This window comes from Pleurodeles waltl, chromosome 8 (genome assembly GCF_031143425.1).
Source record: "Pleurodeles waltl isolate 20211129_DDA chromosome 8, aPleWal1.hap1.20221129, whole genome shotgun sequence".
NCBI classification, from domain to species: Eukaryota; Metazoa; Chordata; class Amphibia; order Caudata; family Salamandridae; genus Pleurodeles; species Pleurodeles waltl.
In genome coordinates, this window is record NC_090447.1 from 414,202,592 (window position 1) to 414,346,770 (window position 144,179).

Here is a 144,179-nt window from a genome sequence, read left to right on the forward strand (position 1 = left end):
CGAAATATTGATCCTCATCAGTTCTGACAAACAAGATTCTAGTTTGGGCAGTAAAGAATATTTTATCCCTTCAAGCAATGTGCATTCTTGGAGCAGTCAATATTCAAGTGGGCTTTCTGTGCGGAATATTCCTTCTTCAATAGAATTTCATCTCATTCATTCCATTTAGCAACAAGCACACTGGGCCTTCTGACTCTGTTATTGTTTACATTGCCTGCCCATGCTCTTCTGCCTCACTTTTATATGGAGATGCCTTGTAAGGAAGCTTGGTAAATTTATGTGTTGTCAGTTCTGTGGCCCCAGGAAACACAGTATGCCTTCCTTCTATTTTCTCTATTCCAGACAGTGCTTTTGAGATTCAGAAAGAAACAACAGCAGTGATCCTCATAGTACCTTTCTGACCAAGAAAGGCTTGGTTCCCATTGCTATCCTAGTTAGCCATTTACCCTTGGGTAGTTCTTCTTTTCAATCCCAGTCCCCTGCAATAGTCCATCCCGACATTTAAACAGATGCGTCAAATAAATCTGATGGCTTGAAAGTTGAGAGGGTTGGATTACAAAATCTAGGTTGCTTTAGTGCAGTAGCTTTAGATATACAGGCACTGAAAAAAGATTCCACTCTTCATGCTTATGCAAAGCACTGGAAGAACTTTTCCTCCTGGTGCTTGGTTTTCAATCTGGACTCAGTGTCTTCTGATCCCTTCAAAATCCTGTAGGGAAGCAAAAGGGGTCCTAGCTTAATTTTATCTTTGGTCAGGAAACTTCTCAAAAGCTTCTGAGTAAGAACACCGGTTGTCACTCATCCGATTCCATCTTGGGATCTTTCAACAGTCTTTAAAGGTTTACAGAAATCAGCTTTTGAGTCTTTAGACCAGGCAGATATTGAGTGGGTTTCTACAAAACTAGCCTTATTGAATGCGATAATTTCAGCTGGAAGTCTGCACGAGTTAACATCTCTGTTGATATATTTCCATTTAGGGTGGGTCTCACATCAAGCCCAAGCTGACATCTATGTTCCATTCTTCACAAAAACGAATTTTAGCTGTCTTTTAAACTGCTGTTAATGTACTTTCACCGTTATATGTTAGATGGGTACCCTTGAAATTCTTGGAGATAAAAAAGGAATCTAGAGTTCTTCAGTTAATGTTCATACCCTGTAGATGGGTGGGTAAAGGTAAAAACAGTTACTTAAATTCTCACTCTCTCTGAGGATGGTTCAGACAGGCAATTTTACAGCCCTGTTCTTCAAGTTGACTAGACATACATGGGAATGCGATGATGAGATCAACTCAGGCAGTAGTGGCGTCTAGGGCTGATGAAGGTAGGGTTTCACTACAAGAGATATGTAGAGCTGCAACTTAAGCAATCTCTAACACTTTTCTTTCTCATTATAAGTTGGAAATGTTTTCCAATCTTACATAAAATTTTGTTTTTTGCTTATAAAAAGGGCAATTGAGTAATTGTTAAAATACATTTGTTTAAGTGACTTATAATTTTTTTTGTCATGTTGTTTGCTTGGTATATCCTCATTATGTAATTACTATAACAAGGACGATATACATGGGATAATGAACTAATTACTTACCAGTAATCTTCATTACCATCATAGTAGCATCCCTCCCTTCCTATCACAAATATAAGACTTGGTAATAACAGGAAGCGCAGGAGGAGGGACAGTTTTTATGTGTATGATGCATTAACTTTTATTAAAGATAGAAGAAAGGATGGGTAGCGAACTGTCAGAGGCCCGAGGAGCCTCACTGTATAATTACTATAATGAGGAACATTAGTTAAGAGTATTGAAGATTACCGGTAAGTAATTAGTACACTGGTCACTATTCATCCACCAACTGTCCCTTACCATGACTGTCTTAAAATGGGAACAATAGGCTGGTGAGACATTGTTGGAGTGTGTCTTTTAAAATTAATATTAACATGAAAGGCTTGCAATATATTGTGTAATGAAGCTGCATAGAAAATGTGTTAACGTAGAAAATAATTCACACGTTTGAAATGTGCCCACGGGGAGTGGCTACCAATGTATACGAAGACTAATGAAACTTATTAATGATGAATTAATTATGTACTATTGTTTTGAATTTGTATCAGCATCTCATAATTAGAGTCATGTATTAGAGTTTTACTAAATTAATCATTAGGCCTTAGTCTAGTGAGGGTCTGGGCCTAGCTGCCTGTCTCATATTAAACTGTGTTTTTCTAACATGCAATGTGCTGTTCTCCTAAAGGACAAGAAACTGTACTTTTCCAGAAGCTAGATGTGTGTGTAGCCGTAGTAAATTCTTTCTCATGGGACCCGACTTGCTCAAGGAGACATTCTTGTTGAATGCAACAGTGTAATTCGTAACAGGTGCAAGGCTGCCTGGAGTACGAGAAAACAATGGAACTACTGACTGGAGCGTAAAGTGTAACTTTTCTTACCTGACATTCCAACCGATGAAGACGTCAATAACGTGAGCCAATCAACGACATGAGAACTGCGTTTTGTGGAAAATTCTAGTGAGGTGCGTGGAGAATTATTGGACAAAGATAATGATGCACCAAATATTAGCCAATGGGGAATTAAGGGCTAGTTCAAGTTTTGATTTAACCGCATGACCTGAGGAGAAATCAGCCATTACTCAGACATTCCACTCTAAGCCGTACTTTGCCATTACTCTTTTGAGACTTTGCCGTTTATTCTTCCTGATACTTTAACCATCCTCTATCTAATCCTTTCCCAATACTTACATCTCCTCCATATGAGGGAAGAGCCTTATTCTTTAGCTATGCCATACTGAGACTTTGTCCTGTCCTATCTATGCTGATGTTGAATTGACTGATGTCCTGAGGACGAAGACTGACGCTGTTTTCTGATTCGTTGGATGGATAACTATCTGATGCAAAATTGTAATTGTCTGTTTGCCTTTCTCTCTAGGTACCAACTGCTCTTTTTGATAAAGGCCATAGTTAGATGTTTTCCAAATTTGTGTTTGTTAAATTGTTTTGCATGAAGCCCAACATGCTAATGCTAATCAGAGGTTAGTTAGGGTGTCACAAATAATCTGACGCAAATAGACAAATGACTGAGTTCTTGCTTTGTTGAATATTGCACTTCTAAGACTTTGCTAAGCTGTTCCTTATTAATGATGTATCGATATTGAATGAATATTCTCTATGCATTGATTAATTGTGTTCTAATTACTATATCCAATGAGTTCTTAATGAGAATGATTGCTAATGAAATTAACAGGAATGACTTTAGATTGTAACGAATAGGGAAATAAATATTCTAACTCTTAACTAAATTGGTGTGGTTATTCATGACTGAAAGGTCGTGGTGCATTCGATTTATTGGTTCTTATTGAATATTATTGATTAGTTAAATGATTAGTTATTGTGAATATTGATTGAGTTGTTGATATATTGATCTGTGATGCCAAAAAGACATCTCGTTCTGGGAAGTCCCCGAACTTGGTCAAAAGATCCATTGGCCTAGGCGTGTCTCCTTGTAAGTTTACTTATCAAAGTCCTGACGCGCTAACAGTTTTTGGTAGCAGAGGTAATGGTTTGGCCCTTTGGGGCCCCAGTGTAAGGGTCTACGGTTTGATGGAGTTGTTGGTTCAAAAGGTCTGCTGGAAATTGAGGGGCGTGGTTTGGAAGTAAGCAAGGTTTCAGAAAAATTGTGTTTGGGGAAATTATTCTTTTTCGATGATGCAAATTGGAGAGATGATGTGCACCTAAGTCCCAAATAACTTTCCCGGAATCTCGGAGCCTGCTGAAGGGAGTTTGAGTATGTTCTCGGCGTTCTAGTGATAGTGTGAATGAAGTAGGGTTTTGCGCTTGCACAGCTTATGCATACAGCAGGTGAATTGTGAGCTTTGTGAGGATTTTAGGCCAAGTGATGATGTTTTAGTAGGAGTGTGCGTACTCCGCAGTATGAGAGTAGGGAAGTTGGTGAACTTCATGTGAGTGTGGTGCTTTGTGCTCAAAAATTGTCCACGTGGTTGTTGATGATGTACGGACCCTGTATGGTCTAAGACTCCGGAGTATATTGGTAAGTGTATGAGACACTTGGTTTATGTTGTAATTTGTGTGGTTTAATAGGTCGATGGTGAAATCGATGAGTCTAGTATGAGTCAAAGTGAGTGAAAGAAAACTTCGATGGAGATTTGGTGATTTCTAAAGTGCACTAGAACAACCCATTGACAAGTCGAGAGTAAAATTTGCGGGCCAAATTTTGCTTGCGAGTGCGGGATCTGAGAAGGAGAGAGTAGCGGCCGAGGCTAAGCAAAATCTCTGTAAAGTTCTGAAGCGATTGTGTTACCCTTTCATGTAGTAAACCGGCAAATTTGAGTTTTTGTTGGTGCTCGCAATATATTGCATTAGTTTTTGTGTGAATCGAGAGATTGAGGAAGGCAAGAAACAAGACTTTGTCAGCCGCAGTGTATGTGAGTGTGACGTCATTGGAGCCGCGCTGGGATAGGTCGGTTAGTGAGAAGGGTCGTGCACGGATTGGCAGCCGTCCGTGAGAGGCAATTGGTTGAGAAGGTAGGCGAAGAGAGTTCTGGGAACTAAAGTCACTTCCTGATTCGATTGGGAACAAAATAAAAGACACAAAAATGAAATTTTTCAAGGCTTCAAAGAGCGCTTTGAGGGGAGACGTATATATTACTGTGAGTGTAGGGGAGGTTACACCGCCAGAGGATACACCAGCGTATGCTGTAATGGAGGAGAGGTGGGTCGCGCCATGTCTTTGGCTAAAGCAATGGTGCAAAGCGACGGAAAAAGATAGCTGTTTGGCATTTTGGGAGCATAGAACATTCAATAGAGGGGTTTTGGAAAATTTGCGGAGGGTGCTAAATGAGTTAAAGCCACCTCCGAGGCCAGCACAGTTTGAGGCGCTAGTGATTTGGGAACTGATGGCAATACGACAGTAGCAACAGAAATTTGAGAGGAGAATGAGGAAAGCAGAAAAGACACTAGCGGAGGCTAGGTGGGATAGTCCACAGAGAGTTTGGAGGAGAGAAACAATAGATGGAATAAGGATGTTTCCAGCAATAGCTCAAGAAGGTGAAGACAAAAGGAGGAAAGCTACTTGTAAGACGGACAAAAGTCCTTCCAAAGACAAAGAGGCTAAGAAGCCCTGGTCAGAGATGGATGACTCAGACGATGATGAGTTCCTTAATCAATTACTGAATGACCGACCTCCGCCATATGCAATAGATGACAATAGACCGAGTACTAGTACATGTCCTGCAGCTTCGACTCAAAACAAGAGGACAGCGAATCCGGTACAGGTTAGTCCTGTCTCCACCCCGGTTCCGGTGCAGAGTAGTATCAGTGTGTCCACTGCTCCAGAGATGCAATCTCAGCTGCAACCACCGCAGGTTCAGAGACTTTACCCTGATGTCCCAATCCTAGAGACCACCACAAATCTGATGGTGCTGACAGAGCCGGCATATTTGAGACCAAAGCTGATCCACACTGAGCCCATTCCACCTTTACTGCCCCAGGTACAGCAACAAATGATTCCGAATTACACTTCGGTCACAGGACCGCAGTCAGCCATAGCACCAGTAATGAACCAGAATATAGGGTTTAATGCTCCACAGGTTTTGGGAAACAGGCAGCCGCCAGCCGCCATATCTTTGCCCATTACAGTTGGTCCACCAGTACCACTGTATGCGCAGGCGAAGCATAGTGTGTGCGATCAGGGGATAATGACCCAAGAGATGACAAGAGGAGGGTTCGTAGGGAGCTCTCAAGGGGTGACTCCAGTGGAACCGACATTCGAAAGATCTAGGTCCCTGTTAGACTTCAGTCCTATTGGGGCTCCTCCAGATGCCATGATATAATCAGGTTTGGGACTGCTGACTCCACAGATCTCGAATGCGAACATACCGCACACACCAATAGCACAGGCAGGAAATATCTCCTTACAAGGTTTAACTGCGCAACAGCTGAAAGATTGGTTAGACAAGTTAAATTCACCACACACTACTCCTGCAGCAGCAGGGAGGACGGAAGGAGAGGAGTACTTGAATTTTGTAAGGTTGGGCATGGAGACAAATGAACTTGTTGAAGGGAGCATGGGAGTGAACAGGTTAGAGTCATACACGGAGGCAGAATTGAGGTACTTGTGTCCCAAGATAACCAAAGACGTGAGCAGGGTGCACCAGAGGTTGGCAAATTTGGCAGACGAATATGAAATAGACTTAGAAAATACCAAACATCTGAAGAGGAGTTACAGGTTAGACTTTGAGCCTAAGGATTTTGAGCACATGAGGTCTACTGGGATGAAGGCACACCTCAAGGAAATACTGCAGAGCGCACAAGTTTGGGGAACCTTAGAAAAGTAGGAAGGCAGATGGACGAAGAAACGAGACAAGAGGAAAAGTGACTGCTTAGAGTAGCCAGCAAAGACGTTACTGGATGCCGGTACGGTAAAGATGTTACCAATGCGAGAGACTGCTGGAGGGGTTCTTGTCCATGTGCCATGGACTAGAGGTGATATTCTGTCATTTACAAATGACTTTCCTAGGCTACGGGAGAAGCCAATAGAGTGGGATCAGCAGACGGACAGGTTTGTGAAGCTTGCGAAATGTCTCTGGGAAGACCTGAATACTCTCTTTGAGATCATAGTTCCCGCTGACTTGTGGCCTGAGTGCAAAAGAAGTGTGGATTGGGCGGCCGCAGAACCAGCAAGGGATAGAGTCACCGGAGCACCATCTCCTGAGGTGATGAAGTACTACTATAAGGTGATTGAATTCTTGAAACAGAGGGTTTCGCCGAAGAATATTGATTGATCGGACAGCGCAGGAAGCCAAGGAGTCGATACATGCCTATTATGAGAGGTTGTTAAAGGCGTTCAAGCACTAGAGCGGTACAGAGGTTGTTGAGGCGAAGGATATGAATCACCTTGTGTTTAGATTTGTTGAAGGGTTGAGACCTGAGATTAGTCAGATGATTAAGAATCACTTGATTTGCTGGCAAGCAAAGCCGATTGACAAGGTATTGCAGTATGCGAAGTACTGTAGTGACGAGATTGAATTGAAGCAGAGGAAGCTGAAGGAGAAAGCAATGGTGATGCAAATTAAGGCAGCACAGTCAGGGATGCAGGGAGGTTGTCTACAACAGATGGTGCAACAGCCGCAAGGAAACGGGATGTTTCAGGCGCAAGTGAGAGGCAGAGGTCGAGGAGGTTTTGTGAACAGAAGTCCAGATTTGAACTCTGTAGTAGTTCAAAATGATGTACAGGGAAAGAAGAAGATGTTACCTTGTCATGCTTGCGGGGTCATTGGACATTGGAAGCGGGAGTGCCCGATGATGGTGCAGGAGGGTGTCGTTCAACAAAGCAATGATGTCAGTGCATTTCAAAATGTGAACGGACCGAGGCTGAGAGGTCCTAATCTGAACTTTCAGAAACACATAAATCAGATGCAGGGTTTTCAACACATGCAGCAGGTGCAGATGCCACGTATACAACCGATGCAGATGCAACAAATGCAACAGCAGGTTCCCATGGTACCTAGAAAGCAAATGCAAGTGCCTTTAGCGCCAATGGAACAGCAACAGGTGATGCTTCCTCAACAGGTCTCAGGTCAAAGAATGAGTCAAAATAACACAGTGCAACAGTTCCAATTGCATGGTGAGAATGGAATAAACGATGAATGGTTGGATGAGAGTTCAGATAGCGAGGAGTGCAGAATTGCAGCGTCCCTAGAAGTAGATCAGAAAGGGCCCTATGTTCAGGGGAAGGTAATTGGTCACAAGGTTTCCTTCTTGGTTGACACACGAGCTACACGCTCTACAGTCAGAAGTGCAGAGGTTCCAAAACTGCCCCTTTTGGGACGTACAGTCAAGGTGGTAGGAGTGGCAAACCAACTTCTGACTAACCCAATCACAGATCCGGTGCAGGTTGAGCTTGGCACTTTTCAGGGATTGCACAGATTTGTGGTTTGCGATTCGAGTCCCGTGTCCCTACTGGAAAGAGACTTACTGTGCAAGACAAGGTGTTCAGTCACCTGTTCCAATGAGGGGATTGAGGATCAGACAAACAGTGACGATGAAGGAGATGAAGAGCAGGTTTCAGAGCCTGAAACAGAGACCACAGACGAGGAGTATCCTCTGATTAACTTCTTCCCGATGTTCACAGTGGCTGATCTCCCAGCAGACTTGCAGGGAGTATTCCAAGAGAAGGTGTGGGACTTGACAGGGAAAGAAGTAGAACTGATAAAAAGAGTAGAACCAGTTAAAGGTAATGTAAAGCCAAATGCTGTGTTCCCCCAGGTACCGCAGTACCATATGGCGCAAGATGTCCTTATAAAGGTGGCGCAATTAATTGCAGACTTTGTGAAACAGGGAGTCTTGAAGGAGGTGATGAGCAGTCCTTGTAAGGCTGAGAAAGCCTTGTGGAAAATGAAGTAAATCCAGAAGAAAAATACCAATTCAAAAAGTAAAATACTTGTTTATTTATTCAAGTCCGGAAGAATGAAAGACCCCAACCGCTCCTGCTCAGCTCCTTCTTTAACTGCCTCCAATCCCCACATTCCAGGCAGTACCGTTCTAAGAGCAGGAAGAGCAGGAAGATACCATTTCACATAACATAAATAAACGAAGCGTAAAGGGACAAGATATAATTACCTGAACCTTGAATTAAAATTTGCATACATAAATGTTTCCCCAACAAACAGAATACCACACCATCTTTCCCCTTCAAACAAATAACTATAAACATATATACATAATATTATTTTGACATTCCTATTGAGATTCCAAAATAACTATACACATATACACATTATTTTATTTTGACAATTCTATTGAGATTCCATACACGTCCATCATCCAATTTAACCGCTCCTTTGTAGACTTGACATTTTTTAAAGACTCTACTAAAGTGAGACTGCCCTCCACCAGTTCTCCCTGATAATTTGACTTTAACTAACTCCCCTACCCCAAAATGCATCTCCTTTACAGATTTCCTCACATCATACACAAGTTTTCTTTTCTCCTGACAGGACAAATGCTTACTCGTTGCTGAAACTCTCCTGCCCTCATAATTGAGATGTTCCTTGGTATAATTTTTAACCCACTGTGGATTTATCACAGTGTGAGGTATACATTTCCTGAACATGATGAACGGAGATTGACCAGTGCTAGTGTGAGGGGTGAACCTATATTCCTCAACCTTCTTCTTAACCATATACTCCCAATCACAATTTAAATGATTACCTAACTGGATAGTCTCTTTTAATGTTCTGTTGAAGCGTTCTACCATGCAATTGGTTTCTGGATGATATAATGCACTCTTTTTGTGTAAAATCCCTCTTTTCCTCAAGAACTCACACATAAGTTTGGATGTGAATTGAACTCCATTATCGGTTAAAATAGACTTAGGATTACCCTCTCTACTAAATACGTCAGTGAGGAATTCTAAAACAGTCAAAGAAGACACCTCAGAGACAATCTTGACTTCCGGCCATCTAGATAACTCATCCATAAGGACCACCACATACTTCGAATGAGATTTATAATTCAAAGGCCCCAAAATGTCAATGGATACAGAATCCCACACCTCACTGGGAATTTTTTTTGAGTATCATGGGTTGAGTTCTGACTTTCAACGATTTATCTGCAACATTACACTCCACAAAATCTCGCACCCTTCTCTCGATAGATAAATCCATCCCTGGCCACCAATACACTCCCCTAAGTCTTTCTTTAGTTTTGCAGATCCCATGATGACCACTGTGAGCAAGATCCATAATACGTTCACGCAAATTGCACGGCGGGATCAACCTTTCCCCTCTTAATACGATTCCATTCTGAATGGACAATTCATGCCAAATCTTACCAAAACCATCACCTATACTCTCACTTTTATCTAAAACCTTACCAACAGAAAGTAAATCTCTCACACGGGAAAGTTCAACATCATCATCCACTCCTTGTCTCCATTCTCCTTGAATTACAATTTGCATCCATAAATGTTTCCCCAACAAACAGAATACCACAGGAAGGTTCGAATTGTCCAAGATTTGAGAAAGATCAATGACATAGTGGTGAAATGCTGCCCAGTGGTGCCAAATCCAGCTGTGATTATGTTCCAGGTTCCATGTGATGCAGAGTGGTTCACAGTAATTGATCTGTCCCAAGCGTTCTTTTCTGTGCCTCTTCATGATGACAGTCAATTTCTCTTCAGTTTCAAATTCTTGGACAAGGTTTACAATTGGTGTCAAATTCCTTAAGGGTTTTCGGAATCACCTTCTATATTCAATCAAATACTGAAGAAGGATTTGGAGTCATTGGAATTGCCTCTTCAATCGACTCTAGTGCAGTACATTGATGATCTGTTGATCACATCCAAAATGAGGGTTGAGTGCAAGTATGATTCGATTGCCTTACTGAATCACCTGGGAAAGAACGGACACAAGGTGTCCCCAAAGAAGTTGCAATATTGCCAGAAAGAGGCGAAGTACTTGGATCATCAAATTGAGAAAGGGTCGAGGAAGTTATCCAGGGAAAGAGTGACTGCACTGTTACAGATGAATCCCCCAACGACACGGAGAGATGTTAGGATGTTTCTGGGAATGGTGGGCTACTGCCGTCAGTGGATCCCGAATTTGTCAGTCATCTCCAAGCCATTGGTGAGACTGACGGTTAAGGAAGGGCCAGATGTCATAGTGCTGACAGAGAAGGAAATGAAGGCGTTTACTGAGCTAAGGGAGAGCATGTGCAGGTCTCCAGCTTTAGGTATGCCTGATTACACAAAGCCTTTTGTTCTGTTTTGTCATGAACATGATGCATGTTCTTTGTCTGTCCTGACACAGGTCCATGGAGGTGTAAACCGACCAGTAGCATATTTTTTAGCTACTTTGGACCCAGTTGCAGCAGCCTTACCGGGTTGTCTGCGTGCAGTAGCAGCAGTTGGTCAAAGCCTCACACAATGTGAAGGCATAGTGATGGGACATCCTCTAACAGTTATGTCCCTCACTCAGTTGAGATCCTGTTAACCCGTACAAAAAACAGCATATGACAAATGTAAGATTGATAAAATATGAAACAATTATATTTGGGTCACCAAATGTAACATTGAAAAGATGTACAGTGTTGAAATGAAAACACAGAGGTTGAAGATGTTGAAGATGTAGAACATGATTGTCTTGAGGTCACAGAAATGTGCACCAAACCGATGCCTGAAATTAAATATACCCAATTGGAAGAAAATGACCAAATTATCTTTGTCGATGGCTCCTGTTTAAGAGACTCAGTAGGAGTGTTGAGAGACGGATACTCTGTATGTGCGATCTCTGGTATCCTGGAAGCGTCTTGGCTCGAGAGAGTATATTCTGCTGAAGTGGCTGAATTGGTTGCTCTTACTAGAGCTTGCCACGCCGCTGCCCAGTTGAGAGTGACTATCTATACTGATAGCAGATACGGATTCGGCATTGTCCATGATTTTGGCCAACTATGGTCACAGAGGGGTTTCTTGACCTCTTCTGGTTCTGAAGTGAAAAATGGTGAGAGAATTAAGGAGTTGTTGCACGCAATTCGGTTACCTCATGAAATTGCGTGGAGAAATGTAGTGCTCACTTGAAATCACAAGACTTTGTTTCAATGGGAAATGGATATGCGGATCAAGTCGCAAGGTTTAGCACATTGAACTGTGTATCGTTTAAGGATGAGTGGGAATTGTTACCTGAAACAGAAAATGAGACATGCACAGGTTACGCCTTAAGGGTGATTGACACATTAGAAAAATTGAGATTGTTGCAGGGACGTGCCAGCAAAGATGAGAAGGGTTCTTGGGTCAAGATGCAATGTGTACAAAGGCCAGATGACTTATGGGTCTCAGATGAAGGGAAAATGGTCTTGCCGAACAGTCTCCTGTCACAGTTTGCAAGGTTTAAACATGGTCAAGCACATATTGGGAGGGATGCCATGATCAGGTTGCTCAAAATTGACTGGTTTAATCAGAAGTTTAGACAAGCTGCAGAAGTGATCTGCCATAGGTGCATCATCTGCCAGCAGATGAATGCGGGGAAAGGGACAGTGGTGAACTTGAGCTACATTGGGAGAGCAGGAGGTCCATTTAGCAGAATGCAATTGGATTTTATTGAACTGCCTGTGTGTGGAGGTCTAAGATATGTGTTTGTGATTGTGTGAATCTTTAGTCACTGGATTGAAGCATACCCACACTTAGGAATGACAGTCTCACAGTAGCGAAGCTGCTGCTTAGGGAATTGATACCATGTTTCGGGTTTCCGATCTCTTTAGAATCAGATAGGGGAAGTCACTTCAACAATGAGGTGGTTAAGCAATTGTGTGCAGCATTGAACATTGAGCAGAATTTGCATTGTAGTTACCGCCCTGAAGCATCAGGACTAGTGGAGCAGATGAATGGTACCCTGAAGTCGAGAATGGCAAAAATGTGTGCAGCCACAAATTTGAAATGGCCCGATGCATTGCTTTAGGTGCTAATGTCAATGAGAAATACACCTAACAAGAAAACTGGACTGTTGCCTCATGAGATTCTCATGGGCCGAGCTATGAGACTGCCCGCAGTGCCTGCGAATGCTCTTGTGAATATCACGGATGATATGGTGTTGGATTACTGCAAGGGTCTGGCTGATGTGGTCTGCTCTTTTTCTCACCAGGTGGAAGCTACCACCCTGCCACCGATAAACGATCCAGGACACAACCTGAAAGCTGGTGACTGGGTTGTCATCAAGAAACATGTAAGGAAGTCGTGTTTGGAGCCACGTTGGAAGGGGCCCTATCAAGTGATACTAACGACTACTACTGCTGTGTAGTGTGCGGGAATTCCAAATTGGATCCATGCCAGTCACACGAAAAAGGTGAGGTGTCCAACCAATGAGGAAGTTGAGTTGTTGAAAGTACCAACAACAGAGAAGGAAGTCTCAGGGCCAGAGAGTGATCGAAGGGGAACTGAGACAGAAGGAGAGGCCGTTGAGGACGGCTTGGTCACTCCAGTAGGAGACGAAGGAGAAGAGGCCCAGAGTGGTGACGGTGAGCCTATCTCAAATGAGGCACCAGGAGAGCCAAATAAGAGGGAGATTCTCCCAGAAGCAGACGAATATGGATATGAGCTAGAGCCCCTGACAGACCCAGAAGGCGAAGGAGTTGAGGCAGAAGAGAGTCAGAGTGTCCACACTCCTCCTGAGCAAATTGCAGGTCCATCAAGAGAAAACACCATAGAGTCAGAGGAGGGCGAAGAGTTGCCACAGGAAAGATCAAAGGCCAGAGAGACACTGAAAGGAGATGAATGGCCAGAATTGCAAGTGAAAAAGGGAAAGGTGGTTGTCAAAAATGCAATAGAGGAAGAGGTTGATGCAACAAGGAGAGAAGACCTAAGTGAAGGAGACTTGCAAAGTGATAGCAAGTTGAAAAGAAAGAGAGTGGCAAACAGAAGGTACGCAGGTCCTGAATGAGTGTATGTAATGTCAGCTGAATGGCAACTAGAGTTCTTGGCGTTTTGCTTTGATCGAGAGATCCCAGGTCAGTACTTTGGTACCTGAGTCTGGCCAAAGAGACTGAATTGGCATAAGAATTGAATTAAAAAGAAAAGAAATTTGAGAAAAGAGACTGATAATTTACTGGATGAGACATTGATAACCTGAATTGACTTTTGAAAACTGATTTGACAAGCTGTTAACCTGAATTGACAAGGATCCTGGGAGAGAAAGTGAAAGCTGCAAATACTTGCTTGTTTTGACTTTGCTGCGAGAAAAAAAAGGAAAAGAAGAAAATTCATTCTAACTGTCCTCTGTTGTTGTTTGAATTAACCTTCCTTCACTTTCTGATTCTTTACAGATCATGGATAACACTAGGGAGGATAATAGAGGGAGTAGGCGTTGTAAACATTTGGGTGTTGGTTTGGGTGTCGTGTGTGTGATATTCATCAAAGGTGTGGTTGTGGGTATGCCACTAATGCTGCAATTCCTGAGACTACCACTGCACTAAAAGCTTGGGAGAGGTTCGAGCAGGATACGAGATACTTGCATGAGGGAACTAACGCAAAAGGGGAACTATCCACTAACGTTTTCTATCGCTTGCTGAGTGAGTATGTTGACACAATGGATGCGAAAGATTGTTATGTGTGTACACAGATTCCTGTTTTGATACAAGAGGGGGTTACCTAGCATAGTCTGCCAATAAAATTTGGGATAAGTTGTAGTCTGTTACTAACAAGATTTTATAACCAGGAAGAGATTCAGTATTTTTACTCGAACCATGATCTTGTGTTTTCTTATGTGCCTATCATAGAGGATTTGAGTAGTGTAGCTAAGTACTATAGCATAAAGTTAGTTAAACGATTCTTTGAGGCGACATTAACAATTAGTATATCTTACGCACACCACAATAATTTGCCATGTTTGCTTACACATGTAGAGAAAAGCTTTTTAGATCACACGGAAGATAGAAGAAGAGCATTGAAGGGTAAATTAGAGAAGGGATTGCAGCAACGGGTTTTTGCTAATAGTGAGGGTTACAGTGCAATTAGAGAACAGGGGAAGTTAGCTTTAGATGCATTACACGTAGGTAAGCTTTACATATCTAGGCCGAAGTCATATTATGACAATGTGTTTGTGGGAATGAGTGAATGTAAGCAAGTGTTTTTGTTTCAGAGTAAATGGGCGCTCATGTTAAATGGACAGGATCCGGTGATCCCTGGGATCTATTATATATGTGGACTTAATGCTTATTACCGTCTTCCAAAGGGATGGTATGGGACATGCTATTTGGGGATAGTTTTCACAAAGATATATCAACTTGAAGATTCCGAAATTGTCTGAATTACAGAAACTGCTGCTGTAGTAGGAGACATATTTGGGGTGATAATTCCTTCAGTGGGAGTTATCTTAAACTCCATAAAGATTCTAAAGTTGTCTACTATTGTAGATAACATGCTGACAAACTTTTTTCAGGAGCTATACTCCTGATGGATACTGAACTTGCTGTGGATAGGGCTATGACTCTTCAAAACAGGCTTGCTTTAGACATTCTTTTAGCGAAAAATGGCGGAATTTGTAGGATGCTTATTGAGCATCATTGCTGTGCTTACAAACCAGATAATAGCAATGAGATTAGAAGTATGCTTACTTACTTAACTAGGGATAGTATAGACTTGAAGGAGTTGAAAGAACCAGGTGTTTGGGAAAAGGTTGGGAAAGGAATTGCTTCAGTGGGAAATTGGTTTAGTAGTATTTGGCATGGGATATTGTCTAAAATAATACAGGGAATATTGATTGTTATAGCTTGCTTATTCAGATTGTGGGTGGCATGTAAAATTAGTAAAAGAATAAAATTGAAGATGGCGAAAAATAATAAGAGGAGGGAAGAAAGACAAAGGGAAAAATTATTTAAGGCAAAATCAAAGGGGGAACGATTAAGAAAAGAAATTGAAATGAGGGAATTTTAAGATGTAAAATTCATGGGGAAGGTTTTGTGTGATGACAAGAGTCATCAGAGGAGGGATTGTTGGAGTGTGTCTTTTAAAATTAATATTAACATGAAAGGCTTGCAATATATTGTGTAATGAAGCTGCTTAGAAAATGTGTTAATGTAGAAAATAATGCACACGTTTGAAATGTGCCCACGGAGAGTAGCTACCAATGTGTACGAAGAATAATAAAACTTATTAATGATGAATTAATTACGTACTAATGTTTTGAATTTGTATTAGCATATCATAATTAGAGTCATGTATTAGGGTTTTACTAAATTAATCATTAGGCCTTAGTCTAGCGAGGGTCTGGGCCTAGCTGCCTGGTCTCATATTAAACTGTGTTTTTCTAATGTGCAATGTGCTGTTCTCCTGAAGGACATGAAACTGTACTTTTGTAGCCGTAGTAAATTCTTTCTCATGGGACCCGACTTGCTCAAGGAGACATTCTTGCTGAATGCAACAGTGTAATTCGTAACAGGTGCAAGGCTGCCTGGAGTAGGAGAAAACAATGGAACTACTGACTGGAGCTTAAAGTGTAACTTTTCTTACCTGACATTCCAACTGATGAAGATGTCAATAACGTGAGCCAATCAACGACATGAGAACTGCGTTTTGTGGAAAATTCTGGTGAGGTGCGTGGAGAATTATTAGACAAAGATATTGATGCACCAAATATTATCCAATGGGGAATTAAGGGCTAGTTTGACAGTTTTGATTTAACCGCATGACCTGAGGAGAAATCAGCCATTACTCGGACATTCCACTCCAAGCCATACTTTGCCATTACTCTTTTGAGACTTTACGGTTTATTCTTTCTGATACTTTAACCATCCTCTATCTAATCCTTACCCTATACTTACATCTCCTCCATATGAGGGAAGAGCCTTATTCTTTAGCTATGCCATACTGAGACTTTGTCCTGTCCTATCTATGCTGATGTTGAATCGACTGATGTCCTGAGGACGAAGACTGACGCTGTTTGCTGATTCGTTGGATGGATAACTATCTGATGCAAAATTGTAATTGTCTGTTTGTATTTCTCTCTAGGTACCAACTGCTCTTTTTGATAGAGGCCATAGTTAGATGTTTTCCAAATTTGGGTTTGTTAAATTGTATTGCATGAAGCCCAACATTCTAATGCTAATCAGAGGTTAGTTAGGGTGTTCACAAATAATTTGACGCAAATAGACAAACGACTGAGTTCTTGCTTTGTTGAATCTTGCACTACTGAGACTTTGCAAAGCTGTTCCTTATTAATGATGTATCGATATTGAATGAATATTCTCTATGCATTGATTAATTGTGCTCTAATTACTATATCCGATGAGTTCTTAATGAGATTGATTGCTAATGAGATTATTCATGACTGAAAGGTCATGGTGCGTTCGATTTATTGGTTCTTATTGAATATTATCGATTAGTTAAATGATTAGTTATTGTGAATATTGATTGAGTTATTGATATATTGATCTGTGATGCCAAAAAGACATTTCGTGCTGGGAAGTCCCCGAACGTGGTCAAAAGGTCCATCAGCCTAGGCGTGTCTCCTTGTAAGTTTACTTATCAAGATCCTGATGCGCTAACAACGGCGAATTCGAATAACAGTATTTTTTATTGAAAGACAAAAAAATCAAGAAGAAGCTTACTACTTTGATAAGTGCCACAGCTGCCTGCTGTTTTGTGTGTCTTACCTAAAAAATGTTTACACATCTAAAGTTGTACGAAACTAGGGGAATCGAAATATGTCTTGCTCAGGTCCCCAAAAATCTTGAAGATGGCACTGCATCAAATGGCAATTTGGAACTGTTTTGATTTTTTCAGCAACGTGGTACTCCCTACCCTTTTGTATGAATTAAGTGCTGTAGCCCATAACTGTCCTAATTGCCAGATGTTTCCACGACATCTCAGTTGCTCTTTTGCCTTATTCCTGATGTGGGGACTGGTTGTCATTCTGAGACTATATAACTCTGTGTTTTCATCGTTTTATGTTTTTTTAAGAGCATTGGATGGTTCTCTCTGTACATTCAAATTAGTGCATTATCTGTTCTAGCACATCACATCATTCTGGACCCATTGTCACCATATTCCTCCTGCATTTCTTCTTCACAATTGATAATCCTATACTACACGTCTCTCCCAGCCCCTCTAGATCTCTACTTGGTTTAACACATTCCAGGATCATTGGCAGTTTTTCAGTTTCATTTCCGCAACAGTCCGGCATGCTCACTTTACTCTAGGGTTCTTGGGTCAACATGTCTGGAAGCAGGAATGTGGAACAGGGGTTCAGACTGTAAATTTACCTGTCCTCTTCATTGTACCATACTGTCCCCTCATTAGTGTTAAAAACACATCCTATTACATACAGGGCACACTTTCCCTGTTTGTGCCGCTGCACACCTTAAACAGGTGCACATTACACAAACAAGGAAAGTCTGCCCTATTATGTTGAATGTGCTGCCTTCAGGCCAGCTACATAGTCATTCTGCCTTGGGGGCTGCGCACTTAAGTGAAATATGGAGCAGCTTTGAAGCAGCTGCTCCATGTTTCACTGTGCAGGCGGTAACCCACCTGTACTTTAAAGAGGTGAGAGAGATCCTCCTGCAGGGGGGTGAAGTGAGTAACTGCCCTCGTCTGAAGGGGGTGTCTGGGGGTTACATAGGACCCACTTAAATCCCTTCCAGAGGGCTCCCTTCAAGGGGCACCTCCTGACAGCTTCTTTGCTATTGCGCCTATGCCCATAATATGGCACGAGCGCAGAGGCAAAGGGATTCCCTCATTTGTATCAGCCACGCCCCCATGGAAATGAGGCAATGGCCTTTGGTGATAGCGCTGGTGTTACATGTGCACCAGTGCTATCTGTATTACAGAAGGGGCCGCACAAGCATCTGGGGTCATTCTGTAATACCAAAGTGCCTCCGGAGGTGCACAAATCAGGAGCAAATACCATTTGCACCCCCAGGGTACTTGTGTAAATCTAGACCATGTACTGGTTACCTCAATGTACATTAGTTTACAGTCTACGGATTTGGGAGCACCTAAAGGGCATAACACATTTGAGAATAATTAAAGTCCCAAAAGACAGAAGTTACTTTGTTGACCACAACCTCTTCAATTTATGGAGATTTTGTCAAGGGAATGAAGAACTAACATGAAATATGATGAAATGGTTGGCATTTAAACTGTAATTATGCTACACAGTAGGGCATATGAATCTAAGGGATATAATATTGACACATCAATCTGTATGCAAAAGCAACCTAACGTTGTTATCTCCATGTTATTCCTGCAAGAAGTGTAGAAGGAGGATAATCAGTGTTGGTCTTTCCAATGTAGGGTAGGACCGCATTGTCATTTTATATGCCTCTTGCACCAGGCCGTTGACGGTGTCCTTTATGGTCCCCAACATGATGAATGCCTCCATCCAACCTCCTGGGGCCATGTAGCCTCTCCTCTGGGATAAAGGGCGTCACAGGCAACAGCAATCGAATAACAGGTTAATGCGATACATGATTGCCTGCTGCCCAAAGTATCACAGATAAAGCATGCACAATCACCTTTTCTATTACTTAAAAATAGAAGGCACATCCTTCAAGGACTTTTGTTCACACATCGTGGGTGTATATAAGCCAAAACCAGCGCAGTGTCCCTCTTTTAATTATATTGACTTTTACAGGAGTTCTCAAGACATTGCACGCCCTATAATCAGATACACAGGCCCTCAAACAAGGAGTATTTCTATTGTACATCATTGGATATTCGAGTGCTGGTACTTTTACTATCAGGGAGAAGTGCTATTGTGCTTCCATACAAAATTAAACTGACAACAGAGAGACCTCAGCCCTGTTATGGTGATGTCAGAAGCACCTTTTGCGCAAGTTGCGTGGTTTAAAATAAAAAGGCAGTAAGAGTGAGAAGAGAGAAAGAGTCCGAGATGCAAGCTTGTAGACATTAGAGTCAATTCAAGGATGGAGTATTGCACTTATAAAATACACAATATAAAGTCTGAAAACAAAGGCAGCGAAGGCATTTAATTAATTTTAACTGGTGTCGATGATTGCCAAGAGTTCATTGAAATTCTGCACCTCGCTATGGCAGCTGACTATGAATATATTAATTCTTATGATATGTCCCTGATACTCTAACAACAATAATGTAGGGGCATCTACCCCGCCATTTCCATTCAGTTTTCATTAATAATGTAAACAACAGATGTAATTGCACTTAATCATACCTTATAAATATCTACAAGGCAGAACATGGGTTTCTGCAATTATGTCATTTATATACATTCGTGAGCAATTACTAAATGCGGTTCCTAATGGGGTTCGCTAATTAATATCTCTGATCTTGCGCCAAATGTGTTGTTTAATTGGTCAATTACCTACTTCATAATTTTCATGCTAGAAGGACAGGAAGAAAATATCGATATAGTAAAGATTATCTGAAGACAGACAAAATGGTACATTTCCTATATATGGACATGTATTATTAACAACCCTCTGTGTTCATATTTTTCAAATTTTTCCTATTTCTATCAGTTAGTACCTGTAAACTGATGACTGTCGATGCTGTATGGCACAGGGCATAGCAGTACATGCGTTCTCTGGTTATATCTACCCCTGTACTGGGAGGAATAACGAAAGTGAGCTACAGTTAACATCTTTCCCCATTTGCTCTTTGGCTTCTTTGGTCACTCCATGCCTTAAGGATACCACTTACTACCAAACCTTTCTTAAGAAAGAAAGGGCCAGATGTATCATCTAACCCTTTTGCGATTTGGTAATAGCGATTTTTAAGAAATCACTATTTCTGAGTCGCAAAATGGGATGTATCATATTTGCGATTTGGTAATAGCGATTTCTTAAAAATCGCAAATGCTATTACCGAATCGCAAATTGCGATACAGACCCCATTCACACCTATGGGCCTTGAGGCCCATAATTGCAAATTTTTTGCATTTCCCAAATTGCGAATTCCTAATTGGAATTCGCAATTTAGGAAATGCAAAACCCCAGGGTGCTAGGGGCCTAAGGGCCCCTGTGCTGCACCCCAAAAAAATATTTTAGGACATGTAAGGCGCACACATGCCAAAGGGGCATATGTGCGTTACATGTCAGTTTTAAAAATGCATTTCTAATGCAGTTTTAAAATTTGCACATGGGTACCACCAAGTTTTACTTGGTGGTAATTGTGATTCCCTAATGCCCAATTCGCATTAAGGAGAAGCATCACACATGTGCTTAAGAAATCGCAAATAAGGATTCCTTATTTGCGATTTCTTATTTAGAGAATCACAATTTGCGATTCTCTAAACGGGCTCCCAATTTTAAGGAATTGCCATCTTAGCGATTCCTTAAAATTGCGTTGCCAATGCCTTTCATACATACAGAAGGGCACTTTTCATTCACAAACGGGCATTCACACGGTTTGCGAATGGAAAAAGGCTTGATACATCTGTCCCAAAATGTGTATTCCCTCTGATAAAGAAAAGCTGGACGTCTGGGCTCATAGCTTCCAAGCAATATTTATTTGGGTAGGGACCAAATTTGCATAGTTTTATCCTCATCCCGTTTGAAAAGTTTGAAAAGTTCTCAGAAAAATTATGGATTTTATGCATGCTGGCTACGACATAAGAGTCTCAAATTTTGAGATTCTGGCTAACACAACATCTCCATTTTCACAATTTTTTCAAGAGTATAAATTACTTAATGCAAGTTTCCTTTGAAAATTCAGCCACTTACGAGGGAAATATAAAGGATTAAGGCACTTACCTACAGACATCACAGTATGCTCATGTTTGAACATCGGGTATGTGCAAGTCATACAAAGGAACATTGTTAACGCAGCACACGGGCCAGACTTGGGGCCTCATTTTCAAGTGGCCTGCGCCACTGATGCATCACTTTTTTGAAGGCTGCACGGCCATATTGATAAGGCCACACAAAGCCATCTTGCATGGCTTTCCATGGCCTTGTAAATATGGCCACCTCTCATGCATTGCGCTGCGTGAAAGGGGTGTTTCATGGGTGTTGCTGTGGGCGTTCCAACCCGACACCAGTGGAATCTGATGCAGTCACAGATTTACAAGGTTTCGTAAGCCTAGGACTGCATGGGTTTCCTACGCCACCCTAGGGGTGGAGTAAGGGTGGTGCAACAGGTAGAAATAATATTATACCAGTGAAAATAGTTTTAGGGGCCTAACACTGTATTGACATGTTTATTATTACCTTTATATGTATTCTACATTTAAATACTATGCACCCTCGCTTATGGGCAATAAGGCCTTCTTTGGGGCACCTTATTAATATTTAAAAAAAGGTTCAAACCTGTCAGAAGGGATTTATTTTGACCGGTCAACATGCAGGTTTTAATCTGCTCCAGTCAGGCGTCAATGGTAGACCCAAAGAATTGTTTGTACTGCCACAGTGGTGGAAGGCACGATAGGAGCTGCAGTCTGCTAGTAGCATTTGACTTGCAGGCCCTAGGTACGCCTTGTACTCTATATCGGGGATTTATGGGTAAGTTAAATATGGCAATTAGGGTTATTCCATATCAACCAAATGAACAGAAGGAGCACTGGTTGGCAGTAAAGTGCACAGAATTCTACAGCCAGCAAACGTAGCAAGGTCTGAAATCTGTGTTACCCTACACTAAAGGTGTTCAAATCCGACATTAGTAAAATTAAACACCCTACCCTATGTGACTGATTAACTATTGTAACCCTTAACTGCTTGACTTTCTTACTCAGGCAAACTCTTCTAACCAAAAAGTGCATGTCTCTGAGTTCAGATGTGACTCCCATGGACGCTCACTCAGGCAACAACCACAATCTTTGTCAGGGTAAATCATAAAGGTCACTTAACATGTGCTTTACCTTCTGGTAGCTTGGCACAAAGCAGTCAGGCTTAACTCAAAGGCAATGCGTAAATTATTTATGCAGCACTCAAACAATATTAAAGTGAAAGCACAATACAAGAAAAACCCTTGAAAAAAAAAGTAAACTTTAATTAATAAAATGATACCCGAATGGCAACAATCTAATCTATAGAACCAGAGAGATTAATTTTTTTAAGTTTTTTTAATTGAAAATAGTGCCTAAAAACACAAAGCAACACTCGCGGTCATCTGGTTACACTAAACACAAGTTTAAACAGACCCATATGGAGCGGGGCCTTGCGAGTTCATATGGAGAATTACCTTCTGGGACCGGCACATTTGAGAAGGTCACATGGAGCACATTGAGTGTCACAGATATTATTCCTGTAACATGAAGAGTAGGCCTGGCACAGTAGACTGTTAATACTGTAGTGCAAAGAGCTGGTTTGGTGCTATAGAAGGTCGTTACTGTAAGTTTGCATTGACAGTCACCATGGGCTCTCATTGCTGTGGTGTGGAGTGCAGCTGTTACTTTGCTGTGAGTCACTGGCGGTCACTGTGTATGAAGAGCAGGTCTCACCAGAGTGAAGCATTGGCAGTCTACACATGCAGCAGAATCCCGGTATCAACAGGCCAGCTCACATTCACAAGGTCCCCAAACTTCAGGATTTTCACCTTTCTTTGCAGAGGAGTACACTTGAATGCCAGCAAAAGGTCCAGAGCCTGGGGAGGCCCCACTTTGGGATCAGGGAGTCACTCTAGCAGAAGCCAACAGAGCTCAGCCAGGTCCATTTGTAGGTCCAGGCAGATTTATTTTCAGCAGATAAGAGGAGTAGTTGCATGGAGGCCTCTGAAGCTTGTCCTTGTACCTCACACAGGAGGTTGGCAAACTGACCCTTGGAGTCACGCTAGTGACCCTAGGATGAAGGTAACCAGGTCCAATCTTTTTTCTCAGGCAGTCCTTTAAGTTGCGGGGTAATCCTCTGGCAGCAGGTCAGCCTTCTTCTATAACTTCCAGAGGCCAAAAATTGTTCTGAATAGCAACTCTGAAGGTCCAATAGTAGGCCAGGCAAAAAGGTTTATTTTCCTAGGGCAAAATGATAGTATAATGAGTGCTGCAGGACTACTAGTAGTCTTTAATTTATAGGTTCTGGGTACATGTAATACCATATCCCAGAGTCTCACGAGTACATTAAGTGTGGCAATTAGGTGCAAGACAATTTTATCATGTTTGAAGGAGAGAGCACAAAGACTTTAGCACTGATTAGCATTAGCAAGGAAGAAGGTTCCGGTCTTCAGAAGAAACTACTCACAGTAAGTAGATGCTCTGAACTTAGGCTCTTTAAGGGTCCAAGGTGGCTTAACCAGACTACAGGATTCTCAATGTGAAGCGCTGGTTCAAGGGTGGAGCGGGTTTAAATTGTCTGTGTCTTTTGTCTGTGATGATTTATTTAGAATGTTCAGGATTACTGACTATTTTTACCATCTGGTGATGAGTCATTTAGGACCACGTGGTTGATTGTTGTTGTCAACTTACGATGAGTCATTCAGGATGTGGTGACAGATGGTTTGTGTTTACTTCATTATGATGAGTCATTTTGGAATGCTCATGGGGGAGCTCATTGTGCCGGCTTCTATCATAAGTCATCAGCATGCTGTGAAACCGATCTAGCGGGTGCACTTTAATCACTAAACTAAGAACAAACAAGTCCAAGCATAATTATGTTCTGGAAAACAAACTCTAAGTGTCAAACAGAGTTCAAACTGGGTGCCATGTGAGACTGTATTCTGGTTATTACTGCACACCATTAGCTTGCGAGAAAATGTTCAAGCATGATTCCTGACAGAATTGCCTTGAGCCCAATGTGCCTGTGTCCCAAAATATTCCAGACACACACAAACAGTCCGATTTTAGTTCAATTGGTTTCTGAAGTGTAAAGACTGTTCAATCAACAAAGTTTCAAACTGCTTTAACCCATTCTGCAGGCTAGCGTCACTTTCTGTGATCAGGAAGGTTAAAAAAGCAATGCACACTGCAGCAGACTTTCAAAGGCAAGTGCTGACAGGCAGAACCAGCAGAGTCTGTAAACTAGAGGCATGAAGGTTAAGTAGCTGGACAGCCTCCTTTCAAGAATCGGCCAGTAAATCCAAGATAGGTCAAGCAGAGCTCTGCAGTGGGTGTGGTTATTTATAGCCCTGCTGGGAGAGTTTTGTACACACATGGCTTCGAGTGCAGCTGCCAGGAAGCAATGTTGGGAGTTGCTCATTAATGTGTAGACAACTGTGGCAGGCAACGTGTGCCGGCTCGAGGGAAGACATGTTCCCAGGAATTCAACAAGCATTGAAAGGTGTAAGCCCCCCAAATTCTACAAGCATTGATCAGTGCAAAATAATTTCCACACAAGTATTACAAACAGTGACTATTACAGGGTAATGTGACAACAACTATTGGTCCATACAAGTATTGGCCAAACAAAACAAGTATTTGTCAATACAAGAATCTGTGAAGGCATTGGTATTGCGAGGGCTGAATCAAGATATGGTTGACTAAGGAGTCATGGTCATCCGCCGCTTCCCCGTTCCGCCCGCCAGGGCGGCGGCCGTCACTATACCGCCGGCGGTATTTTGACCCGGCTTACCGCCGTGGATTTCCTGCGGTAGGAACCACCATGAAATCCATGGCGGTAAGCACTATCAGTGCCAGGGAATTCCTTCCCTGGCACTGACAGGGGTCTCCCCCACCCCCCACCCCGACTCCCTCCCCTACACCCCACACCACCCCTGCCACCCCCCAAAGGTGGCAGGAACCCCCTCCCCACCCCGACCCCCAACATCACAAAACTCACACACACACGACACACACGTAGACACCACCAACACACACATGCACACACACCGACATACATGCCTACATCCACACACTCAGTCAGACACGCACACCCATATACAAACATACACGCACACATCCATACAGACATACACGCACTCATTCCCAAAACATGCAACACCCCCGCAAGCATACAGGCACTCACACACCCCCTCTACATACACACATGCACACCCCCATGCACCCACACAACACCCCCCCACCCCCCTCCCCTAACGGACGATTGACTTACCTGTTCGGTTGATCCTCCGGGAGGGGACGGGAGCCACGGGGGCAGCTCCTCCGACACCACACCGCCAACAGAACACCGCCGCACCGGATCACAGGACGTGATTCGGTGGGCGGTGTTCTGTTGGCGTGGCGGTGGAGGTGGAGCAACCTCCACTTCCCCGCCGCCCGCCAGTATGGCTGTTGGCGGCTCTCCGTCCGTAAAAGGACGGAGAGCAGCCAACAGTCATAATACGCCGAGCTACAAACCGCCACTCCTGGCGGTCTTCCACACGGCGGTCTTGTAAAAAGACCGCCGAGGTTGTAATGACCACCTTAGTTATGACATTCTCATGGCAGAAAAAAGATTGGCCACAAGAGTTTATTAGAAAACTCGTACATGGAGAAGATGTAATAATGCTCTCTTTCTTGGTCCTTGTTTCTGAAAAGGTTAAGCAAGCATATGCCACAGAATTGGCTCTTGCACATGTCCAGGCACTAAACAGCACACACGTAGGCTAGGATAAGAATTTGCTTTATCACGTTATACCCATAAGGTCCAGCCTGCAAGTATAACCACAATACTCAATTAACCATGAAGTGAAAGCACCTGTGTGGGAGATTCTCTCAAAATTAGAATACCAGGGAGTAATGGAACCCTGCGTATCTCTGATGAGTAACACTTCCTGATCATTCCTACAGCATAGTTTTAGAATACAGACATTTAAACAGTCATACAAGAACATTTGCAATTCAAAACCCACTCAGTATAGCTCTAAGGCACAATATTGTCTGTAAGAAATACAAAACAACTCCATTATTATATATGATATTTCCAAAGGGTTTTTCTGCAAAATATAGCACCTGAAAGCAGCGAGTTAACTTCCTTTTCCACGTATTTTGGTCAGCTCCCTTAGGCGTATGAGAACAGTCTTGGGATATTGTAGCCCAAATAACATCAATATTACATTATATTGATCCAGAAGCATTGTCCTACATTTTTGGTACATATCTCACAGATGATGACTTATACACACATTTATCCAGAGTAGATCGCATTGTTTTGGGATTTGCTGAACATGGCTAAAAAATAAATTTCAAGTAAATGAAAATTGCTTTTATCATTGTCCTATTTTTAGAGTATGAGTTATAAGATCAGGGAAAGAGCTTGGCATCACATTTCCTGGGGAAATGTGCTCTATTACTACGACCAAAAAACATAAACAAAATTGCAATCCTTGTTAGGATTCTTTAATCTTGGCAGAACATACATGCCAGATTGTTCACAACATATATACTATTTAATTTGTCCAGACATTTCTGGTTCACATTGGACATCAGAGCATACACAAATTCTCCTATCACTACAAAATGACATGTTTGCATCCAAACACTTACACATGCATATCAACAAAACAAATTTGGTCATCATGGGTGCCATTAGCTTCACATATGTCACATTTAATGAGGGTGGCACCATCCTGACCCCGAAAGTCTTACATACTAGATGGATACTAATGACCACATCCCTGACGGCTACTGATGTAATCTAGATGCCTGATTTGGAGTTTGGCAGAGGGGTTACTCGTCACAAACATGACGGATGGCTCATCTCCCGTATTACAAGTTCCATAGGCTTTAATGGAATTGCAATACGGAGGACAGGATATCTGTCACATTTGTGACAGAGTAACCCCCGCCGCCAAACTCTAAACGATGAACTATGGGCCTGATTGTGACTTCGGCAGAGGGGTTTATTCCGTCCCAAATGTGATGGATATCCCGCCAAATTACAAGTCCATTATATCCTATGGAACTCGTAAATCCTTCACATTTGGGATGGAGTAATCCATCCACCAACGTCGTAATCAGGCCCTATGTCTTTAACCCTACTCTACAAATGCAAACATTCTTCCAGTATGTACAAAAATACCTTATGCCTTCTAACCTATTGCCTCTTGATCAGTATAAGCATGTCATATATACTGATGATTCAGCACAGCCTGCAATCAAAACCAAACATCAGAATTCCATGGCTTGCTCCATATAACATGGTGAAATGAAGGATAGAAAATTCCATCCTCAAAAAACACTTACATAGTCCCTGGGGTAGTGTACTGCTCAACTGGCTAAATTGAAAGCCTTGATACTGGCACTAGAAAATACAGATCCAGAATTCCCAACTTTTATAGTATGTGATTCATATTAATGTGTCTAGTCCTTAAATGAAAACTTACATAACTGGCACCTGAATAGATTCAGAGACATTTAAAGCAAACACTATAAAGCAGTGGTTCCCAACCTGTGGTCTGGGGACCCTTGGGAGTCCAAGAATCCTCCTCAGGGGATCCGCGAATACTTTGAAAATGAGATAATATTAACAGATTAGGTCCACAGCTTTTAGCAATGACTCAGTGGGTTCCAGTAATGATAATGTGTGGGTCCACAGAAGTCAAAAGGTTGGGAACCACTGCTGTAAAGCATAAATTGTGTTGGGGAAAGGTGGCACAACTAAAAGGCAGTTTGCCACAGGCTCATGTAATTCATACATTGAGTCATTGGCATGCTGAAATACACATTGTTGGGTATATACTGGCTGATGAAGCAGCCAAATCTGTGGCACAAATCTGCGGCACAAACTGCAGCGGAAACTGCAATTACTAGTTCTCATATGAGCTTAGATGAAAATATAATGGTTGTTGTCAATGCTTCCAGCAACAGCACCCCGTTGCCTAAAAAATATCCTGAAAAATATTCCTGCCACTTAAATGCCCAAAACATTCCTTTTGCTACCATCCATGGGATGGAAGATTATGTGATACCCAATGAAGACTGCAGGCTAGAACTAATTATAACTGCAATAGATACACTAAAGGGTGTAGCATCTGTCTATGCTGGTGTGGCAGCCACAATTTTGTTACTGCAGAAGCACTATTGGTGGTAAGGTCAATAAAAACAAGCCAAACAAAATGTCCTTATTTGAGACATTTGCCAACAAATTAAAAGTTCCACCATTGCAACCCCACCACAGAGACCCCCCTCTTGATTTCAAACAAACCACTCCAATATGTTTACCTAGACCATTGTGGTCCCCTGAATTTGGATGGTGTATTTGAAATAATTGTACTTGCTGTAGATTCTTGCTCCAGATTACTGTTGGTGTAGCCACAGTGATAGGCTGATGCTCGCACTGTTTTTAAAGATTTTGTCCTGTTTTGCCTCTAAGGTATACAGGGAGACTATGGAAACATTGAATGCATCTGTGCATTATTCCTCTCCATATCTTCCTGAGGAAAGTTTGATTGCAGAGAAAAAGAACCAGGGCTTAAAACAATCTTTGACTACTAAAGTATTAGGTTCAGGTTGAAGTTGGATCTATCACTTCTATGGAGTCCAGAGAACATTACACAATTTACCAAGATGATCTTTGGATGGCCGGACCATTCTTTTTGGCATCCAGAAAGAGCATTCCAGGATTTGCCAGTTCTAAAGCAGTGGCAAAAGATAAGCTATTTGACATAGATTAAGGTTTTCCTGTCTTACAGGAACTACAAGCCATCCAGGATGAGCATGCTAACAAGCAATTTAAACGTTCTGCCACTGAAGGAGTGAAAGAGCAACCAGCACCTTCTGGTTGTATTCCAAAAGTTTGGGATCTTGTTTGAGAGACAATTTGCTGTAAAGAAAAGTCCCCCTTCATACTGTGCACCAGTGCCAGTCCTTGGTGTTCAAGGTACCAAACTGTGATTTTGCCACTGCTTGTTTGTTATAAAGACTAAGGACTTGTTTCAATTTATCCTGTAAAATTGCAACATGTGTCCCATTCTACACAGTAGGTCAGGAGGACTTCTGGATAGTTCCCTAACTCCCCTCACTACCCTTCAGGAAATACTTCTACAAATATAGAATAATACAAATATTGTTTCCATTTGGCAGGACGGTGGAGAATGAGCTTTTGTTGATTCCTGTTATCGTTGTAAATGCAAGGAATACATCAGATGTAAGTCTACAATTTTCTACTGATACTCAAAGCAACAGAGTTGTTTATGATGAGCCAACTTTGGATGTGTAGACTACCTCTGGTTATTTTGTCAACATTGATGATTTCTCTGCTAATTCATCTCACATTTCACTACGTGATGTGCGTGATTTTCTTCACTACTTGAAATGTGCTTATCCGGTCCTACCGTGGTCCTACTTGTGGATTGTCATTTTATTGCTTTTCCTGCTTCTGTGGATTTGATTTATGATCATTTTATTATTGCTTATAAATTGAATTAGCTGCCAGAATGCTCTACTGGAGAACTGGTACCTGAGGTGTTGAAATGTCATTCATCTTCCCACAAAGTGCGAAGAGACTTGTCCTTGAATAACACTTCTGCTTTTCCATTTTCTGAAGGAATTGTTTGAGATAAGATCCCATATTATATTTTTGGTCCTACAGAAACGTTGTAAATCCCTTATGTTTTTAAAGTAGCTATGGATGATGTGATAATACCGGTCTAATTTCTGATGAATCGGATGTAAAAACAGTAAATGTGATGCTCTCGGATCTTGAATATTATACTGAATTTGAAAGAGGCAGAGGACAGTTTTTAACTATGCACAAAAAAATTAGTATTCAGAAAATGTGCCTATTCCTCTGGGCATGATATCTCAGATCTGGTTTATAATTAGTATAAATTAACACCTACACAAGTGAGAAAACATATGCTGCCCCAGATAAAATTAATGTGTTTAATTTTTTTCCAACTGCCATTTAAGGCTATGAATATTGGAAAGAAACAACTGATTACAATCAGTTTGGAGAACAAAACATTGTCAAGTGCAGGGAGCATCATTTAAATCCTGTTTAATTCCAACACAGGTGATTGTTCTGAATGACACAGTGCAGCAAGCTACATATTTGGGTCTGGCAAAAATGAATGAAATGAATGTGCCCAGTATTACATCTATTGCACATTTTGAGAACGGGCAACACATTGTAAATTACATTGAAGAATAACTAAATGCCATGGTACAGAATGGTGCCAAGCAAGTGGTTATTGTGGATAGTGGACACAAATGGTTGTCGTGTACCTTTTTTAAACTCCTCACAAAGTTTTAAAGCAAGCAGATTAGAACCTTGTTAAATCCAGTCCTAACATTCTAGGGTTGCCACTACTTGGGGTGTTATGCCAGCAGTGGTTACAACATTTCACTTTGTCTGCAGTAAAGGAACACTACTCTTTCTTCTCTGGTGACATGGATTTACAATATTTCTTGTTGGGTCCTAGGTCATCACATTCTAAAAGGTTTCTCTATGTCATCTATCTATCTATATATCCATTAGCTAATTTGGAAACATTTTTAAATGGAAGCTGCTGCTCCTTTACGGCAAACTGATTAGGCTGATTTGGAGAAGGCAAAAACAGTTGGCTGTTGTTGATAATTAAATGTATTTGTTGTCCATTCATATTTCCACCTTGAATAATGTTATTTCATCAGAAAGTGACAGCATACAGAATGATGTCTTTTTTAAAAGTTGGGCAAAGTCAGCTCAGATCCATTATACAGATGAGCTGGACACTACAAATTTTAGAATCAAACTGTGTGCCCTTGCAGCATGTAAACCAATTGATTTGTTTTTGCCTTTTAATTAAATATGCCAACAACAAAAAATGGCAAAGAAAGATACTACTCATACAATGCTGAATATTGAAAGACCAGCGAAATTGTCTTTTACAGTAGCTGAAACACCATCAGCTGTATGGCTCCTTCATGGAGTTATTTCACTGCCAATTTTAATTTTAATGTTTCAGTTCACATCATGTTTGAAACATTTTCCAGTAGGTAGATATGAAGCTTTTGGGAACAGTTTTGTTCCTAAGGTGTGGAGATTACCCTTTGATCACAAATCTGTGAGTGGAGAAAAAGATGTCATTCTCAGCAGAAACCAATGCAAAACTTTTCTAAACCACTTCATGACTAGTAAACAGGTGGCATTGCATGGGTCGTGTAATGCCAATCTGGCGTGTTCCTTGAAGGGAGTACCAGTTTCTTTGATTCGCCTAATATTCCATTTACTTTTGAATGGACATTATTTATTGTTAAATGATCAAGGCTGTTGTGGAATGAGAGCAAGTGTCTCCTATGTGTTTTAGGTCTCTCAAATAGTGACCTGCTGCAATAACGTACTCTTTCCTCCAGTGCATGAGATTAGAGTAGTCAGCCTGTGGCCTTCCATTCCCTCCTTTAATGTTAATTTTAACAAGGTGAGCAGACCAAAGGCCCCATTGTTTCAGAAAAACATGTCACATCTGCTCATGAGACGTTTGAACGTCAAGTTGCATGGTCACCCTCTGAAAAACAATCGCTATTAACCACAAACTTTCTCTGATATTTGAGTGAACTTATGCGCTGCATGTTTATTGCTTCCAAAACCGCTGCTGTGGTACACTTTTTTAAAGCAGTTGGGTCTGGCTTTGTCAGCACGATCCAGACTGTTTCCAGAGTGATACCATCTTTTATACACTCCTAACTTTTGAGTGTATTTAGAGGCATACACCTGGTGTTATTCCTAATTGGTGGTATTCTGGTCTTATTTTTGCTGCTTCGCAATGGATGTCCCCCCTCAAGGCCAAATGGTGATAGAACTGCCACTCGTCCAGCTGTGTTGTGAGTGCAAGATACAGTACTTTTAATTGTATTTGTTGGAGTGACTCAATGAAAACTAGTCCCTGTCATTATGGCCAGTATGGTTCTATATTGTGCAGCCTGTGTTCCGCTGTCTTTGGTGGCCTTTTGAGTCTGCATTTTTCATCTGTCTTGTATCTCAAATGGTATAATCTATGGACATGGATCTGTAGATGTGCCCCTTGGGGTTCATTCCCGATGCTGTCCTATGAGACTGTCATTGCTTCAGGATGCTCTCCATGAGCCAATCTCTAATGTGGAAATGGATACTGCCGGCGGTAATCATCATTGGCCCCTGTTCACAATAGACATCAATGTTAACCAATAAGGAGTTGCACGACGGTTCCGCCCGCCCTCTACCTTTGACTACTAACGCCGGCCGAGTGAGGTCACTTCCACCTGTCCTCTGCATGCAGGACAGGCGGATGCCATTTTCTGAAGATTGTTATCATTGTAGTCAATGAAATGTGCGTCATATGTACTTATAGTGAACACCAGGGCAATTCCTACATGTCCACCTTGTACATTTGGTGGTAAATATCTGCCTTACAAATTAGTGCCCATACCAGTGCACTGCTTGAATAAGAGTAGTTGACAAAGATTGAAAATGTAATGATACAAATAACGTCTTGCTACTTAGACTACAACTGTGAAGCAGTATGACCATATAATAATATTAGATAGTATCAGACGTCCGTTTGCATATTGAGGCAACCAGAGCAGATTTCAAGCATTGATTGTCTGAAATCTATTAGAAAGCTTTATTTACTGTAATATTGTGTGTTCAAATCCTTCATGCTTTCTCACACTTGTGATGTTTGGCCTGTTTAGATACCAACCACTGCAAGGGGTGAGGAATGCACCCATGTACAGACCCCTAGTTGACTTGGCTACAATGGAGGAATTCCATATTATTCTCACCTATCGTCTGAACAGGGCGACAATCATTGAACTGTGTGCACAATTGGAGCCAGGTCTTATTCCTGCTCTTCGTAGTCCTATTGCAATACCTCATATGGTAAAAGTGCTGTCAGTGCTCTACTTCCTGGCCAGTGGATCATTTCAGGTGACAGTGGGCTTGGCTGCAGGTATGTCTGAGCCATGGTTTACTATAGCGCTGAAAAGAGTTCTGAATGCCTTGCTGAGACACATCCACAGCTATATCACACTCCCCCAAAGTGATGATTTGGCCACTGCTAGGGCTGCTTTCTATACAATGGGACATATTCCACATGTGATTGGGGCCATTGATGGGACCCATATTGCTTTGGTTCCTCCCAGGATAAATGAGTGGCTGTATAGAAATAGGAAAAGTTACCATTCCCTTAATGTGCATATGGCGTGCCTTGATCTTAAGTATATTTCTTATGTTATTGGCAAGTTTCCAGGATGTGTACATGATGCCTACGTGATGAGGAATAGCAGTGTCCCACAGTTGATGGCACAACTACGGAGAGAGAGAGTCTGGCTCATTGGTGAGTATGATGTTTTTATTCAATGTATGTCACAGTTTATATCCCCTTAAGTTGTCCTCTGTAGTATTGTACACATGTAATCTGAGATTTTCACTATTTACAGGAGACTCTGGCTACCCGAACCTATCCTGGCTGTTGACACCAGTGAGGAATCCGAGGATAGAGGCTAAGATTTGCTACAATGAGGCAGAAGAGTGATAGAAAGAACATTTGAGCTACTGAAAGCCAGGTTCAGGTGCCTATACATTTCTGGTGGATCCCTACTCCACTCCTCTGTAAAGGTCTGCCCGATAGTCATGGCCTGCTGCATGCTTCACAATATGGCCCTCAGAAGGCATGTGCCATTACTACCGGAGGAGGGGGAGACAATGTACCTGTGCCAGCAGAGGAAACCGAGGACAACGAGGAAGATGGGAAGGAGGATGATGTGGACAACAGGACAAATCTGATATACCAGTACTTCCAATGACAGTCAGGTATGACTGTATTTCTGTTAATACCACTATTTTAATGAAGAGCTGTGTGGCAGCTATAATGTACCAACCTCTAATGTGTGCATATTGAAACCTAACACTGTTCCATCAGTGGTTAGTGTTGTCAGTGGTATGACCATTGGACAAGAGCTTATTCTGCCTATGCTATTTATCAGCTGCTTTGCAGTTTCAAATACATGCCCACATCAAACTGTGTCTTCATTTCATACAGTACTAACCATTTGTTGTTGGGAACGCAATGTGAGTTTCAATCTGCTTATAGAACCGCTCTGTGATTTCATTTTCCCTGACAGTTTGGCCTGGACTAGGTGTTACAGAGTAAGGATTAGCTTACTGATAACATGGCATAGCAAAAACTGTGGTATCTTGTATAAGGCCCTAACAAAAGTTGGGGCTTGTTACTACTAGTGTTTGGAGTTAATAGCAGTGCATAATATTAAGTTGATGTGACCAGATGAATGTAGGCTGTTATGTTACAGGGGCTCATGTTGCTTTACTTCTCTTTACTTCTAATTTGAATGTCACTCAAGGTTTCCCTTCTTTCAGATGTTGGTGTGGTCACTACTGTATACTCATTAAATGCCTACAGACTGCTTTCACACAGTTTGGTGAATGGTGACTTGTGGCAAGCACTTACACTGGTAATGTGTACCACAAGCAGACAGTACATTGGATGGATTCACACTTTACATAACATTTACACAGGAAAATAAAGGTCAAGACATTGCATATTCATGAAATAAATGCACAAATCCTTCAGTTGTGTTTAAGTGTATTCATTTAAATTGCAAAAATGAAGGGATAGTGCAATAGAGTGGGGTGAGTGTGGATGAAATCTTCAGTGGAGTGGTCCAGTCAGTTTGTAGCACAGGTTTAGTATCCATAGGGCCATAGGAAAAAGGGGCAATGGCAGTCCAAAGTGAACAAGGTGTCTTAGTGGCACACAAGGCAGACATGTAGGAGAGGCTCACTTACTGGCAGTGGTTTTGGTCTTCTCTGGCTCGCAGGGAACATTTGCGGGGTAGTTCCTCTGCTACAGAGGTAGGGGTGCTGGTGGGCTGTGAGTCGTGTGGCAGGGCCTACAGTTCACTAGCCGCAGCAGATGTAGAGGGCTGGTCAGTACTCTGGCTAGTGGAAGGAGCCCACGGATGTGTTGAGGATTCATGCAAGATGGTGGCAATTTAACTGAGCAACCCTGCAATGGAGGCCATTTTGGCATTGTGGGCCTGCAACTGCTGCATGACCTTCTGGCGGTGTTCCCTCTGTAGCCTCTGGTTCTCCTGCAAGGTGGTGAGTACCTGGACCTTCCTCTCCTGGGATTTCTGGTATGCTCCCAGGACTTGTGACAATGCCTCCTAACCAGTCGGTACCCTGGGTTGGCCCACCCTTTGACAGACAGATGCCCTCCCACTGGCCCTGGCCCATGGTGCCTGTGTCCCCTGAACTGTGTGCCCACTTACACCAGGACCTTCTTTGTCATGCCTGGAAGGTGTTGTCTCTGGTCTCTGTGCAGATGGGATAACTGTAGATTGATGTGTTCTGGGGACCAAGGTTTGGGGATGTTGGGTGGCTGCTGTTGTAGTTGAGTCTGATGTGTGGGTGCTCTGGGGTGGGCTGGGTGATGCTTGTGGTGTCTGACTGACCAGAGGTTCCAGATGGGCCAGGGAGATCTTCCAGATCCAGACATCCAGAGTAGCTGTCATCACTGGGGCCTTCTTCTGGTGGAGGACTGGGTAGATGTTGTCACGCTTCGAACCGCTGCGGCTCCTGTGGCGGCCACGGCATTCTTTACATGCCGCGGCGTGTGTGCGAGCCGCGGGAGAAGCCGCGGCTTGCACACAGGCCGCGGGGGAAGCCGCGGCTTGCGCACAAGCCGCGGGAAACACCATAAGCCTGGTCAGGGGTTGCGGCACTCGCCGCGCCCCCTTCTTTCAGTTCTGCCGCAAAGGCAGACGCGCCAGGGCTTGAGACCCCGAGTGGGTTTCAGGCCTGACCGCGCATAGCGCATTTAGTGCACTTTACATTTCAGTCTACATTAGATAAACATCTGCTCACCACTTACCAATGTTTAAAGGCAAAAGCCGAATACTTGCACATGGTGGTGTTTTTATGCCTGCCTTTTCCCTTTCCCAGCATGCTGCCCACTTCCTCTCTTCCCAGCATGCATTGTTTCTATTTGTTTGGACGCGTGTACTTTATTCACTATGATATTCTTTTCCCCAATCCAAGATGGTGGTGTTTCTACTTCCTGTTTCCTACTTCCTGTCTAGAAGTAGGGGGAAGTATATAAGGGGAATTCAGCTGCTTGTTCATTGCATTGCAACACTCCTTTGGTGGTAGTTACGCTCCGGCTGGTTTCTTCTTGTGAATCCAGTATTTCCTGACCTGTCTTCGTCTCCAGTCTTCCTTTACCCTCGGATCTTCAGCTCTAACGCCTTGGTGTCCTCCTTCTGTTTCAGGGAGTTCCTGTTGGAAGTTTTTTACCCTATTGGGGTTTTTCCTCTGGGACTCCTTCTGGAGGGCACGGACTGTAGTGGCTACCGGAAGGGGTCGCCCCTACCTCGGCCAGAGCAGAACCTGCCGGAACCGGGGTCGTTCCCCAACCCTCATCAACTTCGACGGTAAGCCCATTGAAAACCGTGACAGATTGCAACGCCAAATGATCCAGTTGCAGTCCAGAACCATGGATAATCCAGTGGCAAATACGGAACCCACCAGTCAGACCCTGCTCATGACAATACAACAACAGGCTCAAGAACTCCAACAGCTACGTACTGAAAATACCGCCTATCGACAAGCCTTTGCATCCCGGACTACTGACGTCCCCTCAGTATCTGCCACTACACCTCGTTTCTCCGGGGAGCCTAACAAATTGAGAGAATTCCTGGATGCCTTGACGGTTTACTTTGCCTTTCGCCCTTCGCAATTTGTGCAAGACAAGACCAAGGTGGGGTATTTGATTGGCGCCTTATCAGGGCCGGCCTTGGCTTGGGCCACTCCGTTAGTGACAAGAAATTATCCCTGCCTGTCTAATTATTCCACCTTTGTCACTACCTTTAAACAGATGTTTGAGCGCCCTGGACTCGAGGCTTCAGCAGAAGAAGCTCTTTGCGACATCCAACAAGGGAATCAAGATGTATTACAATACATCACCCGCTTCAGACAATTAGCAGCAGAAACATCCTGGGTGGAACGTACCCTGGTAACACTGTTCCGCAGAGGCCTCAGAGAGGACATTAAGGACGAATTGGTGCACTCTGCTAGGATAGAGAACCTTAAAGGATTGATGGATCAGACTCTGACCATAGAATACCGCTTGAATATACAAAAAATGGAGAAAAGGAAGAGTCGTTTGCCATCACACTCAGTGACATCTTGAACCTTCTCTCATCGTACCGAGGAAGTCCGTCCTGAACCCAAGGGAGCCACCGAAGAAGAGCCAATGCAAATTGATACGGCTAGAGGACCTTTATCAGCTAGTGAGAGAGAGAACAGACGAAGAAAGGGAGTTTGCCTATATTGTGGTGCAGCTGGTCACCTAATTCGCACCTGCCCCATTCGTACAACCAAGCCTTTGGGAAACGCCAACTCCCGTCCTCAGTGAGAAGGGTAAGGACGGGATATCGTGAAATACCTTCCATTTGTTCTTCCAGGGAGGAAGGAACTGCTCTTTTTCTTTTACCAGTTATCCTTCATTTAACTGATGGTCGGGAAGAAAGAACCTTGGCTTTATTGGACTGCGGAGCCAGTGGCATCTATTTAGATGAAAACTGGGCCAAAGAACGACAGATAGCACAAATACCTAAGGAAGTACCAGAACAAGTACATACAGTGGATGGATCACTCTTGACCTCAGGACCCGTACAATATACCACCCCTACTTTCTGTCTGCAGTTTGGGAAACACCAACAAAATCTTTCATTTGATTTAATTTCATCACCACACCACGTCATGGTCCTGGGAATTCCATGGCTCACACGGCACAACCGTTACATCAACTGGGAAACAAGAACTATTTCTTTATCCTCTCACTTTTGCCAACACCACTGCTATCTCGCAGGGGATTATTGGTCCCCAAAAGGTCTCTTAGCAGCACCCCCTAAGGTGGGATGCTCTATTAACGTCCTACAGGGAGTTCCCAGGCATTATCAGGAATATTCCGATGTATTCCAGAAGCCAGAAAAACCTGAACTGCCACCCCATAGAGAATACGATTGCGCCATTCCTTTAGAACCAGATACAGTGGTTCCTTTCGGGCGAATGTACTCTCTCACAGAACCTGAGAAGCAGATTCTTAAAGAATACCTTGATGAGAACCTACAGAGCGGGTTGATTGCTCCCTCTTCTTCACCTGCAGGGGCTCCTCTCTTCTTTGTGCCTAAGAAGACTAAAGATTTGCGTCCCTGTATCGATTTCAGAGGATTAAACAAGATCACTATTAAAGATCGGTACCCGTTACCCCTCATTAAGGACATCCTAGAAGCAGTCAGAGGGGCAAAGAGATTCACTAAGCTAGATCCCAGAGGAGCCTATCATCTTCTAAGAATTAAAAAGGGTGATGAATGGAAGACCGCTTTTAGAACACCCGTTGGTCACTACGAATATCGAGTAATGCCATTCGGACTCACCAATGCCCCTTCCATTTTTCAAAGGTTCATGGATTCTATCTTTTCCGATCTTTTACAACAAACAGTGGTGGTGTATCTCGACGACATTTTAATCTTTTCTGTTCATCCAGAGGAACACTCTAAGCATGTTCGCCAAGTTTTAGAGAGACTCCGACAACACCATTTATTCTGCAAACCTGAAAAGTGCGAGTTTGATCAGACGGAAGTAAAATACTTGGGATATTGCATCAACCAAACTGGATTCGCCATGGACTCAGACAAGGTGCAAGCTATATTGAATTGGCCATCTCCTTCCTCCATCAAGGAGACTCAGGCGGTCATTCCAACCTCAGCGGTAAAAGCCGCTTACCGCCAGTCAGAAGACCGCCATAACACCGCCGCGGTCGCGGTAAACCGCCACGGTCATTCTGACCCACAACAGGCAAACCGCCAAAATTCCGACATCCACAAAAGTCCGCCACACCAAAGGTCAGCGATAAACTGGCGATGACCAAACCTCCACCGTCACGCCAACAGAAATACGCCCATGCCATTACGACCCACGAATCCACGCGGCGGTCTTTCAACCGCGGTATTCTATTGGCGGTACACACCGCCGCAGTCGAAATACACATACTCGTACAAAACACAACCACATTGGACTATTCGAAATACACACACCTGATACACATACACACACCACTCCCACACACCCAATACAATATAAAACACACACCCACATCACCCACAAACCCCTACGACCAGAAATTCAGAGAGAAGGCGAGAGAGAGACACCACAGTCAACTACCAAGCATCCACAGGCACACAATACCAATACCCACAGAACTTCCACGCACCTCACACAACACACCACTAAATAGCACCCCACCTATCACTACACACTCCACCCCACACATCATCCACACAACCCCATGGCACCTCAAAGACACCCCAGGTTCTCAGATGCTGAACTCAGGGTCATGGTGGAGGAAATCGTACGAGTAGAGCCCCAGCTGTTCGGGACACAGGTGCAGCACACCACCATTGCCAGGAAGATGGAGCTATGGAGCAGAATAGTGGACAGGGTCAACGCTGTGGGACAGCACCCGAGAAATAGGGACGACATCAGGAAGCGGTGGAACGACCTACGGGGGAAGGTGCGTTCCATGGTATCAAGGCACAACATCGCAGTACAGCGGACTGGCGGCGGACCCCCACCTCCTCCCCCAGATTTTACAACATGGGAGGAGCAAGTCTTGAACATCCTGCATCCTGAGGGCCTCGCAGGAGTCGGTGGAGGAATGGACTCTGGTAAGTCTCATCTTCACTACTTCATCCCCCCCATCCCACCTGCATGCCAACTCATACCCCCACCCTCACCCTTACCCCCATCACAACTACCCCTTGCAAATGTCTCACCATCACAACCCACCCATCCCAACACTTAGCCCTGCATGCGGCCCCAAAGCATGGACATCACATGCCCAATGCACATACCCATCACCCCCCCAAAAAAATACAGTCACAACAGCCCCCACAAAGGAATGCCAGCACTGGGGTACACGGGCACCCACCTATTGCACGCCATTGGCACACACAGAAGCAATAACCATACTTTTATACCCCTGCAGGACCCGAACGCCAGGTCACCGCGCAGGAGGGTCCACAAAAGTCCCCTCCACCCCCAGAAGAGGCCCACAGTGATGACAGCAGCTCTGTCTCCCTGGATCTAGATGACCAGCCCGGTCCATCGGGGACCTCGGGACAGTCGGTTCCCCTCAGACAGGCACAGGCCACAGCAGACCTTCCCCCCTCTGGGAACACCAGCACAGCACCCACCCAGCGGGCCCATACCTCTGTCCCCAGGACACGTCAATCAGCGGTGTGTCCACCACTACAGGGAACCCAGGCTAACCCACCACCCCAACAACAACAGGGACCTGGGGGCAGTGGTAGTGGGCACACGGTCCAGGGGACGGAGGCCCAAGGAAACAGGGGAACTGGGAGGGCAGCTGTGCGACAGGGGGGGGACAGGCCAAGGGAACCCACTCTCCACGAGGCCCTCTCCTCCATCATGGGAGCATACCACCGCTCCCAGGAGACGATGGCGACGGTCCTGGCCAGGTTTCTGGAAATCCAGCTTCTGCAGGAACAACAGTATATGGGGTTCAGGGAGGAACTGAGAAACATCAGTACTGCCATGGGTACCATCGTAGTGGCCCTGAATGAGTTAATCTCCACATTGCGGACCACTGTGCACCTCAAAGAGCCCCTGACACTAGCATGGACCAAGAACAGGCTACCACCTCCGCCGGCGCTAGTGGACAGGAGGCCCCGACAGAAGACCAACAGGCCACCAGAACCCCACCCCCTGCAGAAGGAGAACCACCCCGCAAGCGGGCCCTGAGATCCAGGAAGAAGACAGAGTAACATGTCAAGACCCCCGCCAGCAAAGGATACCGCCCTGATTGTCATACCACTGTCCCACATTGTCACCCTGTCCAACCTTAAACTGCCCCTGCTCCACTTCCCACAGGCATTTGGACAATGCACCTGTGAACCTGATAGTCTGGACTCTGCCATGGACAATCCTCCACCATCACCCCTCACCGATTTGCAACCACCCATCCAAATTAGAGCACTTGAATAAACACACTTATTGCACATAAACAATCTGGAGTCTGTCTGTGATTTTAACAAATGTATTAGACATGACAGTGTCAAAATTGTTATTCACATTGTAATGCCAACAAACCGCTGTCACACAGCTGTAGTCCATGGGGTAACAAAGCAGATGTCACGCAGTGGGGCCCACAGCTCTGAAAACGGAAGGGAAAGTCACAACACAGTTACCATACACTGGGGGAAAAAGTCAGACAGTAGAGAGGTAGGAGTTTTTAAGTAAATGTAATATGCCGGTGTGTATTCTTACCTGTGTGTCACTGAAAATATTGCTCTATTACTGTGTTCCTGTTGTCTATGTCGTCCTCTCCGGGTTCCTCTTCTTCACTCTCCACAGGCTCCACAGCTGCTACAACACCACCATCTGGACCATCCTCCTGCAGAAAAGGCACCTGGCGGCGCAAAGCCAGGTTGTGAAGCATACAGCAGGCCACGATGATCTGGCACACCTTCTTTGGTGAGTCCATTAGGGATCCACCTGTCATATGGAGGCACCTGAACCTGGCCTTCAGGAGGCCAAAGGTTCGCTCGATCACCCTCCTAGTCCGCCCATGGGCCTCATTGTAGCGTTCCTCTGCCCTGGTCCTGGGATTCCTCACTGGGGTCTGTAGCCAGGACAGGTTGGGGTAACCAGAGTCCCCTAATAGCCACACCCGGTGCCTCTGGAGTTGACCCATCACAAACGAGATGCTGCTATTCCGCAGGATGTAGGCGTCATGCACTGACCCAGGGAACTTGGCATTAACATGGGAGATGTACTGGTCAGCCAAACACACCATCTGTACATTGATCGAATGATAACTTTTCCTGTTCCTGTACACCTGTTCACTCCTGCTGGGGGGTACCAAAGCCACATGTGTCCCATCAATGGCACCTATGATGTTGGGGATATGTCCAAGGGCATAGAAATCACCCTTCACTGTAGGCAAATCCCCCACCTCAGGGAAAATGATGTAGCTCATCATGTGTTTCAGCAGGGCAGACAACACTCTGGACAACACCTTGGAAAATATAGGTTGAGACATCCCTGATGATATGGCCACTGTTGTTTGAAATGACCCACTTGCTAAGAAATGGAGTACTGACAGCACCTTCACTAGAGGGGGGATCCCTGTGGGTTGGCGGATGGGTGACATCAGGTCTGCCTCCAGCTGGGCACACAGTTCCTGTATAGTGGCTCGGTCAAGCCTGTATGTCAGTATGACATGTCTTTCCTCCATTGTCGACAGGTCCACCAGCGGTCTGTACACGGGAAGATTCCTCCATCTCCACGCATTGCCCAGCGGACGGTGCCTAGGAAGGATAACAGCGAGCACAGAGTCAATCAACCCACAGGTACGTTCCCACAGCCTGCACACAACACGTTTCACTATGCATTGAATGGTTTGTATTAGTGTTGAGGAAAGGCCTAGGTATGTGTGACGCAGTAGAAATTAAGCCATGTGGGCCCTTGAAATGGCGGCTGCCTGACCTGTGAAGTGTGACAATGGGAAGTGAGGTCAATGCGCTGGCGTGGCACACCGTGGCGGTAGGCGGTCGAAGACCGTGGTGCAAAGCCGCATTGGTTAACATAGAATCCTATGGGTTACACGAGCCAATGACGATGTGCGCCGGCGGTCGCGGTACGCACCGCCGCGGTACGCACCGCCGCGGGCGTGACCGCCATTTTCTATCTACTTAATCACTCGATACCTGATCTTCCACAGGAGAGGACCTACACTGCAAGTGCTGCTGTGACCTCGGTCTGGAAGAGACAATGGCTGCTGCGACTGGGGAAAGGGCCCCTGCCTTCACTTCTGAAGAATTGGAGAAACTCGTGGATGGGGTCCTCCCCCAGTATGCGCTATTCTACGGTCCTCCAGACCAACAGGTAAGTACACTGGGAGCATGCTTTGTGGGCAATGCCTGGGTTGAGTTAGGTGGATGAAAGATGGTGGGGAGGGGAGCGATTGAGGCATGCATCAGACGACAGATGAGAGCATGTGCCACATGGCAAGGGTGGGGATTGGGGGCCACTCACATCAAGCATGCAGAAGGTGATGATTTTTTTTCTCCCCCTGTACATGTCACATAGGTCAGCGCCCACCAGAAAATCGCTATTTGGCGTGCCATCGCCAAGGACGTCCGGACCCTGGGGGTCCACAACAGACGGGGCACCCACTGCCGGTAGAGGTGGGAGGACATCCGACGCGGGAGCAGGAAGACGGCGGAGGCTCTGCTGGGGATGGCCTCCCAACGTAGGCGGGGTGCCAGTCGTCAATTGACCCCCCTGATGTCCCGGATCCTGGCGGTGGCCTACCCCGATTTGTATGGGAGCGTTAGGACATCACAGCAGACACAAGGGGGTGAGTACACTCTCATTCTGGTGACTTTGCGCGCAGTGGAGGTGTCTGGGTGGGGGAGGTGGGCTGTGGGTATCTCTAGGCCAGGGCGATTTCTGTAGGCTAGGCCCCTCCGTAAGGCATGGCCCTGTGTCCCCGCCCCCCACCTCTGTAGGGTGCCAAGTACAGCTATTCATGGCCCTGTGTCATCTATGTGTGCAGTCGTCGTCCATAGGCTTGTAGGCCATGTCCCACGCATTGCGTAGTGGACCCCAAGTACGCAGCGTAGTGCAGGGGGCTTCTGTGTCTGTCCTCTCCGCCAACGGTAGCGGTAATCCATGCACTCAACATGTCTTTCTTTCTCCCCCTCCCATTTTTTGTGGTCTTCCTGTTCATGTGTGCATTAGCATCATCAGGCGGAGGAGAAGTGGCATCGGAGCACGAGGGAGCTGCATCCCACATGGCCCTGGAGGGCCATGCAACGGACTCTGAGTACACCAGTGGGACGGAGGGGAGCTCCACAGCGGGGACTCGTGCTGATGTCAGTGGCAGCGACTCGTCTTCTGAAGGGAGCTCCCTTGTTGTGGCGGCAACATCCGTGCCCCCCGCAACAACAGGTACAGCTGCCACCCAGCGCACCAGTACCGCCCTCCCAGCAGCCCCTCCGCGTTTGCCCCGTGCCCGCTCACCCAGGAAGATGGGCATCACCTTCGCCCCAGGCACCTCAGGCCCTGCCCCTGTCACCCCTGCTGCCCTCAGTGAGGAGGGCATTGACCTCCTGAGGACCATGATTGTTGGGCAGTCTACCCTTTTGAATGCCATCCAGGGTGTAGAAAGGGGAGGTGCACCGGAGTAATGCATACCTGGAGGGCATTCATTCGGGTCAGGCTGCCCATCAGCGATCGTTCAACGCTCTGGCCTCAGCACTGATGGCAGCAATTGTCCCTGTCTCTAGCCTCCCCTCTCCAACTTCCTCCACCCAGACCTAATCCCCTGTACCTCTGCCTATCCCAGACACACCTACAGACCAGCCTGCACACACCTCAACACCCAAGGGAAGCTCATCCAGACATAAGCACCACACTTCACACAAGCATTCACACAAGCAACATCCACATGCAGACACACCAACACCCACTGCCTCCACTGTGTCCCCCTCCTCCTCGTCTCCCTCCTCCCTCCCTGTGACGTCTCCACTCACACTTGCATGCACAACATCTTCAGCCACTACGTCCATCACCAGCACACCCACCAGAACACTTGCAGTCACCACCCCCACTACCATTTACACGTCCCCTGCGTCCTCTCCCAGTGTGTCTGTCACCCCGTCTTCCAAACCACACAAACGCAGGCAGCCACCCACCCAACAGCCATCCACCTCACGACAGCCTCCAGCCCAAGCACCTGCACCCAAAGACACCAGACTTCACACTCCTACAACCACATCCTCTTCCTTCACTCCCATACCCACTACACCTAGCCGTCCCTCTCTTTCCAAATTGATTTTCCTTTCCAAACTTGACCTCTTTCCAACAACTCCCCCACCCTGTCCATCGAATAAGACTGCAATCAGCACCTCAGCCACCACCAAACCAGGACCTATCAGGACTGTTGTCCAAGGACTGTGGAGTCCCCCACCCTCAAGGGCAACTAGATCTGGTAGGAGCCAAGGCACGGCCAGCCCACCCCCGGAAAAACACCCAAAGATCACCAGTGCCCGGCGCGAGAGGCCAAGGACACCAGGGACCAAAATCCCTACCCTGGCTCCGCCTGGAAGTGGGGTGCCACCTGGCACACCGCCAAAGGTGGGAAAGGGCCACAGACGACCAGGGAAGGGTGGGAAGGGCAGCACGCCCGACAAGTCCGGCAGCAGGCCAGCTGCCCAGGAGGGCCCCACCAGCCCCATCCCAGCTGCCCAGGAGGGCCCCGCCAGCCACAGCCCAGCTGCCCAGGAGGGCCCCGCCAGCCACAGCCCAGCTGCCCAGGAGGGCCCCGCCAGCCACAGCCCAGCTGGGCAATGAAGGAGTGCCAGCCACAGCCCAGCTGGGCAATGAAGGAGCGCCAGCCACAGCCCAGCTGGGCAATGAAGGAGCGCAAACTCAAGCACCGCTGAACAGGGCAAGGACCGCTGAACAGGGCAAGGACCGCTGAACAGGGCAAGGACTGCCAAGGCAAGCACCGCTGAACTGGGCAAGCACCGATGAACAGGGCAAGGACCGCCAACTCAAGCACCGCTGAACAGGGCAAGGACCGCCAAGGCAAGCACCGCTGAACAGGGCAAGGACCGCTGAACTGGGCAAGCACCGCCAAGGCAAGCACCGCTGAACAGGGCAAGGACCGCCAAGGCAAGCACCGCTGAACTGAGCAAGCACCGCTGAACAGGGCAAGGACCGCCAACTCAAGCACCGCTGAACAGGGCAAGGACCGCCAAGGCAAGAACCGCTGAACAGGGCAAGGTCCGCTGAACAGGGCAAGGACCGCCAAGGCAAGCACCTCTGAACTGGGCAAGCACCGCCAAGGCAAGCACCGCTGAACAGGGCAAGAACCGCTGAACAGGGCAAGGACCGCCAAGGCAAGCACCGCTGAACTGGGCAAGCACCGCCAAGGCAAGCACCGCTGAACAGGGCAAGGACCGCCAAGGCAAGCACCGCTAAACTGGGCCCTTCATCTCAAGCACCGCTGCACTGGGCCCTTCATCTCAAGCACCGCTCCGCTGTGCCCTTCATCTCAAGCACCGCTGAACTGGGCCCTTCATCTCAAGCACCGCTGCACTGGGCCCTTCATCTCAAGCACCGCTCCGCTGGGCACCGCCGTCTCAAGCACCGCTGCACTGGGCCCTTCATCTCAAGCACCGCTCCGCTGGGCCCTTCATCTTAAGCACCGCTCCGCTGGGCCCTTCATCTCAAGCACCGCTCCGCTGGGCACCGCCGTCTCAAGCACCGCTGCACTGGGCCCTTCATCTCAAGCACCGCTCCGCTGGGCACCGCCGTCTCAAGCACCGCTGCACTGGGCCCTTCATCTCAAGCACCGCTGAACTGGGCCCTTCATCTCAAGCACCGCTGCACTGGGCCCTTCATCTCAAACACCGCTGCGCTGGGCCCTTCATCTCAAGCACCGCTGCACTGGGCCCTTCATCTCAAGCACCGCTCCGCTGGGCCCTTCATCTCAAGCACCGCTGAACTGGGCCCTTCATCTCAAGCACCGCTCCGCTGGGCACCGCCGTCCCAAGCACTGCTCCGCTGTGTCGTAGGCGGATTGGTGGGTTGTGATAGGGTGGGCGGTACATTGTCTCCCGCCTGTCTGTTGGAGGTGACCGCCGCGCTGTTTGTTTGTCCCGCCATGGCGGTCGGAGTGTTAAAGTGGCGGTCTCTGTTGGCGGTTTCCGCCAGGGTCAGAATTCCATTTTTTACACCGCAAGCCTGTTGGCGGGTTAGCCGCCGCTTTAACACCGACTGCCAGGGTTGGAATGACCCCCTCAGTGTTTTTTGGGATTAGCCAATTTCTATCGACAATTCATAGCAGACTTTGCCCAGAGAACCAGCTACATTACTGAAACCCTTAAAAAAGATCATCTAAAGAAGGGCTTTTGTTGGACACAAGACGCACAGATAGCCTTTCAGGATTTAAAGAAAGCCTTTATTCAAGCCCCTATTCTACGACACCCAGACTCCAGCAAACAATTCATTGTTGACGCAGACGCCTCAGAAAGAGCCACTGGGGCTGCCTTACTGCAAAAACAAGACGATGATGATTTAGAACACCCTGTATTCTACCTGTCACACATTTTATCCGATTCAGAGCGGAACTATTCCGTGTTAGAACGTGAATTACTCGCCTTAAAGACCGCATGCACAGAATGGAGACACTTTCTGATGGGCTCAAAAGAACCTTTTGAAGCCCGGACAGACCACAGAAATCTACAGTGCTTAAGAAACTTTCAGTGTCAGAATAGCCGGCAGGCTCGATGGGCTTTCTTTTTCAGCCAATATGACTTCTATATCACTTACATCCCTGGTTCTCAGAACATCCTGGCGGATGTCTTGTCCCGACGTTACCCTGAGTGCAGCGAGTCTACTGTACAGAACCTGTTTGACCATAACAAGATAATTGGGGTAGTACAGACTTTTTTAGACCAAGTCAAGTCCGAATATGCCCGTCTAGAAGAGACAGAGCTGAATAAGTTGCGTCTTCAACTGCACATAGATCAAGGCTATTATTATCATGATAAGGCCCTGTTCTTACCCACTAAAATAGTACAGACTGAAGCCTTACCATGGGCCATGATTCCCCCATCGCAGTCATCGAGGAATGAAAGCTACCCAAGAACTTCTGCTTCGCTCCTTCTGGTGGCCAACTCTCAAGACAGATACTGAGGAATATGTATCATCTTGTCCTATATGTGCTCAAGCCAAGACACCCCGTACTAAACCAGTAGGATTACTTCGCCCACTACCAGTTCCCCCAGGTCCATGGCACACTATCTCCACAGATTTCATGTGCTCTTTACCCTCTTCAATTGGAAATCACGTAATAATGGTAACCGTGGACTCCTTCACCAAGATGGCTCACTTCACGGCCTTAAGAAAGTTACCAACGGCAAAAGAATTAGGGAAAATCTTTACACAAGAAATCTTTCGGCTTAATGGATTACCTCAGGTCATTATATCGGATAGGGGTCCTCAATATATCTCCCGATTCTGGAATCAATTCTGTAAGACATTGGGAATCAAAGTGGCCTTATCATCTGGGTTCCATCCTCAAACCAACGGACAGACGGAACGACTCAATCAAGGTCTCGAACAATATTTACGTAGCTTCTGCAATGCTACGCAGAGTAATTGGGCTACCTATTTACCGCTTGCAGAATTCTCCTATAACAACTCCATACACAGCGCCTCGAAGGTCTCTCCCTTCTATGGCTCCTACGGTTTCCATCCCAAGGCCTTTCCAACTCCCCTGAGAGATAATTCCAATCTACCTGCCATTTCCTCCTATGTTCGACAGCTACGGGGTGTCCAACGTGTTATCCATTCCAACCTTGTGGCCACTAAGTCCCGCATGAAAAGGATAGCAGATAGGAGACGCTGTGCGGCTCCTCCATATCAGGTCCATGATAAAGTTTGGCTCTCCTCTAGATTCCTACCTCTCCGACTCACTCAGAACAAATTCAAACCCCGCTTTTATGGTCCCTTCCTAATCCTCAGAAAGATTAACCCAGTGTCTGTGCGTCTTTGTCTGCCCCGGACGTGGAAAATTCACCCTGTATTCCATGTCTCTCAACTTAAACATTACCTTCCTGATCCTTTTCACAGACAATTTTCCTATCCCCCTCCTCTGTTGGTTGATAATGTACCCGAGTACGAGGTCCAGGAAATCTGTGACTCTCGTTTTTTTCATGGGCGCCTCCAATTTCTTATTCATTGGAAAGGTTACCCTATGAGTGAGTGTTCCTGGGAGGATGCCCCTTCAGTTCATGCCCCTCTTGCTTGCTTGCACACAGGCCTCGGGGGAAGCCGCGGGAAACACCATAAGCCTGGTCACGGGTCGCGGCACTTGCCGCACCCCCTTCTTTCAGTTCTGCCGCAAAGGCAGACGCGGCAGGGCTTGAGACCCGAGTGGGTTTCAGGCCTGACCGCGCATAGCGCATTTAGTGCGCTTTACATTTCAGCCTACATTAGATAAACATCTGCTCACCACTTACCAATGTTTAAAGAAAAAAGCTGAATACTTGCACATGGTGGTGTTTTTATGCCTGCCTTTTCCCTTTCCCAGCATGCTGCCCACTTCCTCTCTTCCCAGCATGCATTGTTTCTATTTGTCTGGACGCATGTACTCTTCCTGGCAATGGATATCTGCTGGACCTGTGCACCGAACAGCTGTGGCTCTACCCTGGCAATTTTTATCTACCATGACCTGCAACTCATTATCAGTGAAATGCGGGTGCTTTTGTGGGGACATTCCGATTGTGTAGTGGTTGTAGTGTGTGTGTTGTGCATAGGGTGGGGTGTTTGGTGGGTGTGCCGGGTGTGTGAATATGTGGGATGCTGTGAAGTAGTAATTGAGTGCAGTGGTGTTGTGTGTGTTTGGTGTAGAAGTATGATGTGTGGTGTGTAATGAGTGAAGGGTGTATAGGTGGCTGTGGTTTTTGTTTGCAGTTCTAGGGATAAGTGGGCTGGCAACAATAGCAGAATGTTTGATTTTGCAAGGAATTGTGGGTTGTGTCGGGATGTGTTTTATAGCACTGTTGGAGGGTGTATACAGTGTGTGTAGGTGTGGGTTTTTCAGTTTGGCCAATGTTGGATTTTGTTGTTGTGGACTGGCAAAATCGACCATGGTGGTCCGCACCGCCAATGTATTTCCGCTGTCGATGGACCGCTGTGGTGACTTGTGGGTCGTAATTTGGAGGGTGATTTGTTGTTGGCATGGCGGTATGGGTGGTGGGACTGACTCTCTCCTGCCATCTTTAGATTTGGTGGTGTTGATTTTGTTGCTGCTTTCTGGCGGTTTTGTTTTTGTGACTCATGATACCGTGGACAGATTACCACCTCCACATCAGTCTTTTGGCGGACGTCACCACGGCGGTCTTGGAATAGACCACCAAAGTTGTAATGAGGGCCACTGTAATTTGTGGGCAGTACAGTTTTATCAGTAAAACTGCATGTTTGTGCAACTTTAGTGGCTATTTCAATGGAAATTGTGCTGTATGGAAATAACAGTGTGCTACCGCTCAATGCTTTAGTTACATTAAAAATCACTTGCCTTATGTCCATTAAAGGTAGGTGGGTCATAAAAGTAAACTAAAAAGTGGGTCATAGTTCTAAAAAGCTTGGGAAGCACTGCACTGGGCTGTTTCCAATCATAAAAGTACTTTGACCATTGAAAATACACAGAAGAAATGGATATAGTCCAAAAGCAGGGTTCCTTAGAAATATGCTTTATTTACAAGCTGAGATCTAGGCCTACCATGAAGGCTGGTAATTAGTTTTTTATTTATTTTATTGTCACAGCTATATATCTCTCGGCACTGAAAGCACTGTAGCAGCATGGCAGGAAACTAGATGAAATCTGTGTTTTACAGCGTCACAAGTTGGCCTCAGAGTGCATGTGCAAGCAATACCGGATATGCCTAACATAAGGACACATTTTCCACATTATGTTAGATTTGAGCAATGTGAAGAATGTGAAGAATGTGTTTTCTCTTTTTCTTTGGTTGGAGCAAACTTAATATATCAACATGCAAAAAAAAGTTGCCCTAGCAATGCTACCAGCAAAAATATTGGATTTGCAGATTTGCATTGCAAAGAATTCCGATTATGTGCACTTGGGTTGTCCTTTGCTTTAGAGGTAGGAGGTATCTATTAGTGGTGAAGAAAGTTCATTAGGGGTGTATTGGCCTCAGTGTACCCTAATTGTTGCTGAGAACCCATATTTCCTGTTTGTATTAGGGTCTATGGCACCCTTACTCACGCACTGCCAAGAGGTAGGAAATAAATTGGTTGGGGCCTCACCATTATGCTAATGTCAGAATTAGGAGTGCAATTAGCCATTAAGGGCCAGATTTATAAACCTTTTACCTGGGTTCGCTTCACAAAAGCAACACAAACCTGTGCAAAACGTTATTTGTTGCATTTACTTTACAGCTCAAAACAAGTTTTGGGCTGCAAAGTTGCCTGAAAGTAATGCAAAGCATCAAGATGGCATTCCATGCATGGCACATGAGTATTCCCATGCAACCACACATGGTTTTGAATGCAATACTCCTATCTACTAAGAATAGTAAACAGAGTTTTGCCCCCAAAATTCATGCCACTTTAAAGCAGGCATTAAACTGAGGGCTGTTTTTTTCCCCCTAACTATTCCTACTTAGCATGTGTGCTGCACTGTGCTTTAAATCTACTATTACCTTTGTTTCTGTCTACTGGAAGGGTTCTTTCCAGTACAAAATCTATGGAGTCACTCAGGCATCTTTGCACTATGATACCAAAGCGTATAAGTGGCACACAGCAGCTTGATTGTGAGCCAGAGTTAGAAAGAGAGAGCAGGATAGAGCAATGCTTAGTATGAGCTGGTAGTGTTTGGTGTTCAGCACCAACACTTAATTGTCAACACAAGCACTTATGACAGTAAGCCACATGGTGGCAGTTTTTGGCTAATTTAGAGATGAGCACAACAACAATTGTTTAGTCATACTATGAACGTTGAAATTGACTAATACCTGCTGCCCAAGCCATTATTTTAGCTTTGGGGGCCTGGAATAGTCTAAATCGTCACACTTGGTGAGGTGTGATGGTGAGTAGTTGCTTTGGTAATGACACTGGCAGGGTTGGCAGGGCTAGTTATTGGTGCAAGCTGCAGTGGCCTCCTGATAAGGGCCCTGGAACCTATTTTTAACAAAATTAAGTACTGAGATAGTGCCATATCTCTTCAGATATGAGGCCAGATGTATCATTATATCAAATAGCGATTACCTAATTGCGATGTTTTGGGAATCGCAATTAAGTAATCACTATTAGAATGTATGAAACTCCAGGAGTTTCATACATGCGATTTGCAAGGGCTCGCAAGTGGACCTACCTCATCAATATTCATGAGGTAGATCGCAATTTGCGAGTCAGTGCGAGTGGCTACAATCACAGGGATGGTGGCCTCCTGGGCTCAGCATACCACCATGTCTGTGATTGCTTTTCAATAAAGCAATCTTTTTTTTTTTTTTAATGCAGCTGTAAACTGGATGCGTTTAAAAATGAAAAATGAAAAGTTTTCTTTTCATTTTTTTAAAGTAGGCAGTGGTCTGTGGGGCAACTGCCTGCTCTTAAAAAACGTTCTCGCATGCATTCACAAAGGGAAAGGGGTCCCTTGGGGACCCCTTCCCCTTTGCAAATGAGTTACAACCTACTTGAAGTAGGTGGTAACTGCGATTGTTTTGCGACCGCATTCACGGTCACAAAACAATCATACATACCTCTGCGATTCGGTATTAGGAAGGGACGCCCTTGACACGAGCCTTCCTAATACCGAATCGGTATGAAGTCGCAAATCCAATTTGCGATTCGGTAACAAGTTACTGAATCACAAATTGGACTTGTTACATACCAAAACACATTTTTATGATTGCAAAAATGTTTGATACATCTGGCCCATGGTGCTTTCCTGCTCTCTCCCTTTCACGCAACACAGAGTAGAATATTCTGGCCTCTGTATATTGACACAATGAATGCTGCACTGGACATTTCAGTGATGCTCATCTCTATCAATGATGTGGGGGCTGCAGATTCTAACAACTATGCCAGCTTGTTTCACATTAAAATGTCACGCATCATCTAATTTAAAACTACCTTGCTCCTACCTGACTTCAAGGCGCCAGTCTTAATTTTTCTGTATCTGATTCTGTGCATTTTATGTTTTTCCAATTCTGGCACTTGCTCATAAAGGTAAAAAAAAATACAATTGATATCATTACTGTCGAAAAGATGCAGATTTTCTTTGCTGCGTTTTCTAGCCAAAAATATTATACGTTCTTTTTTACCAACTTATCGCATCTGTGTCATGGGCCACTGCCTACTTTTAATGCATTTGTTTTCCGGACTGTAGGCTACAGACCCAATATATGATTCATTCATCTGTAGGCGTCCTGTAGGTTGATCTGCTTTATTGACAGATCAAAAAATCCCACACAAACTGAAAGAGACAGAGGAGTAATTCACTCGTCACCTTAATGAGACAGTCATAGAGCAATCCCTGGAAAAGCAATAGAGCTTCCAATTTAGCCTTGCAATGCACAGGTAGAGCCTTTTTCATCAATCAAATTTACCTACACTTTCATTCTACAGACATACAGTCACAATGCCTTCACGACTGCTACAATCTTAAATATGAAGCCCTTTTGGGGTTATAACGTAAAGGTTTGTGGTGACAGTGTTGAAAAGGAATTTAATGTCACCAACCGCATACAACATTTTAAAACAAATACTAGTTCTTCCAGATTAATGGTTTTGGAATGGCTTTTTAAAGCCAAAGCACGGCTCTAAGCTTTCCATTATTTTATATTTACGGCTGCAGAATTTGCTTTTATCTTTTATTGATTGCAGTGCAGTCCTTGCTTCTGTCCCTCCAGTCATCTCCTAAGTATTTCCAAAGTGAACAAGCATCGGCAATGCAAATAGGTATTGCGGGAATGTGTTTACGTGTGGTGAGCATGGGCTTGCAGGAATGCAAACAAACTACTTGTATCATGTTTCCGTGTAACCAGGGGCAGCTCCTTTGCAATGACAAAGAAGCGTCACTCCCTGGCTAAGCCAGTAGATGAAAGATAAAATTATATTTATTTATCGTTTTATCTTTCATCTGCTGGCTTAGCCAGCAGTGTGTTCAGGGTGGGGCGAGGCTGGGATGTGGGTGTGGGAAGGAGAGGAAAGCGCACTAAGTGCGCATGTGTGTTTGGCCTGCCATCTCAGGCCAGCCAAACATACATGCGCACTTAGGTTTCTCCAGCCTGCCTGCATACACAGCCGGGCAGGAGAAACAGCGCAGACTTCAGGCTTGTGTCTGAGCGGCACTCTGAGCAGCTCAGACTAATCCTGGTGCTGCCTACATGTTATCTTTTGCATGTAAGCAGTGCCAGGGTTGCTGGGAACCTGTGCCTGTGTTCCAGCGACCTCCTTAGAACAATCCTGGACCAAGAAAAACACACAAAGGAATAATAAAGGTATAGACTGGATATTGAGTAAAAAGGCAGGAAGAACTCCCTATCTCCATTGACACATAGGGATTTGAGCTTCTCTCAGGCAGATGGCTTCCATCCACTGACGAGCATCCAGCTGAGCATTTGAGAATGGTCTGCAGTGGACCTTTTAAGAGACCTGGTTGGAGAGAGACCTGAGGCTAAAAGCGTACCCTGATATTCTTAGGGCAGTAGCAGAGACCTGGTTCCTCATCACAACATTGGCAGCCAGCTGGCTGCCAATGCTGTGGGGAGGATGCGTCATCATATCAGTGGCGTTCCCATTACAATTGGGCAGGACTGGTGGAAACATTGTAGTAGAGCATTCCCGTCGGTCAGTCCAGCGAGGACAGTGCCACAATATAGGACCCGTAAGGGAGCCGAGTCCTATACCGTTGCACAGAGGGGGCCGACAAGCACTATCAGAATGAGCACTGTCTGCAAAGCAGACAGTGTGCATTCCAATGGTACTGGGCAGGGAGACCCCTGCATTGCCCATGCCATGGCATTGCAGGGGTCCTCATGTGGCCCCTAGCACACTCTCACTACCAGCCTTCCTGTAGTGGCCACACCACCATGGAAATGCTGGCAGTAAGGGTAGTTGTAGTTAGCCAGTTGGCTGTGAGTTCAGCACCACCCCGGCTAAGTACAACTCAGACCACTGCTATGCCATTAGGAATCATGTTCCTGGCTGGGATGGCGGTACCACTGCCAGGATCATAATGTGGTGGTCGGACCACCAAAGTTGTGGCAGTCCAACTGTCACTGCAACATTGGACCACCGCACTCGTAATAAGGCCCTTGGAGTGACTTCCCAAGCATCAGTAAATATTGAGACTTTGTCATTTTTGTTACCACCAGGTGGACTGGAAAAAGATCCTGTGGTGGCAACAGAATGGTCTTAACTCAGCAGACAAAACCTTTAAGTCTATCCACTTGAGCTTAGTTTCACAAAGACAAATGCTTTAGCTAGATCACCCCGCAAAGCAATATGAATTCCTAAAGGTCCACCCAGTACCTGTGCCTAGACTTTCCCAACTGGAGGAGTTTGAAAATGAAAAATGTGATTAAGTCTGAAAGAAAACTTGGGATCAAGGTGACATAATTATGTTATCCCAGTGGTCAATACCTTCTGTGGCTATGAAACCCAGCTTTGTCTGACTGGGAGCTTTTGGCTCAAAACATAACTTTTCATCAGGAGCGTAACAACAGCATATGTCATTTAGAGCGACCACTACTGCTCAAGTAACTGAGAATTTAAAAAGTCACAAAATTGCAAGGTAAACCTTTTGAAAAGTGTTCCTCTTGAGGCTTATCTCACACTGTTCTATCAAGAGCAGTCTTTAAATATACCATTGAATTGGTACTTTGTTTCTGTATATATTTTCTTGATTTTTCTAAATTGGTTGGGGAATTTTATAGAGTTGTGCTCTTTAGATTTCATATGTTACTGCTTCAACTTGACTCACCTAGATATTATTCCTTATAAGGTATGACATTACAACACAATTCTTACAGCACAGGATTTTACAACAAGTGGTAATATACCATAATATAATTTACCTTTTCCACACAAGTTTTTATGATGTTTCTTTTTTTTTTGCAAAACATTACCTAATAAATAGAAAAACTTGGTATTTAATAAATATGTGTTACATAACATCGTTATTGATGTAAAAACACACACATATTTTGGTTAAATTCTTCAAAATAGAATTAAGCAATCTTCTAGCAATCAGATGTCAGTACTGTGAGACAATAGGAGGTTGAAATATGTATTGGCAAACAATGAAAATAAACAAGGTTTCTGTGACACAAAAAATAAAGGTGGTCATTACAACCCTGGCGGACCGTGATAAAGCGGCGGTAAGACCGCCAACAGGCCGGCGCAAAAAATTGCTATTACGACCGTGGCGGAAACTGCCAACAAAGACAGCCACTTTAACACTCCGACCGCCATGGCGGTACAAACAAACAGCGCGGCGGTCACCGCCAACAGACAGGCGGAGTACAATGTACTGCCCACACTATTATGATAGGCCAATCCGCCACCTTTTCCGGGGCGGATTCACCGCAGATAAAAACACGGCGGAAACAGGAATTCCGAAGGGAAAACACTCACCTCTATACACCTCACGAGGAACGAGGACACCATGGACCCGGAACTCCAAATTCTACCTGCAATAATCTTCCTGCTCCTCTACCAGGAGCACGAACGCCTGCGGCGAAGACCACGGTAAGTACTGCACCTACGACACAGGGGAGGGAAAAAACAGGGACACACACACGCAACACGCAACACCCCCACCCCCACCCACTACAACACACACACTAATGCATATTAATACATCACAGTTACACCCCTCGGAAGAATGTAAAGACAATAGAAAATGAGTGTAACCATTGTAATATATTAAAATCAAGTAAGCAGAAATATATATATATATACACCATTGACAAAATATATATCAAGCATAGTAGTCCAGGTAGTGCTCCAATTAAGTCCATGGAACACTGAGGCCCACACCAGATCCCCGACCATGACGGAGAGAACACTGCAGGGGCATCAGAGAGCAACTAAACAGGCACCCCAGGGGGAGGGAAAGGGGGGCACCTCAGCCGCTTGAGTGCACGACGCCAAATCCACAAGGGGGCCACATGCCCACTGTACCATCCTGGGGAATGCAAAGCCACAGTCTCCAAGTCTCTACAGTGGGTGGGTTGCCCACTGTTACATCCTGGGGAGTGCAAAGCCACAGTCTCTCAAGTCTCTACAGTGGGTGGGTTGCCCACTGTTCCATCCTGGGGAGTGCAAAGCCACAGTCTCTCAAGTCTCTACAGTGGGTGGGTTGCCCACTGTTACATCCTGGGGAGTGCAAAGCCACAGTCTCTCAAGTGGATAACAGTCTCCACTGGTTCTGGAGGAGGACTGGTGCCCAGAGTGCTTCATCCTGCTAAGGACAGAGGTAGTGGATGGATCTCTCCACTGGTTCTGGAGGGGGACTGGTGCCCAGAGTGCTTCATCCTGCTGAGGACAGAGGTAGTGGATGACAGTCTCCACTGGTTCTGGAGGGGGACTGGTGCCCAGAGTGCTTCATTCACCCCGTGACAGACTCAGTAGCGTCAGTGCCCTTGCCGCTCATGGGCCAGCGGTACTTGAGACGGCGGTGCCCTGTTCAGCGGTGCTTGAGGCGGTGGTCTCCATTGCAGGGACTCAGCTGCTGGCGGTCATTCATGGCCCAGCGGGTCTTTTGCTGGCGGTCCTTCATGGCCCAGCGGCACTTTTGCTGGCGGTCCTTCATGGCCCAACGGGGCTTTTACTGGTGGTCCTTCATGGCTCAGCGGGGCTTTTGCTGGCGGTCCTTCATGGCCCAGCGGGGCTTTTGCTGGCGGTCCTTCATGGCCCAGCGGGGCTTGTGCTGGCGGTGGCCTCCTGGGCAGCTGGGTTGGTGCTGGCGGTGGCCTCCTGGGCAGCTGGGCTGGTGCTGGAGGTGGCCTCCTTAGCAGCGGGGATGATGGTGGTCTTCTCCGCCGTGCTGCTCTTCCCAGCCTTGCCGGGTTTCTTGTGGCCCTTCCTCACCTTGGAAGGTGTCACAGCTGACTCCACACTCCCACCGGGACCCCTGGGAGCGGCTTTGGTGGCTGGAGTCTTCCCCCTCTCCCGCCGGGCACTGGCCAACTTCTGATGCTTGACAGGCGGGGGACTGTCTGTGCTGTGGCTCCGTGCCACACTGGCTGCCCTGGTGGCCGGTGCACTCCAGATTCTGGTGACTACAGGCACCACTGGTCCCGGAGATGTTGTGGCTGAGGTGATAGTTCGGGACCTAGGAGATGGATGGGTGGGGGAGGTGTGGGAAAGAGGTCAAGGTTGGACAGGAAAAGTTTTTGGGACACACTGGGACGGGTAGCTGGAGGGAGTTTGGGAGTGGAGGAAGAGGTGGTGGTTTTAGCAGGTGTTCGTTTGCTGACTTTGGGTGAAGGTGCATGTGCTGGAGGCTGTCGTGAGGTGGATGGCTGTTGGGTGGGTGTGTGCCTGCGTTTGTGTATCTTCGGAGGGGCCATCACAGACACACTGGGAGAGGACACAGAAGACGTGTGAATGGTAGTGGGGGTGGTGACTGCACGTGAGCGGGGTGTGGTGGTGGGTGTGCTGGAGAGGGACGTAGTGGCTGTAGAGGTAGTGCATGCAGGTGTGAGTGTAGACGAGACAGGGAGGGAGGAGGGAGACGAGGAGGAGGGGGACACAGTGGAGGCAGTGGATGTTGGTGTGTCTGCATGTGTGTGATGCTTGTGTGAGTGCCTGTGGGATGTGTGGTGCTTATGTTTGCCTGAGCTTCCCTTGTGTGTTGACGTGTGTGCATGCTGGTCTGTAGGTGTGTTTGGGATAGGCTGAGGTAGAGGGGATTGGGTCTGGGTGGAGGAAGTTGGAGGGGGAGGCTAGAGACAGGGACAATGGCTGCCATCAGTGCTGAGGCCAGAGTCTGAAAAGCTCACTGAAGGGCCGCCTGACCAGAATGAATGCCCTCCAGGAATGCACTGGTTTGTTGCAACTGCCTTTCTACATCCTGGATGGCATTCAAAAAGGTAGACTGCCCAACAGTGAGGGACCTGAGGAGGTCAATGGCCTCCTCACTGAGGGCAGCAGGGGTGACTGGGGTAGGGCCTGAGGTGCCTGGGGCGAAGGTGATGCCCACCCCCCCGGGTGAGTGGGCACGGGGCGAAGGCTGAGGGGCTGCTGGGAGGGCGGTGCTGGAAGGGGGGTGGCGGCTGTACCTGTAGATGGGGGGGACACAGATGTTGCCGCCACCACAAGGGAGCTCCCTTCAGAGGACGAGTCCATGTCGCTGGTGTCAGCTCCTGTCCCCGCCGTGGAGCTCCCCTCGCCCTCCGTCCCACTGGTGAAGTTCGAGTCCATAGTGTGGCCCTCCATGGCCATGTGGGATGCAGCCCCCTGGTGCTCCGGTGCCACTGCTCCTCCGCCTGATGATACTAATGCACACAAGAACAGGGAGACCACAAAAAGGGGGGGGGATGACAGAAGAAAAACATGTTGAGTGCATGCATTACCGCTACCGTTGGCAGACACGACAGACACGGAAGCCCCCTGCACTACACCGTGCTCTTGGGCTCCACTGTTCAATCCCTGGGAAATGGCCTACAAGGCTATGGACGACATCTGCACACATGGATGACACAGGGGCATGACTAGGTGTACTTGGCACTCTACAGAGGTGGGGTGGGGTGCCACATGGCCTGCCTTACGGAGGGACCTTGTCTACGGAACTCGCCCTGGCCTAGGGAAACCCACAGCCCACTTCCCCCACACAGACCCCTCCACTGCGTGCAAAATCAGCAGAATGAGGGTGTACTCACCCCCTTGTGTCTGCTGTGATGCCTTCAAGAGCCCATCCAACTCCGGGTACGCCACCACCAGGATCCTGAACATCAGGGGGGTCATGGTGCGACTGGCACCCCTCCCACGTTGGGAGGCCATCCCCAGCTGAGACTCCGCCATCTTCTTGCTCCAGCGGCGAATGTCCTCCCATCTTTTCCGGCAGTGGGTGCACTGTCTGTGGTAGACCCCCAGGGTCCGGACGTCCTTGACGATGGCACGTCAAATATATTTTTTCTGGTGGGCGCTGACCTACATGAATTGTACAGGGGGAAGAGAAAGTTATTACCAACTGCACCGTCACAGTCATTGGCCCCCATCCCTACCCTTGCCATGTGGCACATGCATTCACCGTCGTTTCATGCACGCCGCACTCTCCCCCCTTCCTTCTTACATCCACCCCACTCCACACAGGCATAGCCCATACATCATGCTCCCAGTGTACTTACCTGTTTGTCTGGAGGACTGTAGAGTAGCGTTTACTGGGGGAGGACCCCGTCCACGAGTTTCTCTAACTCCTCCGATGTGAAGGCAGGGGGCCCTTTCCCCAGACACTCGAGCCATTGTCTCTTCCAGACCGAGGTCACAGCAGCACTTGCAGTGTAGGTCCTCTCCTGTCGAAGATCAGGTATCGAGTGATTGAACAGATAGAAAATGGCGGTCACGTCCGCAGTGGTGCGTACCGTCACCGCCGGCGTACATCGTCATTGGCTCCTGGGACCCATAGGGTCCAATGTTAACCAATGCAGCATTGTGCCGCGGTCTTCGACCGCCTACCGCGACGGTGTACAACGCCAGCGCAGTTACCTCACATCCCATTGTCCCACTTTACAGGTCAGGCAGCCGCCATTTCAGGGACCCACATGGCTTCATTTTTAACTGCGCCACACATACCTAGGCCTAGACTCAACACACATAAAGGCCACTTTTTGAGTATGAATGGTGTTTTGTGTAAGCTGTGGGTACGTACCTCCGAGTTGTTTGACTCTGTGCTCGTGTAGTCCTTCATAGGCACCGTCCGCTGGGACATGTGAGGAGATGGCGGCATCCTCCGGTGTACCGACCATTGGTGGACCTGTCGACAATGGAGGAAAGACATGTGATTATCACATACAGGCTTGACCGTGCCACAATCCAGGAACTGTGTACCCAGTTGGAGCCAGACCTGATGTCAGCTATCCGCCATCCCACAGGAATCCCCCATCAAGTGCAGGTGCTGTCAGTGCTCCATTTCTTTGCAAGTGGGTTATTTCAAACAACAGTGGCCATAGCATCAGAGATGTCCCAGCCTATGTTTTCCAACGTGTTGTCTAGAGTGTTGTCTGCCCTTCTGAAACACATGTAGAGCTACATTGTTTTCCTTCAGGTGGAGGATTTGCCTACAGTGAAAGGTGATTTCTATGCCCTGGGACATATCCCCAACATCATAGGTGCCATTGATGGGACCCAGGTGGCTTTGGTCCCCCCACAGGAGAGAACAAGTGTACAGAAACTGGAAGAGTTATCATTCGATGAATGTACAGAAGGTATGTTTGGCAGACCAATACATCTCCCATGTGAATGCCATGTTCCCTGGTTCAGTGCATGACGCCTACTTCCTGCGGAATAGTAGCATCCCTTATGTGATGGGTCAACTCCAGAGGCACTGTGTGTGGCTATTAGGTGAGCACCTGGAAGCTTGTCAGTGTAATGGATGTCTGGGTCTGGGGATATCCCTCCAGGTTACTGTGTGTCTAACAGTTGTCCCTCGCCATTTGCAGGTGACTCTGGTTACCCCAACCTGTCATGGCTACTGACCCCAGTGAGGAATCCCAGGACAAGGGCTGAGGAACGCTACAATGAGGCCCATGGGCGAACTAGGAGGGTGATCGAGCGGACCTTCTGCCTCCTGAAGGCCATGTTCCGGTGCCTCCATATGACAGGTGGATCCCTATTCTACGCACCAAAGAAGGTGTGCCAGATCATCGTGGCCTGCTGTATGCTTCACAACTTGGCTTTGCGACGACAGGTGCCTTTTCTGCAGGAGGATGGTCCAGATGGCGGTGTTGTTGCAGCTGTGGAGCCTGTGGACAGTGAAGACGAGGAAGCAGAGGAAGAAGACATGAACAACAGGGACTCAGTGATGCAGCAATATTTCCAGTGAGACACAGGTAAGAGTACAGATCTGCCTACTACATGTACTTTAACACTACTGCCTCTCTACTGTCTGTCGTTTTCACCCAGTGTATGGTCACTGAGTTGTCACTTTCCCTTACGATTTCACAGATGTGGGCCCCACTGTGTGACATCTGCTTTGATTCCTCATGGACTAGAGCTGTGTGACATAGGTATGTTGACATTACATTTGAATGAACATTTAGCCACTGTAATTGCTAATACACTATTTCGAAATTACAGACAGACTCCAGATTGCTTTGTGCTTCAAGGGTGTTTATTTAAGTGCTCAATATTGGAGGGGGTAGTAAAATGGTGAGGGGTGATGGTGGAGGAATGTCCATGGCAGAGTCCAGTCTATTAGTCTCACAGGTGCATTGCCCATATGGGCATAGGAAGTGGAGCTGGGGCAGTTTAAGTATGGACAGGGTGACAAAGTGGGACAGTAGGATGACAATCAGGGTGGTCTCATTTCTTGGCAGGGGTCTTGGCATCGTTCTCTGTCTTGTTCTTGGATCTCAGGGACCGTTTGCGAGGTGGTTCTCCCTCTGCAGGGGGTGGGGTGCTGGTGTGGTGGTCCTGTGGCGGGGCGTCCTGTCCACTAGCGCCAGCGGAGGTGGTGGGCAGTTCATCGTCCAGACTAGTGTCAGGGGCCCCTTGTAGTGCCACAGTGTCCCTCCTGGTGTTCACGAGTTCCTTCAGCACCCCTACGATGGTGCCCAGGAAGGAGTTGATGGTTCTGAGTTCCTCCATGAAGCCCATATACTGTTCCTCCTGCAGGCGCTGGGTCTCCTGAAAGTTGGCCAGTACCGTTGCCATCGTCTCCTGGGAGTGGTGGTGGGCTCCCATGATGGAGGAGAGGGCCTCGTGGAGAGTGGCTTCCCTTGGCCTGTCCACCCCCTGTCGCACAGCAGCCCTCCCAGTTCCCCTGTGTTCCTGGGCCTCCGTCCCCTGGACCGTGTGCCCACTACCACTGCCCCCAGGTCCCTGTTGTTGTTGGGGTGGTGGGTTAGCCTGGGTTCCCTGTAGTGGTGGACACACAGCTGATTTACGTGTCCTGGGGACGGAGGTATGGGCCCGCTGGGTGGGTGCTGTGCTGGTGTTTCCAGAGGGGGGAAGGTCTGTAGTGGCCTGTGACTGTGTCAGGGGAACCGACTGCCCAGAGGTCCCCGATGGGCCGGGCTGGTCATCTAGATCCAGTTGGACTGAGGTGCTGTCATCACTGTGGGCCTCTTCTGTTGGTGGTGTGGACATGTGTGGACCCTCCTGTTTGGTGACATTGGGTAGGGGTCCTGCAGGGATATAAAAAGATGGTTATTACATCTGTGTGTGTCATGGTGTGGAAAGGGTGGGTGACCATGTACCCCAGTGCTAGCATTCCTGTGTGGGACCTTGTGTGATTATGGTTTAGGGGGGTGTTTGGGTATGTGCAGTGGGCATGCTTTAGTGATGGATCTCCATGCTTTGTTGTTGCATGCAGGGCTTGGTGTTGGGATGTGTGGTTTGTGATGTTGGGACATTTGTGAGAAGTTGGAGTGCTGGGGGTAAGGGTGGGGGTATGTGCTGGCATGCAGGTAGGGTGGGGATGTAATAGTTAAGATTTGTCTTACCAGAGCCCATTCCTCCACCTACTCCTGTGAGGCCCTCAGGATGCAGAATCGCCAAGACCTGCTCCTCCCATGTTGTTAGTTGTGGGGGAGGAGGTGGTGGTCTGCCGCCAGTCTGCTGAACCGCCAGGTGGTGTCTTGAGACCACGGAACGCACCTTCCCCCGTAGGTCATTCCACCTCTTCCTGATGTCCTCCTGATTTCTTGGGTGCTGTCCCACTGTGTTGACCCTGTCCACTATTCTTCGCCATAGCTCCATCTTCCTTGCAATTGAGGTGTGCTGCACCTGTGATCCGAATAGCTGTGGCTCTACCCGTACGATTACCTCCACCATGACCCTGAGCTCCTCCTCCGAGAACCTGGGGTGTCTTTGCCGTGCCATGGGGTGGTGTAGGTGATGTGTGGGGTGGAGTGTGGGGTGATAAGTGTGCTGATATGTAGTGGGGTGTTGTGTGAAGTGCGTGGAAGTTCTGTGGGTGATGGTGTTGTGTGCCTGTGTATGCTAGTGTTGTTGCTGGTGCTGTCTCTCTCTGGCTTTCGTTGGTGAATTTTTGTCGTAAGGGTTTGTGGGTGATGTGGGTGTGTGTTTTATATTGTATTGGGTGTGTGGGAGTGGTGTGTGTATGTGTATCAGGTGTGTGTATTTGGAATTGTACAATGCAGATGTGTTTTGTAAGAGTGTGTGTATTTTGAGCGTGGAGGTGTGTACCGCCAATGGAATACCGCGGTTGAAAGACCGCCTTGTGGATTCGTGTGTCGTGATAGTGTGGGCGTATTTCTGTTGGCGTGATGGTGGAGGTTTTGTTTTCACCAGTTTATCACTGACCTTTGGTGGCGGACTTGTGTAGGTGTCTAGATTTTAGCGTATTCCGAACTGTGGGTCATAATAGCTGTGGCGGAATTCCGCGGCCGCGGAGTTGTGTTGGCGGTCTTCTGCACGGCGGTAAGCGGGATTTACCGCCAATGTTGTAATGAGGGCCAAAATATTTATCAAGTATATTTTATATTGTAATACAGATTGATCACTAGTATATTACAAAAATGCTTGTCCACCATTTTATTAACCTGATGACTGGAAACCTCTGAGATGACAGCACATTAAACTCAAAGATGGCAAAGGGCATAGCTAAGAAAAGAGTTCCATGTGTCCTTCGCTATCTGGAAGTGGAAATTAATATAAAAACAAAAAATATAAATGAAATATAACCACAGTTGATATCAGCAGTAAAGGACACTTTATAGCCTATTATCGATCTTTTCCTTAATTTGAGAATCTGTACCCAAATAAATCCTCTAACAGTATGCAGGGAAAACACTCCTACAGAAATAACTTGTTATCTTTCAGTTAAAAATCATAATAAAATAACCACATTGTTTTTAGGAATCTTTTCCGTAAAAAAACTGTGAGAGTATACAAACTACAAAAAAATTAGCCATACCTAGTTGAAAAATAATTAAAAAGACATGTTCTTTTTTTTTTTTTTTACAGAGGATACTTATTATAATTTAAAAATAAAGTGACTGAATACCACTCAAAAAAGCACCACCCATATTATCACACTGGTGAGGCAGAAACCATTTTTTACCTAAATAGGATGTATTCAAAATGAAAGGACAGCCTAAAGCAATGGCCTTGCTCAATAGCAAAATATTTTTTCTCTGTATCATCAACGTATACAATTTTTTCTTTGAAAGGAAACTGATTTTTTTATTTCAACGGGCATGAAAATGTACAACAAATATTTTAAATATAATACACATCATAACACTAACATTATATTTTCCTTTCTTTCTAGTATATAGAAACATCAAAAGCAGAGTAATAAAATATTAGACAAATTAAATACAGTGATTCTTTAAAATAAATCAGTAAAAGAATAAAAAGGTACAGAAAGTTAAAAAATAATAAACTAAACCCACAGTGCATTATACAACTATCTAATTAGTATTCTTATGTGTATGTCTGTTTGAATAAATACTAAGCCAACATGGAGGACATGCTGAAAGCTGAATGTGCCCCATCTAAACACAGAAACATATTATTAAAAAAATTAAGGGCCCCTTGATAGCAAAGGGAAGCACACTGAGCCAAAGGCTCATTGAAGGTGTGTGAACTGTTTCTCTAGCTACTGCAAAGGCAGAGTGCTTACTCCGGGGGAAATTATTAAAAGGACCTGTGATCATAACAACTCTGCCTCTGCAATAGTCGTATATAAATAGCACTTAGAAAAAAGTTCAACCAATGAAAGCACTAGCATCAACCTCCAAAGTGAACTCTGGTGCCGTGCTGCAAGGAAAGTTTCAAGAAATATCCCTTAGTAGGTTGTTCAAAAAATGCCTGTTATCCCAAATTTAGAAAAGGGTTATAAGCAGGAAAAGACACACATGCAATGAAGTGCATCCTCAACTCAAAACATTTAGTGAAACTAACATACCTGAAGAATTAACAAATATGTTTAACCATGACACTTTCCTTCATTATGACAACAGAAACCTTCAAAACATTAATCTTTGGTAGTCTACAATACACTGTACCATTATAAAACAGTGAACTTCGGAAGGATGGGACATTTAAAAAAACACCCTCTACATTCTTACATGATACATTCTAAACGTAGCAACAGTACAATGCCTCTGCTGTATGCCTTACCATCAGGCAAGCAAACTTCAACTTGAAAAGAGTTTTGGACCATGGAAAAAAGAAAGAAAAACAATAAGAAATGATCTGTGAACATTATAATTGATTTGAAGTGGTCATAATTTCTGTTATTTAAGCAATTATCCCTAAAACAGAAATTCATGGATTTAAAAAAAGTTTTTCTCATCTTTAGCAGGAGACTACATGAATGTCAGTAAACGCCCCTTTAAAATGAAAGAAACGAAGGCCCTCATTACAACCCTGGTGATCGGTGATAAAGTGGCAATAATACTGCCAACAGGCCGGCGGTAATAAATACGAAATTATAACCACGATGGAAACCAATCAGATAGACAGCCACTTTAACACACCCACTGCCAGGGCGAAATCAACAGGCACCACGGCGGTAACCGCCAACAGCCAGGCAGAAGACAATGTACCTCCCACAGTAATATGACACACCTATCGTCCACCTTTTCTGGGGCGGTACCAACGACATCAAAAGCCTGGCGGAAACACTGCACAAGGGAAACGACTCACCTCTGGACACTCAAGGAAGAACCATGCCGCCATGGAGCCCGAGTTGCATGTCTTCCCCATGCTCTTCTACCTTCTGCTCCACTATGAACACCAACACCGTCAAAGACGACCAAGGTGAGTACTGCCGCCTAGCACACAGGGGAGGGGGGAGGAAAAAGAGAGTGACACACACACTCAACATGCAACACCCCCACCCCCAACACCACACACACAACCAGATGCAGTAACATAACACATACCCTCAGGAATAATGCAAGGACAACTACTATAGTGTAAAAAGGCTGTAATAAGGTAAATATAGGTGAAATTCGTGCATCCAAATCAAAAAGTATACACACATTTACAATGCAAGGGACACTACCCAGTCCTCAATGTCGTTGGGCCACAGAGCCACAGGGCCACATAACAAAGTCCAAGGCCCAACCTCACTCCTGCAACAACACGGAGATAACACTGCAGGGGCATCAGGTCGAAAATAGACAGCCACCTCAGGGGGACGGGGAATAGGGGGGGAACCTCATCCGGAAGACGGTGCAATGCCACTGGTCCCGGAGGGGGCAACATGCCCTGTTCTTGGTCCTAGGGAGTGCAAGGCCACATTCTCTCAAGTGGGTGACTTGCCCACTGGTTCTGTAGGGGGCAACATGCCCTGTGCTTGGTCCTGGGGAGTGCAAGGCCACAGTCTCTCAAGTGGGTGACTTGCCCACTGGCTCTGTAGGGGGCAACATGCCCTGTGCATGGTCCTGGGGAGTGCAAGGCCAGTCTCTCAAGTGGGTGACTTGCCCACTGGCTCTGGAGGGGGCAACATGCCCTGTGCTTGGTCCTGTGGAGTGCAAGGCCACAGTCTCTCTAGTGGATGACTTGCCCACTGACTTGTCCTGGGGAGTGCAAGGCCACAGTCTCTCAAGTGGGTGGCTTGCCCACTGACTTGTCCTGGGGAGTGCAAGGCCACAGTCTCTCTCTAGTGGGTGACTACTTCCACTGATTCTGTAGGGGGCATTGTACCCAGTGTGCCTCTTACTGGGAAGGATGGGGTGAGTGGATGGCTTCTCCACTGGTTCTGGAGGGGGCATTGTGCCCAGTGCGCTTCTTGCTGGGAAGGATGGGGTGAGTGGATGGCTTCTCCACTGGTTCTGGAGGGGGCATTGTGCCCACTGTGCTTCTTTCTGGGAAAGATGGGGTGAGTGAATGGCTTCTCCACTGTTTCTGGAGGGGGCATTGTGCCCAGTGTGCTTCTTCCTGGGAAGGATGGGGTGAGTAGATAGCTTCTCCACTGGTTCTGGAGGGGGCATTGTGCCCTGTGATGCAGGTCTTGGGTATTACAAGGCACCAGTCTCTAAGCTGGGTGTCAGACCCACAGGATTTTCAGGGGCCAGGCCGCACAACAGCCCATGGATGCAGGACTACACACTATCTGCCGGAAGAGACGGCTGCTCATTGGTGGCAGTGGCGGTGCAGGTGGCAGTGCTGGAGTGGTAGGGGGAGGCTCCAGCCCTTCCCTTGCAGCCTTGGACGGCTGCCCACTGGGGCAGCTGCTGCTGGCAGTGGTGCTGGTGGCGGTGCTGGCAGTGGTGGGGGGAGGCTCCAGCCCTTCACCTGCAGCCTTGGACGGCGTCCCACTGGGGCTGCTGCTGCTGGCAGTGGTACTGGTGGCAGTGCTGGCAGTGGTGGGGGAGGCTCCAGCCCTTCCCCTGTAGCCTCGGATGGCTGCCCACTGGGGCTGCTGCTGTTGGCAGTGGTGCCGGTGGTGGTGCTGGTTGCGGTGCTAGAAGTGGTGGGGGGAGGCTCCAGCCCATCCCCTGCAGCCTCGGACGGCTGAACCACCATGGTTGGTGGTGGGGGCTCCAACCGAGTCCCAGCACCAGGCCTCTAGTCCTTTTTGCCTGCTGGTGCAGGCCCCTTGCCCCTCCTGCCAGCAGCTGGGGATGACTCCTTGCTCCTTTTGGCAGAAGCTGGGAACTGCTCCTTGCCCTTCCTCTCAGCAGCCGGAGATTGCTCCTTGCCCTTCCTTTTACCAGCTGGGGGTGCTTCCTTACCCTTCTTTGCAGCAGCTGGGGGGTGCCTCCTTGCCCTTCCTTGCAGCAGCTGGGGGTGCCTCCTTGCCCTTCCTTGCAGCACTTGGTGCAGGCACCCTATCAGTGTGGCTGCCTGGTGCTGGGATCCTCTCCCACCTGGTGTAGTTGTGGACACTACTGTGCCCCTGGACTGGGTGGCTGAGGTGCTGGGCTGTGTTCTGACTGCCCTGGCCTGACGTGAGGGATGGGGGGCAGGGCTAGGGAAGAGGTCGAGGATGGAGAGGAAAAGCTTCTTAGGGACATTGGGGCGGGAAGAGGGAGATGGTTTGGGAGTGGAGGTGGAGGGAGTGGTTGTAGGAGGTGTCTGTCTGCTGTGTTTGGGTGCAGATGCATGGGCTGGATGCTGTTGTGAGGTGGATGGCCATTGGGTGTCTGAGTGCTTGCGTTTGTGTACTTTGGGTGGGGGGGCACAGGCACAGTGGGAGAGGACACAGGGGACGTGTGCATGGAAGTGGGGGTGGTGACTGCCAGTGAGGGGCGTGTGCTGATAGGTGTGCGGGTGTAGTGGATGAGGATGTAGTGCATGCAGGTGTACAGTACAGATGCAACTGGGAGGGAGGTGGACGAGGAGGAGGAGGGGGCCACAGTGGAAGCAGTGGATGTTGGTGTGTCTGCATCTGGATGTTGTTTGTTTGAGTGCTTGTGGGATGAAGTGTGGTGCTTGTGATTGCCATGTCCACTCTTGTGTGTTGTCCTGGGTGCCTCCTCTTCTGCCTGTGTGTTTGGGATAGGCTGGGGTTGAGGGGACTGGGATTGGGTAGAGGAAGTTGGAGGGGGGAAGCTGGAAACAGGGACAATGGCTGCCATCAGAGAGGAGGCCACAGCCTGGATTGATCTATGTTGGGCCACCATGCCAGTGTGAATGCCATCCAGGAACGCATTTGTCTGTTGCATGTGGGCTGCCAGCCCCTCAATGGCATTCACAATGGTTGACTGCCCAACAGAGATGGATCACAGGAGGTCAATAGCCTCCTAACTCAGGGCAGCAGGGCTCACTGGGGCAGGACCTGAGGTGCCTGGGACGAAGGAGATGCTCACTCCCCTGGGTGAGCGGACACGGGAAACACGCTGAGGGGCTGCTGGGAGGGCCACCAAGGAGCTTCCATCGGAGGAGGAATCTGTGTCCGAACTGTCCCCTCCAGTCTCCGCCGTGGTGCTCCCCTCGCCCTCCGTCCTATTGGTGCCCACACCGTAGGTGGATTTGGCCTCCTGGGCCCTGTGGGATGCAGCTCCCTCTGTCGCCAGAGCCTCAGCTCCTCTGCCAGATGATGCCAATGCACATAAGGACAGGGTGACAAAACAAAAAGGGAGGGGAAGAGACAAAGGATACACTTGGTCAATGGCAGCAATAACACCACCATTGGCGTACACGACACACACACACCCACACAAGGAACAGCCCTACTCACTAGGCAATGCACTACCAGTCACAATGCTACTCACCAGCCCATGGATAGGGACACCTAATGCCAATTGCAGCATACCTGAGACCGACTGATCCCTGCCCAGTAGAGGATGCTTGGTTGGAGGTATTTTACATCTGAACCCTGCCCAACCTGGGACCTTATCTACAATGTCAGGCCTGGCCTAGGGCCACCCACAGGCCCACATCCCCACCCGGATACCACCCCACCAGGCGCAAGTTGTATATTGGGGCACTGTACTCACCCCCTTGTGGCTGCTGTGATGCCCCCAAGCGCCCATCCAGCTCCGGATAGGCCACCGCCAGTATGCGGGCCATCAGGGGGGTCAGGGTTCGACGGGCACCACTTCCTCGTTGGGAGGCCATCCCCAACTGGGCCTCTGCCATCTTCCGTGCCCAGCATCTGAGGTCCTCCCACCATTTGCGACAGTGGTTGCTCCGCCTGCCATAGACCACCAGGGTCCGCACATCCTTGGCAATGGCACGCCATATACCCTTTTTCGGATGGGGGCTGACCTGCAGAGAAGTGGACATAGGGAAAGATATTAGTCCGACCGTCCTGCCTGTTACACTCATGGCCCACCATACCCCTTCCCATCCCCATTAGCACAGACATGGCCCACATTACAAGCAGTACGTTTCCCAGGGCCCATCCACCAACCCCCCCTCACATGAGGCCTTCACACACAGCACTCCATGCATTCACGACCCATGCATTGTACTCACAGTGTACACACCTGTTGGTCTGGAGGCCCATACAGCATTCGGTACTGAGGTAGAACCCCATGTACCAGTCACTCCAACTCCGCCGAGGTGAAGGCAGGGGCCCTTTCCCCAGTGACATGAGCCATGGTCAGTTCCAGACACAGGACACAGCAGCACTTTCAGTTTAGATCCTCCCCTGTTGAAGGTCAGGTAGCAAGTGAGTGAACAGATAGAAAATGGCGGTGACGTTCGTGGCGGTGCATACCGTCACCGCGGGGGTACATCACCATTGGCCACTGTACCCCACAGGGCCCAATGTTAACCAATATGAAGTTGACCGGCGTTTTTCGACCGCATTCCGCAACGGCACACAACGTCAGTGGAATTACCTAATTTCCACCTGTCCCTCCAAACAGGACAGGCGGATGCCATTTCAGGGGGTGGTGCCATAGCCTCCTAACTGCGTCACAGTACACATATGCACGATTTGAACCTCTCCAACAAAATACTGTTACAATCACAACATGCATTTAAGTGTAGTGGTTGTAAATAAGAGATATTGACCAGCTGCTCACCATTTTGCCCCATAGATTGCAGCAGCTGCGGATGAATAGGAGATGGAGACATACCCCTGTGTACAGACCCCTGGTGGACTTGGCAACAATGGAGGACAGGCACATTATCCTCACCTATAGAATGGACAGGGCCACAATCACAGAGCTGTGTGCCCAGTTGGAGCCTGTCCTAATATCTGCTATCCGTCACCCCACCGGGATCCCCCCTGTTGTGCAAGTGCTATCAGTGCTCCATTTCCTGGCAACTGGCTTCTTCCAAGTGACAGTGGGCTTGGCAGCAGGAATGTCTAATCCAATGTTCTTAATAGTGCTGACCAGAGTATTGTCTGCCCTGATTAAACACATGCGCAGCTACATCGTTTTCCCCCAGGTGGAGGATTTGGCCACAGTGAAAGCTGATTTCTATGCAATGGGACAGATCCCTAACATTATTGGGGCAACTGATGGTACACATATAGCATTTGCGTCCCCCCTGGCAAAATGAACAGGTGTTCAGAAATCGAAAGAGCTTTCACTCGATGAATATTCAGTTGGTGTGTGTGAACGGACGGGTTCAAGGACGACACGAAGAGATAGGGTTGATTGGTTTCAGATGTGATTTATTGGATTTTTAGGACAACGTAGTGTGTCATATATGAGTCTTTCTCATGCTGTTTCCTTTTTGTTTGTTTTTCCTTTTCCTGGCTTTTCACCTCTTTCTTGGTTTTCTCTCTTGCAGGGCTCCCAGGAAGAGCATGTGAGGAAAAGAACAAGAGAAGTATCGGTAAGAACCATTTCTTCTTGTAGCTCTTTTCTTTCCCTACCCTATTTTTGTCTTTCGTCTATGTCGTATCGAATGAGTTTTTCACTCTCTTTTGCTGTTCTTTTGAAAGTTCTTTTGTCTCCTTTTCTCTCTCACTGGCACCTCTTCTAGCAAGAGTTCTGTATTGCTTTATCTCCCTCTTATTTTCTAGAAGTAGCTTCTATTGCACGGTCCTTTCCTTGCTTCTTCTCCTTCACTGCCTCTTCTCTATCATTCTTTTGTAACTCTCTGTCTTTGGCTTTTCCTACTGCTGGGGGGTTTTCATCTATTTTTGTTTTCTCTGTCCTTATATTTTCCTGGGGAGGGTTTTTCTCGTTTCCTTTTCCCCCTTCTTTTTCCCGTCCTCCCTCTCCCCCTTGGTACTCGTTCTCTTCTCCTCACGTCTTCCCACTCCCTCTTGGTACTCGTTCCCTTCTCCTCCCTTCCTCCCTCTCCCTCTCGATACATGTTCCCTTCTCCTCCCGTCCTCCCACTCCATCTTGGTTCTTGTTCCCTTCTTCCCCACTCAACCACCCTTGCGCCGCTTTGTTGGTTCCCGGAACACACCTGCGATTGCCACACTTCTCCTGAAGCATGGCGGGTAGGTTCGCGTTACACCTCCTGGGACGCCGAGCAACTCCTGCCGTCCAACTCCTCTTCTCCTTCGGGGTTCCGTCGAATGTTGCCGTTCGGTCCTCCAGCGCTGCTGCTCTCCACTCCTCTGTCACGGGTGGCTCTCCTCTCGACCGCTGATCTTTCTATCTGTCGGGGCCCGCCTTCATTGCCAGACGGGATTCCGGATTCGCTGCCTCTTCATGAGGAACCGGAGCACTTGTGGCAGTTCTGGGTTGTGAACGGGCCACATCGCGCCGGCCTGTCACAATGTGCCTGGCGGACCAGTACATCTCCCATGTCAATGCAAAGTATCCTGGGTCTGTGCATGATGCCTTTATCCTGAGGAATAGCAGCATCCCATATGTGATGGCCCAACTCCAGAGGCACAGGGTGTGGCTAATAGGTGAGCCCTGGTTCCCACCCAGTGGGTGTTGGTGTATTGGAATGGTGTGGGCCCTAAGGGTTGATGTGTGGCTAACAGTTGTCCCTCAATATTTTCAGGTGACTCAGGTTACCCCAACCTCTCATGGCTACTGACCCCTGTGAGGAATGCCAGGACAATGGAATGAGGCACATGAGTGAACAAGAAGAATTATATAGAGGACCTTTGGCCTTCTGAAGGCCAGGTTTCGTTGCCTCCATCTAACAGGTTGATCTCTCTACTACTCACCCAAGAAGGTCTGCCAGATCATCGTGACATGCTGTATGTTGCACAACCTTGCCTTACGCCGCCAGGTGCCTTTTCTGCAGGAGGATGAGGCTGGAGATGGCCGTGTGGAAGCAGTGGACCATGTGGACAATGAAGATGAGGAGGCAGAAGATGAGGATGAGGACAACAGAAGTGCTATAATTTGTCAATACTTCCAATGACCCACAGGTAAAACAGTGTAACTTCACATTTAATTGGGCGTTTGGTGTTTGACATTGTCACTGGCAGGCTGATTGTCCCACTTTTATGTCCACTCACTGTAGCCTTTGGCATCTCTATTTGCAGATATTTGTGCCCCACTATCGCTCCTGGTTTGTTGACTGCAGCCAACTACAGGACATTCCTATGTATACATTTCTGTACAGTTGATTTTCAATGCTCAAACCTTGTTTAACAAATACATACTGAAATCATTTGACATACTCCATATTTTTTCAAAGGGTGTTCATTTAAGTGCTAAGAGGTAGACGGGGATGTGCAATTGGCTGGGGGGATGATGGAGGAAAGTCCAGATTGGAGTCCAGACTATTTGTATCACAGGTGCATTGTCCACGGGGGCATAGAAAGGGGAGCAATGGCAGTTCAAGGTGGACAGGGTGACAGAGTGGGACACAAAGGTGACAATCAGGAGAGTCTTATTTCCTGGCAGGGGTCTTGGGAATAGTCTCTGGCTTCTGCATGGATCACAGGGAACATTTGTGGGTGGTTGACCTTCTGCAGGGGAAAGGGTGCTGGTGGCCTGTTGTACCTGTGGTGGGGCCTCTTGTCCTCTAGCAGCATCAGAGGTGGAGGGCTGTTCATCAGTTTGGCTAGTGGCAGAGGCCCACTGGTATGCCACTGCCTCCCTCATGGTGTTGGCCATGTCTGCCAGTACCCCTGCAATAGAGACCAGGGTGGTGTTGATGTCCTTCAAGTCCTCCCTGATCCCCAGGTACTGTCCCTCCTGCAGCCGCATGTTCTCCTGCAACTTGTCCAGTATCTGGCCCATCATCTCCTGGGAATTGTGGTATGCTCCCAGGATCACAGTGAGTGCCTACTGGAGAGTCGGTTCCCTGGGCCTGTCCTTCCCCTGTCGCAAAGCAGTCCTCCGAGCTTCCATGTTGTCCTGTGCCTCTGTCCCCTGAACCGTGTGCCACTGCCACTGACCCCAGGTCCCGGATCGTCCTGTGTTTGTGGGGTGGCCTGGGGTCCCTGTAGTGCAGGACACACTGCTGATTGACGTGTCCTGGGGACAGAGGTATGGGCCCGCTGGGTGGGTGCTGTGGTGGTGTTTCCTGGGGGGGAGGCTCTATGGTGGTGTGAGAATGTGCCTGGGTAACCGACTGTCTGGAGATCCCTGATGGGCCAGGTTGGTCATCCAGATCCAGGCGAGCAGAGCTGCTGTCATCACTGTTGGCCTCTTCCGTGGGAGGGCTGGATGTTGCTGGCACCACTTCTCCTGTGACATTGGCTTGGGGACCTGTGGGGATGTAAATGCAGTGTTATTGGTTCTGTGTGTGACATCATGTGCATGGGTGTGTTGGCCTCTATGGTTTTTGTTGCCGTGGCAGATTTGCCTTTGTGTGAGTAACTATTTGGTGGGCTAGGTGATTCTCTCCAGTGTGCATGGAGTGGTGATAGGTGTCAATGCAGGTCTGTGAGGGGTGTCCATGCATTGGTGTTACATGCAGGGTTTGGTATTGGGATGAGTGGGTTGTGATGGTGTGGTATGTGGGAGGTGGTGAAGTGATGGGAGTGAGGAAAAGGGTGGGGGTTTGTGATGGCATGCAGGTTGTGGGGTGGTAGTAGTATAGAGTTGACTTACCAGAGTCCAGTCCTTCTCCTACTCCTGCCAGGCCCTCAGGATGCATGATTGCCAAGACTTGTTCCTCCCATGTTGTTTGCTGTGGTGGAGGAGGTGGGGGTCCACCGCCAGTCCTCTGTACAGCTAGTTGGTGTCTTGCTGCTGTGGAACGCACCTTCCCCTGTAGGTCGTTCCACCTCTTCCTGATGTCGTCCCTTGTTCTAAGCTGTGGCTCTACCCAGATGATTTCCTCCACCATGACCCTTAGGTTCTCCTCAGAGAATCTGGGGTGTTGTTATGGTGCCATGGGTGTAGTGTGAGTGGTGTGGGTGAGGGTGTAGAGGGTGATGTGTTGGGGTGTGTGATATAAGGTGCGTGGATGGTGTATAGGTGATGTTATGTGGCTTTGGTTGTGTGAGTGGTCTTGCTGTCTCTCTCTGGTGGCAATTATTTCTAGTCATAAAGAGTTGTAGGTAGGGTGGATGTGTGTTTTATAGTGGTGTGGGTGTGTGGGTGTGGTGTGTGTATGAGTGTCAGGTGTGTGTAGTTTGAATTGTCCAATGTGGTGTTGTTTTGTTTGAGTGTGTGTATTTTGAGCGCAGTGGTATGTACCGCCAATGGTTTACTGCCATTGAATGTCCACTGCGGTGATTCGTGGGTCATAATGCTGTGGGCATAGTTCTGTTGGCGTATCGGTGTGGGTTTTGCTACCGCCACTTTATCACTGACCTTTGGGCTGTCGGACTTTTGTGTGTGGCTGTATAGTGATGGATTGGTATGTGTGTGTCATAACATGCTTGGTGGTTAACCGCCGCGGCCCCACTATGTTGACGGCAGTCGGCAGGGCGGTAAGCAGGATTTACCGCCAATGTCAAAATGAGCATCTAAATGCCTTCTCTTTTATTCCCTCTGAACATGTTGAGCAGTCCTTCCCAAAACGTCTTAGAACAATGACCCACTTTTTACAATAACAAACTTTCATGAACCAATGACATAAGACAGGAGATTTTGTAATGTAATAAAAGCATTCTCTGACAGTGCACTGTCACAGCCAACATATTTTCCATTTAAATGGCTACAAATTTGAACAGATGTACACATTTACTGATAAAACTATATTCTACACAAGCAACAATTTGTGGAAAGCAGGTTTCAGTGAAGATTTATCATTTGTGCATCACAAAGTAAATTGTCTTGATTTGTTTTGATCCAATTAATATCTTTGTTTCAATCATACTTCAGAATTATGCTTCAGGTTTGCTTTCCGAACTCAAGAATGTGTCAAGTTAATTAACAGGTGTTTACGTTTTGTTGTCTATTATAAAGAATTAAATCCAACAACCTTTCCTTCCACATTCCCTGTACACCAGCAAGACTGTAACATTATTCAATTATTTTTTTTCTCTGACTGCAAAGTAAGAGTAGTTTGTAAACACCAATCCCTGCGTTAAGAAAATAAGAAGCAATTTATCCAAAGACATAGGGCCTCATTACGAGTTTGGCGGTCTTTTGGCAAGACTCAAACGTCTGCCATGTTGGCAGTGATCAGACTGCCACATTAAGAGTCACACAGCTCAGTCCACCAAAAAACAGCCTAACTTTTGAAACCGCCGGGACAGTGGAGGAAGGAAAAGAGGCGGTTTGGCTACCAGCACCACCAGCCCGCCAAAGAGCCTCTGGTCATATTATAATCCACAAATCACAAGATTGGTTCTTCCATGGCAGAATACCATTGGCGCTGCGAACTGTAGATGTCTGAAGTTACATCAGTTCGAACACCACACCACATTGGATAGTTTCAATACACCACACATGACACGCATCTACACACCGACTTACCCGACACACCTACACACTGCACTATAAGACACCACTACACAACTCACAAGCCTTTGAAACCAGAACACCACATACAGCCAGAGATGAGCCAAAAATTAAAGATGTAGCAAAAACAACAATACGCACACCTACACATTTCACTCAGCACTCATCCCACACCTGCGCAACAACGTCACCCACTCACATCACAGCACCCACACCTCATCACCAAAAATGTTTTTCCTCATTTTCCACTACTTTACCATCTCTTCCACCACTACCATGTCTTCACAAAAACATTTATGTTTCACTGATGATGAGTTGAGCATCATGGTGGGCAAAATTGTCAGAGTAGAGCCATACCTTTTCGGAGTGCAGGTCCAGCAAACATCAATAGCCAGGAAAATTAAGTTGTGGCAAAGGATAGTCAACAGGGTGGATTCTGTAAGCAGTTACCACTCTCAAGGGAGGACATCAGGAAGAGGTGCAACAACCTCAGGGGGAAGGTATGTTCTATGGCAGCTCAGCACCAGCGGCGGTCCGCAAGACTGGTGGTGGAACCCCACCTCCTCCCCCTACTTTCACATCATGGGAGGAGAAGGTCTTGGACATCTTGCATCCTGAGGGCCTGTCCGAAATACCTGGGGGAGTGGAGTCTGGTAAGTCACTACACCATTCATGTCACCAAAAAGTTTTGTCTTCCATGCTCATTGATCACCTTTCCCCACCTCAATGACCAAACCACCCACCACCCCTCTGTTAAAACGTCTAAATACTCCTCTCTGGCATGCCACATGTCAACTAAACTCACCTGGGGGCACAGTGTTTGTGTACGACATATGAAGTACAGGGACTGAGAGCACTACAGCTCCCAACAGGCACTGTTCCACCGGTAAGAAATCCAGAACAGTGTACTACATTTGTAATACATTTGAAACTAACAATCAATATAAGCCCTCCTGAAGGCACCATAGCTAAATCACTGATGCCATACCCCTTACTAGGAGATAAATGTACATTGTCATGTCTTTAGTCAGGCAAGATATGAGGGTATCAACAGTCATCAAAACACCAACATACTCCATGAGCTTGGATCATTGTGTATGCAATTGTAAATCTCTCTGTCCCACATTACTTCAACCCAGATTTGGAAGCAGCTGTCATTGGCATGTCAGGAGATCATGTAAAGGCAGTATATGCATGTCACATAGCATGTCTAGTTGACAAAGTTAAACATCACTTGTTGTATCACTTATAGCAACCGTGTGCTCCACTTCCCCTACAGGTACCATTGCCATTCTCAACATGGAGAGGACACTAGAGACTGACACTACACCTCTGGATGAAGGCCCATGTGAGGAAAGCACCCCTGGATATCTGGACACTGAGGATGAAGCTGGCCCACCAGGGAGGCCTGCTAATTCAATAACTGTGAGCCTCACCCTGCTCCCAGCCCTGTTGCATTCACATCATAAGCAATCATTTGCCCCTAAAGCTGTGTCCCACGGACAGTGTCTTCCATCGTGTGCCCCCCAGTACAGGTACCTGAGTCTCCTGTTGTCACCGCTGACTATGATGGTCCTGCCACCAGTGGGATTGGGCACACTGTGCCAGGAGCACAGCTACGTGGAGGTTGGGTGCATGTGAGGGATGGTGTAGTCCAGAGGATGGGGGCAACAAGGGACACAAATGACCAGAACACCATCTCCCAAGTCTTGGAATGCTACCAAAATTCCCAAGCATGATGAGCCAAACACTGATCATGACGGGGGATATCAGACAGCTGCAGAGAGACAACTACCAGGAAGACATGCAGCATTGGCAGGCCCAAAATGCCATCCTGACTTCCAGGGAAAGGGAATGCCTCAGACACCCCACCCTCTGTGGCAGAAGAACCCCCTGCAAGTATGGGCATCCACCCAGACATCCAGGAGGTGCAGATGTCAAGACTAAACTCACTGCCAACATAAAAGGATGATTGACGGAGTGCTGAACAATGCAAACACTCACCCCCTGTCACAGACCTGGGTTTAATCCGTTGTTATTTTGCTCACCACACCACCCCACTTTGGATCCAGCCATATACAAATCAATCTTGACCCTGTTCCTCATGGGAACATTCCAGACTGAACTGCCAGGCCATGCCCTCTCTGGACCAGAAACAAGCATCCTTTGACCATTTTCAGAGTATCACCTTTCATCAGCTAGGATAACTTGAATCCAGTGGCACAGTGAGTACGGAACCCACATCTGGGCATACCCTTCCACTTAGGGCAACTTTAGCAACACAAAAGGATGATAGATGGAGTGCTGAACAATGCAAACACTAACTCTCAGTCACAGATCTGGGTTTAATCCATCATTCTTTTGCTCACCAAGCCACCCCAGTTTCGACCCAGCCATATGCAAATCAGTCTTGACCCTGTTCCTTATGGGAACAGTCCAGCCCGAACTGCCTGGCCAGGTCCTCCCTGGACATGAAACAAGCATCCTGGGACTAGTTTCAGAATATCACCCTTCATCAGCCAGGCTTGCTTGAATCCAGTGGCACAGTGAGCATGGGACCCACATCTGGGCATATCCTTCCCACTTAGGGCAACTTTAGCAACACAAAAGGAAGATGGACGGAATGCTGAGCAATGCAAACACTCAACCCCAGTCTTGACCCCAGAAACAAGCATCTTGGGACCGGTTTCAGGGTATCAGCTAGCCTGGCTAATGAAGGGTGATTCCCCTGAAACCGTTCCCAGGATGCTTGTTTCCGGTCTAAGGAGGAGCTGGCCTGGCAGTTCAGGCTGGACTGTTCCCATGAGGAACAGGATAAAGACTGATTTGCAAATGGATGGGTCCAAACTGGGTGGCATGGTGAGCAAAAGAACGATGGATTAAACCAAGATCTGTGACTGGGGTGAGTGTTTGCATTGTTCAACACTCCGTCCATCATCCTTCTGTGTTGCTATGTACACAACAGTTCTGTACACTCCAAGTAACAATCTGCATACATATCTGAGTCATGGGCTTTGGAGCCACTCATGACCTATTTGAGGGTCATTATAAGAACCTTATCTGGCATTCCTAACCCCACCAATACACCACTGAATCACTTTAATTACATCATCAAATATCTTGAGTCAGTTGAAGTACTGATTGATGAGATCAGCCCTGATGTCTCCAGCGTCATCCTCATTATGTTCATCCTCACTTGGCAAATCTGCATTTCCACCCACAGGACCTGCTGGCTCCCCTCATCTGGTATGAATGGTATCTGACATTCCAGGGCAAGGTTGTGGAGCATGCTGCAAGCAACCATAATTTTACAAACCCTGTTGGGTGAGTAGAGGAGGGCTCCTCCAGACTTATCAATGCTGCAAAATCTTGCCTTCAGGATCCCAAATGTCCGCTCCACGGCATGCCTTGTCCTTCCATGGGCCTCATTGAAGCGCACTTCAACTGGAGTGATTGGGTACCTCACTGGTGTCAACAGCCAAGGACATTTTGGGTAGCCAGAGTCCCCTGTAAGGTATAGTTACATCAATCCAAACATTAACCTTGGACATCCACATATATGGTAGCAGAAAAAAGGTACAGCCACACATGACATATATGACTTATCACACCATCCACACCCTCTCTGTGTATAGACATGTCATTAGCAGTGGGATATTGTTATTCTGCATGATGAAGGAATCATGTACTGACCCAGGATACTTTGCACAAAGTTGTGAATTGTAGAGGTCACCCAAACAGACCACTTTGACGTTGATAGAATGGAGGTTTTTCCTGTTCCTGTATACCTGTTCATTGGTACTTGGGGGGACCAAGGTTACATGGGTGCCATATATGGCTCCAACCATATGTGAAATGTGTCCCAAAGAATAACAATCAGCCTTTACGTGGGCCAAATCTTCACCTTTGGGAAATCTGATGTAGCTCTCCAGGTGTTTCAACAATGAGGAGAGTACATCCTTCAAAACCAGAATGAACATGGGCCGAGACATCCTCAAACTTAGGACCACTGTATTTTGAAAAGACCCAGTGGCCAGGAAGTGTAGCACTGACATGACTTGGGCAATGGGAGGTTTGCAATTGGGATAACAAATGGCAGGCATTAGATCTGTATCCAGCTAATGACAGAGATCCATGATTGTATACCTATCCAGGCGGTATATTTAGGTGACATGTTACTCCTCCATTGTGTGAAGGTTTGCTAGTGGACAATACACAGGAGGTTGCCTTGCTCTTCTCATGCCAGGGTAACTATGTGGGCAACACCAGAATGTATGTGTATGACTCAATCTATACATCATAAGTACGACTACACCAAAGTCACAGATAAAGTTACATTATGTCACATGAAACATTTGCCTAAATACTGTAATCAAATTCCCTAACACCTAGCATGTTCTTTAAATGGAGAAATATGTCCCTAAAAGTAAAAGGGACATCAACTTACTTAACATGTGAAACATATTTGGAACACCTATACTATGTTCAGATCATCATTAGTCTGCTGACAATACTGTTTCATGTTCATAAATCAGGATACATCATTTTCACATCCTCTACATATTACATACACCTTTGCTACATGTTTGCATAAAGCCAGCACTTAACACATTATCATAAATATGATTCTTAGTCAATGACGCACCTTTCATAACCTTAATGTACTTATATGAGCCTTAAAATGGCAGCTGCCTGACCTACTGTACTGGACGTCAGGAAGTGACCTAACTCCACCAGCAGAGGCTGTCATGGTGGTAGGCGGTCACAACTGCAGAGGACATTGCCATTGCAACACATTGCTGCCTATGGCCGACTTGGGCCAAATATGACGTCCACCAGCGGTGACGGTCCTGTACGTGGCGGACGTGACCGGCATCTCATACTTCATGCCTCACTTGACTCCTGACCCTGCTGCCAGCAAGACCTCCACGATCTGAGCTGCTGTGTAAAGCCTCTAGGAGAAATCATGCCACATCCTACAGGTTATAGGGCCCCTGCCTTCTTGGCTGATGAGCTGGGCAAGCTTGTGGAGGAGGTCCTACCCCTGTATGACCAGTTCTATGGTGCACCAGAGGAGCAGGAAACTGCAATGCAATACCAATGTTTTAAATGTTGAGTGTATGATGATGTTGATGAAATGTGGTGGAATGAAGGATTGGGATAATATGTGTGGGTAGATGGACACGTGCTCATGTGCTTTGATAGTTTTGAGCCTCGATTCATTGTAAGGAGTGTCTGATGTATAACATTATAATTGAAGATGGTGTTAGAAATAGTTGTATACTTATATCATGTTAAAAGACATGCTTATGGTCTGGTCATACATTTCTAGCCACCACATGGTACTGGATATGCATGTTGTATGCCTGACTCCACTTCATACCTGGCCTGACTACAGATGGTCATTGCACAGAGAAGGGGATGTTGGATGAAGTGTATGTATGACTACTTGCACTAACGTTTGTTTCTCCCTTCTTGTTTTGGAATGTGGATATGCCTTTCTCCTCTTGTCTGTGTCATCCGTGCAGGTCAACGCTCACCAGAAAAAGGGGATCTGGTGTGCCATCACCAAGAAATTGTGGACTCTGGGGGTCCACACCCAGTGGAGTACCCACTGTAGGAAGCGGTGGGAGGGCCAGAGACACAGGGCCCGGAAGACTACAGAGGCCCAGCTGGGGATGTCCTCCCAAGAGGGAAAGGGTGCCCGTCAGACCTTGACCCCCCCTAATGGCCTGCATATTGGCAGTGGCCTACCCTGAGTTGGATGGGCTTTGAGGACAGCACAGCAACCACAAGGTGGTAAGAACTGACTTAACGCATATTCATCCCTATGCCAGGTCAGTGTATGAATTGATAGAATCTAAGCTATGACAATGTGGTAAGTGCAAAGCATCAAATATCTCCAAGGAACACATAGATGTGCAGTCCTCAACATTGGTACACAGGTGTGCATGCTCTATTGTGTGTAGGGACATATTACTGTCCTATGTTATCCCTTCTGTGCAAAACCACATGATGTGTATGTGACTGTGTCATATGTGTACCACTATAATGTTTATATACCCTGCTGGTTGTTCCTTTCCACTTACAGATCCATACTCCCAATATCATGATGGTAAGTTGTTCAGGTGTTTGTCTTCTGTCCATTCCAATGCCCCTTGATCCATGTCTATGTACAACATAGAGTCTGACAAGTTTAAGTCATCAATACTTTTCTTGAGGTTTCTGATGAGTGACAACTTCATTTGAGGCTGTGATGTCCATCTGACGTTTCACATGCCATACTTGCTACACTTGCTCAGAGCTATTAGGAAGTGAACCTATTTAGTAAGGGAGGGCTGTACGTTGGCCCCTGGAATGTCTCATCTGAGTGGACATCCTACATGTTGGGTACAATGGAGGTATTGCTAGACTACATTGATATCAGACCTCTGAATGTTAGTACAATGTACATGTTATTTGTATGGTAAGTGGATACACAGCTATTTCCTTAGTCATTGTGTTGTGGGCATGCTAAATAGGCCAAGACATCTTACTGACAGTTACATTTCTCACTGGTTTTTGCCAGCATCATATGTGTGTTGTAAGGTTCTGTCATAAATAAACACTGTAATATATCATTGCTTTTTTGGATACATTTTGAATGCCTTTGGTATGGAAACCTATTGTTTGCACTAACTATATTGTGGTGCAGGTGTGGTAGTTCACAATCACATGTGGGTGGAATGCTATGTGTGGTCAGTAATTTGGCTTGCCTCAAGGTGTATGTCTCAATCATGGTATCTCAGATGTGGTTTGTGTCATTGACATTTTCCTTAATAGATGTAAAACTACTCATTTCTGAAGTGTGAATAGTGATGTCACCACTCAATAATTAGGCCACTCATCATGATACGTTGAACTGTACGTGGCCTTCATGCACATGACAGGTGTCCTTTGCATTTAAGGAGCGGTTATGCTACCTGTGGCTGACTGTGGATAAATTCTATGGGCTAAATAGGGCCCTATGAGTGTGCAAGACTTTGTTTATAGCTAGAGAATGACTAAGATGAGTAGGTCAACAAAGTATGTATCATCTTTTCCTACATCGCTATTAGTACATGTGTTGGTGACATGTGTTTAGACTCTATAATACTGCAAATTTGTGATATGCCAAATACAGTAGATGCATGTTTGCACATTTCAGTTGTGAAGGTTGTGGACTCTGTGACATGACATGGTTTTTACTTGTATGCAACATGCTGTTTTGTGTTGAGCATATAATGAGGTTCCTTTCCTGGTACATGACATCTGGTAATAGTGTACGTATGTGTAGATTTTGTGTATGTGATATGAGGAAATCAATGTTCCCACTATTTCCCATAGATTTGTTGTTGGTTGACTATGTTGCTGTGGATATGGACCTAGAATCATGTTGCCAAGTCAGCTTATCATGGAATGGTTAGTGTGATAGCTCTACTGATTTGATTATATTGTAGGTGTGAGATTGGTGGCTTAGCTGGTGTGTGATATTGTTGTTATGTAGGGTTGTAGATTGTATCTTGCTGTGAAATGATGTTGACACTAACCTGGTTCTACCTGGGGGTGTAGTACAACTAGATGTAATGTAAAGGATGTATACAGTGTGATGTTAGTGTATAAAAAGAATGTGATGACCCTTCCTCTCTTTCTGTTTTCCAGCATCAGCATTGGCAGGTGAAGGAGACAGGGCACAATTGAGTGGGGAAGCTGCTGGCCATGGAACCTCAAGTCATAAGAACACCGACACCGAGGGGCCCAGTGGCCTGGAGAGCAAGGGGAGTGCTGCGGGGGAGAGATGATCCACCTCATCATCTTCAGAATCTTCCTCTAGTGGAGAAGCCCATCCGCCAAACTCCTGTGGTCAGCGTGCCGCCAGTGCGGCCACCTTTTCTTGGGCCCTGTTACAAGTTCCTCGCTTGGTCTGCGGGCGGAAACAGTGTTTCTGCCCACTGACCCAGCAGGGAACAACCCACAATTATGATGCCAGCTCATATTTGAGCTGGTGGCAATGATGCAGTGCCTAGAGTGCAACAGCACCCGTCAAGCATTTTACTATCTGTATAGCAGACAGTGAAAAGACCAACAGGCTGTCCATGCACTGCCCATGCTAAGTGCATGGGCAGTGCATGGACCACCATGGGGCCCCCTGCACCCTGTCTCTGCCAGCTTTTACATGGCTGGCACAGAGGGGGTTCATAAACTCCAGGGCAGCGCTGCATGACTGCTTTGGCGGCGGTCAGACCGCCACCATGGCCCTGGCAGTCTGAAGACCATCAGGGTCATAATTATGGCCATTTGTTTTTATGAATTTATTAAATACATTTTAGATTTAAAAAATGTGATGTTTATGTTTTATTTTTACAAGATGTTTTAACCTTAATCTATTATATGTTTGAAATAAATATTAAAGGGCCAAATATGAATTTGGTGGTCCCAATACGGTAACACCAAACTCGTGGGGTGGACGCCACAGCCATTCCCCCGACGCTCTATTACAATGTTTCTGCCAGTCTGGCCAGGCTTACCGGAGGAAACATTGACACAGAGTGTTCCCACTGGTCAGACCTGTGGCAACAGTGCTACGAGACATCAGCCAGGTGGCGCTGAGTTCAGTACCGCCCTGGCTGATTACAACCAAGACCACCGTCAGCCCGTCGGGAACAATGCTCCTGTTGGAGACAGCAGTCCCCTGGTGGGTCTGCCCACCAGGGTTGTAATTGGGTGGTCAGAAAATCTGAAGTGCAGCAATCCGACCGCCAACATCAGTGTGGTGATCCACACTCACAATAAGGCCCTAAGCATTTAACTCCATTTATTAAAAAAATACAATGAAAAATACAAAAACAATAAATATGACCAGCACACCTGCTTATCTTACAAGCAAGCTCCCAAACTCTGATGGCTTTCGGCACTTGCAGCCTAGGGCACCATCAGATTGTAGGCTAAGATGTGTTAAAAAGAGACAAAACATTGCTGCAGGTCTTTTCAATCTATGCACTGGGATCTAGAACAACATCTCCAGATGTATTGGGATCACCGCAACACAGCTTCAATTAAGGAAGGAATTGTAAATAGTTGTAGACACACCTACATCACAATGCATTAACCATCCACAACCTAGCTACTTCTCCAATTACTCATTTACAGTGTACTTGTTTTGGCCCTCTGTATTGCTCTGCTGCCTTTTGGCTAGGTAAAATGTGTATACCCTAAAATGAAGAAACTTCCCACCCTCATCCCTTATCCTATTTAACAGCATCCTGCTCCTAAAACCATGTCCAGTTGAATACAATTAAAAATTATTACCAATTAAAAAGCCCCAAAACCCTAATACCCTCAACCGCAAAAAACAAATATCCACAAACCTAAAAAAATACCTACCCACAATCCAAAAAATAAAAACCCCTTAAATAATACACTACCTACAAGTATCCCCTTCAGCTCTAGCACCTTACTACCCCAAACACCTGCCCATCCTCAAACACTTAAAATCCCATACCCCTAGATACTCGTGAACCTTACAAACCCCTTAATTACTTTTTTAGATAGTAACGACTTGCATTGTAAAGAAATGTGTTCTAACAACTTGTGTTACAACCGCATTCCTGTTTTAAAAATTGTGTGGTAATGCTACCACAATGTAAATTATACATTGTAAAGGTAACATGGTGCCGTACCTACCTAACAAAGGATCAAGCAGAATTTCTCAATTACCTAATTTGAAACCCAACTAGATTGTGTTTATTACATTGGTAGAAGTACTCACCAATTCTTGACATTGTTGTTCAGCAGTGAAGCCTTGTGAAGCAGCTCCCATTCATCTTTAACAGCTGAGAATTAGAATTCCTATCCAGTATTTTGTTTAATGACCCAGATGGGAAGGTAAGCAGATGGCGACAGCACCCAGGCTGGCCCTCTACAAGCCTCTAAGGGTAATGAATGTGAGTTTAGGTTTCATGGACCTAAGAAACAAATAAGTGGTAGGAATCAGATGCCAGCCATAGTGGGAAAACTAGTGGGCCTGGGGTTGCCTACTCTTATAGGAAAGGACCACAAGACCAGCACTGGAGAGGCCATTCCTGCCCTGGAAGTGCTGCTGGTACTTTCAGAGAGACAGGTGAAAGGAAACCTAGACCAGACACACCAGTGCATGGCACAGTCAGAGTGTGTCACTCTAGATGTGTTCTGTATGTCTACACTGGAATTCCTAGTTTGCAAGGCAAGTATTTTGCCAAAGGTTGCAGACTGTGAGATAAAAGGCCTGTTTTGCAAAGGGTAATGGGATGTCAGGTAAAGCATGTATGGCTATTCCAGAAACCTTAAAGGAAACTCTGTGTTGTCCAGTGTAGATAGGGAAGTAAAAAAAGTCTTACGCCTTATCCTTTCTTCTGGCCTGAGGACCCTGACCCTGAATTGAGTGATTCCTAGGACCTAAATGAGCTGAAAGTGCCTAGACCTTGTCCAGATAGACCCTTGGAACCAGTATATGGGCTTTGTGCCATACTATAGGGTGAAAGTGAGGCTTTCCCAAAGCATTATATTTGAGCATTTACCTGTTAGTGGATGTCCATTGCCCTGATGTAGCAAACTGACAGGTTTGGCTCTCACAACCCAGGTGCCATTGTAGTGGCTCTTTTCCTGTTCTTTGACTTGTGGTCAGGGATGGCCATTTATGGGCAGGGCGCCTGACACAGGATACAGAGATTGCTATTTAACCTGGTTATTTATTATGATGCCGTCCACATACTATTATGCATCTAAATGTAGGCTATTGTTAGTTCTTGTAAGGTGGAGTCTACAGATATAGAGTGGGATTCTCAATAAACAGGCCTAGATACTTGGAAGGAGCGTGCCACAGAGGGCCAGGAGGGCAAGTAATAGACAAGTAACAATGAAAAGTGTCCCTATTCTATTGCTTGATCAGGCAAGCCCATCAAGAAACTGACTAGTATCCAGTTTGTTGAGGCTAGAATGGGTATGCACAGCAAAAGTTAGCTTTTTCAATTCTATTTGATTTTTTTTTTAAGTTGGTTTGGGATTTTGTTTTGATTGTGTTCACAACTTTGAATTTCAACACTCATTACTCCAGAAAATACCCTTCTGCTTATGTCATAGCTACTGGGTGTAGGCAGGATTTCCCACTGATCTGTGTAATGACCTAAGCAGGTTTTGTTTATTAAGTTGGCAGGGGTACCCTTCTTTCAAATATTATTCAAATTTCTAGCACTATTGATCTTGGAAGACGTGGGAAATGGTGCAACATCAGCAGAAATAAGGAAACATTTTAGGAGCACAAATAAAATATGAGCAAAAACACCTTTAAGTGCAAAATCACTTTAAGATGCAAATTCACAACTGGTACAGCATCAGCAAGAGCTTAAAAACTGTTTTAGAATCCAAAGTGTGCCTCCATTTCAGTGGATGGATGTGTTATTTCTTTGTCCGTGCATTACAATACGTGAAGTATTAACATAAGTAGTAACCAGTAGAATGAAATACTTTTCTGGCCTAACAGAAAGTGTGAATGATGTCTTCTGAGCAATGGCTGAAGAGATTGACCTGATCAAACTAATGGCTGAAAGGGGGCTGATGCAAAGCTCCTCTATGGATAAGTTTTGGATAATGTTGACATGAGCTCCGGCAGGGAACAAAGGCTGCCTGAAGCAGGACATAAAAATTGAGTTGCAAAAAAGCACCTTGGTATACACTACTACCAGCTAAAAGAATTATGTTCACATGGCCACTCCCATAATCCAGAAGATCCTATTACCTAAGTAGACCCCCAGGATTCCATTTCATCCCATATCATGTTCAAACTCCACACAGACCTCCATGGATTCTTACTCACTAAAAACTGCATCAGAATTTACCAATGCACCAATGACACAGTTCTGTATGAAAATCTCTCCCTTCCCAGGCATTAAACATCTCATATGCTGCCTGCATTGCATCCAGACCTGCAAGTACAATGTCTACCTGAAGCTGGAGCTCAACAAAGCAGAATGCCAACTATAAGAAAACCAAGGAACAACTTGTCCAAACCTTCTCGACAGCATGAGTCTGGATGGATTTGAATTTCACCTTTAAAGTGATGCCTGTTCAACCCAGACAACAACATCAGCACCAAGGAACACTACTCCACTTCTAAAGTGGCCTACAGAATACTTCTCGGGTGGTCTAGTACCACATGTCATCCTCTACTAAAGAAAGTGAAACCATTCCCCCTAAAGTGCAACTCTAGAACGACAGCTGTCTAAATGATATGACATGCTAACTGGTCTCTCTTAGGGGCATTCTCCACACCACAGCATGTCTTATCAAATGCCTGAAGAAATGTGATCACATCACACCCACCCAATGGAACTCTACTACCTCCCTTCATCTTTGAAGCGATCATTACCTGCAACCCTGTCTAGATGGCTAACAAATTAAATGCCCTAAGTGGCTTTTGGCAGACCCACAACCATAGCACTCTTAAACCTCAGATATAGAAGCCCAAAAAAGAAAAAAAAAGTCAACAGGCTTTCTTCATTTATGCACTTAGGATCCCGTAAGTATCAGGACTGCCACGGCCCTGCTACAATTTAGGAAAGAGCTGATGACACACCTGTTTAAAGAGCACATCACAATTAAGTAACAGTCTGCTTCTATGTTCAGAACCCAGATCATTTCTTGGCTGTATTTTGGCCTTTGACATGAGCAGCAATCTGCAATTGTTTGACTACTATTTCCCTACAGACATGCCACACATACATAAATACAATGCTCAATTAAGAAGCTAGACAAGCCTGTGAATGATATACCAGAGATTAGGGATAGTAAGATAGTGACCACTGTACATAACTCAAAGCACTAGTAGTCTGTTGGCAGTGCTCATTCCACCTTTACATGTTTCCAGGCCTATTTTTTGAGTTCTTGATCAGGCAATTGGTATCCACTCAGATCAAACTATGAGATGACGACCTTGAAGGACTTCAATTTAGGATCCCCTAATACATGCTTAATGTTAGTGTTTAATGGCATAGCCATTTTACTTTAAGGTAATTTGTTTATGAAGCAGTGAGACTTTTTCGGGCAGACTACCCCCGATATGAGGTGGTATTCCTCATAGTAGAAAGGCCTTTAAATATGGAAACATGTTAAAAGTTGTGCAGGAGAAATTGTTTGCATGAACACCTGACTGAATTAGATCATAATATTTGGAGGTACTGTTATCAACTTGTGCATATTGGATTAAGTTTTAAACATAGTTTAGAGATTCCTCTTTCATTGGAAGCCAGCAAAGTCCGAGTTGGAGAAGTAGATGCAATCCCTGTAGAAAACTTGTCTCTAATTTCGTTATAGTAGGCAACTTGTCACACACCTTGTCACATATTTTAAAAGTGATAAAGCACCCCTTGCTGTACATTATAAGGATATTACAAGTCACAGAGGAGCCATAGCCATTGAGGAATAAGGCAGAAGGCCGAGTTCCTTTATAAAGTTAAAGAACTCCGAGATGACTTGCAATATTCTTACCATGTATGACAAGGGGTACTTATCTCACATAATGAAAGGTCATACCATCAATATTCCCATACACAACTAGCTCTTTCATGTGAAAAAGAAAGCATGTTGGCAAACATGCAGAATAAAAATAGAACTAGTGCAAATTTTAACCAGTTAGATATTTGTTGCAAAAAGATATTAGAAGCAGTTCAAAACAAATCAGTTTAAACACAGAAAATCTGCAATAGTTGGGAATGTTTAAAAATAAGGTTCTAACTTTTCTATAAATGTCTCAGGAGTACAAACAAATATACAATTTTTGCTTTTAACATTGAGCAAAAAAATGGAACAGAAGAAAGAAAAGCAACACTTTGTTTTCTCTGCTTTAAACATCTGCTTGAGTTATGCTCTGTGACCTGATCTTGGCTGCTGGCAGCAGGCATTTTGACTTCAGAACTCGACTATATTGAGTTATTTCAGTTGAGGTCTGACGTCTTTTCTTTTAAATCAGTGACTGTGTTTGTCACAAGTCGCCAATTGTTAGACCTCTCATCCTTGTCATGGTCAACCTGACTTTTTCGCCTTTTGCCCTCCTGTTTTGCTGGCTTCATTTTTGCTTCCTTCAGGACTCTGGGCACTTTACCACTGCTAACCAGTGCTAAAGTGAATGTGCTCTCTTCTTAAAAGATGGTAACATTGGCTTATACACAATTGTCATATTTACTTTACTTGTAAGTCCCTAGTAAAATGGCCCACATGTTCCCAGGGCCTGTACATTAAATGCTAACAGTGGGCCCGCAGCACTGAATGTAAGACCCATTTCAGTAGCCCTTTAAACATGTCTCAGGTCTGCCATTGTACAGCCTGTGTGTGCAGTATTAAACTGTCATGTTGACCCAGCAGGTTGACCCCTTGACAGGCCCAATACTTCCTTTTTAGTACTTATAAATCACCCCTGAGGTAGAACCCGGACAACCCCAAGGACAGGGTGCAGTATATTTATTTAAAAAGGTGGACATGTACTTTTTAGTTTTACATGTTCAGGTAGTGAAAAACTCTCAAATTTATTTTCACTACTTCAAGGCCTATCTCTCCCATAGGATTAACATTAGGATTACGTTATTAAATTTTTAAGTGTAATTTCCAAGTGGGAAGAGATAGGACCCTCAGGTTTGGTGTCTCTGGAATCACAATTCAAAATCCCAACTTATGGTGAAGTCTGATTTTAATTGTAATTCTGAAAATGCCCCTCTTGAAAATTGGCATTTTGTTAATATAAGCATTCTGTGCTTTCTGCCTATCTTTGAATACACGTCTGGGATGGGTGACAGCCAGGCTTGTGCATTTCCTCCAGACAGCCACACACAAAGGGAGCATAGGTGTGACTGATGGGCCATCCTGGGCAGGATGGGAGGGAGGAGCTGACACTTACACCTAAATAGGCTGTGTCTTTCCTGGCTTAAAGGGCTGCATATCCCCTGTTCTGAGTCTGGAGCCAGGGCAGGAAGGGAAGGGTCCTAGTGTACGTGAAAGGCCTCTCTTTAAAGTCTCCCCCACCTCAAAGGCTCAACTGGGTGAAAGTGCTGGACCTCAGATACCACCACTTCAGTACACTTCTGGACCTGAGAACATTCTGCCAGGAAGAAGGACTAGTGTGCTGATGAAGCGACTGTCACTCTGTTGGGCTTTGCTGGACTCCTGCTCTGCTGTGCCTTCTCTGCTGGCTGCTGCCCTCCTTGCCTGGGAGTTAGAAGGACTGGGTCTGCACCTTTACATCCCCGGAACTAAAGTGACTCCAAGGGCTTGCTGACTTGCCTCCTGTTCTGAAGTCCCAAGGACATAACAAAATTCACTTCATCCTGCAACAGCATCTGGACTTTGGTTGCTGCAAGTATTGCCCTGGCAGCTGGTGCCAATCCAGTCCTGGGTCCTTGGGAGTGCCCATTAAGTGCTGCAACGGTCAGAACCCAGTGTATCTCTGTAGCTGTGGGGATCGGAAATGATACACCTCTTTCGGTACGGATGCATTCTTGCTTAGAGGACATGCAATCACACATCACCTACATCAGAGGAGGCTACCACAGATCCACCTTGATTTGCATGGCTTGTAACCAATGCATTGCCTACATCGAGTGGGATGGATGCTGATGCATCGCCTCCTCTGCTCTATGCATCAGGCCCTGCCAAAGGTGTAACAAGGTACTTTTTCAGAGGGTCAAGGTTGCTCCATGTATCGGCAGTGCTTTCTTTCACTGGCTTCTAGAGGGAACATGGCAGCCGCGTGATTCCCACGGTCGGGAGCTTACATGTTTCCAGTCGGCGTGCCTGGATCGACTTGCTAGCGCTGTGCCTGAATGCAGCGAGGCTCTGCTGCTTGATGAGCCTCTTCCCCAGTCTCAGCCCCCTGCGAGTTGCAGGGCGGGGCGCGGAGACGAATTGTTGCTTTGAGATGCCGAGGCTCCGCATCTCGAGCGTTAAGCCCTGGACAGAAGCTTCTTGTGTCCTTCACCGGGGGAGACGCTGTCTCACCCTCTGCTGCCTTCAGGGGCCACACACTGCAGCTGTTCTTTGTGTCTCTCTGGAGGAGGTGGGGAAGGAACCCCAGGCCCACAGCAAGATGTATTCGGCCATTACAGTAGGAGACATGATTTTTATGATGCCAGTGAAGTTGAGGGCCTGTGCAACCTGTAGAGGCCCCCCACTGGCGCGGAAACAGCTGCAACACTGCATAGGGGAGGGTAGAGAGGCCCCCCTAGAGGGGGTTATTGGGAACTTCACGGCACCCGATAAGGGGGGAACCTACAATAAGAGAGGACAAGGGAAGGGGGTTACAAAAATTAATAAAGGGAGTTTTTCGGAACCCCCGCAGCCTGATACCAAATTAATAAAGAGGCACAGTAACAAAGCAGGTAACCTCAGTAAAGTTTTCAGCACCCAAGCTCATTTAACAGAAGAGGGCAGGTTGGAATCTCCCCTTACGCCCTTTCTAAGAAGATTTATGCAGAGCCCAGAGATGCAGTCCTCACAGACTTCTGAGAACTTTCTCCTCTCCCCGACCTCTTTCCTTGAAAATGGGAGGCAGGGCAGTGAAAAAGAGGCTGCGCAAGCTCAATCTGTTGAGTATGGAGGGGTGCAGGGTCCTATATTGATGAAGGTGCCAGAGCCGGGTCCATCCTCTCATGAATCTGCGGTGCAGAACCTCTTGATTTCCCTATCAGAAGAGATTAGGGGTAAATTTGAGGTTCCTGAGCATAACCAAGCAAAAATTAGAGAATCTTGTGCTGCGTTGGAAAGTAAACTTAATGTGCTGGATGAGAGGATGAGTAAACTGGAGATGGCAGACTCAGAGCAGGAGGCACAAATGCTGTCTAATTCCCAAGACATCTCCCAGTTGATACGTAATGGCAAGGTGGTTCAGGAGAAGCTGGAATCTTTGGAGAATAATTTACGGAGCAACAATATTAGGCTACTGAATGTCCCTGAAGGGATGGAAGGGGATGACATTAAGGGTTATGTAATAACTTTGTTTAAGAATTTTTTTCCTTCTATAGATCAGTCAAAGTTGAAAGAAGACATTCAGAGAATTCACCGTGACCCGTTTAGAAGGAAGCTCAACAGGAAGACCCCTAGGAAAATCTTGGTTAATTTTGGTACTTACTCCGTAAAAGAGAAAATTCTATCTGAAGCCCTTAAGGTGGGCAATTTTTCAATGGGCATTTGGTCCTTCCGGATACGTTCAGATCTTTCCAAAGCGGCTCTAGACAGGCAGTGGGAACTGGGGAAACATATGCAGGACCTCAGGTCTTTTGGTGCTATGGTTCTGATGAGGTTTCCGGCATTTTTTAAGATTATGTGGAATAATACTATGTACAATATCAGGGATCCTGGTGAAGTTCAGGCGTTAATCGAAAAGATGAAAATTTCCCGTTGATGTTTTTTTTTTTTTCTAGAAGTGCCGACCGGAAACTGAGCTCATATGGGTGGTAATAGTCACCCCGTCAGAAGGCAAGGGAGGGTTCCCATTGGTGGTGGTGGGATTGGGTTTATTTGGAATATAGGTTGGTGGGCTTTTTTCACTAGGGGGGGACCACTGGGAGGGAAATGGGAAAATATGTACATGTTTAAAAATGTCCTCAGTAGAGTGGTTTGTGGTTGAGTAAGGTATTTTGATAAATTGCCTAGCTACTGGTCTTTTTTTGATAATTTTGTTTCTTTGGGTAATGGCTAGTCAAAAGAGGGTTTTGATGACATTTTTATCTTGGAATGTTAATGGTCTCCAGGTCCCAGGGAGGAGGAGGAGAATTTTTGAGTTCTTAAAAGGGATAGAAGAGGAGGTGATTATTTTACAGGAAACCCATTTGCTAGAGTCAGAATGGAATGAGCACTTTAAAAACTTGAATTGGGTGGGCTTTAGTGCGTGTACTAATCAATCATGTGCTGTGAAGGGGGTGGCGATTCTCATAAAGAAGCCGGTAAGCGTGAAGGTGGCAACTGTCAAAAGGGACCCTTGGGGTAGGTAGCTGATGGTGGAGGTGGGATTGTATGGAGTCTGGTTTACGATTGCTGGATACTACGGGCCTAATGTAGATGACCCCTCACCGTTTCAAGATCTTCATAGCCATTTATTGGTTGCCAAGCACCCGATTGTAGTAGGAGGGGATTTCAATGTTTTATTGCACCCAACGTTAGATAAGTCCACATCAAGACCAACAGTGAATTCTTCCTAAACTCGGTCGTGCATAAAACAAGGCATGTTAGATCTTGGTTTGATAGACATTTGGCATCAGAAGGGTGGGGAAGGTCTTAGGTTCACATTCAATAACAAAAAGTATGGTCATCGTTCTAGGATTGATTTTTTTCTAATACAGCATAATTTAAGGGATATGGTGAGATCGGTTAGCCTTGCTCCGGTACATCTTTCGGATCATTCAGCAGTAAAAATGCATGTTTCCCTTAATATTCAACCGTCTACTCCTAGGTGGACAACTAACCGCCCTCTCCTTTTGGACGAGCTGATTGTGGATGGTCTGAGGAGGGATACTAAAGATTTTTTTGAATTTAATTATGGATCTACCACAATGCAGATATTGTGGGATGCCTATAAAGCATTTATTAGAGGCAGACTTGTGGGCTTGGCCACCTATAGATACAGGGAGGAAACAAATCAGCTAAAGCAACTTGAGTCTCAGGTGGCCTCCCTGCAGGAGGCTGTTTCAAATGTTTTTTTCAGGTGAGGTTGAATGCTTAGTTAGAATTGGCTAGAACTAAGTTGGGGCTATTTCTTGAGAGGAAAAATAGAAGGACGTGGCACTGCAGTAGGTTTGCTCATTACGAATGCTGGGAAGGGTGTGAGAAGCTTTTAGCTTGGAAAACCAAATCAGATCATGCCAATAATTTTATCTCTTCAATTAGATCAGAGATTACCAGAGCTTTATCCACAGATGAAACTGAGATAGAGGAGGCTTTTGTAGGCTTTTTTCAGAACCTTTACACTGAAGATTTGTGTTTTTCTGAAACGTTAGCAAGGGCTTATTTGGAAGGCCTTCATCTCCCCCCGATAACAGATATGGATCAGAAACAACTGGCTAGGGAGATTGATTTAGGTGAGGTGAAGGCAGCAATTAAGAACTTAAAGAAGGGGAAGGCCCCAGGCCCAGACGGTCTGCCCAACGAGTTGTACGCCAATCTTTGTGAGGAGCTAGTGCCAATTTTGACAGAACTGTTTAATCTCCTCCTACAGGAGGGGGCTGATATGCCTAAATCTTGGTATGAGGCTGTTATTAGTCTCCTTCTAAAACCAGGGAAAGATCCAGCCCTATGTAGTTCGTATAGGCTGATATCACTGCTGAACTCAGATTATAAACTTTATACCTATATTCTGTCCAAAAGGCTTCAGGACTTGATTAGCAACTTGATCCATGTGGACCAGAAGGTGTTTATTAGAGGAAGACAACTCCATGAGTTAACTCACGACTTACTGGGTGCGGTGGATTTGGCGATCTCAGAAAAAGTTCCCTTAACGGTTCTTACCTTTGACACAGCCAAAGCTTTTGACCGGGTGAATTGGTGTTTTTTACAATGTGTTATGGAGGGTTTTAAGTTGGGTTCAAAATTTTTTGGGGCAATTCAGTCTACTTATAAAAACCTGACCGCCTGCATTTTGATTAGCGATAGAATCTCCTCAAGATTTAGGATCAAGAGAGGGACGCGTCAGGGCTGCCTGCTATCCCCCCTTCTTTTTGATTAATACATTGAGCCTTTATCTGCAACAATTAGGGCAGACAGTGAGATTCCCCCTTTTGAATGTCTGGGTTGGGAAAAGAAGGTCACCCTGTATGCCGATGATCTTATGATTTATACTGGTGATTTGACACATGTTTTCTCCAGAATACTACAATGTTTAAAGGACTTTCGAGGGGTGTCGGCTACTCTGTTAACCCCGAGAAAACCGAAATCATGTGTTGGAATACTATCTATGATAGCCCTCTGGTCAAGCAACAGATTAGATACCTGGGGATTCAAGTTATTCCTTGCCTCAATGAATTAGCCAGGATTAATTTTGATAAACTCTGTATGTAGACTCGTAATCTGCTTAAAACTTGGGCAGGGCTTCCTCTGTCTTTTATAGGAAGAGTTAATGTTCTCAAAATGATTATAACCTGGAAAAAAAAACAAAAGGGTAGTAAGGGTGAAGAGTGCCGCACTTCTAGGCAGTAAAACAATAATTTTAAACAGGTATATAATTTAAAGCAAAGACTGGTGCAACCTGGCCCAGTGCCCTACTACCCAGTAGGCACCAAAATCGGGTATCAAAGTACCCAAGGACAAAAATGGAACAAATTGGCCACAGCACACAGAATGTATTGTCCAATAATATGACAAGGATGAATATCCCTGATGGTGTGTTGTAGGTTGGAGGAAGTATGAGGTTGAAGAAGAGTCTCAAGTCTTGTTAGTAGATGATGCCTTTATTCGTGGGTATTAAAGATCAATGTGCCATCATAGATATACAGCCAACATGTGTTTCGTCACACAGGTGACTTCATCAAGGCTGGGCCGTCCGGCCAGAATGGTAGGTAATAATCAGCTAAGTGGGTTAGGTGAAAATGATCTTATTAGATTAGTAGACCTGAGAGTAGTATGGCTGCCCAAGCAGCAGCAGGTGAACAGGGTATTGAGCATGTAGGTTAAGACAGGTATAGAAAGCCCCGTTAAGCTTTGAGTCAAAACCTGAAAATCCGAGTAGAGGAGCGCGGCACGCAGTCTAGGAGCGTCTGATGGTGGACTGATGGTGGAGCGTCTGATGGTGGACCATCAGACGCTCCTAGACTGCGTGCCGCGCTCCTCTACTCGGATTTTCAGGTTTTGACTCAAAGCTTATCAGGGCTTTCTATACCTGTCTTAACCTACGTGCTCAATACCCTGTTCACCTGCTGCTGCTTGGGCAGCCATACTACTCTCAGGTCTACTAATCTAATAAGATCATTTTCACCTAACCCACTTAGCTGATTATTACCTACCATTCTGGCCGGACGGCCCAGCCTTGATGAAGTCACCTGTGTGACGAAACACGTGTTGGCTGTATATCTATGATGGCACATTGATCTTTAATACCCACGAATAAAGGCATCATCTACTAACAAGACTTGAGACTCTTCTTCAACCTCATACTTCCTCCAACCTACAACACACCATAAGGGATATTCATCATTGTCATATTATTGGACAATACATTCTGTGTGCTGTGGCCAATTTGTTCCATTCTCAAAATGATTATTCTCCCTAAGCTCACTTTTTTGTTCAATGCTATCCTCCTGGAATTTAAGAAGTGTTAGTTAAAAAAGATGCAAGCAGATTTAACTTTGTCTGTATGGTCTTCTAGGGGGGTCAGGATTGCTTGGCAAAAATTGTGTAGCCCCAAAGGAAAAGGTGGGTTTGCAGCTCCAGATTTCTATAAATACTACTTGGCTTTCCATTTGAAACATGTGCGGATTTTGTTACGTGACAGCTCTGAATATATGTCCTTTTAGGGTGCAATGACTCAAGAGCTTTTAGAGGCTGGCAGGTTCTTCTTGTATAAGTTTGGTCATCCTAAATTCTTTAAAAAGATTAGTCTGAAGATTCTTAATGATGCTGCTAGAGTGTGGTGGTTGGCTCAGCAAGTATTAGGTATTCACTATTATAGTCTTCTGGCCCCGGTTTGGGATTCTCCCGGTACCCCTGAGCTTCTTTTAGATAAACTGTCTCTTCCATTAAAGGGAGTGACAAGGTGGGGACAAATTCTGGAGGATTCCAAGCTGGTGTCCTGGTCAAGGCTTGAGGAGTTAACAGATTATAAACTTTCAAAGTTTCAATATTTTCAGTTAGTGAGTTGGGTGGCCTCCCTCCAAGAGAAGGGGGGTGTGATTAATTCTTGGGAAGAGAAATTATCTTCGGCTCTGGTTCCTAAACAAACTTCCATCTGGTATCAGGCGTTACTTGATGCTTCGGAGTCAATGTTTTCCCTTCCCGGGAAGAAATGGGGAATGGTTTTGCCAGCCTTAGAGGTGGTACATACTTGGGAATCTTCATGTTCTATGCTCTGGTCGGTAACTAGATCAGCCGCCTTGAAAAATATATATTTTTTTGCATTGCGCAGGGTCTATTGGTCACCCCAGAAGTTATCAGCTTTAGGGAAGTCAGAAAGAAAGTGTCCACGCTGCAGCGAGCTTGATGCGAATGACATACATATGTGTTGGAGCTTCCCCAATCTTTGCTTCTTTTGGACCTCGGTCAATAGTTTTCTCAAACAGATTATAAGTTCTGAGGTGGAAGTGACCCCCTCTTTAGTGTTTTTTGGGGGTATCCCCTGGCTCTAGTTGGGATCTGAAGCTCTCTAGGCCTTATAAGTATATGATGTTTTTATTGATGTTGTTGGCTAGAAGACAAATATGTTTAAAGTGGATTATGCCGACACCTCTCCTGATTGGTTGTCATCTATAAATCATTTTTTCTGTCTTGAGAATATTGGCCCGATGGGTAACAGAGATGAATGTTGGGCCATCTGGGAAACTTTTCAGCAAAACGGTAATATTCTTGGTACATAGTCCAATGATTACTACCCCTGCCTCTCCCTCCCTCTCCCTCCTCCCTGGCTTGTTGGGAGGTTTATTTTTTACAGTTTTCCTGGTCGTTTTTGATGTTTGGCGGGGCTGGCACGGCCAAGAGCATAGATCCTGACCGGGAGAGGTGAAAAGCTGTGTCCGTTCAGGTTCGAACCGTTCAAATTGGATCACCCCTGCTGGGCACAGGTTGATGACCCTCGTGTAGAGAGGTGGGCTTTCTTATGAGGACCAAAAAAAAAAAAAGGTTGGTCCATGTATCCAACCCACAGTCCATTGTGGTTGGCTTGACTTTTCAGATTTGACCTGTTCTAGTGCAACAAGATAGCGCAAGTTGGCACTTTTTGCTTTTACGCACTATATTTGGAAATATTCTTTAAAAACTGACATCCTGAATTCTACTTACTGGATTTTTGCCATTTTGGTCTTGGTGTGTTCATTAAATTAAGCTCTATTTACCCAACCTGATGTGGATTATTCTATGTGGTATTTTCACTGTTATATGTTTTAAGTGTTGAACAAATACATTGCCTTCTAAGTTAAGCCTGCCTTCTCTATGCAAAGCTATCGGAGGATGAGCACAGTTTAATTTACCGTGTGTAAATGACTTACCCTGAGTAGGATTGTGGTTCATCCTAGGACAGGGTGCATACTACTGCCAACCAGAAACCTAATTTCTAACACTGATTATAAAGAAATTTGACACTAGCATTCATACAGCGATTTCAGAATTCCATGTATTATAAAGAAATGATGTAGCCGCTCAACTGTGATAAGTTATAACAGTTGTGTTCCTACATCACAATACCTGTTGCTACATACAGCAGCTGAGGGGAAAGGCATTACACGTCATCGACTATAATGGACTCAGCAGCTTAAAGAAGGAAAACAAAACATGACTGTTCTTTCTTCTGCTCTATTTTTCTAGCTCAGCAGTGACAAGCAAAAGGGAGATATGTATGGCAAAATGTTTATTTTTTGCACTCCTTTGGTAATTAGAAAACAGTTAGAAAAAAAAAATTGACTTGTATTAAACTAATTCTAAAATCTTTTGTAAACAAATATCATTACAGGCTTTTGATGTATTGAATTTTGCACTAGCGTTTCTATTTTATTCTTCTTGTTTGCAAACATACTCTCTCTTTCATATGAAAGAGTTATGCACCAAGGATGTAAATGGTTTGTGGGAAAGGTGATGGTGTGTCCATGTATTATAAGGAACAAAGTACTACCTTCCATGCATAAGAAGGATATTGCAAGTCACCTTGGACTTCCATATCTTTTTTAAAAAGACCTTAGCCTTTATCCTCATTCCTCAATATGGTAATAGCGCTCCTCATGAATTGCAATATCCTTATAATATACAGCATGGGGACTTCATCCCTTAGATAATGGGGTTGGAAAACGTAATGCCATGACAACATTCTGACACAGACGTATAATTCTGAGCAGTCAATAGGCTTAGGCTTTGTCTGTGAAAAGATAACCCCTTCATGGCTTCATGGGTTTATGTCCTGTCTTCAGTTTCAAATGAAGTCAAGTTAAATTATGTTAAGTTATGTTATGTAGATTTGTAGAGCACACAATCACTAGGGACGGTACACTGGTACTGAGCAGGGGTGAATCTAGTCAACCTAGGGCCTAGTAGATCTACTTGAAAAGCCAGGATCTTCACTTTCTTGCAGATTTCCAAAATGGAGGTGGAGACTCTTATGTTTGTGTAAGGTTGTTCCATGCTTTAGGAGTAAGTTAGAAGGCTTGATTGCCAGATCTTGATTTCCTTATGCTGAGGATGTGCAAGTAGGAGTCCAGACGAGTGGAGATGCCTGGAAGGTTTGTATAAGCTAATGTGATTGAGGTATGCTGGGTCACTGTTGCGTTGTGCCTTGAAAGTGTGCATGACAAGTTTGAATTGTGCATATTTGTGTATACAGTCAGTGGAGCTCCATCAGATGAGGTGTGATGTGAGTGCAACATCCTAGGTAGAGAATCATTATTGCTGATATGTTCTGAATGGTTAACAGCCTTCTGGTGAGCTTTTGCTGGTAATGGCAAAGAGGGTGTTCCCATAGTCCAGTTTGCTTGTAAAGAGAAAGGTAGTTCACAAGTGGATACATCTATGTCATGGGCCTTCACAAAACCTAGAAACACAGATGAAGAGTCATGGATTTAGGAGATGAGGCATTATCTGCATAGGAATACAATGCATCTGCCTTTCCATCTTTGCATTGAAGACAATATGGCACAACAAAAAATAGCTACAAATAAATATAGATTTGTTAGAAATGGGGTCTTTGGTTGGCAGTCAGGATACCCCCTGTCCAAGCAAGGACCCTCCCTCACTCTAGTCAGGTTAAGTCACACACAATCCAAATTATCCTGTGCCCACCCTCTGGTAGCTTGGCACTGAACAGTCAGGCTTAACTGGCAATGTGTAAAGTATTTGTCCAATAAATCATGCAATAACACAGTATAACATCACAAAAATACACCACACAGTGTTTAGAAAAATACATATTTATCTGGTAAGATGCAGGTAAAAACGATCAAGATTCAATACGTTGAAATATCACTGTAAAATTTATATAAAGTGTCTTTTGTCTTTAAAAAGCAACAAGTGTCTCTTGCAAGCACAAAGTACCTGGTTTGCGTTAAAATTCTCTGCAAGGGACCGCAGAGGAGGAGTTGCATGGAAAACGGGGGATGTGCATAGATTTTTCCGGCGCACACAGACGATGCGTCGTTGAGTTTTCAGGGAGGACAAGCTTTGTGTCGATTTCCAGCATGTTGACTGGGATCCTCTTCGGGTTGCATGGTCGGACGCCCCGGGGACGATGCGTTGTGATGCTGGGCGTGCAGGACAAAGTCACAGGGGCTGCGTCAATGCGGTGGGCAATGTGTGGAACTTTCTGCCACATGGCAGGCGCTGTGTTGATTCCTCTCAGGAAGTCGGGCTGTGTCGTTCCGGCTTGGCTTTCCGTCGATCCAGTGGGCCGTGCGTCAAATTTCCGGTCACAATGCTAGCACTGCATCATTCTCCTCTTTGGGAAGCCAGGCTGCGTCGATCCAGTTTGGTGTGCGGTGATTTTCTCACTGCGATACAGGCTGTGCATCATTTCTTGCAGGCTGTGCGTCAAAATTTTGCCGCACAAGTAGTTCTTTTGCAGGATGAAGTCTTTTTGGTCTGAGGCTTCAGGGAACAGGAGGCAAGCTCTATCCAAGCCCTTGGAGAGCACTTCTCAGCATAGCCAGAAGACAGCAAGGCAGCAGGGCAACAGCAGGGCAGCAGTCCTTTGCAGAAAAGCAGTCAGGTGAGTCCTTTGGGCAGCCAGGCAGTTCTTCTTGGCAGGTTGCAGGTTCTGGTTCAGGGATTCGTCACCATCTTCACCAGTGGTATCTTGTCCAGAAGTGTCTTGTGAAGTAGAAGTGTCTGAGTTGGTAGGGTCAGAGACACGGCTTACATAACCAAGTGTGCCTTTCAAGTGGGGGAGACTTCAAAGAGTGGCTTAGAAGTGCACAAGGTCCCCTTTCAGTTTCATCCTGTCTGCCAGGGTTCCAGTAGGGGGTGTGGCAGTCCTTTGTGTGAGGGCCAGCTACTGTCCTTTGACATGTAAGTGTCAGGCCCTCCACCCTCCCAGCCCAGGAAGACCCATTCAGTATGCAGATGTGTGCAGGTGTGCCTGAGCATCCTGTGTTTGGGGTTTGTCTGAGTGAAATGCACGAGGGAGCTGACAAGTAACCTAGCCAGACGTGGATTGGAAGGCACTGAAGGATTAAAGTATAGAGAAATGCTCACTTTCTAAAAGTGGCATTTCTAGAATAGCAATATTAAATCCAGCTTCACCAATAAGCAGGACTTTCTATTATCATTCTGGCCATACTAAATATGACCTGACTACTCCTTTTAGATCAGTATCTACCACTCAAAAAGTGTGTGAGGGTAGCCATAATGCCATCCTATGAAAGGAGCAGGCCTCACAGCAGTGTAAAAGGAATTTAGGAGTTTTACACTACCAGGACATATAGAACACACATGTTCATGTCCTACCTTTTATCTACATAACACCCTGCCCTATGGCCTGCCAAGGGCCTACCTTAGGGGTCACGTATATGTAGAAAAAGGGAGTTTAAGGCTTGGCAATTACTTTTAAATGGCACGTCGAAGTGGCAGTGAAACTGCACACACAGGCCCTGCAGTGGCAGGCCTGAGACATGCTTAGGGGGCTACTCATGTGGGTGGCACAACCAGTGCTGCAGCCCACTAGTAGCATTTAATTTACAGGCCCTGGGCACCTTTAGTGCACTTGAGTAGGGACTTACAAGAAAATTAAATAAGCCAATTGGATATGAGCCAATGTCACTATGTTTTAAGGAGAGAGCCCATGCACTTTAGCACTGATTATCAGTGCTAAAGTACACAGAGTCCTAAAGCCAGCAATAATGACGTCAGAAAAAGAGAAGGAGGAAGGCAAAAAGTTTGGGGGTGGCCCTGCATAAAGGTCATTTCCAACAAGATCGTTATATTTTGATACCATAATTACATTTTGGATTTTGCAAAGATTATAGGCTATAACAAAGAATGTGTAAAGTTACAGGTGGCTGAAACAAGTGAGATTTGTATAAGTATATTATAATTGGGAGATGATAATGTCTCTCTTCAAAATACTAATTAGGACCCAAATTAAAGATTTTTATCACAAAGGAAGGACCTTGCAACATTTATAAACAAACATTTATGGAAGAATCATGTAACATTGCTCATCTAGTTCACATAATCTCAAATTCAACCTCGCATAGTCAAAGCACAAAGACCTAGTGTAAGATTTATATTCCTTTAATTTGTTTTTGAGCAGACTGACATTTGGCAGCACTGGTGTCAAGGTAATACTAAAAAGGTTTTTAAGATTTACCAAACAAAAAAGAATGAAACCAGGGTGATGCCTTTCCTGATATAGAAATGTTTATTGTTTTTAAAAGGACTCTCTCGGTGGGCTCAACTTCAGACACAAGGGAGGAAGATTTTCTAAAGAGATTGTTTTCAGATGCCTTACATTTTTTTAAGGATCAATGTTTTCTATTGTTCAAAATCCCAGTGATGGATACCAAAACAGGTATTAATAAACGAGTGGTGCTGTCACCACATTAATCGATCACTCATGCATTCAATTCTATATTAGAGACCAAAGTCATCCCGTTTTTGTAAATAATTATCATTCCTGCATAAAAAAATCAGTTGGCCCAATAGATGCAAATTTTAGTTCTGAGTACATTACCTGATGGTCCTACTAAAATACTCTACTTTGTTTTATTATTTAACTGTTTAAATGTATAAAAGAAACCTTTTTATCAGTTTCACTATCCCGATTTTGACCTCATCATCATACCTAATAATGATGTAGACAGGCCCAAATTAGGCCTTTGATGTCCACTCTACTTACATGGGGCTGAGCCACTACATCATACATACGTGAGAGAAGCTGAGGCTCTAGTCCAGAGGTCTTCAAACATTTTGATGCCGAGAGACCCTGTCAAATATTTTTAGGTGTAAGGACTTTCTCCTCACAAAAATTTCTAAAACCAGATACTCCTCCTCATCAACAGCCATAAATGCCCCAATTCCCACAGCAAATCATTTTTTGTTGTGGGGAAGATAATATTAAATAGTGTTTAGCAAACCAAAAGTTAGTGGGTGACAGTGATTCAATGTCAGAAGCTTACCACACAGCTCAAACAAAAAGTCTCCAAAAAGAATTACCCAAAAATGCACAATGGACTTTATTTTTCACAAGCAAAACATAATTTGGAAAAACGTATTTAAATGATCACACCTTTCTGAACTAATGTGATGGGTATACCTGTTTTTTAATCAGTGGTTGCACCTCATTCATACCTGTACCCAAATATAGGTGCTTCCAAAAATATAGATTTTAGTAATACCCAGACCACACGTAATACAATTTTTTTACATAACAGTCCCTTCAACACCTCCTCAGTGGTAGTAAACACTGTGTAAATACAATTGCAATTAAAAGCACACCCTTCACAGTTCAGTTGTGAACTCTTTTTACTATCACTCAAAAAAAATACATCTTTGTCATCACAAAGCTTTTAGTAATTTGATCAATTAAAGCCAGTTCAGGCTCCCAAACATCCTTTACTTTTGCAGATTACCTTTTACATTTGCAGATGAGCTCGAAGCTCACATTTGCAATTCTTTCAGGTTTCAGGCACCCTGTCAAGAACACTTGTTTAGCTGTCTGCCTCTCCCTTAGTTTCACTGAACAGGAGACTCACTTAATAGCAATTTAGCTGAAGCATTTTAAATTATCAAAATTGGCAGTCCCAGGATGGTTGCCTTTTTCCAAAACAAAGACGTTTTGGATTCGAGGCAGAAGTGAGGCTGGGAAATGAGCGCCCCCTTTCTCATGACTCCACGCCCCCGTGGGGTTCGCAGCACACAGATTGAATACCTCTTCAATGCTGCACATATGTAGGAGGGACAGAGCCTCCAGTTAACACACTGTTAAATCATACCCATAGATGCAGACCTCGGTATGCTGGGACTGGAAGTCCCGTTAGCTACCATTGCAGGACAGAACCCTTGACAAAGGAGGTGCTAGCACCTCTGGGAGAGGATACTTGATTCACTTCTGGATAACTCCTCACCAGACTTTGTGCTCGTACACTTCCTTTGCTGTGTGTGAGTACAGAGTCTGCCCTACTGCAATATTCCCCACGGGATCTTTAGAAGACCTCCTGAGGGGTACGTCTCTTTCACATTTTATCATCAGTATCTTTGCAAGCATGTTAAATTCACTCTGATTTTGTACAAGATACCACGTTGTAACATCATTCCTTTTTAGGTCGAGCGTTAGCATTCGGCCTGCTGTATACTGAAGTATAGAATAGAGTGAGTTCCAGCGTTTTGGTGTGTTAGTTGCAGTGTCCTTCAAAAATCCTTGCTTGCTAGTGGTCAGTTCTGCCTCTTTGTCCTGCCTTTTTTCACTTTGGGAGCAGCACAAAGTACTGTGTATTTACGCTATGTCCTGTTTATCTCTTCTGAAGGGGATTTTTTCTTTCAGTATTGGTCTGTTCAGTCCCTCCTCCCCACCAGCTCCACTGTAAACATAAACCAACATCAGAGGGGGGCTTTTCCAGGGCCAGCTCGCTCTCGCTCTCTTCCTCTTGTTATTTTCAGTCTGTGTGGCAATAAAAGTCCAGTTAGTAATTTACAACGCTAAGAGCTCTAACTCGAGCAAACACGAGACTATTGCATTCCAAATGCTTGTTTCCCTTACTTTCCCACTTCACCGCTGCTTCGAATGAAGAGTGCCCCTAGCATTCCTGCCCTCTGCCTCACTCCGCCCTCGTGAATTACAGAGCATCCCGGCCTGTCGAGCCCAAGGACTATGAGGGCTGTCCGTAGTGTGATGTGAGATCTTCCCTTGAGATAATGGGGCCCGAAAGGAGGTAAATAAAGAAACAAATAAATGGCAAATTCCTATTTTGTGCATGTTGATTTGTGTCCCACGGGCGTCCTCTGATCAACTGTTGGTGTTTCGGAAGGGAGCACATTCCGCTCCCTAGTATTAGTGACGGTAGTTTAATAGAGACAATACAACAGCGGCAGCTGAACGTTATGAGGTAACACAAGTATGAGAGTGATTGACTTCGAGACTGGGGCTCAGGGAGTCTCATTCTGAGACTGCCATCCGGGAGGAAGGCTGTCATCCCTTACAATTCAAAAAGGCTCATAAATAATATCTTACGCCCACCCTGCTGGTCCCACATTAGGGCCTCATTCTAACGTTATGGTGTGTGCCACTCCTCACCCAATCTGGAATATACCAATGGCAGACATTAAATCCGAAGGCAGCTCGGAAGGTTAATGCGTCTGCTACAAAGATTTTTTTTTTTTAAACTCTATGTCTGTGGAACGATTTCGTTATGTTTAGTCAGTCTTTCATCAGCCAAAAGTGGTATTTTCCACGCCAAAATTGCAGCTATTTTATTATTTTTTAACATGGCAAAGGGGCTTTCTGCAAATGTGAGACCCAATGAGAAACTGTGCCATGGAGAAGATTACATACACTGCACCATTGTAAAAGAAGTGACATCACAGGAAATTAGGTCACAACCTCATCATTCTGCATAACTTAATGGGAATAGTACTATAGTTCATTCACACCAGAAGTGAAGATTTTGCTTACATAGATTATGTATCAATGTAGATAGAGCTGTAAAGCGCCCACTTGCTTATCTTGGCATTACAAAGCAGTGACTCCATGAGGCAATGTATGGGTATGGGTTTCAAGAATAAGAGGCGCCTTTTTAAACAATCAATTACTTGATATAAAGTATTTGACATTTGCACACATGCCATATTGTTAAACACAAATTTAGAGAAAAAGTCAATGCTTGAAAATCATAAAAAAGTAATAGAGGCATGCAGCTGGATAGGCGAAGTTTGTGATCATGTTATCCTTGTAGCGCTCTGAAGTGGCCAGTTGACTGCTAAGCCGTATTATAATAAATAACATAACAAACAAAATAATAATGAATAACACAGCAATTTAAACAAAGGCATCTATACCAAGGTTGGGTTCATTCCGTTTTGGGTGCAAACTCCTATTTGTGACCAAAATGGGACTCCAAGTTGGGCATATTCACCATTGTTTCTTTTGCATATGGCTCAGTTTCTGATACATAAGGCCCAATATCAACAAAATCGTAAACAATAACGATCCGCCCACCCCCATGTCCCCTAAGGCACAACAAGGCAGCACATGATCAGCACAATTAACGTATTGTGAACCCCCCCCCCAAGACTCAACATACCAGTAACACTTTTAACAGTCCAGTATAAGGTTGCCTCAGTGTATCTTTTCCAGTGTAGTGTTCACTTTGCCATTCGTTCTTTGTTGTGCTTGTCTTAAATGCTTCACTTTTATTGGTGCATTGAGCTAAATGTCCCTCCTTTGCGCAAGGTTGTGCATTCATCTTCTCAAGATCTTGTGATTTCTGCTGTCAGTAGCTGCCAGTGACCACCAAAATATGGGAGGAAAAGACAAAATTATGAGAAAGCGTTGACCAATTTATGCGGCAAGAAAAGTCCAGTTCTGAATTTACAATGCCAGTAGCTCTAACTCAAGAAAATGCAAGACCTATTGCATTGCAAATGCTTGTTGAGCTAGTTCTCGGCCACATTATGATTCATAGTATGAAGTCTTTTAGTTTTTTAGTACTCACGAGTGGTAAGATGATATCCTTCTGGTTTCTAGATCAATGCACTTAGAAACTACAGCCATTATTCTCTCCTATGTATTGTGGCTATATATGTTTCTTCCACTGGGCAAATTAAACTCAAGATGTATTTAAGTTTTAGAAATGTATGAGTGAATTTTGATTATGACTGACACCACAATCTTCACTTATAGATCACAAATTGCGAGGGTACAAGTGATATCCCGAGGACAGTGCTCTCTTATTCAGTTTATCTTCAAAGGATCTGTAGCAGAGTCCTGATGAAAGCCACCAGATCCAATCTGGTCATAAGTGGCTGAAACATATCAAAATGTTATGGGATATCAGGCACTTTTAACTCATCCCCATTGGACATTCATCCTGTTTTTAACCTTACTCAAGTACCCACAAATCTGATATAACAACTTTGTGGCTACTTGAGGTAATTTTAACCTTTCCACAGTTTCCAGTGAAAGAAATCTCCTTAAAAGAGCGCCCTCCCTTGTGAGGTTGAGCCTGCCCAGACTCACTAGGGGGCAGATTTACAAAAAAGTGGCGCATCAGTTTTGATGAGCCACTTTTCTTTCATCCCCCTACCACCACCATGGAGGTCGTTAGCACAATAGTGTCAGAATTTTGATGCCACTGTGGGGCTTTGCTGTACCAGTGTCAAAACGCTAGTGCAGCAAAGCACAAGGAGGCCCATAGGTTAATATGGGTACGTCATTTTAACACTGTGAATTGTTGTAAATTTCACAGCACCATTTTTTCGGGACTCCCTAAGGGGAGAACGCCCCCCTTACATACATTATGCCTGACGCTGGCATAATGTGGCACAAAGGTTTACAAAGTCGTGCAATGCATGCATTGCGCCACTTTGTAAATATGGTGTGGGGAAATTGCCTGCTCAAAGCCACATTAGCGCAAAAAATGACACTAGTATGGAGCAAGGAGGAGCAAGTGGCTTGTAAATATGCCCCTAGGTGTTCTGGGTGCAGACTCGATGATGAAGCATGCACTGGAGTATTCTAGTAGGTAGAGTCATTTTAAAAACAATAAAAGATTCTCAGATCAGGAGAGGCGCCATCTTGGTTCAATTCCTTTGTTCTGCAGCTGTAGAAATTAGAAGTGGAGTGATTCACTCCCAGCACTTCTACTTCCCTCCCTGATTATTGATGAGCTTTATAAGAATGTGCTAAGGGAGCACCAGGATGAAACAAAAATAAAACAAAAACAAAATAAACAAAGTAAAAAATCCATTTTATCTCGAGCTCCAACACTTCTTGCACCAGAGCTGTTGTTAAGGGAGATTAAGAATTAATTCAAGGGTCCGAGAGTTTATGCAGCTTTCGTGTTATTAAAATTCACATCTTTTGCCACAAGTTGTTTTGTTGTCACTTTACTGGTTTAGTACCGTGTAGTTTGTAGATTAATTTATACAACTGCTGTACGGAAAAAAGTGTTGCTATGGAGTTATTTATGACTGGTGAGTACTACTTACTCTAATGCCACTCTAACTTCAATGTTTGTCAAGATTTTAAATATATTACGCGTTTTAATTGTGCGAATTAGATATTTCATAGCTGGCTTTATGTTCTTTCTTTGTTGACGTACAACTTTACAATACAAGCTTCCACCTTTAATATATCTGTTGATTACATAGCAGCCGCTCCTTCCTTACCCCTTGTCTGTGGAAAATATTTCACAAGAGAAAAGCAGAATGCTCAGAAAGAAAAAAATATGGGCTGCTGTCAGTGGTGAGGAATTTGCAGTAATGGTGTCAGAGTTCTAAATTACTTTCGATCTGCAGGATGAGCTCAGAAAAGGACACAAATCAAACTTAATCTTGTTGCTTGCCTTCTTGCCTTTCCTTTCCACACATTGTTCTTTTCTCTGAGCTTGACATCTGGGCCTGTGATCTCCTTGCCTATTTGGGGTCGTCAATTGTTCTGCAGGGAGCGATGTAAAGGAAAGTGTTTACAGTAACCTTATCTGTGTCTTCAAGGCGTTTAATGATTATCTACATACGACAGTGTTAAGTTCAAAGGTGGAAAATAAATGACAGAAGTGGCCATGTGAGTCTGGACTGAAAATGTCTGTGTGAGTTTGAAATGTCCACAGCAAGAAAGAATATCAATGCATTTTTTTTGTGGGTAGGTGTATTGAAATAAGGCCAAGATGCTGGTTTGTGAATCCTAGGAGTCAGACAAAGAAATAAGAGCTTATTTACAGAACAGTGGTATTTACACTTGTCAGTGAGCAGTCACGGGTGAGGAGGGAGCGGATGCAGGAGAAGAGCTGGTCATTTTCAAGATATTAGGCCTCCACCTCCGCAGCCAGCCTGCCCAGCTATTTCGATGTCTGCTTCAGTGTTGATTGCGTTTCTTTATGGAAAGCACTCCCAACAAAACGATGGTAACTTTTTTCAGTGCAAAGAAACAATGCGTTAGAGTATGGAGAAGAGACCGCCAACCAGCATGACAGGGCATTTGCCATTTTTTGATTTCCTAAGACAAATTTCCGAATCTTGTCTTGTTCTGGAAAAAAAAGTTCCAGATGCACTGGGAGTGGCAAGGGATTTTGTTTCTTTTCCCTGTCCTATACCAATGTTTTGCATTTCAGTCATGGACAGGTTAAAACCCCTCACATGCCCTTCAAGTTCCATGCCATCTGGGTGTTCTGCTGCTGTACATTTGTTTCGGATATCTTCATCACCAGCCTCTAAATGAAGAGCACAGGCGGGTTTGTTCACATTGAGAAGAATTCCGGCAAATAAACAAACACGTGGCCTAGCATAGCATGTGAAACACAGAGGCCCTTATTTATACTTTTTAATGCAAAACTTCACTAACTCAGTTTTGCACCAAATAGTTTAGCACCGGCTTCCCCCATTTTTTAGCACCAGCTGGTCACCATATTTATGGAATGGTGCAAGCCGTTGCAAAGGGTAGGCTAGCGTAAAAAAAAGGCAAACAAATTACTCTAACCAGATTAGCGTCATTTTTTTACACTAAGGGGCATATTTATACTCTGTTTGCATCGAATTAGAATAATTTTTTTTTTACACTTTGCAAAACTAACTCCATATTTATACTTTGGTGCTAGACCCATCTAGTGCCAAATTTATGGAGTTAAAGTAATTTTTTGGAAGTGGAAACCTACCTTGCCTTAATGAGACGCAAGGTAGGCATTCCTGTGCAAAAAATGACTCTATGGCCTTAATGCCATATTTATACTACCGTGCAAAAATGGTGCATGGTAGGGAGGAGGGGTCAAAAAATGGTGCACAGCTTGCTTTGCCCCATTTTTTAACTCCTGTGTCAGGGCAGGCATTAGGGTACCTGTGGGCCTATTTCCATGGTGGAACACCATGGAATAAGTCCACAGGTGCCCTCCCCAGGCCCCAGGGGCACCCACTCACACCAGAGGAACTAATGAGGATGGGGGACCGCCATCCCAGTACAGGTAAGTATTGCTTTTTATTTTTTAAAGTGCCATAGGGGGCCCTGAAATGGGACCCCATACATGCCACAAGGTGCAATGGCCACGCCCAGGGGACCCTTGTCCCCTGTACTGGCCACTGGGGTGGTGGGCATGACTCCTGCCTTTTTTGAGGCAGGAGTTATGTGGCATGGTAGGTTTAGCACCATAAAATGACACTAATCTGGTTAGAGTCATTTTTTTTTTTTACTCTAACCTGCCCAAAGTCATTTTTTGGTGCTCAACCCCCTTCTTCTATACCACCAGCCCCACCAGACTAAAGTAATTTTTTTTTTACTCTAGTCTACCCTTTGCACCGGCTTGCAACATTCCATACATATGGTGCCCGGCTGGCGCACAGAAATGGTGCAAGCCGGTGCTAAACTTTTTGGTGCAAAACTGAGTTAGTGCAGTTTTGCACCAAAAAGTATAAATAAGGGCCAATATTTTGTAAGTTTGAGCCACTTTTGTGTCAAAAAATGGCGTTAATGCAGCGCAAAAAACATATAAATCAGGGCCTTGGTGCTAGACGGGTCTAGCACCAAAATATAAATATGGAGTTAGTTTCGCGTTTTGCACCGAATTAGAGTAAAAAAGAGTAAAAAAGTGAAAAAAATGCCCCAGAGTATAAATATGCCCCTAAATATGGCGTTAAGGCCATAGAGTAATTTTTTGCACGGGCATCGGGCACGGGCATCTCATTAAGGCAAGGTAGGTCCTCACTTCCAAAAAATGACTTTAACTCCATAAATTTGCGCTGGATGGGTCTAGCACCAAAGTATAAATATGTAGTTAGTTTTACACCGAATTAGAGTGAAACAAATGCCTCTAATTCGGTGCAAACAGAGTATAAGTATGCCCCAGAGAGCGAAACAATGAGTGTAAAGTCCTAGCATGTAAAGTGACGAGTAGACAGACAGCATTGTGTCTTTTGTGTGAAGTGGGTTTATATCAGAAAAGGTGAACTTTGTGTTGATAGGAACGACAAGTTTGTTAGTAAAATCACAAGAGTCCTGCAGGTCCCCCATTCGATTCACAAAGAAGCCAACTAAGCTTTCATCTTTCTGAGGTTAAGAAACTGAATTAAATTGGCAGAGGTAATACATTTTATGCAGAACGCTTAACAATGGCAAAACTGTGATAATAAATGTTATAAAACACTATTATTATTATGCTCATTAGAGTGTTTAATAATGATCTGAGAGTATGGAACGTTATGTGGTGACAAATCTTCCTTAACTACTTTAACTATTTGGAGCTAGAAGGTTGAAAAAAGGGACACAAGATTTGTTTGAAGAAGGAATTAAAACATTACTTGCAAAGTCCAGACTGTAGTGGAAGGAGATAGGGCAAGTAGAAAGGCAACGGGGCACAGCAGTGTTTTAGAAGCAGAGGAAGTGGGATATAACCTTAAGTAAAAGCACGTTGCACATAGGAGAATGGAGGCTCAAATGTCACGGTTCTAAGGCAATTCCTGGTTCCATGTTATAGAAGAAATCAAAGGAGGGATGATGTCATCAGCAAGAGTAGTTCGTAGAGGAAAAAAGTGGCACTCCAGGACAGAGCTCCAGGAAGGACAAACCAGTAGGGGATTGGGTTTTGCAAAAGAAAAGTACCAAGAAGCAGATATAGATTGCTTTGAGAAAATGGATATAACTTACTATTATGCCATTTCTTCTAATGTAGCTTCAAAGACATGGCACCATCGGTTTTGAACGCTGCAGGCAGATCAAAGAGAATTAACATAGAAGAGAGGTGACTGGGGTCAGCAGAGGCGAAAACCACAGACTCATATGTGATGAGTATTTTCAAGGGGTCGATTTGGCAATGCCAAATTATAGAAGACTAAGCAGGTTGTGGTAGGACAACTGGTTTACGATCCTCTTGAAAAAAAATCATCACTCTAGGGATTTTGGCAACGGGGGAGTTGTCGTTCACGAAAAATCAGATTTCTCTTTTCATTAGTATGGGTAGGATAACAGCCAACTTGAAGCAGTCTACGTAGCAAAATGAGAGGTCTGAATGACTGAAGAAAAATGAGGGCCGATTGTGTTAGTGAAAGCTAAGGTTAGGACAAAATTATTGATGGTATAAAACGTTGAATGTGGCACAGAACAGAATAAGGAAAACTGTAGGGGAGGCAGAGGGATGCAGACTGTGTGGAGGGTACATAGAGGCATATAACTAGGCGGAAGGTTAACCATTTCTGACAAAAACTAGGGTGCAAATTCTGTGGAAGCGAACAAGCAATCTAAAGAATAGTGATAGGATTGTGGTTAAGTATCATAACCAGAACTATCATCTGACATAAATGCTGTGTTTTTATTATTGTTTACAAATATTGTTCCAATGGGTGTATATATATTTTATTGGCAACTCTAAAGGGGCGAAAGTTTTGTGTCAGACAATATTCTGAAAATGATATTCTTTTACCATTCAAGGGTTGGGCGCACAGGAGAGAACTAATTATGTGAAAAAGCTTCTGAGATTGAGGCTGGAATGAAAAATGAGGTTGTAGTCGTACACATATTAAAATATGTTTTGTGCCTTTATTAAAGCATTAAATCATGAAGAGCATCGTCATAGAATAGAAGTGCTGAGAGGTAAATGTCATTCACTTGCAGAGTGGATTGTTTATCTGCATCCTGGGGGCATTGATGTTGGACGTTACCCAGGGTAGGTGCAATTGTGGTGGGTAGGTTGAATGGGTAGTTTGAGTTTAGAATATTGGAGAATGTTTTTTACGGCGTCAAAGAATGTTTGTGTTAAGAAGAGTAATGTCATGTATTTGCTTGGATATAGTAATATCTTCAGGTGTTTTCTTAGCTTTAAAAAACAATTTTAGTGGTGAAAGTGGGTGGGTTAAATAAGACTGATAGGTATATTGTAGAGTAGTGAGTGGGAACAGTTTACAGAGGAGAAGCGCAGTGATTAGGATATTAATATAAAATCTAAGGGATTGCTGTAAAAGAGAGTGTGACAGGAGTGGGTGTCTGTATGAGAGTGTAGGGGGCAGGCCTGGTTTGTAGTGGGTACTCTGTGGACTTACACCTTATACTAGGTCCAGTTATCCCTTATTAGTGAAGTGTAGTAGTGTTCTAGCAGGTTAGACTGATAGAGGTAGCTGTAGAAGAGCAACTTAGGCTGAACTAGGAGACATGCAAAGCTCCTGCAATACCACTATAGTTACACAGTACTTATGCACAATTAAAGACAATACTCAGTGTTACCAAAAGTAAAGGTAGTTTATTTTAGTGACACAAGGCCAAAAATATCTTAGAGTATTATACACAATATATACACTATACACCAAAATAAGATAAGTAATTAGACATAGGATAGTGCAAACAATAGGAAATGCTATAGAATGCAATGGGAGAAAATAGGTCTAGGAGCAACACAAACCATATAATAAGAAAGTGGAATGTGAATCACAAATCCCCCCCCCCAGACAAGTGTAGTGTGCAGTGAATTGCTAGGAGAGTAAGAAAACCACAAAGGTGAGTAAAATACCCCATCCCAGAGCCCAGGAAAGTAGGAGTAAAGTACTGCAAGTTTCCGAAGGACACACTACAAGTCTTGATTAGTGTTATTGCAAGACCCAAGCAAGACTGCAAACAACAAATGGTGGATTCCTGGACCTGAAGACCTGCAAAGAGAGGAGACCAAGTCCAGAAGTCAAAGAAGGTTCCAGGAAGGACAGGAGCCCCTGCCAACCTAGAAGAGGGTGCAAAAGGAGAGTTGGAAGAAGACTGCAGAAATGCACCAAGGGAAGATGGGTGTGGGTTCCTGCATGATGCAATGGATGTCCCATGTGGAGATGTTGGATGCAGGCGAGTTTCAGCGCTGGATTCGTCCAACAAGCCTTGGTTCAAGCAATGTCACAGATTGTGTCAAAGTGGAGCAGCCTGGACCCAGGAGGGACCTGGGGGCCTCAACATGGACTGAGTGGGCTCCCAACACTGGAGGGAACCCACAGACAGCTAGGCAGCACCCATGGAGGTCCCAGGACACGGGGACAAAGAAGGTGCAAATTGCAGTTGTTGCAGCACTACAAAAGAAGGTCCTATGCCACTGGAGAACCACTCAGTGAGTTGAGCGTTGCAGGATAGAGTGATGGGGACCTGGGCCAGGGTATGCATGAAGGTTTCTTGCAAATAGCGCACAGAGGCCTCAGGAGGTGAAGATGATGCAGTGCACAGGGGTACTGTCACAGATGGGGAAGGCAAGGTCTTACCTCCTCGCAATTTGGACAGCAGGACCTTAGGACAGTCTGCATCAAAGTGGTCTACCACCTGTGTTCCAATAAGCACACTCGTCGCCAGGAGAGGAGTCCAAGAGAACAGGTTGTTGTCTTAGAAGGTGCCTGCAGGATCAGGGAAGTGGCTCCATTAGTCCATGGGAGATTTCTTTGGTCCTTCTGGTGCAGGGTGGAGACAGGGAGTCCCCAGAGCGTGCACACCATGGTAACTGTTGCAGTTGCTGGCTGGAGCTGCAGTTGCTGAGGAAAAGTAACCCTTCTGGATACTTTGTTGCTGTTACAGTGGTTCCTGGAGCAGTCTGCAGTCGATCCTAGGTCAGAGGATGAAGCAGTAGTTGCAGAGGGTTCCTGGTGGAAACTTGCAAGTAGAATCTGAAGAGAAACCCACAGGAGAGACCTAAATAGCCCTGAGAGGTGGATTGGCTACCTTATCATGTATGGACCTATCAGGAGGGTCTCTGACATCACCTGCTGACACTGGCCACTCAGAGGCCTCCAGAGTGTCCCCACACCTTGGAAAACAAGATGGCTGAAGTCTGGGACACACTAGAGGGACTCTGGGCACCACCCCTGGGGTGGTGATGGACAGGGGAGTGACCACTCCCCTTTCCTTTGTCCAGTTTCACACCAGAGCAGCGACTGGTTGTCCCTGAACCAGTGTAGACTGTCTTATGCAAGGAGGGCACCATCTGCGCCCTTCAATGCATTTACAGAGGCTCTGGGAGTCTTCCCCTCCTAAGCCTGTAACACCTATTTCCAAAGGGAGAGGGTGTAACGCCCTCCTCCCGAATGAAATGCTTTGTTCTGCCTTCCTGGGACTGAGCTGCTCATACCCCAGGAGGGCAGAACCCTGTCTTTGAGGTGGCAGCAGCTGTAGCTGCAGTGCAAGCCTCAGAGAGCTGGTTTGGCAGTACTGGGGGTCCATGGCGGAGCCCCCAGGATGCATGGAATTGGCTCCCTAATGCCATATTTGTAGTGGGGGGACAATTCCATGATCTTAGACACCTTACATTGCCATATTCAGGGTTACCATTGTGAAGCTACATATAGGTATTGACCTACATGTAGTACACGCCTGTAATGGTGTCCCCGCACTCACAAAGTCTGGGGAATTGGCCCTGGACTGGGTGGGGGCACCTTTGCTAGTGCAAGGGTGCCCTCACACGTAGTAACTTTGAATCTAGCCTTCATTAAATGAAGGTTAGACATGTTGGTGACATATAAGTTACTAAAGTGCACTGAAAATGGTGTTGAAATAGTGTGTGCACTATTTCACGCAGGCTGCAGTGACAGTCCTGTGAAAGGGTTTGTCTGAGCTCCTTATGGGTGGCAAAAGAAATGCTGCAGCCCATAAGGATCATCTGGAACACCGTTGCCCTGGGTACCTAGGTACCATATTGTAGGGACTTATAAGGGGGGTCCAGTGGACCAATTGGAATTGGTATATGAAGTCCCTAGCCTATAGTGACAAATTTAGAAGCAGAGAGAGCATAAGCACTGAGGTTCTGGTTAGCAGAGCCTCAGCGACACAGTTAAGCACTACTGACAACACACACATTAGGCCACAAACTATGAGCACTGGGGTCCTGACCAGCAGGATCCCAGTGAGACAGGCAAAGCACATTGACAAATAGGGTTTTCATTATGAGCACCGGTGTCCTGGCTAGCAGGATCCCAGTGACACAGTAAAAACACACTGACACACACTCACAAACAGGCCAAAAGTGGGGGTAACCATGCTAGAAATAGGCTACTTTCTCAAAGAGAGTGATCAAAGTGGCCAGAGACCCACTGACTATTGAATTCAATCTGATGATTGTAAGGATAAATGTTTCTGACTATCTGTGCAGCTGCTCTACGCGCATCATGGTTTTCTTTGACTTGTTCATGCTAGCGCAGGTGTTTTAATAAAAAAAAATTATCAGTGTTTATGTATTTTGTGATTATGAAGAATGGCCACCAATGTTAACGAAATGTACTAATCAATGATTTAATACTTATGAAATGTTGAATAAATGTTAGACTAATGCAGTAATATCTCATATTAAGGGTTATGAATTGAGCTTTAGCTTTATTAATTGTAGGCCTTAACTTAGCGAATGTCTTGGCCTAGTTGTCAGGCCTCATGCAAAATCTGTTTTCTTAGTGTTTAATAAAATAGCTGACCAGTGAAAATTAAACTGTGAGTTGCTATTGTATTGTGAAAATGTGCTCATAATGGAAGTTTTTCGTGTAACCCGACTGCTAGGAGATGATGTTCCTGCTAATGTAACATTTTATATGTAATGTGTGCGAGACTGACTTTCCCAGAACAAGAACATTGAAGATACTGACTAGAGTATAAGCTGCAACAATATTGTTACCTGACAAGCCGGATGATGAAGACATTGCAAGACAAACTAATCAACGACGTGTGAACAGAGGAATATTAGAATTCATAGACTTGGGATATTATTTTTATGGGCCCAAGTGTGAACATACGGTTAACTGACCAATAGGGATTTGGGGGGTAGGTTAGGTAACTTTGACTTAACAGAGTGAAGAGAGTCATTCTGAGAGAAGACAGATTACTGTCCATTCTTCCTGACTGAGAGGTTACTACTTTCTTATGCGTCTTGACAAGAGACGTGCTTAACTTTAATGATTGAAGACTTTGGCCCTCATTACAACCCTGGTGGTTGGTGATAAAGCGGCGGTAATACCGCCAACAAGCCGGCGGTGAAAAAAAATGGAATTATGACCAATGCGGAAACCGCCAACACAGACAGCCTCTTTAACACACCGACCGCCACAGCGGTAGCAACAAGCACTGCGGCGGTAACCACCAACAGCCAGGCGGAAGACAATGTACCGCCCACTGTATTACAATAGGCCTATCCGCCACTTTTTCCGGGGCAGTACCAATGACATCAAAAGATCTCATAACTCAAAGGACTCACCTCTGGAGACTCAGGGAAGAACCACGCCGCCATGGAGCCCGAACTGCAGGTGTTCCCCATGCTGGTCTACCGCCTCCTACACCAGGAATACCCCGGCGATGATGACCACGGTGAGTACTGCCACCTAGCACACAGGGGAGGGGGTAGGAAAAAGCGAGTGACACACACATGCAACACCCCCACCCCCAACAACATACACACAAACAGATGCAACAACATTACACATCCACTCCGTACCCCTAAGGAATAATGTAAGGACAAAAGGAATTGATTGAAGTGAGTGTAATAAGAAAAAATTCTAGAAATACGTTCTCAAAAATCAAAACAGTATTTACATATATACAAATGGAGGGACACTGCCCAGTCCATAATGTTCGTGGGCCACAGAGCCACATCACATAGGCCAAGGCCCCCCCATACTCCTGCATCAAAACCGAGAGAACAATGCTGGGGCATCAGATCAAAAATACACAGCACCTCAGGGGGAAGGGGAATGGGGGGGCACCTCAGCCGGAAGATGGTACAACACCACTTGGCAAGGAAGGGGTGAGTGGATGGCTTCTTCCACTGGTTCTGGAGGGGGGTTTGTGCCCAGTGTGCTTCATCCTGGGAAGCAGGGGGTGAGTGGATAGCTTCTTCCACTGGTTCTGGAGGAGGCTTTGTGCCCAGTGTGCTTCATCCTGGCAAGCAGGGGGTGAGTGGATGCCTTCTTCCACTGGTTCTGGAGGGGGCTTTGTGCCCTGTGATGCAGATCTTGGGGAGTGCAAGGTCACAGTCACTCACCTGGGTGTCAGACCCACATGATTTGCAGAGAGCAGGATGCATTACAGTCAATGGAGGCAGGACTAGACACTGCCCACCGGCAGGGACGGCTGCTCACTGGTGGCAGTGCTGGTGATGGTGGTGGTGCTGCCAGTGGTAGAGGGAGGCTCCAGCCCTTCCCCTGCAGCCTCAGACGGCTTCCCACTGGGGCTGCTGCTGCTGGCAGTGGGGCTGGTGGCGGTGCTTGTGGCGCTGCTTGTGGTGGTGCAGGTGGCAGTGCGGATGGCAGTGTTGGTGGCTGTGCTGGCAGTGGTGGGCGGAGGTTACAGCACATCCCCTGCAGCCTCGGACGGCTGCTCACTGGGCCTGCTGCTGCTGGCAGTGGTGCTGGTGGCAGTGCAGGTGGCGGTGCAGGTGGCGGTGCAGGTGGCGGTGCTGGTGGCGGTGCTGGTGGTGGTGCAGGCAGTGGTGGGGGAGGCTCCAGACCTGCAGCCTCGGACAGCTGAAGCGCCATGGTTGGTGTTGGGGCTCAGATTCAGTCACAGCACCAGGCCTCCTGTCCCTCCTGCCTGCAGGGGCAGGCCCTTTGCCCTTGCCGTCTGGTGGTGCCTCCTTGCCCTTGCCATCTGGTGGTGCCTCCTTGCCCTTCCCCTTGTAAGCTGGTGGTGCCTCCTTGCCCTTCCCTTTGTAAGCTGGTGGTGCCTCCTTGCCCTTGGCAGCTGGTGGTACATCCTTGCCCTTCCCCTTAGCAGCTGGTGCAGGCACACTGCCAGTGCTGGTGGGTGTTTCCTTGGAGCCTATTACACCTGCAGTAGCTGCCGAAACTACAGTGGCCGTGGACTAGGTGGACTAGGTGGCTAAGGTGCTAGCCTGGGTTCTGCCCACCCTGACCTGACATGAAGGACGAGGGGCATATGGGTAGGGAAGAGGTCAACGGCAGAGAGGAAAAGCTTCTTAGGTACATCTGCGAGGGAAGAGGAGGAAAGTTTGGGAGTGGAGGAAGAGGTAGTGGTTGTAGGGGGTGTCTGTCTGCTGTGTTTGGGTGCAGGTGCATGGGCTGGATGCTGTTGTGAGGTGGATGGCTGTTGGGTGTCTGAGTGCTTGCGTTTGTGTTCTTTGGGAGGAGGGAGCACAGACACAGTGGGAGAGGACACAGGGGACGTGTGCATGGATGTGGGGGTGGTGACTGCCAGTGAGGGGCATGTAGTGATAGACGTGATGGTGATGGAGGCAGTGGGTGTGGATGTAGTGCATGCAGGTGTGAGTGGAGACACTACTGGGAGGGAGGTGGACGACGAGGTGGAGGGAGGCAAAGTGGAGGCAGTGGATGTTGTTATGTCAGCATCTGGATGGTGTTTGTGTGAGTGCCTGTGGGATGATGTGTGGTGCTTGTGTTTGCCTGAGCCACTCCTGTGTGTTGTCTTGGATGCATGCTAGTCTGAATGTGTGCTTGGGATAGGTTGGGGTTCAGGGGAATGGGACTGGGACTGGGCAGAGGAAGTTGGAGGAGGGAGTCTAAAGACAGGAACAATGGCTGCCATCAGAGATGAGGCCAGTGCCTGGAATGATCTCTGTTGGGCCACCACGCCAGAGTGAATGCCCTCCAGGAATGCATTTGTATGTTGCAAATGCCCTGCCAGGCCCTGGATGGCATTCACTATGGTTGACTGCCCAACAGAGATGGATCGCAGGAGGTCAATAACCTCCTCACTCAGGGCAGCAGGGCTAACTGCGGCAGGGCCTGAGGTGCCTGAGGCGAAGAGATGCCCACCCTCTTGGGTGAGCGGGCACAGGCAACTCGCTGAGGGGCTGCTGGTAGGGCAGTGCTGGTACCGGGGTGACGGCTGTTCCTGTAGCTGGGTTTGCCACAGAGCTGTCCGCCACCACTAGGGAGCTTCCATCGGAGGAGATATCACTTTCAGAACTGTCCCTCCTGTCTCCGCCGTGGTGCTCCCCTTGCCCTCCGTCCCACTGGTGCTCTCACCGTCAGAGGATTCGGCCTCCTGGGCCCTGTGGGATGCAGCGCCCTCCGTCGATGGTGCCTCTGCTCCTCCGCCAGATGATGCTAATGCACATAAGGACAGGATGACAAAACTAAAAGAGGGGGAAGATACAAAGGATACACTTGGTCAATGGCAGCAACAACACCACTGTTGCCGTACACAACACACAGGGAACAGCCCTACGCACTAGGCAATGCCCTACCAGTCACAATGCTAGTCACCATGCCATGGACAGTAATACAGTAATACCTAACGCCATTTGCAGCACACCTGAAACCCATAGAGCCCTGACCAGTAGTGGATGCTCACTAGCTTGGTTGGAGGTGGAGTTCATCAGCCCCTGCCCAACATGGAACCTACCCTGCAATGTCCGGCCTGGCCTAGGGGTACCAACAAGGGTACACCCCCCACCAAAAGACCACCCCACCAAACGCAAGTAGTATATTGGGAACAGTACTCACCACCTTGTGGCTGCTGTGATGCCCTCAAGTGCCCATCCAGCTCTGAATAGGCCACCGCCAGTATGCGAAACATCAGGGGGGTCAGGGTTCGACAAGCACCCTTTTGTCGTTGGGAGGCCATCCCCAGCTGGGCCTCCGCCGTCTTCTGTGTCCGGTGTCTTAGGTCCTCCCACCGTTTGTGACGGTGGGTGCTCCGCCTGCCGTAGACCCCCAGGGTCCGCACATCCTTGGCGATGGCACACCACATATGATTTTTCTGATGGGCGGTGACCTGCAGAGGAAATACTGTTACACTAATGGCCCACCATATCCCTCCCATCCCCTCACGTACATTAATTGCCCACCATACATGCAGCACGCTACCCAGCACCCCTCAACCATCCACCTTACATGAGGCCCTCACATACAGCACTTCATGCATTCCTGCCCCATGCATCGTGCTCACAGTGTACTCACCTGTTGGTCTGGAGACCGATATAGCATTTGGTACTGGGGTAAGACCCCATTCATCAGTCTCTCCAACTCTGCAGTGGTGAAGGCAGGGGCCCTTTCCCCAGTGACCTGAGCCATGGTCGGTTCCAGACACAGGTCACAGCAGCACTTGCAGTGTAGGTCCTCTCCTGTTGGAGGTCAGGTAGCAAGTGAGTGAACAGATAGAAAATGGCGGTCATGTCCGCGGCGGTGCGTTCATCACCATTGGCCAGTGTAACTCATAGGGCCCAATGTTAACCAATGAGGAGTTGCATGGCGGTACTCAACCGCCTCCAGCAACGGCACACAACGTCAGCGGCATTACCTCATTTCCCCCTGTCCATCCACGCAGGACAGGCGGCTGCCATTTCGGGGGGGAGGCAGGCCATGGCACCTAACTGCGTCACAGCACACATAGGCACCATTTGGGCCTCTACATCAACATACTGTTTCTGTCACAACATGCAATGCACTGTACTTTTAGGAAATGTTGAAAACTGACCAGATGCTCATTGTTTTGCTCCCTAGATTACAGCCTATGAGGATGAATAGGAGATGGAGACGTCCCCCCGTGTACAGGCCCCTGGTGGACTTGGCAACAATGGAGGACAAGCACATTATCCTCACCTACAGACTTGACAGGACCACAATCACAGAGCTGTGTGCCCAATTGGAGCCAGACCTGATCTCTGCTATCCGTCACCCCGCTGGGATCCCCCCTCTTGTGCAAGTCCTGTGCTCCATTTCTTGGCAACTGGCTCCTTCCAAGTGACAGTGGGCTTGACAGCAGGAATGTCTCAGCCAATGTTCTCAATAGTGCTGACCAGAATGTTGTCTGCCCTGATGAAACACATGTGCATCTACATTGTTTTCCCCCTGGTGGAGTATTTGGCCACAGTGAAAGCTGACTTCCATGCAATGGGACATATCCCCAACATTATTAGGGCAATAGATGGTACACATATTGCCTTTGTCCCCCGCCGGAGAAATGAAAAGGTGTTCAGAAATCGAAAGAGCTTTCACTCGATGAATGTGCAGATAGTGTGCCTGGCGGACCAGGTGAATGAAAAGTATCCTGGGGCTGTGCATGATGCCTTTATCCTGAGGAATAGCAGTATCCCATATGTGATGGCTCAACTCCAGATGCACAGGGTGTGGATAATAAGTGAGCCCATGGTCCCCACCCAGTATATGTTGGTGTATGGGTATGGGGTTGGCCCTAAGGGTTAGTGTCTGGCTAACAGGTATCTCTCAGTATTTTCAGGTGACTCTGGTTACCCCAATCTCTCATGGCTACTGGCCCCAGTGAGGAATCCCAGGACAAAGGCAGAGGAACGTTGCAAAGAGGCACATGGGCGAACAAGAAGAATTATAAAGCAAACCTTTGGCCTCCTGAAGGCCAAATTTCAGTACCTCCCTCTAACAGGTGGTTCCCTGTGCTACACACCCAAGAAGGTGTGCCAGATCATCGTGGCATGTTGTTTGTTACACAACCTTGCCTTACGTCGCCAGGTGCCTTTTCTGCAGGAGGATGAGGCTGGAGATGGGCATGTGGCAGCAGTGGACCCTGTGGACAGTGACGAAGATGAGGCAGAGGATGAGGATGTGGACAATAGAACAGCAATCATTCGACAGTACTTCCAGTGACACACAGGTAAGACACTGTAACTTCACCTCCATTGCAGTTTTGTATTGTAAATTTTCACTGGCAGGCTGATATTCCCACTACTATGGTCACTTACTGTACCCTTTGACATGTCTATTTACAGATGTCTGTGCCCCACTCTGGCTCCTGGTGTATTGACTGCAGCAAACTACAGGTCATACCTATGTATACATTACTGTACAGTTGAATTGCAATGTCTACAGATTGTGAAATTAACAAATAGTTCAGTCACTTGAAAGACTCAGTACTTGTTTTACAAGGATGTTTATTCATGTGCTAATAAGTGGATTGGGTATTGCTATAGGCTGGGGGTGGTGGAGGAGTGTCCAGGAAAGAGTAAAGTCTATTTGTATCACAAGTGCATTGTCCAAGGGGGCATAGGAAGTAGAGCAATGGCAGTTCAAGGTGGACAGGGTGACAGAGTGGGACACAAGGGTGACAATCAGGAAATCTTATTTCCTGGTGGGGGTCTTGGCAATGTTCTCTGGCTTCTGCTTGGATCTCAAGGACTGTTTGTGGGGTGGTTCTCCTTCTGCAGGGGGTGGGGTGCTGGTGGCCTGTTGTTCCTGTCACGGGGCCTCCTGTCCACTAGCGTCAGCGGAGGTGGAGGGCTGTTCATCGGTTTGGCTAGTGTCAGGGTCTTGTTTGTGTGCCACTGCCTCCCTCATGGTGTTGGCCATGTCTGCCAGCACCCCTGCATTGGTGACCAGGGTGGTGTGGATGTCCCTCAGGTCCTCCCTAATCCCCAGGTATTGTCCCTCCTGCAGCCGCTGGGTCTCCTGCAACTTGGCCAGTATCTGGACCATCATCTCCTGGGAATGGTGGTATGCTCCCAGGATGTGGCTGAGTGCCTCGTGGAGAGTCGGTTCCCTGGGCCTGTTTTCCTCCTGTTCCACAGGAGTCCTCCCACCTTCCCTGTTGTCCTGTGCCTCTGTCCTCTGAACTGTGTGCCCACTGCCACTGACCCCAGGTCCCTGATCATCCTTTGTTTGTGGTGTGGCCTGGGGTCCCTGTAGTGGTGGACACACTGCTGATTGACGTGTCCTGGGGACAGAGGTATGGGTCCGCTGGGTGGGTGCGGTGGTGGTGTTTCCTGAGGGGGAGGCTCTGTGGTGGTATGGGACTGTGCCTGGGTAACCGACTGTCCAGAGGTCCCTGATGGGCCAGGTTGGTCATCCTGATCCAAGCAAGCAGAGCTGCTGTCATCACTGTGGGCCTCTTCTGGGGGGACTGGATATTGCTGGCACCTCCTCTCCAGTGACGTTGTGTAGGGGACCTGTGGGGATGTAAATGCAGTGTTATTGTTTCTGCATGTGACATCTTATACATGGGTGTGTTGGACTCTATGGCTGTGAGTGCCCTGTCAGCTTTGCCTTGTGTGAGTAGTTATTTTGTGGGTTAGGTGATTCTCTCTAGTGTGCATGCTATGGTGATGGGTGTCCATGCAGAGCTGTGAGTGGTGTCCATGCATTGGTGGTGCATGCAGTGCTGATGGGATGGGTGGGTTGTGATGGTGAGGTATATGTGAGGTGGTGAGGTGATGGGGTGAGGGTAGGGGTGGAGGTATGTGATGGCATGCAGGTAGGGGGGTGAAAGTAGTAAAGATTTAACTTACCAGAGTCCAGTCCTCCTGCTACTCCTGCCAGGCCCTCAGGATACAGTATTGCCAAGACTTGCTCCTCCAATATAGTTAGTTGTGGGGGAGGAGGTGGGGGGCCACCGCCAGTCCTCGGTACTGCCATCTGGTGTCTTGTTACCACAGAACGCACCTTCTCCCGTAGGTCATTCCACCTCTTCCTGATGTCATCCATTGTTCCTGGGTGCTGTCCTACGGCGTTGACCCTGTACACGATTCTCTGCCATAGCTCCATCTTCCTATCAATGGGTGTCTGCTGCACCTGTGATCCGCATAGCTGTGGCTCTACCCAGATGATTTACTCCACCATGACCCTTAGCTCCTCCTCTGAAAACCTGGGGTGTCTTTGTGGTGCCATGAGTGTAGTGTGAGTGGTGTGTGTGAGGGTGTGTGGCGTAATGTGTTGGTGTGTGTGCTGTGAGGTGCGTGGATGGTGTATGGGTGATGGTGTTCTGTGGCTCTGGTTCTGTGGGTGCTCTTGCTGTATCTCTCTCTAGTGGCAATTTTTATTAGTCGTAAAGGGATGTGGGTAATATGGGTGTGTGTTTTATAGTGGTGTGGGTGTGTGGGTGTGGTGTGTTTATGTGTGTCAGGTGTGTGTAGTTTGAATTGTCCAATGTGGTATTGTTTTGTATGTGTGTGTGTATTTTGAGCGCTGCAGTATTTACCACCAATGGTTTACCGCGTTTGAATGTCCGACGTGGTGTTTCGTTAGTCATAATATTGTGGGTATAGTTCTGTTGGCGTAACGGTGTGGGTTTTGGTACCGCCAGTTTAGCACTGACCCTTGGACTGGTAGACTTCTGTGTGTGTCTGTATAGTGACGGATTGCTATGTGTGGGTCATAATAAGGGTAGCGGTATACAGCCTCAGTAGCGGTGTGTTGGAGCCAGTCAGCATGGCTGTAAGCAGGACTTACCGCCAATGATTTAATGAGGTCCCTTGCCTTTCTTAAATTCTGATGCTGAAGCCTGATGCCTTGCTGATCGACTAATGTCCTGAGGATGAAGACTGATTCTGCTTTGCTGATCCACCCTGAGGATAGATATATCCAAATTGTGATTATCATGCGTATTTGCTTTTTTTTCCTAGGTACCAACTGCACTATTTTGATGGAGCCATAGTTAGATGTTTTTCCAAATTTGTGTTGCTAAATTGTTTTGTATGAAGCCCAACATGCTGATGCTAACTTGATTTTAGTGAAGGATTCTCACTAATTGAGTTACGATAACAGGGACTAATGTTTGATGAAATTCTCAGCTAAACTTTATGTGCATCATAACGTTGACACAGTTGACTTTGCTAATGATTTGCACCATAACCTTAGAATGTGTTGTAATTCAAGCTTTGATTAGATTACGTTTCTTCCACCACTTTGGACAACCAGTATTGTTTCTGTATGTGTTTCATCTGATTTTGAGTTTAATTTACATGACCTTAGCATTGCTAATGTGGGGAAATAAACATTCTAAACTTATACTAAAGGTGTGGTCCTTCATCACTGAAAGGCCATGGTGTGTGATGATTACTGACTCCATTGATTATTGATTTTATTGATTACTAATGATTATTGATTATTGTGTATTGATTATTGATTATGTACGGGAGCTATGGTCGGAACATCTTAATTGCGAGTCAAAAGGTTCATTTACCTATTCGTGTCCCCTTGTAAGTTTACTTATTAAGGTCAGATGCGCTAAAATTCCTCAGCATTCTCCATTTGAACTCAGTTTTGAGAGGTCAATAATCCTAACAATCCTAGTGGATTCCCAATCTGCAAATTTATTCAGTTCTGGAGAAACCCTTTCCAAAACCTAAAACAGGTGAGACCAGAAACTGGTGTCTCCCTATAGCTTTTAAGGAATTCTTTGCCTATGCCCTGGCTGGTGGTAATGTTAATACTTATGCTTTGTCAATTAAGTTCAACGACATCAAGCAAATAAGAAAATATTCTTTTTTTTTAATGTACTTAACTGTTCAAAGATGTTACAAAAACTGTGCAATAATGTTTGAACTATCTGAATAAATACGGACAGACGTCTGGACATTACAATCTTTTGTGTACTTTTTAATAGAGCTACTGCTAGGTTATTGAGAACATCTTTTATTAATTGTAGTGAATGCATTGTAGAGGATGGCTGCTGCATACAGGGCCATATCCCCCACTTATTCTTCTACTCTCAGCCACTTTGTTGTCATATTCTTGAGAGAATGCACAAGGTTTTCCACTAAATCACATCCCTAAAGAATGCATTTGCTTGATCATCTCATATCTGATGAGGGAAACTCTGCTCAAGCCTGACTGGTTGGGCTGTTGATATCCAAAGGTCCACTGACATTAATTGAACATGGTCTGCTATCTAACTTCCAAGTACTGGAAAAATAGAGCAGACCCCCCACTCCAGCACAGGAAGATGAACGTCAAAGAAGGCCTGCATGGCCCTTGCTGTGGTGTTATCATAACATGACGTTGCATGCTGCCCATTTCTTCAAGACCAGGACCATGCCTAATGCCCTGACGAACTCATGTTACCTTGAAATGTTAACTCTTCCTGTTTGAAAGCCCAATGCCAGCTCAAGAAATCTTGATATGTAGACAAGGAGTGGCAAAATGCTCTTTCTACCCATTTAGGAAGAAAAGAGAAGGACTGTCCAATACAACTGGTAAACTGTAGCCTATACAAATGCTAGTCATGTAACATAAAATAAAACAATATAGAATAACATTACATAAAATATATTTATATAGCTAAAGGTGGGATTAATGTGTTGTTCTGTATATATAAAATGCCATCTTTGGATGGGCATTCTATTTTTGTGCAACTGTAGTGATTGTGTTATACTGAACTGCATCTCTGCCTTCACAGCTGCTCCTTTGAGTCTGGTCTTGACTGCCCATGCAAGTGACACCAGAGAATCAAGAAGGCTTGAGAGGCCAACTTTCAACTACAAATAGAAACTTCAGTATTATAGCTAGAAGGAAATCCCTGCATTTTCCCAAATACTATTGATTGGATGTGCCTTTCTCTTTAAGGATAAGAGAATAAGCCTGACAATAAATCTGCAGGTTTCACTTCAAGGAGGACTTAAAGGGTGGTTAAAGAGTATGTTAGGTCCGAAAATAGTAAGGATTATCAAGGAAGACTTCTGTTGTACTGAAGGCATGGGCCTCCACAATGTGGAGTTCAAACGTGGCAAATGTCAAGATTGACATGTGCTTAAGAGTAGAGGATCAGTGGTCTAGAAAGTGAAGTGGATTTGAAGGTTATTATCTTGTTTTGAAGAGACCAATGCCACTTTCTGGGTACACCAATCTTGGCCTTGACCCTAGGGTAGGTCGCTCCCCCACCGCTGCAGCTCCACCTGCACTCCACCTCTGCACTTGCCTCTAATTTGCCAGTTTTTCTCTTGGTGCCTTTCCTGCTCTCTTTTGCCTTTATCTCTTGCCTATCGCTCTTGTTACCTTGCCCCGCTTTTGTCTTTCGCTCTTGTTGCCTTTACTCTCCTGTGTCTTTAGCTCTTGTTGCCTTTTCTCTCCTGTGTCTTTCGCTCTCGTTGCCTTTTCTCTCCTGTGTCTTTCGCTCTTGTTGCCTTTTCTTTCCCGTGTCTTTCGCTCTTGTTGCCTTTTCTCTCCGGTGTCTTTAGCTCTTGTTGCCTTTCTCTCCTGCGTCTTTAGCTCTTGTTGCCTTTCTCTTCTTTGTCTCTAGCTCTTGTTGCCTTTTCTCTCTTGCTGTCTATTTTCTCTGGTTGCCTTTCCCTCCCGTTTTCCGATCTCCCGCCTTCACGCCCTCCCGCCTCCCGCTTTCCCGCCACTGCCAAGCCACCCCTGCTCCCATTCGTTTTCCCCCTTCCCGACTCCCAGCTGACCCCTCCTCCCCCCCTTCCCTCTTATGGCGGCCGCTGCACGGCGGAGTCAGCGACCCTTGACGGTACGGTAGGTCGCTCCCCCACCGCTGCAGCTCCACCTGCACTCCACCTCTGCGCTTGCCTCCAATTTGCCAGTTTTTCTCTTGGTGCCTTTCCTGCTCTCTTTTGCCTTTATCTTTTGCCTATCGCTCTTGTTACCTTACCCCGCTTTTGTCTTTCGCTCTTGTTGCCTTTTCTCTCCTGCGTCTTTCGCTCTTGTTGCCTTTTCTCTCCTGTGTCTTTCGCTCTTGTTCCCTTTTCTCTCCTGTGTCTTTCGCTCTTGTTGCCTTTTCTCTCCTCTGTCTTTCGCTCTTGTTGCCTTTTCTCTCCCGTGTCTTTCGCTCTTGTTGCCTTTTCTCTCCTGTGTCTTTAGCTCTTGTTGCCTTTTCTCTCCCGTGTCTTTCGCTCTTGTTGCCTTTTCTCACCTGTGTCTTTCGCTCTTGTTGCCTTTTCTCTCCCGTGTCTTTCACTCTTGTTGCCTTTTCTCTCCTGTGTCTTTAGCTCTTGTTGCCTTTCTCTCCTGCGTCTTTAGATCTTGTTGCCTTTCTCTTCTTTGTCTCTAGCTCTTGTTGCCTCTTCTCTCTTTCTGCCTATTTTCTCCGGTTGCCTTTCCCTCCCATTTTTCGCCCTCCTGCCTTCACGTCCTCCCGCCTTCCGCTTTCCCGCCGCTGCCCCGTGCGGCCCCACCCCTGATCCCATTCGTTGTCCCCCCTCCTGCCTCTCAGCTGACCCCTCCTCCCCCCTTCCCTCTTATGGCGGTCGCTGCGCGGCGGAGTCAGCGACCCTTGACCCTAGGGTAGGTCACTCCACCACCGCTGCAGCTCTACCTGCACTCCACCTCTGCGTTTGCCTCTAATTTGCCAGTTTTTCTCTTGGTGCCTTTCCTGCTCTCTTTTGCCTTTATCTCTTGCTTATCGCTCCTGTTACCTTGCCCCGATTTTGTCTTTTGCTCTTGTTGCCTTTTCTCTCCTGTGTCTTTCGCTCTTGTTGCCTTTTCTCTCCTGTGTCTTTCGCTCTTGTTGCCTTTTCTCACCTGTGTCTTTCGCTCTTGTTGCCTTTTCTCTCCCGTGTCTTTCACTCTTGTTGCCTTTTCTCTCCTGTGTCTTTAGCTCTTGTTGCCTTTCTCTCCTGCGTCTTTAGATCTTGTTGCCTTTCTCTTCTTTGTCTCTAGCTCTTGTTGCCTCTTCTCTCTTTCTGCCTATTTTCTCCAGTTGCCTTTCCCTCCCATTTTTCGCCCTCCTGCCTCCCGCTTTCCTGCCTCTGCCCCGTGCGGCCCCGCCCCCCCACTCCCATTCGTTGTCACCCCTCCCGCCTCCTGCCTCCCAGCTAACCCCTCCTCCCCCCCTTCCCTCTTATGGCGGCCGCTGCGCGGCGGAGTCAGCGACCCTTGACCCTAGGGTAGGTCGCTCCCCCACCGCTGCAGCTCCACCTTCACTTCACCTCTGTGCTTGCCTCTAATTTGCCAGTTTTTCTCTTGGTGCCTTTCCTGCTTTCTTTTGCCTTTATCTCTTGCCTATCGCTCTTGTTACCTTGCCCCGCTTTTGTCTTTCGCTCTTGTTGCCTTTTCTCTCCTGTGTCTTTCGCTCTTGTTGCCTTTTCTCTCCTGTGTCCTTCGCTCTTGTTACCTTTTCTCTCCTGTGTCTTTCGCTCTTGTTGCCTTTTCTCTCCCGTGTCTTTAGCTCTTGTTGCCTTTTCTCTCCTGTGTCTTTAGCTCTTGTTGCCTTTTCTCTCCCGTGTCTTTCGCTCTTGTTTCCATTTCTCTCCTGTGTCTTTCGCTCTTGTTGCCTTTTCTCTCCCGTGTCTTTCGCTCTTGTTGCCTTTTCTCTCCTGTGTCTTTAGCTCTTGTTGCCTTTCTCTCCTGCGTCTTTAGCTCTTGTTGCCTTTCTCTTCTTTGTCTCTAGCTCTTGTTGCCTTTTCTGTCTTTCTGTCTATTTTCTCCGGTTGCCTTTCCCTCCCATTTTCCGCTCTCCCGCCTTCACGTCCTCCCGCCTTCCGCTTTCCCGCCGCTGCCCCGTGCGGCCCCACCCCTGATCCCATTCGTTGTCCCCCCTCCTGCCTCTCAGCTGACCCCTCCTCCCCCCTTCCCTCTTATGGCGGTCGCTGCGCGGCGGAGTCAGCGACCCTTGACCCTAGGGTAGGTCACTCCACCACCGCTGCAGCTCCACCTGCACTCCACCTCTGCGTTTGCCTCTAATTTGCCAGTTTTTCTCTTGGTGCCTTTCCTGCTCTCTTTTGCCTTTATCTCTTGCTTATCGCTCCTGTTACCTTGCCCCGCTTTTGTCTTTTGCTCTTGTTGCCTTTTTTCTCCTGTGTCTTTCGCTCTTGTTGCCTTTTCTCTCCTGTGTCTTTCGCTCTTGTTCCCTTTTCTCTCCTGTGTCTTTCGCTCTTGTTGCATTTTCTCTCCTGTGCCTTTCGCTCTTGTTGCCTTTTCTCTCCCGTGTCTTTCGCTCTTGTTGCCTTTTCTCTCCTGTGTCTTTAGCTCTTGTTGCCTTTTCTCTCCCGTGTCTTTCGCTCTTGTTGCCTTTTCTCTCCTGTGTCTTTCGCTCTTGTTGCCTTTTCTCTCCTGTGTCTTTCACTCTTGTTGCCTTTTCTCTCCTGTGTCTTTAGCTCTTGTTACCTTTCTCTCCTGCGTCTTTAGATCTTGTTGCCTTTCTCTTCTTTGTCTCTAGCGCTTGTTGCCTTTTCTCTCTTTCTGCCTATTTTCTCCGGTTGCCTTCCCCTCCCTTTTTCTGCTCTCCCGCCTTCCCGCCCTCCCGCCTCCCGCTTTCCCGCCGCTGCCCCCGTGCGGCCCCGCCCCCCCTGCTCCCATTCGTTGTCCCGCCTCCCGCCTCCCAGCTGACCCCCCCTTCCCTCTTATGGCGCCCGCTGCGCGGCGGAGTCAGCGACACTTGACCATAGCGTAGGTCGCTCCCCCACCGCTGCAGCTCCACCTGCACTCCACCTCTGCGCTTGCCTCTAATTTGCCAGTTTTTCTCTTGGTGCCTTTCCTGCTCTCTTTTGCCTTTATCTCTTGCCTATCGCTCTTGTTACCTTGCCCTGCATTTGTCTTTCGCTCTTGTTGCCTTTTCTCTCCTGTGTTTTTCGCTCTTGTTGCCTTTTCTCTCCCGTGTCTTTCACTCTTGTTGCCTTTTCTCTCCTGTGTCTTTAGCTCTTGTTGCCTTTCTCTCCTGCGTCTTTAGATCTTGTTGCCTTTCTGTTCTTTGTCACTAGCTCTTGTTGCCTTTTCTCTCTTTCTGCCTATTTTCTCCGTTTGCCTTTCCCTCCCGTTTTCCGCTCTCCCGCCTTCCTGCCCTCCCGCCTCCCACTTTCCCGCTGCTGCCCCCATGCGGCCCCACCCCCACTCCCATTTGTTGTCCCCCCTCCCGCCTCCTGCCTCCCAGCTGACCCCTCCTCCCCCCCTTCCCTCTTATGGCGGCCGCTGCGCGGCGGAGTCAGCGACCCTTGACCCTAGGGTAGGTCGCTCCCCCACCGCTGCAGCTCCACCTGCACTCCACCTCTGTGCTTGCCTCTAATTTGCCAGTTTTTCTCTTGGTGCCTTTCCTGCTCTTTTTTGCCTTTATCTCTTTCCTATCGCTCTTGTTACCTTGCCCCGCTCTTGTCTTTCGCTCTTGTTGCCTTTTCTCTCCTGTGTCTTTCGCTCTTGTTGCCTTTTCTCTACCGTGTCTTTCGCTCTTGTTGCCTTTTCTCTCCTGTGTCTTTCGCTCTTGTTGCCTTTTTTCTCCTGTGTCTTTAGCTCTTGTTGCCTTTCTCTCCTGCGTCTTTAGCTCTTGTTGCCTTTCTCTCCTGCGTCTTTAGCTCTTGTTGCCTTTCTTTTCTTTGTCTCTTGCTCTTGTTGCCTTTTCTCTCTTTCTGCCTATTTTCTCCGGTTGCCTTTCCCTCCCGTTTTCCGCTCTCACGCCTTCCCGCCCTCCCGCCTCCCGCCTTCCCGCCGCTGCCCCCATGCGGCCCCACCCCCCCTGCTCCCATTCGTTGTCCCCCCTCCCGCCTCCCAGCTGTCCCCTTCTCCCCCCCTTCCCTCTTTAGGCGCCCGCTGCGCGGCGGAGTCAGCGACCCTTGACCCTAGGGTAGGTCGCTCCCCCACCACTGCAGCTCCACCTGCACTCCTCCTCTGCGCTTGCCTCTAATTTGCCAGTTTTTCTCTTGGTGCCATTCCTGCTCTCTTTTGCCTTTATCTCTTGCATATCGCTCTTGTTACCTTGTCCCGCTTTAGTCTTTCGCTCTTGTTGCCTTTTCTCTCCTGTGTCTTTCGCTCTTGTTGCCTTTTCTCTCCTGCGTCTTTCGCTCTTGTTGCCTTTTCTCTCCCGTGTCTTTCGCTCTTGTTGCCTTTTCTCTCCTGTGTCTTTAGCTCTTGTTGCCTTTCTCTTCTTTGTTTCTAGCTCTTGTTGCCTTTTCTCTCTTTCTGACTATTTTCTCTGGTTGCCTTTCTCTCCCGTTTTCCTCTCTCCCGCTTTCCCGCCCTCCCGCCTCCCGCTTTCCCGCCGCTGCGCCCGTGCGGCCCGCGCCCCCTGCTCCCATTCGTTGTGCCCCCTCCTACCTCCCAGCTGACCCCTTCTCCCCCCTTCCCTCTTATGGCGGGCGCGCTGCTGGCGTGCCGATGGCGCGCCAAAGGCAAGCCTGTCTGCGCCCATCCGCGCCTGGACCGTGCCCAGCGCCAGAACCCCTGGCCCCCAGCGCTCCAAAAAACCCCAGCTCAGCTACGATGCCACGTCCCTCCATGCACTCAACCCTGGATGCACTACCACCTTCTTCCAAGCCAAACCCAAACGCACCCAAGGACCCTTCACCTGCCAAACCTGCAAGTATACCTTCCACCGCGCCTACAATCTGTCCTCCGGCCCACGCCCTAACAACCACCTCAAGTGCATCCTCCTCAACGCACGCTCCGTCCACAGACACGCCATTGAACTATGGGACCTCCTGGACTCTACCACATCCGACGTTGCCTTCATCACAGAAACCTGGATGAACGCCTCATCGGCTCCCGACATCACCCTAGCCATACCCAAAGGCTACAAAATCGCCAGGAAAGACCGCAACAACCAAACCGGAGGAGGAATCGCCATTGTCTAGAAAAGCTCCATCAACGTCACCACCTCCACCGAAGATACCCCCTCGCCGCCGAACACATGCACTTCCAGATCCACACCGACCCCAGGACCACCTTCAGAGGCCCACGCGCCCCATTCAGAGAATCCATCACAGACTTCATCACCACGCACGCCCTAGCCTTGCCTGACTACATCCTCCTCGGGGACCTGAACTTCCACCTGGAGAAGAACGACACCAACACCACCACCTTACTCGACAACCTCGCCAATCTCGGACTCAAGCAACTGGTGAACACCCCTACTCACACCGCCGGCCACACGCTCGACCCCATCTTCTCCTCCAGCAACCACATAGCCTTCAACTACTCCTCCGAGGTACACTGGACCGACCACAGATGTGTACACTTCACCTTCAGATGCAAGACCCACCACCTTAGCACACAACTAATCTCCCGCAGACCCTGGAACAAAATCTCCACAGAACAGCTACTTTCCACTCTCAACCATAACCAACCTGCCATCACCCCCGACGCCAACAACGGAGCCCTCTGCCTCACACAGTGGATCACCAACTGGGCTGACAACCTCGCCCCCCTCAGAAACCTCCCAAGACAGACCGACGTCAGGAAACCTCCTTGGTTCACAGACGCCCTCAAAGAATCCAAGAAAACCTGCTGCACCCTCGAAAAAACCTGGCGCAAAGAACACACCGCCGAGAACATGTCAGCCCTCAAGACTGCCACCCGCAAACACCACCAGCTGATCCGCTCCACCAAAAGGGCATCCTTCAAAGAGAGACTGGACAAGAACACCCACAACAGCAAAGAACTCTTCAACATCGTCAAAGAGCTCTCCAATCCCAACGCCAGCTCCAACACAATCACGCCCTCACAAGACCTCTGCAACTCCCTCGCCACTTTTTTCCACCGAAAGATCACCGACCTACACGACAGCTTCGGACCCCAGATCCCGCCGACCACCACTGAACTCACAGCCCCGACCATCACCCTCAACGATTGGACCCCTATCAGCCCAGAAGAGACAAGAACCACCATGAACTCCATCCACTCCGGCACCCCATCGGACCAATGCCCCCACCACATCTTCAACAAAGCCGACGCCATCATCGCCCCCTATCTCCAGAGCATCATCAACAGCTCGCTTCCCACAGCCACCATCCCCGAAAGCTGGAAACAAGCAGAAGTCAACATGCTCCTGAAGAAACCTACAGCAGACCCCAACGACCTGAAGAACTTCCGCCCCATCTCGCTCCTCCCCTCCCCTTCCCGGCCAAGGTCATCGAGAAGGCCGTCAACAAGCAACTGACCAACTTCCTCGAAGACAACAACTTACTTGACCCCTCCCAGTCTGGCTTTAGGGCCAACCACAGCACAGAAACCACCCTCATCGCAGTCACAGATGACATCAGAACCCTGATGGACAGCGGAGAAACAACCGCCCTCATCCTCCTTGACCTCTCGCCGCCTTCGACACCGTCTTCCACCGCACCCTAAGAACCCGCCTCCGCTCCACTGGTATCCAAGGACAGGCCCTTAACTGGATCATCTCGTTCCTCTCGGACCGAACACAGAGAGTCTACCTCCCGCCCTTCCGCTCAGAACCCACCAAGATCATCTGTGGCGTCCCACAGGGCTCCTCACTCAGCCCCACTCTCTTCAACATCTACATGAGCCCCCTCGCCAACATCGCTCGCAAACACAACATCAACATAATCTCCTACGCCGACGACACCCAGCTGATACTCTCCCTCACCAAAGACCCAGCCACCGCCAAAGCCGACCTGCAGGATGGAAAGAAAGACGTCGCACAATGGATGAAGCTCAGCCGCCTGAAACTGAACTCAGACAAAACAGAGGTCCTCATCCATGGAAACTCCCCGTCCGCTTGGAACGACTCTTGGTGGCCCACGGCCCTGGGCACCGCATCTACCCCCTCAGACCACGCACGCAACCTCAGATTCATCCTGGACCCCCTTCTCACCATGACCAAGCAAGTCAACGCTGTCTCATCCTCTTGCTTCCACACCCTTCGCATGCTCCGGAAGATCTTCCGCTGGATCCCCGCCGATACCAGAAAGACTGTTACCCACGCCCTTGTCACAAGCCGCCTGGACTACGGGAACACCCTATACGCAGGAACCTTCAGCGCATACAAAACGCCTCTGCACGCCTCATCCTCGACGTACCCCAGGACGGGTTCGTCCCAGGAAGGGACACAACAGATCATGTCAGAAGAGTACTAGCATTATTTGATGCTACACACGTGGCAGAGGAACCTATGGCTATGGTTCTGTTAGATGCGGAGAAAGCATTTGATAGAGTGTGCTGGGAGTACCTGTGTCAAACTTTACAGCTATAAGGTCTAGGAGAGCAGTTCATCATAGCTATAAAGGCCCTGTATAAAAACCCAAGGTCTAGAATACAAATATGCAGTAGTTATTCAAGTGATTTCAAAATTGAATGGGGCACTCAGCAGGGTTGTCGATGCTCGCCTTTATTATTCGCACTATATCTTGATCCCTTCCTGCGATATTTGGAAAAAAATGTAAATATTCAGCCGGTGGTCCGAAACGGCTGCGGAACAAATATTTTAGCTTACGCAGATGACATAGCTGTCATCACCGACAATCCGGATCTGGCTTTGGTGGAAATCAAAAGTGCGGCAGAAAGCTTTGGGATTGTGTCTGGTCATTTTCTAAATAAAGATAAGACACAAATAGTATTAAACGACTGTTGTAGCTCGATGGACAAACGAAAGGTTGATCATGCAGTCTACTTGGGGATTGATATTCACCCGCAGGTGGAGCAAATAATTTAATATAATCTCATGCCGATAGTTAATAGTGCTAGAGTCAGTCAATACAGATGGGATAACCTACACATGACGATTATTGGGCGATGTAATATGGTAAAAATGATGCTCCTCCCTAAAGTGTTATATCTATTTCGGGCCATCCCACTAGAGTTTGAGAAATCCTGGTTTAATACACTGGAACAATTAATAATGAGGTTTATTTGGTCGTACGGCAAGATTCGGAGGGCTAGTAAGTATATGACGTTGCCTTGGGGAGAAGGGTGATTGGTCTCTCCCTAATTTTAAGTTACATCAGGTAGCGGCTGCGCTACAGTACATGCACCACCTGTTTAATAACACCAGGTCTATACAGGTCAAAGGGTATCTCCCGAATATTTATTAATTATCAATCGACCTCGTTGCTAATTGTGCATTGTTGGATATTTTGGAGCCCAGCTATTTTAAAAAGGTCCGGTTTAAAGTTATATCTGCCGCCTTTAGATGCAGGGACCCTTTGCAAAAGAAAATAAGGCTTGGGAGATATAATCGCTATACATTGATCATGAAAAACTTCTTGCTTCCTAAGATATTCAGAATTATTATATGGCGAGTTGGAATCGGCATGGAATTCAAAGGCTTGGTGATTTTTTTGTCGGATCCACAGTTACTACTTTCGAGAACTTATGTGTGGAATTCGGGTTAGATCATAAGGGTTTTTTCAAATATCAGCAAGTGAGGGACTTTATCCATAGGAAAACTGGAGGGGCGGCAGTTTTTGCTAAGTACCCTTTGTTATAAACAATGATACGTAGTGATAAGATTACGATACGGTTTGCCTATGCGAGGTTGAATGATGAACTACCAGACGACCTGGCGAAACATAGCGAAAAATGGTGTGCAAAGGCCAATGTGAAAGACTCAGGGGGTCATTACAACATTGGCGGTATAAGCCACTTTCCGCCGTGCAGAAGACCGCCAACAAACTGCCGCAGCCGCGGAATACCACCACGGTCATTATGACCCACAGCTCGGAATCCGCCAAAATCCAGACACCCACACAAGTCCAACACACCAAAGGTCAGTGATAATCTGGCGATAACAAAACCTCCACTGTCACGCCAACAGGAATACACCCACACTATCACGACCCACGAATCCACGTGGCGGTTTTTCAACCGCGGTGTTCCATTGGCGGTACACACCGCCGCGCTTAAAATGCACACACATTTACAAAACACAACCACATTGGACAATTCCAAATACACACACCTGATACACATTCACACACCACTGCCACACACCCAATACAACATAAAACACACACCCACATCACCCACAAACCCTTACGACCACAATTGCGACAGAAGGCCAGAGAGAGACACCACCTAAAAGAACAATAGCATCCACAGGCACCCAACACCATCACTCACACAACATCCATGCACCTCACACAACACACCTCTAAATATCACCCCACACATACCAATACACACCACCCCACACATCACCCACACCACCCCATGGCCCTGCAAAGACACCCCAGGTTCTCTGAGGAGGAGCTCAGGGTCATGGTGGAGGAAATCATCCGGGTAGGGCCACAGCTATTCGGATCACAGGTGCAGCACACCACCATACCTAGGAAGATGGAGCTATGGCGCAGAATCGTGGACAGTGTCAACGCAGTGGGACAGCATCCAAGAAATCGGGATGACATCAGGAAGAGGTGGAACGACCCACGGGGGAAGGTGCATTCCGTGATCTCAAGACACCACATCGCGGTAAAGAGGACTGGCGGAGGACCCCCACCTCCTCCTCCACAACTAACAACATGGGAGGAGCAGGTCTTGGCTATACTGCATCCTGAGGACCTCGCAGGAGTAGCTGGAGGAATGTACTCTAGTAAGTCAAATCTTTCATTACTTCATCCCCCACCCACCTGCATGCTATCACATATCCCCACCCTCGCCCTCACCCCCATCACTCCAACTCCTCACATATTTCCCAATATCACAAACCACACATCCCAAACCCAAGCCCTGCATGTAACACTATAGCATAGACACCCATCACCAAAGCATGTCCACTGCACATACCCATACACCCCCCTAAACCATCATCACACAAGGTCCTACACAGGAATGCAAGCACTGGGGTACAGGGTCACCCACCCATTGCACACCATGGCACACACAGAGGGCAATAACTATGCCTTTACACCCCTGCAGGACCCCTACCCAACGTCACCGGACAGGAGGGTCCAGACATGTCCACTCCACCCACAGAAGAGGCCCACAGTGATGACAGCAGCTCTGTCCAACTGGATCTAGATGACCAGCCCGGCCCATCTGGGACCTCGGGACAGTCGGTTCCCCTCACACTGGCACAGGCCACCACAGAGCCTCCCCCCTCTGGAAACACCAGCACAGCACCCACCCAGCAGGCCCATACCTCTGTCCCCAGGACACGTCAAGCAGCAGTGTGTCCACCACTACAGAGAACCCAGGCTAACCCACCACCCCAACAACAACAGGGACCTGGGGGCAGTGGCAGTGGGCACACCGTTCAGGGGACAGAGGCCCAGGGAAACAGGGGAACTGGGAGGGCTTCTGTGCGACAGGGGGAGGACAGGCCCAGGGTACCCACTCTCCACGAGGCCCTCTCCAACATAATGGGAGCCTACCACCATTCCCAGGAGATGATGGCAACGGTACTGGCCAAGTTTCAGGAGACCCAGCGGCTACAGGAGGAACAGTATTTGGGGTTCAGGGAGGAACTCAAATCCATCAATTCCACCCTGGGCACCATTGTAGGGGTGCTGAAGGAACTCATCAACACCAGGAGGGACACTTTGGCACAACAAGGGGCCCCTGACACTAGCCTGGACGATGAACTGACCACCACCACCGCCGGCGTAAGTGGACAGGAGGCACCGTCACAGGACCACCACACCAACACCCCACCCCCTGCAGATGGAGAACCACCCTGCAAGCGGTCCCTGAGATCCAGGACAAAGACAGAGAACAGTGCCAGGACCCCCACCAAGAAATGAGACCACCCTGATTGTCATCCTTCTGTCCCACTTTGTCACCCTGTCCATACTTAAACTGCCCCAGCTCCACTTCCTATGCCCCTTTGGACAATGCACCTGTGAGAATAATAGACTGGACTCTGCCATGGACATTCCTCCACCATCACCCCTGACCATTTTGCAACCACCTCCAATATTTAGCACTTACATAAACACCCTTAAATCACAAAACTATGTGGAATCAGTCTGTGCTTTCACAAATGTGTATTTGCAATAACTGTGGAAAAATGCTATATCCGTTGTATTGTAAACATACCTATGTCACACAGCTCTAGTCCGTGAGGAAACAAAGCAGAAATCACACAGTGGGACCCACATCTGTGAAATCGAAAGGGAAAGTGACAACTCAGGGTCCATACACTGTGCGAAAATGACAGACAGATGAGAGGTAGAAGAATCAAACAGATGTAGCAGGCAGTGTTGTCTTTTTACCTGTGTCTCACTGGAAGTATTGTAGGATCACTGTGTTCCTGTTGTCTATGTCCTCTTCTTCTGCTTCCTCGTCTTCACTGTCCACAGGCTCCACAGCTGCCACAACACCTCCATCTGGACCATCCTCCTGCAGAAAAGGCACCTGTTGTCGCAAAGCCAAGTTGTGAAGCATACAGCAGGCCACGATGATCTGGCACACCTTCTTTGGTGAGTAGAATAGGGAACCACCTGTCATATGAAGGCACCTGAACCTGGCCTTCAGGAGGCCGAAGGTCCTCTCTATAATCCTCCTAGTTCGACCATGTACCTCACTGTAGCGTTCCTCTGCCCTTGTCCTGGGATTCCTCACTGGGGTCAGTAGCCATGACAGGGTGGGGTAACCAGAGTCACCTGCAAATATCGAGGGACAACTGTTAGACACACACTAAGGTGGTCATTACAACCCTGGCGGTCGGTGTTAAAGCGGCGGTAAGACCGCCAACAGGCCGGCGGAAAAGAAATGGAATTACGACCGTGGTGGAAATCACCAACAAAGACAGCCACTTTAACACTCTGACCGCCACGGCGGTAGCAACAAACAGCTCGGCGGTCACCGCCAACAGACAGGCAGAGGACAATGTACCGCCCACAGTATCACAACCTACCAATCTGCCACCTTTTCCGGGGGGGATTCACCGCAAACAAAAACACGGCAGAAACAGGACTTCGAAGGGAAACCGCTCACCTCTACACACACCCCCAGGAATCCGGACGCCATGGAACCCGAACTCCAGATCCTGCCAGCCCTTATCTTCTTGCTCCTCTACCAGGAGCACAAATGCCAGGCGAAGACCACGGTGAGTACTGCACCTACGACACAGGGAAGGGGGAGGGAAAAAACAGGGACACACACACACAATACGCAACACCCCCACCCCCACCCCCACCCTCACCCACTACAACACACACACTAATACAGCATGATACATTACAGTTACACCCACCAAAGCCCCCTGGAAGAATGCAAGGACAAAAGGAAATTAGTGTAACCATTGTAATATATTAACATCCAGTACACAAAAATATATATATATACTATAAACAAAATATACACCAAGAATAGTAGTCCAGGTAGTGCTCCATTGAAGTCCGTGGAACACTGGGCCCACACTCAATCCCCGAACATGACAGAGAGAACACTGCAGGGGCATCAGATAGCAATAAAACAGGGACCTCAGCGGGAAGGGAAAGGGGGGTTAACTCAGCCGGTTGAGTGCTTGACACCAAATCTACGAGGGGGGCACATGCCCACTGTTCCATCCTGGGGAGTGCAAAGCCACAGTCTCTCAAGTCTCACAAGTGGGTGGGTTGCCCACTGTTTCATCCTGGGGAGTGCAAAACCACAGTCTCTCAAGTCTCTACAGTTGGTGGTTTGCCCACTGTTCCATCCTGGGGAGTGTAAAGCCACAGTCTCTCAAGTGGATAACAGTCTCCACTGGTTCTGGAGGGGGCTTTGTGCCCAGAGTGCTTCATCCTGCCAAGGACTGATGTAGTGGATGTTGTACTCCACTGGTTCTGGAGGGGGCTTTGTGCCCAGAGTGCTTCATCCTGCTAAGGACTGAGGTAGTGGATGTGATACTCCACTGGTTCTGGAGGGGGCTTTGTGCCCAGAGTGCTTCATCCTGCCAAGGACTGAGGCAGTGGATGCCTTACTCCACTGGTTCTGGAGGGGGCTTTGTGCCGAGAGTGCTTCATCCTGCCAAGGACTGAGATAGTGGATGCCTTTTTCCACTGGTTCTGGAGGGGGCTTTGTGCCCAGAGTGCTTCATCCTGCCAAGGACTGAGATAGTGGATGCCTTTTTCCACTGGTTCTGGAGGGGGCTTTGTGCCCAGAGTGCTTCATCCTGCCAAGGACTGAGGTAGTGGATGTGATACTCCACTGGTTCTGGAGGGGGCTTTGTGCCCAGAGTGCTTCATCCTGCCAAGGACTGATGTAGTGGATGTTGTACTCCACTGGTTCTGGAGGGGGCTTTGTGCCCAGAGTGCTTCATCCTGCCAAGGACTGAGGTAGTGGATGTGATACTCCACTGGTTCTGGAGGGGGCTTTGTGCCCAGAGTGCTTCATCCTGCTTGTGACGGACTCA